Source organism: Planococcus citri, chromosome 3 (assembly GCF_950023065.1).
Source record: "Planococcus citri chromosome 3, ihPlaCitr1.1, whole genome shotgun sequence".
Lineage (NCBI taxonomy): Eukaryota > Metazoa > Arthropoda > Insecta > Hemiptera > Pseudococcidae > Planococcus > Planococcus citri.
In genome coordinates, this window is record NC_088679.1 from 7494506 (window position 1) to 7633539 (window position 139034).

At 33.7% G+C, this 139034-nt stretch overlaps 18 protein-coding genes across 25 annotated transcripts; 8 read left to right on the forward strand and 10 right to left on the reverse strand.

Moving 5' to 3' along the window:
• Window positions 1-6674: 6674 nt before the first annotated feature.
• LOC135839258 (alpha-1,2-mannosyltransferase ALG9-like) lies at window positions 6675-10842 on the reverse strand. The gene is made up of 14 exons (XM_065355201.1): window positions 10573-10842; window positions 10356-10506; window positions 10086-10291; window positions 9902-10015; window positions 9717-9827; window positions 9548-9635; window positions 9281-9472; window positions 9085-9201; window positions 8821-9019; window positions 8611-8743; window positions 8378-8486; window positions 8185-8309; window positions 8003-8107; window positions 6675-7169 (listed from the first exon to the last, which is right to left on the reverse strand). The coding sequence occupies exons 1-14, from the start codon at window positions 10668-10670 to the stop codon at window positions 7160-7162; spliced, it is 1758 nt and encodes a 585-aa protein (XP_065211273.1). The 5' UTR covers window positions 10671-10842; the 3' UTR covers window positions 6675-7159.
• Window positions 7199-9860, forward strand: hoka. Its single transcript, XM_065355209.1, has 4 exons — window positions 7199-7534; window positions 7617-7688; window positions 7774-7947; window positions 9608-9860. Exons 1-3 carry the CDS (start codon window positions 7489-7491, stop codon window positions 7926-7928), a joined length of 273 nt encoding a protein of 90 aa, XP_065211281.1. The 5' UTR covers window positions 7199-7488; the 3' UTR covers window positions 7929-7947; window positions 9608-9860.
• A 90-nt stretch (window positions 10843-10932) lies between the features above and the next one.
• Window positions 10933-14090, forward strand: Fip1 (Factor interacting with poly(A) polymerase 1). Of its 4 annotated transcripts, none has more exons than XM_065355203.1 (11): window positions 10933-11251; window positions 11331-11496; window positions 11566-11762; window positions 11927-11974; window positions 12510-12636; window positions 12709-12974; window positions 13043-13158; window positions 13240-13351; window positions 13441-13527; window positions 13604-13737; window positions 13813-14090. In XM_065355203.1, exons 1-11 carry the CDS (start codon window positions 11090-11092, stop codon window positions 13952-13954), a joined length of 1557 nt encoding a protein of 518 aa, XP_065211275.1. In that variant the 5' UTR covers window positions 10933-11089; the 3' UTR covers window positions 13955-14090. The 4 variants fall into 4 exon arrangements, with proteins under 4 accessions (XP_065211275.1, XP_065211274.1, XP_065211279.1 ...); XM_065355202.1 differs by having other exon boundaries at window positions 10934-11251; window positions 13810-14090; XM_065355207.1 differs by lacking the exon at window positions 11927-11974 and having other exon boundaries at window positions 10934-11251.
• On the reverse strand, window positions 13945-33743 carry LOC135839256 (O-acyltransferase like protein-like). 2 transcript variants are annotated; one of them, XM_065355200.1, is made up of 14 exons: window positions 33474-33743; window positions 33044-33229; window positions 22156-22370; window positions 21377-21591; window positions 19900-19988; window positions 16589-16791; window positions 16338-16495; window positions 15996-16164; window positions 15711-15904; window positions 15485-15623; window positions 15160-15349; window positions 14878-15023; window positions 14688-14803; window positions 13945-14601 (listed from the first exon to the last, which is right to left on the reverse strand). In XM_065355200.1, exons 2-14 carry the CDS (start codon window positions 33141-33143, stop codon window positions 14532-14534), a joined length of 2004 nt encoding a protein of 667 aa, XP_065211272.1. In that variant the 5' UTR covers window positions 33144-33229; window positions 33474-33743; the 3' UTR covers window positions 13945-14531. The 2 variants fall into 2 exon arrangements, with proteins under 2 accessions (XP_065211272.1, XP_065211271.1); XM_065355199.1 differs by lacking the exon at window positions 33474-33743 and having other exon boundaries at window positions 33044-33443.
• Window positions 33744-41311: 7568 nt separating this feature from the next.
• On the reverse strand, window positions 41312-67219 carry mfrn (mitoferrin). The gene is made up of 5 exons (XM_065355606.1): window positions 66761-67219; window positions 65722-65947; window positions 43289-43345; window positions 42519-42826; window positions 41312-42388 (listed from the first exon to the last, which is right to left on the reverse strand). The coding sequence occupies exons 1-5, from the start codon at window positions 66875-66877 to the stop codon at window positions 41960-41962; spliced, it is 1137 nt and encodes a 378-aa protein (XP_065211678.1). The 5' UTR covers window positions 66878-67219; the 3' UTR covers window positions 41312-41959.
• Window positions 67220-67584: 365 nt separating this feature from the next.
• Window positions 67585-69723, forward strand: RpS8 (ribosomal protein S8). Its single transcript, XM_065355614.1, has 6 exons — window positions 67585-67739; window positions 67924-68030; window positions 68378-68477; window positions 68543-68718; window positions 68796-68925; window positions 69548-69723. The coding sequence occupies exons 1-6, from the start codon at window positions 67736-67738 to the stop codon at window positions 69655-69657; spliced, it is 627 nt and encodes a 208-aa protein (XP_065211686.1). The 5' UTR covers window positions 67585-67735; the 3' UTR covers window positions 69658-69723.
• A 124-nt stretch (window positions 69724-69847) lies between these two features.
• On the reverse strand, window positions 69848-80499 carry Spn85F (Serpin 85F). 2 transcript variants are annotated; one of them, XM_065355602.1, is made up of 8 exons: window positions 79718-79854; window positions 78779-78855; window positions 73978-74160; window positions 71853-73851; window positions 71567-71742; window positions 71172-71357; window positions 70952-71078; window positions 69848-70125 (listed from the first exon to the last, which is right to left on the reverse strand). In XM_065355602.1, exons 1-8 carry the CDS (start codon window positions 79755-79757, stop codon window positions 69980-69982), a joined length of 2934 nt encoding a protein of 977 aa, XP_065211674.1. In that variant the 5' UTR covers window positions 79758-79854; the 3' UTR covers window positions 69848-69979. The 2 variants fall into 2 exon arrangements, with proteins under 2 accessions (XP_065211674.1, XP_065211675.1); XM_065355603.1 differs by lacking the exons at window positions 78779-78855; window positions 79718-79854 and adding an exon at window positions 80377-80499.
• On the reverse strand, window positions 79474-81837 carry LOC135839536 (E3 ubiquitin-protein ligase rnf168-like). The gene is made up of 7 exons (XM_065355613.1): window positions 81681-81837; window positions 81306-81574; window positions 81085-81236; window positions 80915-81010; window positions 80745-80849; window positions 80596-80674; window positions 79474-80514 (listed from the first exon to the last, which is right to left on the reverse strand). The coding sequence occupies exons 2-7, from the start codon at window positions 81571-81573 to the stop codon at window positions 80489-80491; spliced, it is 726 nt and encodes a 241-aa protein (XP_065211685.1). The 5' UTR covers window position 81574; window positions 81681-81837; the 3' UTR covers window positions 79474-80488.
• Window positions 81838-81996: 159 nt separating this feature from the next.
• On the forward strand, window positions 81997-83713 carry LOC135839538 (SPRY domain-containing protein 7). Its single transcript, XM_065355616.1, has 5 exons — window positions 81997-82281; window positions 82449-82565; window positions 82637-82797; window positions 82862-82964; window positions 83049-83713. Exons 1-5 carry the CDS (start codon window positions 82167-82169, stop codon window positions 83144-83146), a joined length of 594 nt encoding a protein of 197 aa, XP_065211688.1. The 5' UTR covers window positions 81997-82166; the 3' UTR covers window positions 83147-83713.
• A 39-nt stretch (window positions 83714-83752) lies between these two features.
• On the forward strand, window positions 83753-84772 carry LOC135839539 (uncharacterized). Its single transcript, XM_065355617.1, has 3 exons — window positions 83753-84106; window positions 84181-84409; window positions 84481-84772. The coding sequence occupies exons 1-3, from the start codon at window positions 83975-83977 to the stop codon at window positions 84696-84698; spliced, it is 579 nt and encodes a 192-aa protein (XP_065211689.1). The 5' UTR covers window positions 83753-83974; the 3' UTR covers window positions 84699-84772.
• RpL35A (ribosomal protein L35A) lies at window positions 84762-85819 on the reverse strand. The gene is made up of 4 exons (XM_065355618.1): window positions 85662-85819; window positions 85183-85467; window positions 84952-85110; window positions 84762-84873 (listed from the first exon to the last, which is right to left on the reverse strand). The coding sequence occupies exons 2-4, from the start codon at window positions 85453-85455 to the stop codon at window positions 84850-84852; spliced, it is 456 nt and encodes a 151-aa protein (XP_065211690.1). The 5' UTR covers window positions 85456-85467; window positions 85662-85819; the 3' UTR covers window positions 84762-84849.
• A 77-nt stretch (window positions 85820-85896) lies between these two features.
• Hs6st (heparan sulfate 6-O-sulfotransferase) lies at window positions 85897-88729 on the forward strand. The gene is made up of 5 exons (XM_065355605.1): window positions 85897-86763; window positions 86837-87052; window positions 87122-87269; window positions 87342-87523; window positions 87597-88729. The coding sequence occupies exons 1-5, from the start codon at window positions 86201-86203 to the stop codon at window positions 87736-87738; spliced, it is 1251 nt and encodes a 416-aa protein (XP_065211677.1). The 5' UTR covers window positions 85897-86200; the 3' UTR covers window positions 87739-88729.
• Window positions 88730-88863: 134 nt separating this feature from the next.
• On the reverse strand, window positions 88864-91350 carry LOC135839534 (uncharacterized). Its single transcript, XM_065355609.1, has 3 exons — window positions 91194-91350; window positions 91020-91118; window positions 88864-90344 (listed from the first exon to the last, which is right to left on the reverse strand). The coding sequence occupies exons 1-3, from the start codon at window positions 91225-91227 to the stop codon at window positions 89569-89571; spliced, it is 909 nt and encodes a 302-aa protein (XP_065211681.1). The 5' UTR covers window positions 91228-91350; the 3' UTR covers window positions 88864-89568.
• A 17-nt stretch (window positions 91351-91367) lies between these two features.
• Window positions 91368-94540, forward strand: LOC135839530 (eukaryotic translation initiation factor 2-alpha kinase 3-like). The gene is made up of 10 exons (XM_065355604.1): window positions 91368-91685; window positions 91774-91917; window positions 91994-92177; window positions 92245-92403; window positions 92504-92644; window positions 92715-92955; window positions 93030-93212; window positions 93299-93511; window positions 93594-93731; window positions 93813-94540. The coding sequence occupies exons 1-10, from the start codon at window positions 91622-91624 to the stop codon at window positions 94089-94091; spliced, it is 1746 nt and encodes a 581-aa protein (XP_065211676.1). The 5' UTR covers window positions 91368-91621; the 3' UTR covers window positions 94092-94540.
• Window positions 94541-94583: 43 nt separating this feature from the next.
• On the reverse strand, window positions 94584-97188 carry LOC135839535 (uncharacterized). 3 transcript variants are annotated; one of them, XM_065355612.1, is made up of 8 exons: window positions 96886-97188; window positions 95903-96710; window positions 95667-95836; window positions 95495-95593; window positions 95295-95420; window positions 95102-95219; window positions 94913-95031; window positions 94584-94832 (listed from the first exon to the last, which is right to left on the reverse strand). In XM_065355612.1, the coding sequence occupies exons 2-8, from the start codon at window positions 96038-96040 to the stop codon at window positions 94811-94813; spliced, it is 792 nt and encodes a 263-aa protein (XP_065211684.1). In that variant the 5' UTR covers window positions 96041-96710; window positions 96886-97188; the 3' UTR covers window positions 94584-94810. The 3 variants fall into 3 exon arrangements, with proteins under 3 accessions (XP_065211684.1, XP_065211683.1, XP_065211682.1); XM_065355611.1 differs by having other exon boundaries at window positions 95903-96150; window positions 96249-97188; XM_065355610.1 differs by having other exon boundaries at window positions 95903-97188.
• Window positions 97189-97206: 18 nt separating this feature from the next.
• On the forward strand, window positions 97207-98327 carry LOC135839541 (large ribosomal subunit protein eL34-like). Its single transcript, XM_065355619.1, has 4 exons — window positions 97207-97220; window positions 97634-97804; window positions 97910-98107; window positions 98191-98327. The coding sequence occupies exons 2-4, from the start codon at window positions 97740-97742 to the stop codon at window positions 98303-98305; spliced, it is 378 nt and encodes a 125-aa protein (XP_065211691.1). The 5' UTR covers window positions 97207-97220; window positions 97634-97739; the 3' UTR covers window positions 98306-98327.
• Window positions 98328-98541: 214 nt separating this feature from the next.
• LOC135839533 (glutaredoxin-3-like) lies at window positions 98542-100272 on the reverse strand. The gene is made up of 7 exons (XM_065355608.1): window positions 100084-100272; window positions 99897-99999; window positions 99664-99825; window positions 99390-99596; window positions 99201-99319; window positions 99013-99123; window positions 98542-98934 (listed from the first exon to the last, which is right to left on the reverse strand). The coding sequence occupies exons 1-7, from the start codon at window positions 100128-100130 to the stop codon at window positions 98757-98759; spliced, it is 927 nt and encodes a 308-aa protein (XP_065211680.1). The 5' UTR covers window positions 100131-100272; the 3' UTR covers window positions 98542-98756.
• Window positions 100273-128985: 28713 nt separating this feature from the next.
• Window positions 128986-133682, reverse strand: LOC135840837 (uncharacterized). The gene is made up of 3 exons (XM_065357557.1): window positions 132911-133682; window positions 129809-130078; window positions 128986-129708 (listed from the first exon to the last, which is right to left on the reverse strand). The coding sequence occupies exons 1-3, from the start codon at window positions 133506-133508 to the stop codon at window positions 129275-129277; spliced, it is 1302 nt and encodes a 433-aa protein (XP_065213629.1). The 5' UTR covers window positions 133509-133682; the 3' UTR covers window positions 128986-129274.
• Between the last annotated feature and the right edge of the window lie 5352 nt (window positions 133683-139034).

The following is a 139034-nucleotide window of genomic DNA, read 5'->3' on the forward strand; positions in this document are numbered from 1 at the left end:
CGAAATTACTACTTTCAACTCTTGATATGGTCATAGTTTTGTTGTAAAACGCCATGCGCGCCTTTTTTCGCCATCCGAGCCACTGTGGGACCCCTTGGTGTTTCAGGGGTAACATCATACGCAGTTCAAGCCAGTCCGCCACTGCTACAATTTTCAGCTAGGGTTTCTAACAATAATTTCGAAATTAAAAAGTAGAACTTTGGTTGGACTTTCAGCAGGTCGTTTATAGCAGATCATTTTTCGAGCACTTATGTTAATTTTTTATGTGGGGAGGGGGGGGGTCAAAATTTACATTCTAGTTTTTAGTCAAATTTTAGTATAAAATGTTTGATTTTCTGATGTTTCCAAAAACTTAATGATTTCATTCAAACAAGTAGACATTTTAAAAATTGATGAATATCACACCATGTTCGCTTAAAATCAAATCAGTAGGTATAAAAAATATATATAAAAACAAATTTTACTCGAATTCTTCAATTTTAATAGTAAATATTTCATAAGACCATTTGTTTCAAAATTTTGAAATTCAAATTGTTATTTTTTGTTGAAAAATTGAAGATGGAAAAAGAGGAAATGGACCCGATATCAAAACGAGGACAAAAGCTCTCGAAAATTAGTATTCCAAGAGGCATAAAGACGGTAGAATTAAAATGATAATTTTTTTTGAAAAATCCAAAATTAAAAATGAAAAGCAAACGGGCCCAAGCGAAGCAAGGGGAAAAGCTCTTGAAAATCAGCATTTTTAAAGGTATAAAAAAACGATGTTTTTTAAGTAATGAGTTACTCATAAAAAGTTAATTATTTTGCTTCAAAATTTTTAAGTTTGAATGATGATTTTTTGGGCAATTAAAATTGAAAAAAAGAAAAGCAAACGGACTCGAGTGAAGCGAGGGGAAAAGCTCCCGAAAATTAGTATTTTAACTTTTAAGGGGTATGAAAACAATGTTTTCTTGTGTGATATAAATAAAGAAGTTTAGGTACATATTACTTATTTTTGTCTCAAAATTTTAAAATTTCGATGATGATTATTTAAAAAAAAAATCAAACTTGAAAAAGAAAAGCAAACAAGCCCGAGTGAAGCGAGGCCAAAAGCTCTCAATTTCAAAATCAAAAAAAGTCGAAAAATGAGCGCTTTTCTACAAAATTTGTTCAAAGTTCCAGAAAAAGGTTAAGTTATTAAAAAAAAAAAAAAGAACATGACTTTTGGTAAAATTGTTGAAAAGTAGGACTTTGTAGGACTAGTAGGACCTGTTAGACACCTTGAATTAGATCAGATAACAATAATTCAAACTTCAAGCTTGAGCGAAGCGAGGGCGAAAATTTTTTGAAAATTTTCAATTTATTGAATGAAAACTTCATTTATGGTGGATCGAACGTTCGTAACACCTCCCCACCAAAATTTAAACGCGTAATGAGAAAAAATAGCCGATAACATATGTAAACACGAAAATAATAGGTACTGATAATGAATTTTACACGCGAATTCGAATTCAATTCAATTAAGTATTGTGAATTGAATAAAAACCTTTTTGAATTACATATCTATAGGCCTATAACATTCCCGAAACTAAATGTTACCTCAAAATATACCAAACGTATGTATTTACAACAGTTCTTTCGTTTCAACTTTTATCTTCATTCTTCAAAATAATCGTAGGCTAGCAGATGTAATAATAAATTATGATGAAACAACCGATATCGAAAAACGTTTACCACCGAAACCGAAAATAGTAAGCTCTACATCACACGTTTTTTGAAAGATTCAAACACGAAAACGCCACCGGAAAACCCAAGACTCAACATACCATCGTATAAAATGCTAAGTATTAAAATCATTTTTATGTACTTAAACCAAAATAATTAACGAATTGTTTCAATTTATCAACAGAAAATTACCGAACAGGAAGATACACCGAGAGGGAATTTTTGACAAAATATACCATCGAAAATCGTTGATCAAACTATACCACTTTAGTTTTGAAAGATAAATTGAAAAGTTCGTCAACAGAAAACTATGAAAAAGATGATCGTTTAGATATAGTTTTTTTTTTTTTTAATTAACGCATTTACTTTTAATTGACCACCGTATAAATAAGTTTATCGAAACTTGACGAATTTCAATCACTTTAACACCATTTATATCGATTTCCTATTTTAGATTACACAAAGCATCGAAGATCATGGAGCATTTACCAGAAAAGTTATCAATCAGAAGTTTATAGGGCATTTAAAACTACGTCATCCGAGTCACGTGATAACGAACTGGTGTGTAAACCAAGTCGAATAATATACAGTACTGAATGGAGAATCGTATTGTGCTCGCTGTTTATTAAAATTACTCAAAATGTTCAACGAACACATTGATATTTTAATACTGCAAAATGTTCGTAGTTTTATCCTCTTTACGTTGATTTTTTCCTGAAAGCTCTACCTCTTACCGTTCAAAAGTTCTTGAAGTTGAAAGTTGCGAAAACAAGGCAAAAACCAGCTGCGGGCAGCAAGTAATGAACTCTTTTGGCAACTTTGTTCTGCAAGAACTTCTGAACGGTCAAGGGTAGAGCTTTCGGGAAAGAATCAAATTAAAGAGAATAAATCTACGAACATTTTACCGTATTAAAATACCTATGTGTTCGATGAAAATTTTGATTAATTTTAGTTCAAAGTTCAATACATGCCGCCCGCAGCTGGTTTTAGCCTTGTTTTCGCAACTTTAAACTACGAAAACTTTTGAACGGTAAAAGGTAGAGCTTTCGGGAAAAACCCAATTTAAAGAGGATAAAACTACGAATATTTTGCTGTATTAAAATATCAATGTGTTCGTTGAAAATTTTGAGTTATTTTAGTTAAACAACGAGCACAATACCTAGTACATTTTGCATCGTTTGCACACCACTTCGATTATCAGACGGGCGTGACGTCACTTTTAAAAGCCCTATAGGAGAATGAGCTCGAACTTCGTTAGGTATTCAGGATCGTGGCAAACTTGACCGTTCATAATTTATCACCTGCACCATCACCATTATTCACAACGTTGAATACACCGCAATACCACCCATTATCACTACTATTTTTCTCAACGAAAATCATACACTTCAACCTCATCACTTCTGGTTTATAAAAGAAAACTACATCGAAATAACCACAAGAATATTTCCAACTAGAAAACGTATAGTCAGCCGAAGAAAGCTTACTCGAAAACTTCAAGATTGTAGCGTTCAATTTATCGTCTTTCAACTTTCTTAGGAAAACAACATCGTCAACACTCGAAACATTTCATACATTAGATAATAAATTTCACTTTTCCAATTACAAAAGCGACATCGATATAAGAATAAGAAAGGACCCCCTACCGAGGGAGCTTTCAACTTTACTCGCATCACTATTACGATCATTTATAATTCGATTACCAAGTTTTAGATCCATCAATTTTAGAATAATTTCAGAACCAACCACCAATCAATCAGAAATGAGAAACACCATTGAAGGAAAATAATCATCAAAAGAAAAATCAAAACGTTTAACAAAACATTTATATCAATTTCTGTTCTCAGAATACAAAACCTATCCCTGACTGATGAACTTTTGGTGGAAAAATTATCGAACGAAAATTTAGAACGATGAACATTATTGTTCAAAAACTTATTCATTTCATCAACGCTAGAATTATTCCTGCACATACGAACACTAAAATTTCCAATTTTATTAGAGTGATTCTCAAATTTCAATTTTAATTCATTTATGGTACCTTACGTTTTTATTTAGGACCAAAATTGAAATAACATCGATAGGAAAAATAGCATGAACAACCGAAGCTCCCAAATTATCATTACCTACTCATATCGTTTATATCGATTCACTTTCTATTATACGGGGTTTTTTACAAACTCGTTTTCTATATTGTAAGAACTACCACTCCATTCTCGAACCTTTTACACGAATGAAAAAGATGCAGGTATAATAAATTGCATAGCTAGTTTGCCGTGAATACGTTGACTATAGTTATAATGATAGAGAGCGGTGAGCAGGGTTAAAAATACACTCCTGGTACATTTCTTGTCGAGTCAACGAACGCCAAACGAATAACGATTCGAGAGATAGGTAATCACATCAATGAAATAGAAAATTACGTACGTACATTAATGCAAAAATTCCGGAATTTCGAATTAAGAAACTGAACTCGAAATTTAAAAAAAAAAAATGAGAAAAGAACCGTTGAGATTTTCACGATGCAACACGACGAAAATTCACACGAGTAGGATTAACGTACGTACGATTTCGTAATCGAACATACCGGAACTCCAACCGACTCGCAGGAAATTACATCAACCGTTAAAACGTACCCTACTACGCGAATATTCGATCATTATTACTTAAATTTTGAATCCAGAAACAACAATATGATATTAAAAAAAAACAACCGTTAGAATTAAGCTTTAAGATTGAAACTTCGAAAGAAAACGCGAAGAAAATTCACTCGAGTAGGAACGTGCGATTTCGTCGTTGAACACATCGGAATTTTAGAACAAAACACCAACTACACGAACGATATTTAAGCATTGGAACCGGTACCATAAACGGATACTTATTTAAAACACTTTGATATTAGAAAAAAACAACCGTTAGAATTAAGTCTAGATTGAAACTTCGAAAGAAAACGCGAAGAAAATTCACTCCAGTAGGAACGTGCGATTTTGTCGTTTAACGCACTGGTTTAGAATAAAATACGAACCACACGAATGACATTCAATTGCATAGAAAAAGGTACCTACATCATAAACGAATATTGAAAACACATTCACGTAATAATTAATCAAAGTACTCACCGATTAACCAAAGGAAACAGGAAAAATAAATGATCGTAAAACAGCAGCAATTGATGGCAGACCGCTGGACGCCAGACACAACACGTACGCAAAAAGACCGTTGATCGTTGACATACGAACACCGCACTTGATTCAACAATACAATCAATTAATCGAAATACTTAAATGAAAACCAACAAACGCGAAAATAATGCATAAATAAATACGATTACAAATAGTTTACATCACGAAACACGAAATCAAAGCACATACTTCATTACTTCCGAAATAGCAAAACCGTTAAAAATACACCCTGAGACAAAAGTCGCGACTCGCCGAAGGCGATCGGCGATCGACCATCGTATAATTCTCACGAATAAAACACGATCGCGCGGATATTATCGAGTAAATGAAACGTAACTGCATTAAGATACACTTACTCGAAACTTTTTAATTAAAATAAATAAAAAATACCTCATTAACGCGTAAAAGAAAACTGCAACTTGAATGACGAACGTAAAAGCTTCAACGTAGACGTACGTATTAACTGAAATGAACGGACTAGTACGAACTCGCACACGCCAACGCAACGGTTAAGCCTAGTTCACAAACAAAAACGTAAAACGTAAGGCATAAGAAAACGTTCTCTGATTGGCTAGTTCTTATGTTTTGACATAAGATTCCCATTCTTATGGGAAATTTTTACGTTAAACATAAGAACTAGCCAATCAGAGAACATTTCTTTACGTGTTATTTCTTATGTTTTTGTTTGTGAACTAGGCTTTACGTTGACGTTGTAGCGCTGCGTTGAAGGTGCGCGCGACGGGGGGGGGTGGTAAAGCACAAAGCATATTGTAAACAAACATTCAAAACGAACTTTTCGGTTTTTTTGTCAGAAAATTGGAAATTTAACAATTATGAATGAATTTGAAATATGATGTGTTATGCTTTTTCGTTTACGAAGATATCATTGTACGTATTACTTGTACAATATTTACGTAAAATAATGAATTAAATAAAATACCTACCTAGCTTATCATTATGTATCAGTAAAAAAGTTGCAGATTCCTTCGAATGAGCAATCATCGTTAATCACTATAAATTGTTCGTTTTTCAATATTTTAATTTTATTTCAACTGTCTATGTGACTCAAATTGAGATTGAAATCGAAAAATAAAATGAATGAGCGATCAATGTACTCGTAGTTATCGTAAACAATTGAAATCATTACAGAATATCTATAGTAAAAAGAATTAATTAGTTGTGAGGTAATGGAGATATGTTTTTACAAATTTTGTATTTTATGATGTTTCGTCTTCACGATAGATAACTTAAGATTCTAGTTGAGCATTAAATACAAATACTATATAGGTACCGATGAATCGCGATGATATTTTAAATGAGTATTCATGATGAATTATAGGTAAGTTACTTTAATTGAATTTAAAATCGGCAATAAGGTTAGGTACATGAGTAGATTCTTGTTGAAAGATCGTTTGGTTTTATAAATCTAGAAATTTCAATTGGAAACATATTGAAAAGTACTTTCTCTCGATCTACATTATTATGTAGCTTATAGTATTGAAATAGAAAATTAAGCTTGAAATTGCCATCATGCATAAATACGTTGAAGAAACAGTATTAATGAACAAAAATTTTAATGTTTTGAACGATTGTGTTTTAAACAACCAACACCGATTTATTACCACAAAAGATACATAGTACATAGGTAATCATTTTGAAAAAATATCTCCTCAATACTTTTGCTGACATGATAAATGATTCGAGTTATTCATAGTTCAAATATTAAAGCTCGTCTTACAAAAATGATATGAATTGTAAAAATGAAACGAAAATTATTGCAAACGAGTATCAATTGATCAATTACAAAATTTATTATCGTTTGTTTAAAAATAAGTAGGTAATCATAAAAAAATTGTGAATGTGATTTCACACCAATAGAAAAAAAAACGTGTAGCGATGAAAGATACAGGTACCTAAACCTTGACCTCGCCCATTACCCACATTTTTGTGAAAAAAGAAATGATCCATTTGAATCAATATTTCGGCAGTGCATATTCGATCGTATATCTCCATATAAGTAATTTTAGGTGAAATTAAATACGAAAAAAAAAAACAAGATTGGGCGAGACCTGCACCATTTCACTGTTTCACTGCTACACATCACAATTAATAAACTATAAAAAAAATGCGATTGTATCTCATTGACTAGATATGACTAGAATAAAATTGCAAAATATGACGAAGTGAATTCGTCACAAAATGAATCACAAAACTTAAATTCGATAAGGTTTTCAGTGCTTCTTCATTATCATATAGATCGAGCTTCAGTCCTTTTATTTCGATCTGTAAGTAAAAAAAACGTGAATCACTCTATTACTTCTTCATTGATGAAATACCAAACTTACACTATGCGAATGGCTTCAACATTCTAATAGCATATTTTTAATACAATATTTCGGATATGACAAACGACAAATGACGAATACTCGTACTAAAAAAAAACGTTCCCAACTTGATAACACCTTTCTAATCTAAAGTATATTTACTTTATTTAATCATTTCGCCACACCTGTTTCCTCATTCGAAGTCAAATACGCGCATACAGTTCGTACTCAAACTTCAAACTGGAATGTGGATCGAATAAGTGTGTTTCATTTTGGCCATGTCGTTTACCAAAAAATTGTTCATTTTGGCGCTGATTTTAGCGGGTAAGTTTTACATTTGTAAAAAAATCGTTGGTTTTTTAATAAGTAAATAAATTATAATAACGAATTTAAAATATGTCAATAGTGATTTCGTCGGAAGTGGAGGCCCGTAGGAAGATTTTAAGGGGTCGGAAAACCATCACTAGAACATACTATCGTGAGTTTTGTGCTTGAAAAAATTGAAATACATATTTTGGTGCCTTTGAATTACCTACTCTATTTATATTAATATACAATTACAGGTGGTTTGGAAATACCAGGATGGGTTACGGTCATTTTATGGAGTATTGGAATTATCGTCGTCAATTCGATAATTTACCTCGGATTAAACAAATGGATCATACAAAGGAACGAGCCCCAGCCTGCTGTTCAATATAGAATGGAGCACGAAGTTTGAATACCTAATTATTTCTACGGTGATCTTATTTTCTTTTTCTTATTTATAATCTAAGTATTGGAATTTTTTTTTACTTTTTTCTTGGAAATCTGTTCCGTTTGAGTAGATGAAACGGCACAAAATTACATTTCGATTCCCAAATAGTTGGAATATAGAATGACCGACTCAACCAAGGGCTTCTGCAATTAAATATTTCATTAGATCAGAGTTTCTAACATATTGCATAGGTATTTTTTATAAATAAGGAAACCACTACCTTTCATCGAGGTATTTAGAAGAATAAATAGCGGTCCAATTACGATGAGAAGAGTACAAAAATTCATTCTTAGATGCTGCTTTATTGTCTGAATCGATTAGATAATCACAATGATCTATGTCCACCTACAAAAAACCAAGTCAAGATAAAATTTCGCCAACGTCACAAAAATTTTTTAAAAAATTATTCTTACATAGATTGATTTTTCTTTTCCAATAAATTTAGCCATTTGAGCTTCATCTTCGACATAATACCCTGGTATTTCGTTATTAAATGGTGGCTTAATGAAGTTCATTTTCCATCTAGAACAGATCCGTAGAATAATTATAATTATAATATTATTTTATACTACCTCTTATTATATCAAACAATACTTAAGATGTGTTCAATATTAATAAATTTTTTAAACCAGTAAACGAAGCTTACTTATCGGGCAAAAAGTACGAACTGGGAAATCGTTCCCATTCTTTTTCAATGCACAAATTGACGTTCGTTTTCCCAGTCAAATTCTTGTTAACGTTACTCAGTTGGATAAAAATATCCATGGTTGCGTGAGAAGCTACAAATATATAACACTTTCGATATAAAAATCAACAAAAAATTCATAACTCAAAATTTAGAGCATGAGTAAGATACCTTTATAAGAAGCCATCATTCTTGATAATCCCAAAACGCAATAACATAATATGATCATAAATGCGAGTTTGATAGTGCTTCGCGTGTAGTGGTATCCTTTTTTAATAAAGTACTTGAACCATAAAACTTGCAAAGCATCGATACTGACCGCTGCATTCAACGCAATCAACGGATACACCGGAAATAAGAACTGTTCTTTCTGCGGAACAAATCAATTATTAAACAAAGAATTAGAAAAGTTCAATATTTTACGCTTTTAAGTACCTTAGCAGTTCGTGCGGCAAAAATCAATAACCACAGATATAGAACACCGAGCGATAATTTATACGGATAGCTGTCCTCGTTTCGAGGTTTCTTGGGTAAAATTTTCTGAATCCAGATCTAAAATGGGATGCGAATTATAAAATTTGAAATCAACGATGAAAAAGAAAATTACAAAATACTTGGAAAAATCGCTCACCACTAAATACGGTGTAAACAAGGCAAGGACGAAACATACGTTGAAATTTAAAAATCCATTCACTAAATAAAAATACCAAGGTTTGTAGAATGGATCAGGATTCGCTGAGTTGGAAAAACTATGTTTTAGCACATTCCACGATACGAAGGTTAATTTTCCATAATATGCCGAATCAGTGTCAAGAACAGGTACCTGAAAAATTGAAACTTCTCAGTACTTACGTTCAAATTTTATACCATAAATGCTGTTTTACTCGGAGTAACTCACCAAAGCGGTTAAAAACGATAACAGGAAATAATTCAGGAATGTTTGTCTCTTTTTTTTTAGCACAACCATTTCATAACCAATGGGTAACCTGCGATCGAGAAGACGAAATTAATCATTTTTCAAAAATAATATCGTAACAGAAAAGTATGGTCAATTATTTCATACTAACCCAACAAGAAGCGAAAACGACCAGCTTATGAATACAGACACGAAACTCAAAAACACAGCCAAAGCTCGTTTTTTATAAAACCACGATGCCATTATTAAAAATGTAATATACCTAGAACGAGTAAAAATTGGTAGAAAACTTCAATTGTTGTTTTGGTTTTTTTTTTTGGAATAAAATTCACTCACATGCAAAAACTCGAAGGTAAAAATGCTGTGCCGGCAACGAACATTCCAGGACTGAATATCAGAATAATCAAAGTCATACGTCCGATGTGAATACCAAATTCTCGACAAACTCCCCTGAAAAAAAACTCACAATGAAATAGAAAACTATCGAAATTAACAATTTTCAAAACCTCAGATTCCTTACTTGTAAAAAAGTAGTTCCGAAAAGGTACAAATGGCCGCCAAAAAACAGCGAATGAAGTAAAACAAGAGTACACGAGTAGGATGAAATAGTTCATAATATATCCAGGCAGGTACGGCGTGAATTAATAAATAAAAATATGACTTGAGAGCGTATTCCGGCGTATATTCCCAGGTTTGAAATCCGTAATTAAATAATAAATTATGACTCTGGAAAGTAACCCAAAAGTTAGCTGTACATCGAGGAGTAACTTCATCATCGAAAATCACTTACAGGTTCCCAATAATTGAATGTTTCATCAGGATCACTTATATGGAGCCAAATCGCTGAGATAATTCTGAAGCAGAAAATAGCTTTGAATGCGACTGTAGGTGTTAAATAGAATACTGCAGGTTCTTCAGTGCCAGAGTTTCCATAGTTCTTTCTGCAATATTGATGTGACAAAAGTATTAATAACCGAATGAGATTCTTAATTTAATATTCAAAATACCTTAGAGTTGCTTCATCGGGCACTTTTTTTTCCTTTTTATCTTTCGATTGTTTGCCTGAACGTTGCTGTTTGGATAGAGTTCTGTTTCGAGGTGGCATTTCGATACAGATGAAGTATCAGAGTTGGAAAGAATCTTTCAAGTAATCCATATTATTTAAAAAAAAGCTCAGAAAGCTTCACTTTCTTCGAGACGAAATAAGAAAAACTTTCATGATTAAAAATTTAAATTTTTCGATTTTCGAGTTTCAAAGGGTTGAGATTATCAGTGGTACCAAATAATTGACTCGATTTTCGAAAAAAAAAAACTGAATAAATGGCATCATTGTTCAACTTTTTTAACGCTCTATTTATAACGCCAATAAGTAGAACAAAATTTTTATGAAACCAAGAAATTGAAAATTTTTTCAAGTTTTGTTCGATGAATCGTGATCGATTCTAATGATTATTTCAATTAAATCCGATCATTATTTCGCGTAATTGAAGTAATTTGCAACGTGTTACTTCTCAGTACATCAGTATGGAAGAAGACAACGATGATCAATGGTTATACGGTGAAGATTCAACCGCAGAAAGGCCTGCAGGAAATGATGAATCGACTGATAAACCAGAACCAGATGTATTCAGTGAAAAAGAACACGAAGCTTTTATAAATCCACCCGAATCCGAAGAAGAAAGCGCCGTACGTCGTGATCGAAGAATCTATATACCAAATCTGATCAACTTTTTGGTACTAATCATGGACTAATGTGTTTTTCTAGGTTGACTTAGAACCCCCTATTATAAAAGCACCCGGAGTGAGCAGTTTCGATGAAGCAGCCGTTGTTCCCGGTGAGGAAGAGTTAATGGTACCTTTGAATCCTCCTATAATCAATCCTCCCGAAAAAACACTCGAACCTGAACCACAAGATGCGAACCAAAGTACAGGTACGTGTGCGTGTGTTCGTATCATCAGTACTAGTAACGTTCATTTCAATATTTTGACCAATTTTTCAGCTGTGAATGGCGAAGAAGCTACGGAAAATGGTGAAATTGTAGAGAAAGCTAACGACAGTAAATTGAGCGAAGGAGAAGACGAAGACGACGACGATGATAATATCAACGTGGTTATCGGTGATATTCGAACAACACCTACTAATTATAATTCTTCAAATTTACATATTAAAAGAGGAAATTTACTCACGTTGACAAAAGTGAGTGTTTCTTTTAACTGGTATTCTCTCCGTATAAAATATAAACCCAGTTTCAGCATCTCCGTACTTTTATGAAGGAGCAAAGAAAGCGTCTTATTGGTCGTTACTTGACGTGTAGGGTTGTCTAATCATGATCACGTATAACTTGCAAATTAATTTTGCAGGTCTATAACCGTTACAAGCCTAATTATTGTCAGCAACAGCAATTTCAGGTATTTTCGCTTTAAATGCCGAATGCTGTCATCTCAGTATCCATCTTCGTTTTTTTATTTGATTTTTTTATTTTGAAGAAGTGATTATTTCTTCGCTTGTTACACATCATTCATCTTGATATTTCCATTATTTTTGAGTTATTCATCCGATAATTTTTACTTTGTTTGAAGGAGTTTCAACGTAGATCGGCTTTCTTTGCTTTGTATTTATGAATACGTGTCAATTGAACCAGACAGGTCAAAATAGTGATTTAAATATTCTGTTACGCAGCTAGTTGAATTGACACTGATAGATTGAGTGTTTCTTTGATGATTTTTGTTGATCTTTTTTTCATTATTATTATTATTTCCTATGTATTTGTTTAAATTTAATTTTCATCGTCATCGAGGTATTTTATTCGAATTAGATCAATATTTTTGTCATTTTTGATATATAAGAACTCTGTTCCATGGTGAATGACTAAATGACCCTTTTGGTAAAAAAAATTAGCATATTTCATAGATTTTAAACGATGTTATTGTATTTTGTTACCAGCAAACTGGAAAATTCGCTGTAGACGATTTCGAAACAGTTGGAGTCATCAACGGTGTACCAGCTCACGAATTTAATTTAGATAATCTAGAAGATAAACCCTGGCGTAAACCAGGAGCTGATATTACCGGTAAGAATGCCTCGTTTCTGGGCAAAATACTTGTCAAAAAATGCATCATGCTAATGTCGAATTTTTTATCAGATTATTTCAATTATGGCTTCAACGAAGAAACTTGGCGAGCGTATTGTGAACGACAAAAGCGAATGAGAGTTCACGAATCTGGCAGTGGATTGATTCCAATGAATCAACAATCTGGTATTAGTCTTATACCGAATGTTAGCGTTCCTCCACCCAATCTCGTTATGCCTCAAATGGGTATGAATAGCGTTGATCCGAACACTGGAAATATAAATATTATCGGAGGTCCCCGAAGGCCTGACTCGTTCGCTAAAGAAAATACCATCCAGGTAGTTATTAACGTACAAATCACGCTCGTTTTGTACTACATATATTGTGACTAATCGCGAGGTTACAGGTTATGACAGCTGACCGAAGAGAATACAGTAAGAAGAACTTTACTCCAGATTTATCGGTACCTCCTCCAGTAGTTCCACCTCCATATCCTAATATGCCTCCAGGAATACCACCACCGTAAGTTCTTCTTTACCTAAAATTGGGAATTACATTACCTGGAACATTTGTAGGAATTAATGGATTTATTTTTTATCGCAGATTCCCTCCAATGAATCAATACGGACCTCCGCCCGGAGACTATTTTGCTCCAGAAATGGATCCTTATTATCATTCTTATGATCATCCTCAAGATACCAGCTGGGGTGGCCAGGTAAACATATTTTCTCTCAAATGTACCTTTCTATAATATTCGTTCAACGGTTAGATATTTATCGAAGCAAAAAATTAATCGTTTTGCAGCCACCTTGGTCTGGAAATATCGTTCCCATTAGTAACGGTAGCGATGTACAAGGACGAGGAGGAGTGAATGGAAACCCCGACATCAAAGTAAATAATCCACGAAGTCATTTATCTCGTTATTTAAATCACAACTGGATTGTTAAAATTTATGTTCAATTTACAGCCGGGTATCGACGTTGTACCAGGAGTCAAGATAAAAACAGAACCCGAAGAAAGAGAAGCATACGATCACGATAGAGCAGAAAGAAGTAGAGATTACGATAGAGAACGAGAAAGAGAATCCAGGCATCGTGAAAGGTAACTGCAAATATATCCAGATTCAAGTCGAGTTGGTTTTCATTCATTTAACGATTATTTACCTTTCTTTAGTAGGTCGCATAGGCATAGATCTCGAAGCAGAAGTCACGAAAGAAGATCTAGAAAGCATAAATCGCGCAGTAGGTCGCCTGGTTATAGAAGTCATAAAAAGAAGAAATCCAAGAAATCTGAAAGATCTAAATCTGATAGTGATTGATGTTATGTTTATTTTCTTGATATTCGTATTTTATAATATCGAATGCTGTGTGTATCGTGGATTGATTGAGTTATTATAAATTATTTTGTACAAATCCAGCAAAAATTAACTTCTAATAAAGGTGATACTTTTTAATTTCGAATTGTTACGTTTGTTCGTAATTTTTGTGTTGTTCAACTGAAAAGTAACATTATTTTCTTTCATTTTTGGGGAATTGAAAATTTTCATTTTTTCAGAGTGTCAATTTGCGAGATTTTATGTATTTTATAATAAAGTATGCTTCTAAAGTTCATCGGACGATGGGGTGATTTTATTGAATGCACTTTTTGGAAAAGTTCATTTTGACTTAAAAATGAATCTGAAAGGTTTTTAAAAAAAAAAAAATTCTTAAAAGAAGTCAAAAACAGTAACATAATTGAAACAATGTTGGTAGATTATTTTTCGGTTCCTATTTTGTTAACAGGACCAATAAATATTTCATAAGGTTATTTTGAGATCCTAGGAAAGTCAATTGAAAGTTGAAGATGATTTTTGACTTCGATTGCTTTTTTGTGGCCAGAATCCATTATTGATCAGGCTATTGATTCGCAGGTGTCTTTAAATCGATCTCAGCGATGTATTTTTCTGGATTAGACTTCATCGACATTCTACGAAACATGCAAAATGTATCAAAATACAAATACATTAATATTACGGAACGCTTTTCCAACATTCAAGTACGAATTTCGCTTACTTTGATAGTTGTTTTTTAATCAATACTCTAATATTTAAAATTGGAGCTTCGAAAAATAAATACACAAACAATCCAATCAAGTAACACCACATCATATCGCCCAGCAACCACCACACCTTGAAAAAGCAGAAATTTTCATTAATCAAAATCTTCCAAGCGAGTGAATTTAATTAAAATCTCGATTACTCACCAAATTCATTCTGTTAGGCAAACTAAAGGGCTGTCTTTGAGACGAAACATGGTACAAAAGGATCACTGTGTTTATCAAGAAAACCGAATAGGTCAGACGACCGAAGGGAATCCATATTTTCCACTCGAGCATTTTAGTAAAAATTCCTGTAAATAAGTATCCAACATGTTGAAGTTGAATGAACTGGGCAAAATGGAATCGAAAGAGGAGCCCAAAATATAGCACCAGCCAAAATTTCAGATGCTAATTCATTTTTACATTTTTGGCGTGCTTACTGCTTACCTAATCCTGATGTGAAGTAGAAACAAGTCAACACCACATATAACCCCATGAAAATCACATGATTTAAAGCTGCATGCAAGGCGTTTTCAAATCTATAATACGGTCTATTGATTACATAATACGAGTACCCGTAAGATGAACTTGCTTCAACAATTAAAAAAGCCAGCAATGAAAATACATGTATTTGATTCTGGCGAAGAGGATAGACATGAAAACAAAACAAAAAACATGAATATTAGATATTTATAAATGATGAATGAAAATAGTTGATTGAGCAATTTAAACACCGAGGTATGTACGTAATGTACCTATCTGCTCAACTTACGTTGGTAAATTTGATTTTGTTCTCATTCAGTAATTGGACTGCGTATGCAGCCATGAATCCCATTAAATAGGGTCCACATCTCGGAAACGTTGCACTGTACAAAAGGAATTCATTGTCAGCTCTTAGATCTTGCAACGTACTGAAAAATTACAACCACAGGTTAAATAGTTACCTGCAACTAGATAGGTATTTTGAAAGTTGGAAGTGAAACTGAAACGATACCTACTTTAAATAGTATCTCAGAAGTCCATGAAACTGGTTCACATAAGCGTAAATAAATGTCATAGCAATGGAAGTGATAAATAACACGGCGACTGCGAGAATTCCAAGTTTTGCATTTCTTGAAAAAATGTACAATAAAATTCCTCCAATTATAGCCAATTGAATATCAACTGATATGTACCAACTTGCAATTAAACACTAAACATTACCAACATAGATAGAAAATTACCATACAATATGATCTGGGAGTCAGCTAGCATAGAAATTTGTAGAAAATGCCAAATTATACTTGCTGATTGATTTTGACAACGTTGTTGATGGCAAATAAACTGGCCCACCAGCTTTCCATACATTTGTTAACTTCGCTCATCACTTTATAATTCCATAGTGGACCGTCTCCCGAGTATGGAAGTATATATATAATGTATAACATCAAAATAGCAAATACTGGGACCATTCTGCACATAAGATAACATAAAACGACATAAAAATAGCTGTCATCAAGCACATACCTACGAACATTGCCTCACAGAAAATTCCAATTTTACAAACAGAGAATTAGTGTACCTAGTACCTACTAATAACTAAAAAAAAAAACAAAAAAAAAACAAATATGATCTGACTCTCTTACCTTATCCATCTCAACAGGATATTAGAAAACAAGAAATACTTTCCACCTTTCTTCATTGGTTGAAACTCTGAACGAAACGTCAATAAACCGCTGCAGAAGAAAAAAGGATCCACAACGGCGTTGCCGTGTGTTAAAAGTAGTTCAATGCCATTGTAAAACTGAAAAAATTAAATCAAAGTTTCATTACAGCCCATAGATGAAAATTAAAATATCTACGTAGCCTATCTAAATATCTCTATCTATGCACTTACTTGTTCTTTTACAGTAGACTCGAATGCAGGGAAACTGAAAGTATAAAAAATGCGATGACCGTAAAGAATACACATCATATTCAGGACTTTCGTAAAATGTGTTGCCGTATCATCTTTAGAAGTACATTGCGTTAATTTTCTAAAGTTTCTACGCAAGGAAAAAATTCTGAGCACATCTTCGAAGAAATGTCTTTCCTGTTCATCTGTAAGATGTACCTAATTTGTGATAAATAGGTACTGACGGTTGATTCTGTACATACATGTACAGTAGTACACGTTACAAATTGTTTCATAGGTAACTTCCTTTCTTTTGAGAAGTAGGCAACTCATGCTGAACACAAGCAGGTATGTTTTTTGTACTCATGCGAGTTAGGAGTTATCAAAATCAGTTCAGAAAAAATTCAAAAAAAGACAGCATTCAAAGAACGAAAAAGCTACTGGCAATATGTTCTGTAATGTATTTTGGATAATTTTAATGGGAACCCACTTTTTGATTTTTTTTGCACTGAATGTTCGATCAGAGTCGATCATGCTAAAATCAGCTGATTTTGGGCTTAGAATTCCGAATTAAGGCCTTACCAGTGAAATTTCGAATCATTTTTTAGAATTCGCATGGCCTCCGAACTCTGAAAAATCGAATCAATTTTCGGTTTTGCAAACTGCCTCCGAATTACAGAATTCGGAATTGATTTTTGGAGCTTGCGTGACCTCCAAAGCTCTAAACTACAAGTACCTACAATATTTAAAATTGATTTTTTAAACTCGTTTGGTCTATCAGATTTGATCAAACTATTTTTCACTTTTAGTTAGTAGATCCAGCTGTCTGTGGATCTTTTCATGAACCATTATTCCTACTTACTACTTTCCGATATATGTAGCTAACTAGCTACATAAAAATATCCTTTGTTTTTTTTGTTTGTTTGTTTTTTTTTCATTTATTCAGTGGACATAAAAATCTCTACATTCCCTGCTTTTAACAGTATTTTAAGGAATTAAATTTAGTAATGATGTTAAAAAATTGCATATTGATATTTTTTTGAGAGATATCTATTAGGCACATTGTTATCAAAATTATACTTTGTACCTACAATAATATGAAAAGTACCCATTTTCCCCATTTTTATGCCCATCATTTGCATTTGCACTTTGCAATGAAGTAACAACCTGCAAAAAAATTGGTATGTCAGAATTCATTTTTCATTACGTATATAAGCATATTAATTGAAAAGAAAAGATAGAAAAGAATTCAAAGCAATTTCTTTGAATTTCTCTTGAATTTTAATTTTTATCCTTAATTTTGGTTTGGTTGTTTTTGCACATTTTTTCTCATTTTTTGACAATACCTACAATAAATATGTATAGTTAATATTAGTTTTTCATAGCAATATTTCAACATTGAATTTTGTATTGGTTTAAGTAGTTTTAGTTTCAATTTCCAAGAAAAAATCTAAATATATCATATTAGACAAAGGTCCAGAAAAAATGACATAATCGCACCTCTGGAGTAATAAGGTCACATCTCAAAAAAGTGAAATTTTACAGGAGAGTGATTTTCTTTTTTTAAAAAACTTGATTCATTATTTTTATCAACTTATAATTAATTGTGAGGAATGAATAGCACCTCATTTTAAAGATCTGGTATCCTACCTTCGTTTAGCATAAGAACACTTTGAAAAATAAAATCTTAAAGAGGAAATATTTCAATGTTTGGAAAACATTTTGAGTTAGAACCTTAAAGTTGATGTGGAGGAGAAAGGAAGCATCCAAAAAAAAATTTCATGGTAACAAAGTTGTAGAGAATTAAATTTCCAATCGACATAATGTCGTTAGTTTTTTTCTAGAGTGCTTAGTTTTTGAGTTTTTCTCAAAAAACTAAAATTTCATGATATGTGCAAATTCATTTTTCTGAAAAGTGATCAATTTAAAAAAATTTTTCCATTTGGTACAAACCAATAAAAAATGCACTCCTTGTGACTATTTCTAACTGACAAACATTCAAAACAATAAAAACTATTTGTTATCACTTTGTATGTACGAAATTTGCTCGAAAAAGGTGGAGTTTTTTGAAATGTGACCTTATAACTCCAAACAACTTGCAATGTTGTTGAGATTTTGAGTTAGGCCATTTGCGTTTTTTACAAGATCTAGATAATGTACCCAACTCAAAGTGTAATTTTTGATTGAGGGGGGTCATACAAACCCCAAAAATGCAAAAACATCAAAATCAATTTTTTTTGAGATGTCACCTTATTACTCCCGAGGTGCGAATGTACCAAAGAAATTTTTTGAAAAGGTATAAAAAATTAATTGAAACGTTTTTTTAATTTATTTTAGATTGTTTAAACATGTTAAACTTGTCTAAACAAGTTCAAACTTCAAACCAGTGTGAACAAGTTCATACCTGTCAAAAACTTGTAAATGCCAGCATTTTTCATTTTCAGGTAATTAAGATAGCGACTTCTATCAAAAACGTGTAAAATAATCATAGGTTGTAATGGATAGTTTTTGAGAAAAATAACAAAAAAGATAAAAGGTGAACATTTTTTACACGTTTTTTCACCTTTTTTTGCAAACTGTAGGCTTCCCTGTTCACGTATCAAAATGCATGACCATATCATTCAAATCTACAATGAATGCACTATTTTTTGCCGCAAACCGCATCTCTCTAACTGATGTTGTTTCTGAGCCTCATAAAGTTGAAAATTGAACTTTGATGTGGGAAAATTTTTTTTTCAATTGAGCCTTATGCAGCCCCTGCGACCTGCAGGTTAGGCAAACATATCTACATAGACTCAGTATGAGTTGCCGAGTTACTGGGTGAAATGCCTTACTTCTACCTCGGAACACCCTATATACAAATACATAGAATTCCGTTTACGAGGGAACCTCAAGAAGTGCCTGTCTTCCATACGCTGTACTTAACTTACATACCTATAGTACCTACCTACCTTATCAGTAACCGTGTATTCAATTTTTCTTGCTCTTTTTGAAACTAAAAGATCGACGATTCAAAATGCTCCATTGTGAAATGACCTATCTCCATTCTTCAAAATTTAGGTTTGAACTCATTGTAGAAATTTTTGCTCACATTCACATTTTTCATTCAATTTTGAAGATTGACAGTATTAGGTAGATATCAGATATGTCAAGGAATAACATTTTTTGTTGTTCATCTCAAAAAAATTGAATCGTCAGAACCAATAAATCGTATACTATTTTTTGAAAATGTTTCCCAAAATCACATCTCGATCAGCGTCTACGACTTTGTGAGGTTCCCTCATTTAAGTACATATATGTTTGTAATTCCATACCGCTATATTTCACTTCAGTTACACCAGAAACCGCAGCATCACATAATGTGCAGCAAATCACGAATGAGAAAAATATTAGAAATAACCACCTGAAAACATATGGGTCTACCGTTAATAATTTTTTTATGATTTGATACCCTATGAAATACCGTGACACGGGGTAATTTCGGCCACTTTTCGGGGTTTTTTCTCCACAGACCCTGCAATTTTGGGGATGGGGGGCTGAAATTTCAAACTTAAGATACTTCTAACCAGGGCTTCAAACCCGTACCCGTACCCGTACCCGAATACCCGAATGCCCGAACGAAAATCCAACAATTTCTGTACCCGAACCCGTACCCGTACCCGAAAAATGAAATGAGGAATACCCGAACCTGTACCCGTACCCGATAGAGACTATTTTGAACCCAAATACCCGATAGATCGGGTACAGTTTGGGTATTTCACCTAAAATACCCGAAACCCCTACCTGTACCCGAACGTTTAAAATTTTCATACCCGTACCCGATACCCATACCCGATCCTCTGAGAAATAAATCTGTACCCGTACCCGATACCCGTACCCGAAAACGTTCGGGTTTGAAGCCCTGCTTCTAACACCTATTAATGAATGACGTTGTTACATTTTAGTCACCTCAATTACTCTGCTCCTGACATTGATTTGAATAGTGGCCGGAATTACCCCTCAAAACGGGGGAATTCCGGCCACCTTACTGTTTTTTCGAATAATTGAAAAAATGATACCACCATCTTACTGCAAATTTAATTTCCAACAAAAAGGTATCATCACTTTTTGCCTATCTTCAATCCCATGGACGCTATTGTCGCTATTCAAAGAATTCTTGACTTCATTTTTTTTTTGAGGAAAATTTTTTCATTTTTTCTTGAAAAGTTGAAATTGATATTTCTCCTCCAGTTTTGAAGATACCAAAAATATGCTAAGAACCTTTTTTGTAGGAAATTAAATTTCCTACAAAATGGTTTTTACACATTTTCGATATCTTCAAAATTGAAAGAGCTGAGAAGAAAAAAAGGAAAAAAATATACAAAATCTTACTATGACTTTTTTATAAAGAATAGCCGTAAAAATCGCAAAAGTCAATTAATTGGGATGTTTTTTTCGCTAAAAGTTACTAGAATATTGGGCGTTCAACTGTACCTCCTTCATTTATTCCAAAACTATTTTCAAAATATATTCCCAAACAAAGTTATTTCCATTATCTAAATTATCAAAATTCAAAATATGAACATCAAAACATTATGATCCATAGAACGTATAAATAAAATAGATTTGATCATCATAGCACATAGATATACTATTTAAGATCTCCTCTTTCGATTGCAACCTGTGGCAAGTTCGTAACACCAACAGTAGGAGCTCTAGTGCAAGAATTAGTTGGAAAAACAGGAATGTCCGAAATTACCCCAGATGACGGTAATCTCCCTCTCTCGCCTCAACATTCTGTTCTCAACTTACTTGACGATATAGTATCCTGGTGAATAAACGGAATCATTCTGTGTTCTACAAAATACAGGATCCACATCAACCGTCAAATCGAGTCCATTATTTTTGAATATTGGAAGCAATACGCCATTTAGGGACATGTTCAAATCAGCTGGGGTGCATGATGATGGCAAACACAAAGCGAATTGTAAGCTTTTCCTGTTGACTCGGCCAGGATTTTTTTCATACTACACGAGATACGTATAGGTGACTGATAATTCTTGTAAATGCTATAGGTACTTATACAATATACTCGTACGTAAGGGAGTCCTTTGTACTGGCAATCTCTGATTTGAACAAAAACAAGCTAGATCGAAAAAACACAGGCATCCTAAGACCTCCGCGACTAAAATTTCAAGTGCTAAAGTTTATTTTTAGATTTTTTACAAAAAATTCAAAGCTGTTTTAAGAAACGATTTTGAAACTTTTTCTTGAAATTTAACATTTTTTTGAGCTTTACGAGCCAATGAAAATGATTCCTTCAATTCAACTCCCACACACCAATAACATAGGTGCTAGTGTCGGGCTATTCTGTAGCCTCCAGCGATTTCTCAATTTTTTCCATCAAACTCAAATCGCTCTAGAAAGGCTAAAAATGAACTTAAGCAAACCAATACTCATTGGACACCCTCTCGACTGTGAAATTCCAGCAGTGCCAGTTCAAAAGTGAATTTTTGACATTTTCAAGTACCTATAAATGATTTTTTACGAAAATTTCTTTAGGTATCTTTTACGTAGGTACGTTTACTTACTATGTTTACTGTATTCCACACAGAATTTCTTTTATCAGGTTCTTGTACTAATTCACTTCGAGCAGCTGTATCCGAATAATGGTACTCTACTTTGGCTAAGCAATATCGTCCACCGATGCCATACGACGAAATTGCCAAACATTCGTCGTAATTTCCCATATGATCGACCTTACCGGAAAGAATTCCAACTAATGGCCATTCTGACGATTCCATCACTGAAAAACGAACCCATGAAGTATGTACTTACACTTACCTATACGTTTGTTAATTTGGGCCAATTTACTATAGCCTACTACGTATTTTTTATTTCGAGTCTATACAATTTAAATAAAAAATTAATAGCAGTAGTAACACAGAAAAATACAGATTACAGAATAAATTGATATAATAGAAACACGAGCTTTCATCTACGTATTAGTCTAAGTACGCGTATGTAGTTGCAATAAATTCGTGAATGCATGAAATAATTATAAATCTACATTACGTCACCATTAACAGCCTACAAAGCGCAAAACACCGCAACGCATCTCAACCGTGGCGTCTTTCTCGATTCATTTTTAATGCAAATTAAGCACGGTACCTAACTAATTGTATCTAACTAGGTTAACAATAAACACGAATTATTAAAAATGATACCAATCGTTAATACTCGAGATAAGATCTTCAATTTTAGGCTCAATGTCGGGTTAAACAGGTTTTTTTTTTTTTTGGAATTACGTAAAGAAATTCTTTTTTAATTTATAAATTTAGATTTCTTAGTCGAATAATGTGAGCTTTTAATTATTTAATTATTTTTCAACAAGACAATGGCGCAAGCAACGTCGATACGTTTCAGTAACTTTGCAACAAGGCATGTTCATGTGCTTATTTACGTAGGTGCATGAATTTATTTTAAAAATTATAGGTAGGTACTTTTATAATTCGAGATGTAAAAAAAAAAAACTGAGTGAAATCAGCCTCAAAATGCCTACCTAACTGGGAAAATAAAAATATGAATATGAAAATTTTAGTTGCTCAATCTTAATTTCGATTACGATTTCTTCATCGCAAAATCGTCCCGGAATTTTCCAATCCTGGTAACTTGACGGGTTTATTTCAAAAATTGAAAGTCTACTTATTTTTTAAAATTTTTTAAAGTGATGTCTTGAAACACACATTTGTGAAGGTGAAACAATTATTCCAAAAAGTAAACGATTTGTGATTAGTTATGAGAAATTCAGGGTTTGAATCATAGAAATAATTGAGATAAACGACCCAAAGCTATATTCGACAATCGCCAGATTTGTACGTGATTTGAATCACATCCAAGTGCATTTGTGCAATATAAGTTGCATACGCAAAGATTTGAATGGATATTTTGAATTCAATGTTTTTAAAATTGCCATCTTGACGAAAAAACCGGACGTGGACGTCGTTTTTTTTTTTTTTTTTTTAATTTGATTTTTTCGTCTGATTCTTTTCAATTTACGAATTGGTAGAAAAATGTAACCTCTGAAATGGTACACCTGCACTTCTACGATGATAATCACCCAAGACGATCGAAGAGATTCTCGATGCTAAAGTTCAATTTTTGATTTTTCCAAGTGATCTTAAATTTTCAGAGAAAATTGAAAACTTGTTTTGGAAGTTCCGCAATGGACTAAAATTCCATGTAGTTGATAACGTAAATTAGACGATGCTGTAGGTAAGTGAAGATGACAAGAACACTAAAAATATATCAGATAGGATGATGGGAAAAGTGAATTGTGAATAAATTTGTAACTTATGTAAGTATTTAATGTCTTTTGTAGTTGAAAGCTTATTCATTTTTTATAATTAAATTTCAATGTTTCTTATTCATTATTCATGACTCACGATTAGATATATTGTTCGAATCCTCTCGTCTGTCTCTTGACAAGAAAGTACATCCTATAATTTGATAGGTAGGTATAAAAACTAATTGCCGAAGTGGCCTTCGTTGAATTGTTGATTGTCAAGAGTTTCAGACTCTAAACAGTCTTTATGCCTAAATTTATTTTATCGATTCCTTGAACTCGAAATTTATTGACGAGGAAATGAGATGAATTTTTGAAAATGACGAGACAAGCATCACCATCCATCGTTGAATTAATTTTGACCATTTCGAACCGATCTGGAGTCTCCGCCAGAAGATGATTTTTCTCCAATAAGAATAAATTTAGAATTGTAATCAACCTTAGACTGCTGAAAATTTAATTTTATCGCGAGTTTTGATATTTATTCTAATTCGATTAGGGTAGGTGAATTACAAATCTGAAGAAACGAGCTGAAAAAGTGTATTTTTGTTCAAGTTAAAGATTTGAATGTGTAGAAAACTTTCAAAGTAGCCTTTAATGCAAGGAGTTTACTTTTTGGCTTTTAAAATTGTAGAATTTGATTTTTTATTTAGGATGTTGATATAGTGCAATATGCCTTCACCCTCTTGGTGGTTATTCTCGGAAAGATTACCTGATTATGGGAATCGTCATAATGTGGGAACTATTTCTATGTAAATCTTCTTACACAATACACCTATTTTATACCTACATAAATCTGTCAATCATGTCTAAAAGGGGTGAACTAAGATCTCTGGATCGTGGCTACTTGCTGTGAGGATTTTGCCACGAGCCTCACTTGTTCTCTATTGGCTGCAGCATAAGGTATCAAGTGGCATTATGCTCTAATAATGTCGAATATGTGTAATCTCTCGATGAGATATTTAACTTAAATTATATTTAACACCACTCCAAGTGTGGTAATGTCATGTTGATTTACTTGATTATTGATGGACTAATTAACATAATTGTAATTATAACCTATCGCGATCAACCTATTGTGCTTTGTGACTACTTGAAATGATTCCAGACATTATCGAGTAGGGCGTGTGATACGTGTGTCTGTATTAATGTAAAGCATCCACCGTAGAGTCACTATTATTGGGGTAGGCTCGGGGAAGAGGTGGAGAGATGGTCAGCAGTGTTAGGTAAGTAGGTACTTACATGGTGGTGTCTCCACTAATTAAATATAATATTATCATAGTTAATTAATATTATCTAGTATCCACAGGCCATGGACAAAGATCAAGGCCAGAGCACTGGTTTTCTGACGTCACAGTTGGAGGCGACTGCCCGATTTCTGAGTTTTTCTTGAATAATTTTTGAATGGTTGGTTAATGCTACAGATTTGAATTAAAAACCAGCTTGTAGAGGAGAAAGAGTAGGTCATTTTTTCATGTTTCAAACACCTATGTGCTCGATCAAATTTTTGATTTATTTCAATTTAAATGTAAAAAAATTGCAACCTCGAAACTTTGAACTTTGATAAATCGAAAATTTGATCGAGCACATAGGTGTTTGAAACATGAAAAAATGACCTACTCTTTCTCCTCTACAAGCTGGTTTTTAATTCAAATCTGTAGCATTAACCAACCATTCAAAAATTATTCAAGAAAAACTAAGAAATTGGGCAATCTCCTATAAGACAATGGAGCTGTGATCGCCTCCAGCTCTGACATCACGTAGACTTTTTAGAGGCAGTGTTCAGGCAACACCACCTATAGTATAAGGCCTGGGCGCACAAAAAGGGCAACGTCGCAAGGAGGCTGAGACTTACATGGTGTCTTATGGGAAAAGCACCGTTTTCTTGTTTTTCGCGAATTTTTCAAAATTTTGAATGGGCACATGGGTGTTTAAGGCATGAAAATGATCTATTTTTTACTCTCTACAACGTCATCTTTCATTTGAAGCTCTAGCACTCATAAATCAAAAGATATAAAAGCTCAAAGCTCAAAAATCACAAATACCGAACTTTTGAATGAATGTTTCTCCAAATTTTGATCGAGCACATGGGTGTTTGAAACATGAAAAATAATCTACGTTTCACGCTCTACAATTTGGTTTTTTCCCGAAAGCTCTAGCATCAATAGATCAAAAGTTAGAAAAAAGCTCAACTTTGAACTTACACAACTTTTGATCTATTGATGCTAGAGCTTTCGGAAAAAAACCAAATTGTAGAGCGTGAAACGTAGATTATTTTTCATGTTTCAAACACCCATGTGCTCGATCAAAATTTTGAGAAACATTCATTCAAAAGTTCGGTATTTGTGATTTTTGAGCTTTGAGCTTTTATATCTTTTGATTGATGAGTTCTAGAGCTTCAAATGAAAGATGACGTTGTAGAGCGTAAAAAATAGATCATTGTTCATGCCTTAAACACCCATGTGCCCATGTTGCCACCTTCGAGAACTTTTTCTGCGTCCAGGCCTTTTACTATAGGTGGTGTTGGTTCAGGCCTTTGAGGTGTTGCAAAGATCCTGACCTGTAGATAGGTATATTTCTTAATACCTATTTGCTCATCAATACCATCTAGTGTGGGTATTGATGTCGTTTGAATCACATGATCTGCAAGAACCTTATGTCACTGAACATAGATTCACGTATTGGAATGAGGATCGATGATAGGATAATTAAACACATTATAATAGAATCGATGTCTATTGATCTAATAAAGTTAATCATTGGAATAATAATACTAGGTGTTCATTTTATTATTATTCTAACAGTGAAGTGTGTAGTTGAACATCTGGATCGGATACCCTTATCTAAGGCATTAGTTGACATTGGCTAAATTCTCCCCCCTTAGGTAGTATCTCATGCAACCCTCCGTAAGTAATCACGCTTATCTGAATCATCCTTTCCAATCATGCACGCTTTGACTATAACAATGTAAATTTTGAAAAAGATTAGAAAACAGGCTCAAGTGAGGGCGAAAGCTAGGTACTGAAAATTTGTATTTCAAGAGGCATAAAAACCATACTTTTTATGCAAGTTCATTTTTTCACTTTAAGACCTTAAAAATTGAATAATATTTTTTTAGAAATACTTACAATTTTCAATTTTGATAAAGAAAAGAAAACAACCCCCAGCGAAAGCTTTTGAAAATTTGTGTTTTGAGAATTAAAAAAAAACTAGACAGCGCATAGTGTGTGTAGCCTATTTAGTTAGGTAACAACGTGGTTTCAAAAAAAAAAAACTAGAACAAAATTTCAAAAAAAGACGCAACTATGAAAAAAAGCACAACGTGACTTTAAAATAATAAGCACAATGCGATTTTGAAAAAAATCACACAATTTTGAAAAAAATCACAACGCAAATTTCAAAAATAAAACGCGATTTTGAAAAAAAGGCACAACACGATTTCGAAAAAAAAACGTGACTTTGAGAAAAAACACAACGCGCTCAACGCAATTTTGAAAGTACAAAAACCTGATTTTGAAAAAAAACTCAATTTTGGAAAAAAGTACAACACAATTCTGAAAAAACCGCACAACTCGATTTTGAAAAAGAAGCACAACGCGATTTCGAAATAAAAGCACAACACAATTTTTAAAAAAAAGCCTGAAAAAACCACGCAACTCGATTTTGAAAAAGAAGCACAACGCAATTTTGAAATAAAAGCACAACGCAATTTTAAAAAAAAGCACAACGCGATTTTGAGAAAAAGCACAAAGCGCTCAACGCAATTTTGAAAGTAAAACAACGTGATTTTGAAAAAAAAACTCATTTTGGAAAAAAAGCTCAACAAAATTCTGAAAAAACCGCGCAACTGGATTTTGAAAAAGAAGCACAACGTGATTTGTAATAAAAGCACAAAGTGATTTCGAAATATAAACACACAATGCAATTTTTAAAAAAGCACAACGCGATTTTGAGGAAATAAGCACAACGCGATTTTGAAAAAAAAGCACAACTCAATTATGGAAAAAAACGCGATTTTGGAAAACGTGATTATTGAAAAAAGGCACAACACGATTTCGAAAAAAACGCGACTTTGAGAAAAAGCACAACACACTCAACGCAATTTTGAAAGTACAAAAACCTGATTTTGAAAAAAAAACACAATTTTGGAAAAAGCACAACACCATTCTGAAAAAACTGCACAACTCGATTTTGAAAAAGAAGCACAATGAGATTTTGTAATAAAAGCACAACGCAATTTCAAAATAAAAACAACGCAATTTTAAAAAAAGCACAATGCGATTTTGAGAAAATGCACAACGTGATTTTGGAAAACGCGATTATGAAAAAAAAAGCACAACAGGATAGCAATTTAGGAAAACGCGATTTCGGAAAAGAAGTACAACCTGATTATGAAAAAAAGCAGTACGTGATTTTGAGAAAAATCAGCACAATGCAATTTCAAAAAAAAGCACAATGGAAGTTTAAAAAAAGCACTATGCACGATTTTGGAAAAAAAGCACAACACGATTTCAGAAAAAAAGCACAACACGATTTCAGAAAAAAAGCACAACATGATTTCAGAAAAAAAAGCACAACGCGATTTTAAAGAAAAAGCACTGCGCAATTTTGAAAAGAAAGCGGAATGCAATTATGAAAAAAAAGGACAATCCGATTTCTGAAAAAAAGCACAACACGATTCCAGAAAAAAAGCACAACGCGATTTCAAAATAAAAGCACTACTCAATTTCGGAAAAAACCACAACGCGATTTTGAAAATAAAAGCACAACCTAATTTAAAAAAAACACCACGCAATTTTGAAAAAGAAAGCACAACGCGATTTTGGAAAAAGCACAACACAATTTTGATAAAAACTGAAAGTTCAAAAGCTCGAAAACACAACACGATTAAAAAAGCACTACGTAATATTGAAAGCACTATACACGAAAACTAAAGCTTGAAAGCACTATGCAACATCAAATGCACAGCACAATAGGGAAAGCTCGAAAGTATAACGCAACCTTGATAGAACTTCTCTGGAGCACAGCCAAAGGGAAAATGACTGGTGGGTTTTGTTTACTAAGGGTAGCCACCTGCTTTCATTGTCTAGGTATATAAAGCAGGTGGCTATCCTCAGTAAACAAAACCCACCAGTCACTTGCGCTTTGTGAAACACCAGCAGGTGTTCTAAGAACCTTTCTCAAAATTGAACAATAGAGAAATGTTTGAAATTGAACAATGGGAAAGATAACACTGTAGATAAGAATATTTTAGGACACCTGCAGTGTTACATTTTAAAACCAATATCGGCTTCGCTTTTGATAACTTTCTCATTGTTCAATTTTGAAAATTCAAAGTTTAGCTCCACGTGGAGCCCTGACATTAGGGTGACCCTTAAAATGCAAAAGTAAATATTTTTTCGGTCTGACCCCCTAAATTTTTTAATTATATCATAAAATTCTCGAATACAAAATTTTAGCCCATTTGGAGGTCATTAACCCATGCCAACTTGGCCTAGAATGTTTAAATGGGATTTAACATAGGTTTTTAAGTGAAAATTGCATTTAAATTCCTCTTAGGCGCCTAAAAAATAATTCCGAGGGTTTTTTTACAAGAACACAAAAGCATGTCAAAGACCATATAAAACAATAACAGGTTCATGGGGACCCCCCTACCCTTCCTTCCCACTCTGGAAATATTGAATTTTCCCCTACAAAGGGTGTCGGCTTCGCTTTTGATAAATATAACATCACAGGGGTCAGCTTCACTTTTGATAAAATCTTTTCCATTGTTCAATTTTGGAAAATAAATTCGAAAATTGAACAATAGAAAAGATTTTAGAACCCCTGTGGTGTTACATAAATTTCAAAATTTAACTGATGTCGCTTTGCTTTTGTCGGCTTCCCTTTTGATATGGCCCTTTTCCCCTTTTTATTCTTTTTTTGGTACAAATTTTCGTAATTAATTGCAATTACTCAAGAAGCTAATTAGTCCAGTCATTTTAAATTTTTTATTCGGACTAATTCCTACAAAAGGTTTTTTTGCGGGATACTGTAGTGGAAGGGGTCCTATTCAACATACTAAAAGTCTCACCCCTTACCCCGCGTGCGTCGCGTGCTAGAGCATGAAAAGTGTCCTGCCGCGGCGTTTTTTGCGATTTTCTCGTGAGGAGTTGATTTCACGTCAAAAATAACTTTATTTTTGTGTTCTACGTCAAATTTCCGATCTAGTGATATATCAACTGTCTTTCTACCCCCAAGGGGGGTGGAGCTAGAACCATTCAAAAAAGGGGGTTTTCCTGAAAAATACATAAAGGCTGTAGGCGCCTAAGAGGGGTTAAATGGTCCCCGAAAGCGTTCGAGTTGATATTATCATGAAAGATGGGTACCATTGAGAAACTTCCGCATGAAAAATTTCAGATCCACATCCCCTCCCCTTTTTGAGGAACCCCCTTTTTCTAAAATTTCAATAACACTTTTCTCGGCCCCATTTCAACCAATTTTGAAAATTTTTCAGTATGCTATGTATAACCTTAGTAGGTATCCCCACAAAAATTTTCAACCCCCTCCCCTCATATTTACCCCTCAAAATGGCGTAAAAATGTGTCTTAGGGGGGGTTGGGGTAAAATGGGAATTTCGGGGAAAATAACTAAATAATAATGAACAGGGTGTCGTTTTCTTATGATTCGATACCGCTGAGCACGAATATGACGTCAGATTTTTTGCTACACTCATCTAGCCCTCTCCAGAGCACTTGGCCCCCTCAATTTTTACTATTGTTGAAAAGCATAGAATAAGTTGAAAAACGCAGTCCGAATAAATCCTCTCATTTCATCTAAAATGACTGGACTAAATTGAGTAATTGCAATTATAATTATGGCGTTCCATGCCTCACGTTAGACCACATCTACATACGAAAATTTCAAAATAATCGGCCCATCCATCTAAGAGAACATTCGTTCCAAAGAATTTTTTCATTTTCAGACCAAAACTAATAGTGTGCATAGCACACTAAAAACAATTTTTTTCATCACAGGCCCTCTTTTGCCAGGTCCATCTCCATCATGAAGGGCGGCCCGGGGCAAACGGGAAATCATCATTTGCGCTTCCGATTGTTCTCATCCGAAGCGTAAACGATGTATTTATTCCAATTGTTTGCTCTTTTTAATATAATTTTGTCAGTGTAGCAGAGGTTCCCAAACTTGTTAGTAACATTTAGACACCTACTGGAAGGTATACACATATTGTACAGATTCATGTGGAATCATTTCTTTACTTCAACAGCATCAAAAGACTGAAAAAAACTTGTTAAAATTTTGGATCTACATATCTTCGGAATACCAAGAAAATCAAATGTCTCGTCTTGAATTCATAAAAAGAGTTGGTTACTTGAATAGGGCTTCTGAAATTAAATACATAATTAAATTTTGTTACCTACAATTAAGAACTTTTTAATCGAATTTTGATTGGTTTTTTCAAAATAGGTATGTACCTATACATATTTATTTTCATATTTTTAACTAATTTTCTATTTGTTGTAGGTACGTTTACATATTGAAGTTTTGTATTTTTTAATTGAATGTTGATTTGCTCTTTTTCATATTCTCGTGTTTTTAATGGATTATTTTTATTCCTACTTGTTGTGTTTGTTGCACTTTTTTAATTAGTAAATACAGAACTGTTTTTATGAATTTATATTTTGCTTGTTTTAGTCATAAATGCATAAGATAATATGCTTCCAATATATTTTGTATATTGTATGACATATTTTCACATTTTTGGGCGATTTTTTTTTACGTTTTTCAGCATTGTTTCAAAATGTTGGTAAGATTTTCTAAAATTCATCGTTTTTTCCTTCAAAAAAGCACCACTACGGAAAAATCCTAAAACATTCAGAAAATAATTCTCAAAAAATGAATATTCAAATGCTGTTTTGGGAGCCCCTGCTACACATGACAAAATTATAAGAAGCGCAAACGACTGAAAAAAATACATCCTTTGCGCTTCTGAATGAGAACAATGGGAAGCGCAACGACAATCTTACCCCCCACAAGAGATGAATTAAAAAAAAAATATGTTTTGATTCAAGATGGCCTTTTGATCTCTTGTCACCACTACGATAGGAAATATTTCGTTGGTTTCAGAAATGAAAATCTTTCGATATTTTGGTTTAATAAATGCAGAATATTTGGGAACTTTTTTTTCGAAATATTTAAAAATAGGTACCTACCTACCAACGCGATTTTCGAATTTTCATACGCTCGGTAGAACCTTAAAAAAGTGGTCTTGAATTTTTTTGGTAAAAGTCTAGGTCAACGAATCTCGAATAGGTACTAGTTTTTGGAACTGTGCCATTTTTTCTCAAAACAGGTTGCATAGAGCCTAGAGCAAAAAGAAACCACAAATTCGGAATTTTTCGAAAATGCACTTCTTTGAGGACCCATATCTCTACTCCAGAGGCATCTCTGATCTCTGAAACTGAAATTTTTTCTGAGTGACTTTCAACTTAAAATGAAGGTTTTCGCCGAATTTGGCCAAAATCTCTCGGCATTTTTTCGAGATCCACCCTAGAGTGACCAGCTCTTCAAGTGGACGAAAGACTATAGCAGGGTAAACTAGACGAATCCGACAGGTCATTTTTTTCAAATTTTTTTACAGCCTGAAAAAGTAATACTTCTACATTTTTGCTTCATTTTGGCATTACGCAAAATGCTCTCAAATTTTTTCAATTTACTTATTTGTTTAGGATTTTTGACCTTCAAAATCCATTTTGATATTTATAGAACAAACCTCAAGATGTCGCTTATGAATCGAAATAACATAAGCCAATAGCATTTCAACTTTCTTTAACATCGGTAGCTTAAAAGAGTCGAATTATTTCTTCAATTTTTGTTTTTTTTTCTCTCATCCTAATAATGATTTCGCCAAGTTCTAAATATGCATCTCTTTTTTTAACCATGTAATCTGTTCGTAAAAAATCTAATCAAAAAATCGAATTTTCTGAAGTTAAAAAGTTGTTATACCTAATTGCAAAAGAAAAAAAGAATTTTGGGACACTTCAATTTGCTAAATACGAATTCGAGATTTATATGGTGTGACTTCCTGAATGGAAAAGTGAATTTTTTGACTGGAAAGTAATGAAAAAAGTACTCACTCTTAACTGCCCACGTAGACTGATTCTTTAAATGTAAGTTAAACAAATCGAAATCCTTTTTACACTCGGTATTCACCGCGGCATCCACTTTGAACGCCATCTGCGCCTCGAAGAATAACTCTGAAATCCATTTTTTCGGAAGAAACGCCGAGTCAGCGTTTTGGAAGCTCTGGTCGCAGACAGCATCTGAAAATGAATCATTTTCACACGTTACAGCAGTATTATTCCCGTTCGCATTCGCGCAAAATAAAATAATCGTAAAGAAATAATATGTTCCGATCACTGCGCGTTTCATGGTTACAAATAATTAAGTAGGTATTCTGCATAAAAATATAATGTTGCAAATACATCGGAAGAAAACTAAATGAGAAGAAACCGCTTCCGCGGCATTAAAATATGCATTAGTGTAGGAAACTAGGTAGGTACTTACGGTTTTTTTGGTGCAAAAATTCAGTGGATGACCTTGTGTGAATTATTGGCCGGCCACAATTCTGTAGTTACCCTATTCACTATTGACAAGAAAAACGCGTTTTAGTCTCACTTTTCAGCTATTACGCCCGCGTTTTATCAAATCCACTAGCTTTTTTCAAATCCGCTGTCACAATGTTCTACCTGAACCCGGTTTTGTTGAAGTAGACCGCGTTTTTCCGGCGCACTGCGTTTATGCACATTTCACACGCCAGGGGGTCTTTCATAAAAGTAATTATGCTACGGCGTTTACCAACAAACTAATTACTAGAGACCAAGGATACTTTTCGGCATCGTGCACTGTCGAGTGCTTTCGGCTACGCTCGTTTGACTTTAATGATTCAAGTTCCCTGTTCCATGTTGAGATTTTTAATTTTAATTTAATTATAAATTTATAATATTCGAAATCAATTAACTTTTACTTATTCTTCATTGTCTTTCTTGTAGAATACAAATTTTGTTGCTTAATAATATACTTTGAGTGATTAGTTGGAAATCTGATTCGATTTTTTCGACATTGACTTTTTGACTGATGTCATGATGTAATATACGTATCATGTCAATCTTCTTTTGAAAAACATCTCAAGTTCTAAATGTTTGTACAATTGAACATCACTTCTGTTAAGAGTTTGAGTTTTCTGAGTTTTACATTTCTTCAAATTGGATTTCAAAAGACTAGTATCATCACAGCTGTTTTTTCTTTATATTTGGTAATTGGTAATGCTTGGACTTGGAATTGGATTGGAAACCAAGTTGTCTAACAAGAGTACAAGACTGTCCACGAAATTATGAAACAGATCAACATTCAAAAGAAACAGGACTAACACGAGTTTTATCGTTAAAATACTTAGAATATTCGTATGAAATAATATGATTATAAAGAAAGATTTGAACGAAAAGGAAACAGAGTTTCATCTTTGAATTTGATAAGGAAAATATTTCACTTTCATGGAGACAAGTCAAACGAGTGTAGCCGAAAGCACTCGACAGCACACGATGCCGAAAAGTATCCTTAGTCTCTAGTAATTAGTTTACCAACAAGGCCTGAACACTACCTCTAAAAAGTCTACGTGACGTCAGAACTGGAGGCGATCATGGCTCCATTGTCTAAAGGAGGGGCTATACTGAATTTAACCTTAAACTTAAACTTAACCCTAGAAGTTAAACAAAGGCAAATTTTAGGTTAACAGACGTTAAATTCAGTATAAACCAAGCTAAAGTATAAGTTAAGGGAATAAGTATCCCCTTAAATTCAGTATAGCCCATCCTTTATAGGACTATAGGAGAATGCCCAATTTCTTAGTTTTTCTTGAATAATTTTTGAATGGTTAATGCTACAAATTTCAATTAAAAACCAGCTTGTAGAGGAGAAAAAGTAGATCATTTTTCATGTTTCAAACACCTATGTGCTCGATCAAATTTTCGATTTATCAAAGTTCAAAGTTTCAAGGTTGCAATTTTTTTACACTTAAATCTTAAATTGAAATAAATCGAAAATTTGATCGAGCACATAGGTGTTTGGAACATGAAAAATGATCTACTCTTTCTCCTCTACAAGCTGGTTTTTAATTCAAATCTGTAGCATTAACCATTCAAAAATTATTCAAGAAAAACTCAGAAATCGGGCAATTTCCTATAAGACAATGAAGCCGCAATCGCCCCCAGCTGTGACGTCAGAAAACCAGTGCTCTGGCCTTCTTGTATAGGAGCCAGGAGGTGTTGCGTTTACGCTATACAGGGCTTGAAAACCGGATAGATATCACTCTCGGTTTTGGTTTCGGTTTTCTGTTTTTTGAAAAAGTAAAGGTTTTGGTTTCGGTTTTGGTTTAGGTTTTTTAAAATCTTATCTCTCTCGTTCCGGTTTTGCTTAAAGGGTTTGATTTCAAAGGAATCGGTTTCGGTTTCGGTTTTTTCCTTTTTTCTCCATTTTTTAGAGGGAAGAAGGCCAAGAAAGTGATCATTTTATCAAATACTTTGTGTATGTGACTAGAAAGTGGCACTTTGGCAGTGCCAAATTTGTCAACTTTTCCAGTTTTCAAGCCTTTTCACCTTTAGCATCAGTTTTTACTTTATTTTTACCAAAAATGCAGTATTAATTAGGCTAATTACCTGAAAAATTGCAAAACCAAAACCAATTCAGTTTTCAATCGGTTACGCTCTTGGTTTCGGTTTTGAATTTGAGAAAATAACGCTCCCGGTTTCGGTTTTGGTTTTAGTTGTGGGAAAATAACGCTCCTGGTTTCGGTTTTGGTTTTGGTTTTGAGCAATTTTAATCGGTTTTTGGGGGTTTCGGTTTCGGTTTTGGTTTCGGTTTGCAAGCCCTGACGCTATAGACACTGGACCTGCGTATAAGATAACCAACTGCAGGCCGAGGGGAACGGAAACGGTAAAGAAAACTTGTGTAACGCAAATTTATCCCGCTGGGTGCTCTTCGCAGCGCTGTACAGTAGACTCTCGATTATCCGACTCCGGATTATCCGACTTTCGGGTTATCCGGTAAAAATTTATCCGACTTACTTTTCGCATTATCCGACCCACCAAGGTCGGATAATCCAAAAAACCCCTAATTTTTGATTTTGGAGTGTAAATAATGGTGCAGTATGCAGCATTTTGTATTCTAACGGTGTTATTTTCCTTGAAATTGATCCAACTTATCTCAAAAAATTATAATTTGAGTCAGTATTTCATTGTCTTTTATGTACAAAAGTACATTATTTTTGTTTATTCATCTTTTTTTTGATTTTTTTGTTCCTGCTTTGAGCCAAAACTTGATTTTCTGAATAAAAAATTGTCTTCTCAAGCTTATGCACTTAATTTCTACGCTAAAAACATCCATTTCGGATTATCCGACTTTTTTGGTATCCGACTCACCTTACCCCCCCGATTAGGTCGGATAATCGGGAGTCTACTGTACTTCAATTCTGCAGGCAATAGGGAAAAGGGAGGGTTGTGTAGTCCGCGAGGTACTCCTGTCTGCGCGCGCAGCCAGGAGTACCTCGCGGACTACACAACCCTCCCTTTTCCCTATTGCCTGCAGAATTGAAGTACAGCGCTGCGAAGAGCACCCAGCGGGAGAAATTGGCGTTACACAGGATATTTTGCCAAGATGGCTGCCAGTTGGTTGTCTTATACGCAGGTCCAGTGTCTATAGTTTACGCGATTACGCCGGGCGTAAACGCGCCAAAAAACGCGGTCTCAGTTTCAAGCGTTTAACCGCGTTTTTCTTGTCAGTAGGGTAGCATACACATATGAGCCCTCGTCATAGGTAGCTAGGTACGAGTACATACAGGGTGCCCAGAAATATTGAGCACCCCTAAAAAAGTTTTCTACTAAAATACTTTGGTTGGTCACAGTGAATGATGATAATGATAGCACATGATTGGTTGTTGGACTGGAGAGATAACATTCCACCAATCATATGCATCTATTTCACGTTGCCAACCTATATTTTTAATGAAAAACTCTCTTTGGGGTGCTCGATATTTCTGGGCACCCTGTAGCTAGATACTAAATAAATAGGTAGGCACTAGAAGTACATATAAAATTACATACTTACTATTACTATTGCATGCAGTAGACGTACTCTGCTCGAAGATTTTTCTGAATTTGGAGTAGAATTCAAACAAATTCAATAATATCGAAAATTTAAAAAATATCCAGAGTTTGGTGCACCAGCACGTATTGTAACATTAATGAAAATTTATGAACTCGTACTTCGATAAAATCGTTTATTTCTTCGATATACTTCAAACAATTGTGTTCAGTTATCAAACACTACACAATGTTCGAATAGTAAAAAAAAAAGAATCACATCTTACATACATATAAAAGTAACTTAAAAACCTTCAATATGAAGAATCTGCACCAAACGATTAATGGATCTTTAAGTATCATCGAATAATTTTAAATTTTACAAATAGTGGACTCGATTTCTCAATGAATTCTGAGAATAACAAACAACCTCAGGCAATCAAGGAAAATTTCAGGAATTGAAACCATTAAAAATTGTCATTACATTATGGTAAAAAGGGTACACAAATTAGGTATAGGTAATTGTAAAATATGTGCATCGGTCTGAATCAGGATAGGGATGGTATCATTGAAAAAAATATAAAAGAATAGATACGAGAAGGAAGTCACATTTATCGTATCTTATTTAAAATTTTTACTTTCGAAAACTGAAAGTTTAATAAATTTAAATACCCTACCCCCAAAAAATAATACCCAGAAGTACCAAGAAGGTACAATAGAAATAACGATAGGTAATTTGAAAATGTCAACACTAATAATGTGGAAATACACGTAGGTAATTTTTTTTGGGGCTAGACTCAAATGTCGGTTAATTATAAATTATCCTCGAAAATCTGCCAAAATTCATTCCGACTAACGGTACTTATTAGACTTACATAAGTGTAGATACTCCCAATGGGTAATCTTAAGAAACAAAAAAAAAAAAAACAAAACAGGGGAAATTCTTAATTCCTAAGTTCTAAATTCTATTGGATCTAAAGGAATAGGAATCTCGATAAATTAATAGTTTCAGTTTACAAAACCGTCTCTGTACATAAAATTGTATTACTTCCCTCCAAAGTGAACACAATTCGGAGTACAGAGACATTCGTATACAAACATAAAATAACACAAAACAAAAACTAGAAAAATCCTACTGGAGGGACTATCACAGTCCAAAAAATATGTACATTTAAAATAAATAATAAATTATACTCATCGTACATTATTGTATCCGCACTCAACATTGTCGTATAATAATTGATCAGTGTTGCAAGAGTGGAGTAAGAGTAGGAGTAAGGAGTGCAAGGAGTGAGAATTTTTGAAAGGAGTAGGAGTGGAGTTGGAGTGTTGTCAAATCAAAACTCCTTACTCCTCTTTTTTCCCCTAATTTTGTGACTAAATTACATCAAAATGTTGCTGTTACTCGCGTATTTTCAGTATTTTCAATTTTTTTAGTTGTTTATTTTACTGTTTTTCTCATTATTATCATCAATGATACTATTTTATCAATTATTGATATACTTTTACCATCTTACACCTTTAATTTATGGATATAATCAATCACTCAATATCTGTAGAGTCAAAATTCCTGAAAAATAATGAAAAACAATGGGAGTAAGGAGTGGAGTAGGAGTGGAGTAAGAGTGTTGACATTTCCTTTGGAGTGAGTAAGGAGTGAGAGTAGTGCTGAAACAACCACTCTTGCAACACTGTAATTGATGCACCGCCGCGACGCAAAAAAAATAAATTATTAGAAACTAGGAAACTACCTATAAAATAAGATCACGATACATGTTTTGATACATAGAATGCAGTATGCACCTATGCAGGTACTTTTGCATGGATCTCACTCTCAACTAAGTAGTCTAATTCATTGATTCGAAATATTCCCATAATTGTCTCACTCTCCACTCCACCCAGCGGAAAATGATTGGATCTGATCAGGCTGAGGCAGATCAGATTCCTTTGATCAGATTAGATCTGATCAAAGGAAAGTTTCTATCGGATTAGTTCTATTCAGAGCTGATCAGATGTAATAGGAGAAACCTAATCGCATCTGATCACTTCTGGACATTACTCGGATCCAATTTTACATGACCAGAACTAATGAGATCAGATTTGATCTGTTCAGACCGGATCAGATCCAACTCGGATCCAATTTGATTTGACTAAATCCAATCTGATAAGAGTTCTGCTCAGATTTGACCTCAGACCTCATCAGTCTGATATACTCTTTCCCCCTGGATAATAATAATTAGTAACATGGAAATTTCACTTAGAATAGCATAAGTTAGGCACCGGGTTTCAATAACTTCAGTATCTGTATCCAAATAGCACGTAATAAGTTAAACTAATACTGGATTAATAAAATTTGATATCACATCATGTCTTACGTTCACCATGCTCAGCTCATCATAATCATTAGGCCTAATAAATTTACAGATACACATACTAGTATAGGAACTGAATCATTTCCAAAATTACATATCTACTACATACATCGAATTACTAATAAGAATAAATAATATGCCACTCTACTCGCGACATGAGTTTCAGCTGCATTTACGATTAGGTAAAGTAAAACATTAGAAATTACATTCACATTTCACAGCTTACGTAGGTAGTTGATTAATGTCAAGTTTCACTTGCAAAACAATCGAAAAGGTAACTTAATTACAAACTGATCACAGTTTATAATCATAATGATATTTTTAAACAACAAATTTCACTTTTCAAACCGAACCGAATGAACTTTCCATAAAAGATCAAACTTTACAACTTTAGGATTAGGAATAGGAACATGAACATGAAAAAATTCTGATAAGTGGTAATTCGTGTTCAAAGGGTTGCATACCCTAATCCCTTCGCCATTCGCCTCCTTTATTGCTAATTCTTCGAACTTTAATTTTTCCATTTTATCCAACATAAAATGATTAATTTATAGGTTATTTCTTTACAGATTTGAAAATACGAGTTAGAGCACGTTTCAACGTTCTGTTCTGTTCAGTAGCTGTTTTCGGAATTTGGGAAACCTTGCTTTCATTTAGCAAATCTTATTTCGAACTTTCAATAATCATGAATCGAATAAAATCAATTTAGAATAAATACCTATTTCTTTATAATAAAGAATCATCAATGACCATTACAATCTTCGATGATGGATTATCAAACATTACTGATTACTTAATACACTTGGCTTGAAAATGAAATCAATAATCAGTCAATCACCAAGTTCGTTGAAAGGAATAATGAAGGCGAATTTTTGTAATTTTCTTCGTTCAAAATGATTATGTAATCCAAAGTGTTATTTTAAAAAATCGCAATCGTATCTCACGGGGAAAATGGAGAATGGATTGTAAAAAGAAACTATTCTAAAACGAAAAACTCTGTTTAGTTGAAGGAAAAGTGAGACATTGATCAGATTACTAACTAGGTTCATATTTATGCTTACGAGAAGAGCGAAAATAAGCAAAATGTTCAAAAGCCACAAGCATAAAATATTATATAAAGTCCTGCCAAATAAAAAGAATACCTACCGACGAACCAACGATTGGATCTGATAAGATGAGATCAGATCCAGACCCTTGGATTCACATCAATTAGGACCACATCTATCATTAAATCTGATCAGTTTTCATCGAATTAGATCCGTTCAGATTTTTTTGAGTTCTGATCAGATCAGATCAAGAAATTTCCTGGATCTAATTTGATATGATCATATCTAATTAGATTACAGTTCCGATCGAATTGAATCTGTTCAGAAGTTCAGACCTGATGTAACATCAGGAGTACACATTGAAACAGTAACAAAATATGAACACTTTTACCAGCACCCATTCTAATGAATTTAAAAAAATTAGTCAGCAATAATCTTAATTGGATCATTCAAATCGAAGCTTTCAAAAATTAGAGAGAATATCGAAGCTATGTTGATCAAATACTTAATTTGATCAAGTACATGTAACAATATTTCAATCATGTTTCAAAGATTTTCACTTCATAATAGGCCTACAGTTTCTTACAGCACTTTTGCTAATTTAGTAACACAGCTCTGCAAAAAAATCATGATTACAGTTTCATTATGTATAACGATAACGAACGTGATCTAACAACTGTTCTTGCAATTCAATCTTACGGAATCGTAACGTTAGATTCGGGCAAACTTCAGTATTACAAATTATTGTCAAAATATTCGCCAGCATTAAGGATGAAGTTACGCAAACAATAATTTCAATCACATTCGTCAACGTATCGGACATTGTACAAGCAACAGACACCGACAACAAGCATCGTTAAATAATTTAATTCGAATAATACAACAAAACAAAAACAAAAAAAGTAACGTAACCACGAAACAAAAGAAACGATACAAATACAGAAGATTTCTTTTTCAAAATTCGTACGTACAACACGCGATATCTACTCGTTTTGATAATTAGATCGAGAAAAAAAAAACAATATCGAAGTTATCATCGAAGATGAATAACGAAACGATCGTATATAGTGTAATCGACACGTGTTGCGTTGTGTTTTAATTAAATGCGAGCGAAAAACCAATTCGCATTACTTCATCCTTAACCCGGCTGCCGATTCGAGGGCTAAATTACGAGTAAATTTAGTCGAACGTCGTACAAGTTATCACAGCCTGCTACATGAAGTTGTACAAAAACCATCACTCAAAGCGTTAAGACTCCGTAAGACGACGACATCAAGCGGCATTCGCACATTCGCTTATTTTCGCTACTACGGTTTGTACGATATACCAAAGAAAACAATAGGACGAAAGATGGTACATAAATGATTTTTAGTTCTCGTAAGCTGACCAAAAAAAACGGTATTTTGATACGACCGATGCGCGTCGCAGGCGCTCTATAAGCTTGGCGAATAAAAGAACATACTGAACGGCTGGGAACCGAAGCGAGTCTCAGTTTAAAATCACCTATGTCGTACGTCGATCATGGAATTAGTGGTAACATTGTCGCTGGTATGCACGGTAGACAATGAGTAAGCATTATAAACACCATGATGAGAACTAGTAATAGGTAACTCGCATCTGATCGATGATTGTTTCGAAGACGAGCTAGTTCGCGACGACGACGATGACGACGACGACGACGACGAAGGCAACGAAGATGGCGACGCTAATTCTAAATGCGGCGTCTTCGGCACAGCGATCAGAACTCCTTCTTCTTTCTGCGTCAGCGATCTGTTTAATACGTATTTCAAAAATTCATATGTGCTCCAACAAATAGCCGTGGACGGTATTTGATACAGGACTCGAGCTTGCAGCCCTCGAAAAAATCCTAAAAATCCGCCCAGTCTGTATACAACTCCGACTGCTTCTAGAAGACCGGTCACCTTGACCTATCGAACACGACAAATCGTTAGCAAAATCATCGCACAGATGGCTCTTTTATGTATGTACTTTTGTTTAGATTTGCACTTTTGACCCAAAAATACACGTACGAGTATCTACGTATAGCGTCTGTCTTACCTGTCCTTGTTGAGTATTCAACAACGTTTTACAAACGTCTAACGGCGTTGTTATGGCGGCCGCGATGCCGCCGGCGATCGCTCCCGATATCATGTGAGCTGGCGGATTGTAACGTCGCTCGTGGTTCGTAATACTTTGGCAAAATTCGTAAGTCATGAAATGTAAACTTTGAAATGGTAGATTCATTACCAGTTGGGTCGTATACGAGAAGTAAAATGCTCGGAATCCTTCTTGGCCGTATACCTTACGTATACATTCGGCGATCGAACTGTACGGACTGTTGAACATCTGCAACCTTTGTTTGATCACTATAAAGCAATGAGAAAAATCGCAATATTAGAATCAATATTCGTTGAGAATCGACAAAACGTATAGGTAAATATTGATAGTTGTTTGATATTTTGTTGTGCAAGGGTAGCAACAGAATGAAATTCGAAAGCTCAGTTTGAGAATGAATGGAAGTATAGAAGCACTAGGTAATGGTTTTTTAGACAAATTGTTTAAATGAACGAAAAGTTCTCATTGGTTTTAGCGTAGGCGATTTTACATGCTGGAAAAAGAATTCTCCGTAGAAAAATTCAACTTTTTTATGTAAATAAATTGATGGCAACGAGCTTTCAAATTTGACATTCAATTATACAGAATAGACGGCGTTTGAAAATCGACCACTTTACGCACCGCATCCTATACTTTTACAATATTTATGATGTTTTAAAATACCGATACGTTTTGTTATGTGAATAAACAATCGATAAATTGACTCGACTCACCATCAGTGGGTGTCATGATACCATCGTGCAATAATGTTGATACGCAACCAGCCATGCCTGAAAACAAAAAAAAAAAAAATCAAAATTTAGACGCCATCTTCACAGGTACATACATATTTTACATACATAAATACGTAATTTCGGCCATACTGGGTAAAATTCTCTAACAATATCAATACCTAATACACAAAAAACTCTGATTCTGGACTAACTCATTCAATATTTTACGATGTTACATTTTTTCTCATCTGATTTTATAAAAATTGCCAATAAAGATGCAGATTAAATTGAAAATTTGAAAATTAATTTTCGGCCATTTTTCCCCCAAATTTCTTGTTCATTTTGCTGATGATGTTATTACATACTTACAGTCAGATTTTTCTTACAAAGTGAAAATATAAGGCTTATACAAGACTCGTACTTAATTTATCCAAAAAAAGCTACAAAACGTGAGCAAAACTTTTACCTAAAATGTAGAAATAATAATTTAAAAAAAAAAAACATTACGAATTGAAATGTTCTGGTTTTTAATTATTCTAATTTGAACTGAACTTTTTGGGGGAAAAAGGAGACTTTTCGGCACCTTCTGGCAACAAAGTAAGAATTTTGGCAGTTTCTGGAAAAATTTTTTCTGACAAAAATTGAGACTTGACAGTTTTAACAAGACAGACTGGCAATTTATGAAAAAAAGTCAGACTTTTTGGAATTTTCAGCCAAAAAAAATCTTGTTGGAATACAAGATTTGTTAACAAAAAGCAAGATCTTGAAAATTTCAGCAAAAATCACAACTTTTTGAGAATTATTGACAAAAAATGACACTTTTTGGCAATTTCTGGCAAAAAAAAGCAAAACTTTTAAATTTAGATGACTGTTGAAAAAAACAAAAAAGTGAAAATCTTTAGCAATTTTGCTAAAAAGTAAGAATTTACCTATGTCAAAAAACAAAAATGAAATAATTTCAACGAGAAACAGCAATTCTGTGGAATTATTGGCAAATAATTACACTCCTTCGCATGTATTTTCGAAAAGAAAGTCAAGTCGAGTCTTTTTTGCAGTTATTAGATGAAAAAAAAAAAAAACAAAACTTTATGGTAGGTACATATTTTGGCAATTTTGCGCGAAAAAGCAAGGCTTTTCAATCGTTAAAAATCTAGATTTCTGTCAATTTTTCACAAATAGCAAAACTTCAAGACAACTTCTGAAAAAAAAAAGATTTTTTATGTTTTTTTTCCTCTTCTTTTTAAAAAAACACAATTTTTAGCAATTTTACTTTTGAAAAAAATACCTTCAATTTTTGAAAAAAAAATATTTTTTGGCAAAAAGCAAGACCAGAAATTCTAGCAAAAAGCTTGGCAATTATTGGCAAAAAAATTATACTTTTTCATAGTTTTTGTTAAAAAAGGATTTTTTTCAATATTTAAAGAAAAAGCGATCATTTTTGGAATTACATGGCAAGAAAGCAAAACTTATAGAAAATTTCTAACAAAAAATTAAGGCTTTTAGAAATTTTTCACAGAAAAAAGGAACAATTTGGCTGCAATGTTAAAATGTGGGATTTTTTTATATTTTTGGCAGAAGGCAAGACTTTGATAATTTTAACAAAAGTGGAGCTTTGTATCAAAAAACTTGATTTTTTGAGAATCTGTACAAAAAGTAACTTTGAAAAGGCCTGACATTGTCTTATTATCGCTTAATCCTGCTCGAGTTGATGTAGGAGGCTGAAATGTTGCACGTTCAACCCCTCTTCACCCTTTTCCAGCAATAACAAGTGGATTTTGATTTACTTTTGTACTTTAAAAAAATTATTGTTAACGAGGTTTTTGATTTTCAAACTAATTTTCTTTTTTGGTGATAATTCACACCACTTTGTTCACATATTTCTTCATTTATCGCTTTGATAAAACCAAAACTGCCTATTATTTCATAAGACAGAATTGGCGCCCAACGTGGGGCGCCAATTCTGTCACATGAAATAATAGGCAGGTTTTATCAAAACAATCCATTCACCAATATGTACACTATTCAACTGTCTCAGTAAGGTGCACCGGGGGAAGTCAGAACGTTTTTTCACAATTTCAACTTTGATCAGCTGTTACTCTCGTACTAATGAACCAATATGGCTGAAATTTGGTATGTAGGTTCCCATAAGGGTTCTTAACCTATGGTAAAAATTTCAGCGCGATTGTCGCAGTAGCTTTCGCACAATCGAATAAAATGTAACTTGTTCTGACTTAGTCAGAAAATCTACAAAATTGATTGGTATTATTAAGATTCGACCCTGATCGATGCGCAATATGTCGAATAACATGTTTTCGAGGTCGTAGAATCCAAATCTGGAGTTATTTTTTTTGTAGGAGTGGGGGGTGAGGCGTGGGGAGGGGGCAATTCTAAATTTTTCGTACATTATTGTGTAATATGTCGATTGATATGTTTTCGAGGTCGTAGAATCCGAATCTGCAGTCATTTTTTTTGTAGGAGTGGAGGGTGAGGCGTGGGGAAAGGGAAAATTTCAAATTTCTCCTACATTATCGTGTTATATGTCGAATAATATATTTTCGAGGTCGTAGAATTCGAATCCGGAGTTATTTTTTTTTGTAGGAGAGGGAAGTGAGGCGTGGGGAGAGGTAATATATCAAATTTTTCCTATACACTATCATGTAAAACGTTGAATAACATGTTCTCGAGGTCGTAGAATTCGAATCTGGAGATATTTTTTTTGTAGGGGTGGGAGGTGAGTCAAGGGGAGAGAGAGTAAATTACAAATTTTGCCTATATTAATGTGTAATATGTCGATTGATATGTTTTTGAGGTTGTAGAATTCGAATCTGGGGTTATTTTTTCGCAGGGGTATGAGGCGAGGCAAGAGGAATGGAGAAATTTCAAATTTTGCCTATAATATTGTGTAACATGTTGGTTGATATGTGTTCAAGGTCGCAGAATTCGAATCTTGAGCTAGTTTTTAGGGTCGAGTGCTATTCAAGTATCACCGTTTGGGGAGAGGGCCCCACCCATGCGAACCTACGACTCACCTTCCACCTTCACTATAAAAAATGACTCCGGATTCGAATTCTACGACCTCCAAAATGTATTATTCGACATATAACACGATAATGTAGGAGAAATTTGAAATTTTCCCTTTCCCCACGCCTCACCCTCCACTCCTACAAAAAAAATTACTCCAAATTCGGATTCTACGATTTCGAAAACATATTACTCGACATATTACACAATAATGTACGAAAAATTCGAAATTTTCCCTCTCCCCAAGCCTCACCCCCCACTCCTACAAAAAAAATGACTGCAGATTCGGATTCTACGACCTCGAAAACATATCAATCAACATATTACACAATAATGTAGGAAAAATTTAGAATTGCCCCCTCCCCACGCCTCACCCCCCACTCCTACACAAAAAATAACTCCAGATTTGGATTCTACGACCTCGAAAACATATTATTCTACGTATTACACATCGATGAAGTCGAATCCTAATTATCAATGTTCACTTTTCTGACTTACCCCATAGCACTAATTTAGGGGGTAAGTCAGAAAAAGCGATATAAATAATGAATAATTGAAAATTAACAAAAATTGAATACTTGGGGTTTTACATTATTGTTTTAGGAATACTTTCACTTATAATATCGCTTTTACTGATCATTTCTTCTGAGGTAAAAAGCAGTTTGAAAAACACTGATTATAATTTGAAATCAAATTCAAAACAGCAACTAAAAATGAACCAATGAAAAGCCTGTAAAATGAAACTGGGTCGCGAAATTTTTTATGCTGTGATGAAGTAGGGGTAGCACCCTCAAGTTACCCCTGGGTAGCGCTTCGGCAGATATAAGCCTCTAAGAGCTAGAGCAGTTTTTCTGACTTACCCCGAATTCGGACTTCCCCCGGGGCACCTTACAAACTTACTGTCTAACTTGATCCCAACTAAATTAATAAACGATATAAAAATGTCATGTTTGAGTGTCCTACTTATTCATTCTCACACTCCTCAACCTATTTCTCAAACTCTGACTCATCCAAATAGCTCACTCTCTATACACTCCTATTATTCTCATACAACATGCTCCCATCTTGGCTAATTTGCTAGTAACTCTGAGAACTTTTCATTAATTATTTATTTTTTTACAGTTTTCGACAAATTTCTCAACAATTTCAATGATTTGTTTAATATTCCTTAAAATAAGGCTTGTAGCTTGTAAGTTGTAGGACTGTTGAAGTTTTGTGATTGCTTCAAAATCAAGGTCTTTGTTTGGCGCTTTCTAATTGTCCGGTCCAGTCCAGTCCAGTCTAGTCATTCTGTCCTGCATTTTTTGTCTTTGTAGGCCAGTCTGGTCTGGTTTTGACCAGAAATTTTCATCATGGTTGTCAGCCCAGGTCCAAAAAACAGCCTTCATTTTTCAGAAAGAAAAAACGCAGGCTTGTCGGACCGGACCAAAAAACCAGACCAATGACTGCGACCGGACCCAAAAATGCACACAAGACTGACTGGACCAGACCAGACCTTGGACCTCTAGAAAAAATTTATGTAAATATTAACCGAACAGATGACCCTTTTCAGAAAAAATAACAGGGACAGACCGAGACCGAAGACCTTTCTAAAAAATCTGACCAATGACTGCAGTTTGGACCTCAGTTATGTCCAATTTTTCAAATTTATAATGCCATTTTAGATGCCTATTTTGAATAAATTTCCATTGTGATTTAATTTCTTTCAAAGTTTCAATGTTTTGAAAGTAAAAATCCCATTTCTCAACTCATCTTATGTGTTGGAAAGCTTTTTTCTTTCTGAAAAATGAAGACCGTTTTTTTGGACCTGGGCTGACCCATGACCATAATGAAAATTTCTAGTCAGGACCGGACCGGACCGACCTACAAAGACAAAAAATGCAGAACCAAATGACCTGACCGGACCAGACCGTTTGAAAGCTCCAAACTAGGACTTTGATTTTGGAGCAACTGCAAAAACCTGAGCGGTCCTACAAGCCTGGAAAAAATACTTTCAAAACATAAAAACTTTGAAAGAAATTAAATCACTTGTGTGCATTTTTGGGTCAGGTCACAGTGATCGGTTGGGTTTTTTCGTCCAGTCCGACAAGCCTGCTTAAAATCAAGGAAAAACTACACTCACAAGCTTTTACCATTCCAACGTTTTAAAAGGTGCAAACGAAAAATTCACTTTGGGCCCTTCATAGTCCATTTTTTATCGATTTTAGGCGTTTCAAAAACTGTTTAAAATTTTTATACATTCACTTCGTCTAAAACTGAAACATGGGGAACATCTTTGACAGAGTTTGAAAAAAAAAACATTTATTTGAAAATTGACATACATACATACACACAATTTACAAAATGTAATTTGAGAATTGCAAATTCAATAATATTATTCAATTGAGAAATATTCTAGGGATTCATTTCTTCAATTTTCAAAAATTTTTCATCACAAAAAAAAAATGAAAATTAAAGAACAGTTTTCAAATTTCAACTTGAAAGGTGTGATCTCTATTTTTTTTTTCAAGAAGGAAAAAAACTACATTTTTAAAAGAAAAATTCAAAAGCGAAGTGAGCAATAAGCAAAAAGAAAAAAAACTCTCTTGAAATCAGAAAATAGCTGATTGCTTATTTTAACAGTTGTTGATTTTGTGTCATTACTAGAGCCTCCTCTGAATGATTCGTTTTGGTAATTTCAAATTTTCAACCCCCCACCCCCACCTACCACCTTCTTTACACGAAAAAGTGTATTTTTGAACATTCTTCAGACATAATGATGTTCAATTTCGAGTAATTTCCGGGCCTTCTCCTAAATGACCTGCAGGCTTAAAATTTAGCATACACTTCTGGAGGATGCTTCATAGATGCACATTGCACGTTTCGTAGATTTAGACATTGCAACCCTTCTCCTCGCCCTTTCCCAGCAACGAAAAAAAGGGAGCTGAAATTTCGCGTTTTCAAACAGAAGGTGTTCTAGATGAATATTTTGTGATTCGTAGGTTAAAATTTCCAAATCATCGAGCATTTCTTGATTTTACAATCGTATGGGTAAACTGCGTCTTAGTAAAAAACAAGAAAAATCATCTGGAGTCATTTTCACACATCAGCGTTTTCTTTAAACAATGAGGTTGCCAACACGTAAATGCAAAAATGATAATTGCTGACGCTGAATAGTTGCGACTGATGCGTAATTTGTACAATAGGAAGTCAAATAACGAAGTGTAGGTATCATTATTTCATTTCGAGCAAAAAGAAATACGTAGATCGATTTAAAAAAACTAAAATTTTTCAATTTGGATGAAATATTCAAATTTTAGAATGATCATGATCACTCATAGGGAAAAATGAATGACTAATGTCAGTAAAATCCTCTCTGTAAATCAATGCGAAAGAGCAAAATACAATAATTAAAATATTCCAGAACCATGCAGTTCATCTGGAAGTCCAGTAAGTATTCAAAAAAATCAACTCAGCGAAAATTATTACACGCAAATTTTCATCGAGTTTCGATATTGAATGAGCTATATATGCAGCAAAACTTTCGTACAAAGTTTACAACAACTTTGATTTTGACTCGAGGTAGGTGAAATATTTCCATAACATAACAGTTTATAACACAGCACGTGTAAAATTGTTCGAAATGAAATAAATTTCAGAGCATGTACCGATAAACTTGAATATCTAAAATGTGTCACTTCTCTTCTCCCTCCTCTAAAGTTTGAAAAAAAAATCGCCATAGCTGTATTACAATATAATATGTATACGAGCGCGAAATAAAATTCGCTAATTGTGTACTTATCGCGCAATTTTTATCGCATTGGATTACTGCATGCGATCATGTTGGCATAAAAAAAAATAGGAAACATTACACCGTTGATAAAGCGGATTAAATGAAAAAATTCATTTCGCTTGTAAACCGCATGCATTGTGTAAATCAAACGAGATAAACGGAAGAAAATACATTTATTATACTGAAAATTTTCATTTTTCTTAACAATTTTATTTTTTTAAATTAACGTGTCGACGAGATGAGCGAACAGAATTACTTGGAAATTGCAAATTAGCAGGAGTGAGTGATACAACAAAGTAAGTAACGTGGTGTAACTGCATGGTGTACATCGGCGTCATTCACCGAACTATGGTTTATTTTAGTCTCATCGTGAAAATTCGTCAATAAAAAAAGCACGCTAGAAAGAATGAGTCGTCTCGAGTTCGGCTCGTCGTAATAATTCAGCTTCGAGCGAACAAATTCGGCATTCGAATACGTATTTTTACCCATGAATTATGTAACTCGTTAAAAAAAAGTTCGCTATAAGACAATCACCACGATATATGCATACGTCGAGTACCATAAGCTATTTTTTCCCATTCTGACGTAATATTCGTCACATTTGCAGGTATTTTTCCAGTCGTGGGCCGATGAATGGGAGTGAAAATAATTCCCTGAGCGGAATACAGGTGAAAATAATTTTTTTCGACGGTGTTTCCTTCTTTTTACCAAAAAAAAAAGCTATTCTGGGCGTTGCTTTCTAAATCAACCTACGATATTACTCGTACCTTCGCTTTCCCTCAAGTTTTTCAAATATTTTTACCCATACAGTGTATTGGATAATTTTTTTATTTAGCAAACATTGTAATTGGCTACAAGCTACGTTCTTTGATAAAAAATACACGAAGTTCAATATGGCGTAAGGTAGGGAAAACTCGACCAAATAGAACATTATCTTCTCACGCAATTTTCAACACCGACGGCAACACCTACGCTGGTGAAATTATTTTCGCAAATTTTACCCCATCAATTCGTTCGCATAAAAGTAGGGAAAACAGCGCAGATGGGCCAGACAGGCGAACCAAGATAGGAGGCAGACAGACTAATCCTCGTTTACATTCATGGAGCAACTCGTTTATATTATAGTTTCACCCTGTCCGAAAACATAATTATACAACAAAAATCCGCCAACGTATTCGTAGGTACGACTTTTTGAACTTTTTAAAGCTTGAAATTCAGAGCAGAACGTATGCTAGAAAATGCACCAAAATATATACGCGAAGAAAACGTTTATACGATATGTATGTACTATAAATGCTTAGGAATTTATCGTTGCAGAGTTAACTTGAAAAAAAAACATAAAAATTTTTTGTACAAGAAAGTGAAGAAATGAAAATTTTACCTTATCAGTGTGCGTTGTAAAATGTATGGAGTTATTGCAACGAATACGTGTTGGGAAAGTTCTAGAAAATTTTTATGACGATGACGTGGTCATTTTGAGTGAAAATCGAATGCATTTTTCTAGTAAATTTGAATCAAATTTTCAAAAACTCAACCACAAGGAAATTTAAACATCAAGCCAGTCCAGTCCCATAAAAGAATGATTTTTCACATTTTTTAGATCAATTTTTGCAATATTCCAGATTGATTAAATAAGAATCAAAAGTGCACAAGTCACAAAGTAGGTGAAAGGGAGTAGGGAAATTTAATGAATTTTCAAAAATTAAAGAAAAAGGGGATCAAATATCTTAAAAATTTTGAAAATTATTCATTTTTCGATAATTTTTCCATAGCACTGATTTTTTTTTTGCCCAAAAACTAATAATAATGATGTAATGATGTGAAAATTCGGAATCTTACAGACTAACGTTGACCTTGCACGGCTGATTTGACAATTTTTTTCGTCCTAAACATGAAAATCGATATTCTATCTGGAGACAGCAGAGACATTTGGAATTCACATGAGTGGGGAGGGAGGAGGAGGAGGGGTTCGGAATGTTTTAAAACGTGAAAAATCAGTACTTTAAAAATGGAGAAAAATTTCAATTTTTAAAATTCGCAGGAAATTCAGCCTCTTTCCTCATTTAAGTGTTCGACCTAAATTCTAGCCTTTAAATATTATTGAAGACGTGTTCTCAGCCAAAAAGTCTTTAGTTAGAACAATGTTTACAGTTTTTGAAAATTCTGAGACACTCGTCACCCCACATGAGGGTTTTTTGTTTCCTCGACGCTCATTTTTCATAAAATTTCAAGGTTTTAGAATCAAAATACCCCATTTTTTATTCAAAGTGAACGAATTTTACAAATTGAGAGTACTGAAATACCGAAAAAAATGCACACAAAGCTTGAATAAGGACCTTGGGGAGGGGTGCATTAAATTTTTTTCGCCATTTTTTCATGCTTCTGCCCCTTTCAAGTTGTTTGTCACGATTTACGACAGAAAAAAAATTCTTGCAAATTTTAGTCCATAACTAGAAATTAAATTATGCCAAAGGCTCCCTAAAATTTGCAAAAATTGAAAAAGAAAATGTATACGAGGATTAAAAAATTCCCATTTCATGATTCAAAATTCTTCTTAAAAATGAGCTCTTTATCAGGAAAAAACCACTTCTATAGCTTCCAAGAAATGTTGATGCACCTTATAAAACCCTTCAAAATTTAAAAAAGAAAAAAAACTAAAATTTGATAAAAGACAAGTCGGTGACAATTTTCCAATAATTTTACATTTTTGTGTCAAAATTCCAAACTTCGTCCGACTCTCAAATTATCTCATGCCTAATTGTAAAAAATAAAAAACACAAAATGAAATTTTTTTCAAAACATTAAATGTTTAACCTAGAATTTTTCTGAATAACACCCCTTTTGAAGAAAATACAACCCCAGTCTCCAAAGTAATCATGTTTCAACGTATCAAGTCCCTTGTCAAAATAAGTTATTAAAAACTTTTTCATTTAAATGCCAAAAAAAAAAAAAAGACAAAGAATCAGTTTTTTATAAAAAGTAACTTTAGTAACTAAAAAATGTCAAAAAAGGAACCAAAAAAATTGCAAGACGTGAGCAAAATATTTTGACCTAGGAAAAAAATCACCAAAAAAAACCGAACCAATGAAAAACACTCTTTTCCTTCAATTAAAGCTGTAAAAAAAAATTACGAAACAATTATAACATTCCAATAGAAACCCAATAATGAAACTCGATTGAGAACGTATACAATTTCAGTAAAAAACAGAATTTTTGACAATTGACCACGATAAAGATACATTTTCCAAATTTTCATCAGTAAAGTGGACCAGTTTCGCAACTTTTTGGTAATAAAGCAACTAGCAAGACTTTTTGGCAATTTTTGGCGTCAGTTCCAGGCGAAAAGCAAGATTTTAACCACTTCAATGAAAGGTATTGCTCTTTTGGAATTTTTTTGGGGAAAACCAGATCTTTGAGCAATTTTTGGTAAACAATTGAAACTTTTTGGCTTTTATGTTGAAAAAATAACAATTTTCAAATTTTTTGCCAATAAAATAAGTTAAATTTTTTTTTGAAATTTTTGAAATTTTTAGGTAAAAAAGTGGAAATTTTTGTAAAAAGCAAGACTTTTGGAAATACTAGCAAAATAGTGATAATTTCTTACAATTTTTGTCAAAAAAGTGAGACTTTTTGCATACTTGTTTTTTTTGGAAACATGTTGGCAAAAAGTGAAACTTTGACAATTATGGCGAATAGGCAAAGCTTTTTTGGTAATTTTTGGGCATTTTTGAAAAAAAAGGAAAAAATTGTTACTTTTAGTAACTAGGTTACCTATTTAAAAAGTAACCGAGTACGAGCCCTGTTACATTCGTTTCTTTTACATATTTTCATTCATCATTTTAGGTGGATGTGGGGGTGGGGGTGGACTTGATACAAGCGAACCAACATTTTTTTGGAAGACCAGAGGTGGGTTTTTTCTTGACAAGTACCTATGTTAGGTTATTTAGAAGAGTTGTGAGACAGAATGACGGAAATTGAAAATTCAGGGTGTTTTTAACAAAACTCTCGGACAAAAAATCACGACTTCTTCATGATTCATGACCTTTTTTTCAAATTTTTACCATATGGAAATCCCCCCTCCCCAAAAATGATTGAATAACTTGAAACTTCAAAAGAAAACGTATATTCTTTTTAATTATATTGTTTTTCAATTTGTAGGCAAATAAGTATTTCAGTTGTTACATTTTTTTGATTTTTTGAACAAATTTTTCATTTTTTAATTTTTTTTTTTCATTTTATGGGCATTTTAAAAAATTTTCAAGTGTGCTTCGAGTAAAATTCGCGACTTTTTCATGACTTTTTATGACTTTTATGACCAAAATTCATGACTTTTTTATAACTTTCATGACTTTCATGACCGTTAGACACTCTGAAATTGTTAATCCACATTTTTTTAAAATATTTTTTTGGAGGGAGGTGGGGAGGGAGGGAGGGAGGGAGGGGGGGAGGTTCCCAAAAACGCTTCACGAGAGCGTGAAAAAGCAAAAATCACATTTTAAAAGTACATAATAATTTTATTTTTCATGAGAATAAGATTTTATTCTACGAGTCCACAAAAATTGATGCAGGGATCTTCTTCCCTCCATTTGAAAAAAATATGGAACAAAATATGCTTAAATTTCAATTTTTTGTCTCAATAGGTACCTAATAAAAATTTTTATGACGATTTCAAAAAAATGGATTTTTGGTTACGTTTTTTAGATATTGACGCTAGGGACGTAGCGAAGTGGTTTTGCTGGGGGGGGGGGGGGAAGGGTATTCAAGTTACAAGCGGCGAGAGGATTGTATCACATTTTATTGTAGCCAAAAAATATAATCCAAATTTTCAACGTGCTGAACACTGTGGTATCAAAACATTTTGAAAATCTAGTGGCTCTGTTCAGAAAGAAATGAAAAATTTGAATTTTTTTATGCTTTGAATATTGTGAATATTTTTGGAATTTTTCTGTTCAATTTCCAAAGGTATTCTTGAAATTTTTCAAAGCAGTATTTTGAATGGCCCGATCGAAGCGAGGGCAAAAGTTATGGAAAATTAATGATTTGAAAAATATAATAACATCAATTTTAATGAAAGAATTCGGTTTTTCTTGTCTCAATATTTTTCAAATTCAATCATAAGTTTTTTGAAATTGTAACTCAGTAGAAAAGAATCAAATTGACCCGAGCGAAGCGAGGGTAAAAGCTTCGGAAAATTTGTAATTTGAAAAGTAGAACAACATCAAAAATTTTTCTGATCTCAACTTTGTAAAAATTTTATCAATAGTTTCTTGAAATTTTCAAGCGTAAAAAAAAACAAATTGGCCCGAGGGAAACGAGAGCAAAATGTTTCAAAATTTGTAAGTTCAAGAAGCAAAACAGCTGTAATTTTTATGAGAAAAGTTACAACAGCTTATAGACCGAGCAAAGCGAGGGCAAAACTTTTTGAAAAAAATATGAATTTTAGTTGAGAAAATCATAGATTCAGAAACAGATTTGGCTTCAAAAGTTGAGAAAGTTGTTACTTTGATGATTGTAAAAAATTTTTAGTTTTTAAAAACTCTAAAACTAAAATATTGCCGGAATTTTTGTATTTTCCCAACTTTCTTGAATTTCTTACAATTTCCCAAATTTTTCCAACTTTCGCGGAACAAGGGGGGAGGCCGCCCCTAGCACCCCTTCGCTTCGTTCCTGATTGACCTATTCAATTTATTTTTCATTGAGATCATTTGAAGAAACTCGAAAACTTGACACTAATAAAAAACAAAACTAAAAATCGACCGTTTTTTCAAAAATAAGAACAGAAGAAATTGAAAATCAAACGAGAACAAATTTTGCGCAACGAAAACAGTAGAATTTGCTTGAATCTGAACAGAATTAGGTATCAATTATGCACAAAGGTGATTTCATTTACAAAATTCCCTGATTTTTGAATGAAAGTTATGACTTTTCTGGGGTTTCTTGAGAATGGACGCCCCCAACTGATCTTTATACCTTCCTCCTTTTATACAATCGCTTTGTTTAAACCCTGCACATGAAAATCACAATCTTATGAATGAAAATAAACGCTAAATTTTTTTTTTCATATTTTTTTAATAACCTACTTAATTTGTAAATTTCTTTTTAGATACTATATTTACAACGAAAGGAATGGCCAAATCACAAACCATCATTCAGCGGATAATTTCCACCAACTAAGTACCTATAGTGTAGTATTTTATAGTTATTAGTTAAAGGTACACACCTCTCACCTTTCACACCTCTTCTCAAGTCCGCATTCATCAAACCTCTAATTTTTTTACCTTCGACCGCCTTAAGCCATCTTAAATTTGTGTGCCAATCGAAAAACACATACGTCATAATATAGACCTCTAATCCATGAACTTGATCCAATTCCCAATCCCCTCTTCACTAGGAATAAAATAAATCGTTCCACTACCGGCGTGAAATTCAAATCATCGCAGCGCGTTCGAGTTCGACCGAATCTACCGAAGCCAAAATAAACACGACTTATTCAATTAGGTAGAGGCAATTATATAATTTAGACCTTTTTCATATATCAAGATTTATATTTCTCGTCTTTTTGACGAATGAGACGACGACTACTCGTTTCATTTCATTTTCATTTCTGGCTTTATGTAATCTACAATACAATCGCACGCATGTTTCGAGCTTTCTTTATGGGCTCAACACGCAGCAGACAAATTTCCAAACGTTTACTCGACAGACTATTTCATCATCGTATAGGCAGAGTAGGTAGACTTTTAAAAATAATTTTTTAAAACGCGTCAAAACCCCTTGAAAATCGATACTAACGTCGATAAGAGCCGAATACCGCCGAACTTTCGTATATTTAAGACAATAGCCAATTACTCAGACTTGACTGAGTCATATTTTCATAATATCCTACCTATCTATCTATCTATTCGAGCTCGTGCATTCAACCGATCGAATTCACTGCTGAATACCCTTCAATCAATGACGTCTTTTTCCCCATCACGTTGCACTTCTTCTACACACCTAATGGTATAAATTGGCCGAATAGTAATTCAATTCCGCGAATCACTCGTTGGCTACAACGACGTAATACTACTTTCAACCGCATAAAAACCCAACAAAGTGGTAAATTCCTGGATCTATGACTTAGCCTAAGTATAAGGAGTAGGGAAAGTGAAAGCATTTCGTTTCCAAGACCAAGAAGAATGGCCATTAATCAACACGACGACGACGATGCACTACAGAAGAGGTAGCTACATAATTTTATAATATGCACGAAGCAGCATCGCATCGCTTCGCGCAATTTCTCAAGGTCATATTCCAAGTTGAGTACATATTTTAGCAAAAATAACACAACGATTCGCGTGCTATCTCGCGAATTCTCGTACAGTCTATTCAATTCAAGAGTACATATAATTCGTCAGACCCGGTGGAGGGACAAGACAGCTGACTGGTGGAATACAAAGTCATACGATATACTCTTCGCAACCAGTTCTCTTCTTCTCGTACTAATATTGGCATAATTCCCCTTCATTTACGAGTAGATCTCGATTCGAATTTCATTTGCAACGGATACCGGTGAGGCCGAATTAAGGGTTGTCGAGCTGGAACCTCGAACTGAAAATAAGGGTACAAGATGGCCAAGATGTTTGATAGACGAGAGACGACTCGGACTCGAACAGCAGCCATCTTGAAATTTGAAGGAAAATACCTATACTCAGAGTCAGACGCCAGACGTTACGGTAAATAAGGGAATAAAAAAATATATGTGTAGTTTATGTACTCGTAGAGAACTTTACGCACTCATCATTTTATTAGTGTACTTTTTGTTAAAAAGGGTAATAAATTAAACGCTCGGTAACGCGCGGGAAGGAGTTAATTTAAATAAACTATTGCAACTGAAATCGTAAAAATACCGTAGATAATTTCAATATCGCGGTAATTATTTCATCGCGTGGAATCTTTTTTTCTCTAGGCTATTGACAAGATTCCTACGACGAGGTGAAGATACCAACTTCTACTCATCGATAAATACTTCTAGCGAACTTTTAGTTATAGTAATTCGATCGAAGCAGAAAGCAAGGCGAGGGTATCTCGATGAACGTGATTCTTTGGCTATGCACATAATTTCCATTACGATCAATTTTCCCGGAAATGCTTCGTTAACGAGATACAGAAGCAAGGTGGTTCGAAAATCACACTACAATGAAGTGATTTATATATAGGCGTGATTGATGCTGCTGTGTTATAAAACGATTGCAACGTTGCAGTACTGAATGATTTAGATTTAGAAGGGTAATACAGGAAGCCAAGAATGGAGAATGCTGCAAATTGAAATTCGATTCGAGCTTATGATCTCTCTGAAATGTAGAGCAAAACATCTTCACAAAGTTGAGAATTCAATTTAGAGCAAGTAGTCCAATAGGGAAGGAGCGAGAGAGTAAAAATTTACTCAATCCAAAACGTTTTCAGTTTCAAAAAAAATAATTGAAAAATGCGATAGAAAAAATGTGCAAAAAAGAAATTTTTGGCTATTTAAAAAAAAAAACAGGACAAAAGCAGCATCTTCTGTGAAAAATGTTCTCCAAATGTTTCAACAGCAAGTAGAGAGGGCAGAGAGCAAAAATTTATTCAAGTCAAAATTTTTCTACTCAAAAAAAAAACCACGGGAAAAAAATTTTAAAAAAAGGAGCAAACCCGAAAAATTTTGAGATTTGATTTTAAAAAATGGAGAAAAACAGGAATTTTTAGTCAGCAGTTTTATATTTTAGTTTAGTCAAAATTTTTCTACTTGAAAAAATAAAAAAAATAAAAAAAAGAGAATTAAAATTTGATGGAAAAAAATGGGAGAAAACAGGAATTTTCTGCAAATTAGGCAAAAAGGAGGACCAAAGCAGGATTTTTGTAGAAGATTTTCCCAAATGTGGGTAGTAGGGGTGGGGGAGGGGGTGGGGGGAGGGGGTAGAACGTAAATTTAATCAAGCCAGAATTTGTTCTAAGAGTGGAAAAAATGGCTAAAATCAAATTTTTGAGAATTTCAAAAAAAAAACTGAAAAAAATGCGAAAAACAAAGTTTTGAAACAAAAGATAGAAAAAATGAAATTTCAAAGTTTGATGGAAAAAATTGCAAAAAATGAGAAGTCTCTGCAATTTTGGCAAAAAAACTGGCCAAAGTAAACATTTAATCAAGCCTGAATTTATTCTGATCAAAATTTTTTAGTTGAAAAAATATGAACCAGGAAAAATTAAAAACTCCAAAAAAAATAGAATTAAAATGTGATAGGTAGAAAAAAATGAGAGAAAACGGATTTTTTTGACAATTTAGGCCAAAAAAAAGGAGGACCAAGGCAGGATTTTTGTAGGAAAATTTTTCCAAATGTGGGTAATATGGATAAGGGGGGGGGGAGTAGAATACAAATTTAATCAAACCAGAATTTGTTCTGAAACTGGGAAAATGGCTAAAATCAAATTTTTGAAAATCTCAAAAAAAAAGAAAAAAAATACAACAAAAATTTGTTGAAAAAAACGATAGAAAAAAAAATTTTACAGTTTGATGGAAAAAATGGCAAAAAACAGGAATTCTCTGCAATTATGGAGAAAAAACTGAACACGGTAAAAATTGAATCATGTCTGAATTTATTCTGATCAAAATTTTTCTAAGTATTTGAAAAATGAACCTGGAAAAAAAGGCAAAAATTACAAATTCTAAGTTAAGAAGAAAACATGAAACATTTCAAAATTTGACTGAAAAAAAAATTGAAAAACAAGACAAAATCACGGTTTTTGATGAAAAATTCTCCCAAATCTTTCTATTGGAAGTAGCGGAGGGGAAGGAGGAAGTGTAAAAATTAATTAAAACTGAAATTTTCAAAGCTAAAAATTTTTCTACTCGAAAAAAATTGTGTAAAATTGAGAAAAAACCTATTAACTTTGAAAAAAAAAGTAAAATTTTAAAAAAATGGTGGGAAATGGAATTTTTAGAAGAAAATTTTTCCAAAAGCCTCAACAATAATTGGTAGACGAGCGATAAGGAGAAAATTCAATCAAGCTGAATTTATTCTGATCAAAATTTTTCTAGTTGAAAAAATATGAACTTGGAAAAAATGGCAGAAATCAAAATTCCAAGAAAGAGAGAAAGCATGAAAAATTTAAGTGAAAAAAATATGGAAAAAACAATTCAAAAGCAGAATTTTTGACAGAAAAATTTTCCAAATGTTTCAATTGTGGGTAGGAGAGGGAAGGGGGGGAGTCTAAAAAGTTATTCAAACTAAAAGTTTCAAAGCTAAACATTTTTTTTTTCTAAAAAAAAAATGGGAAAAATGAGAAAAAAATTGAAACTATGAAAAAAAATATATGAAATAGAAAAGTTGAAAGTTTGATGGAAAAAACCAAGAGGGGCGAGGGGAGCAGGAATTTTATGCAATTTTAGCGAAAACGCAGGAGAAAAGCAGGATTTTTAGAGGAAACTTTTCTCAAGTGTTTCAAATCGGCAAAAAGAGAGGAAGAGAGGGGGGTGGGTTACAAATTTATTCAAGCCGGCTTTTTCTGAACCTACAAATTTTTATATTAACAAAAATATTGAAAAAATGTAAAAAAATTATAACTCTGAAAAAAGAGCGAAAAAAATGGAAAATTTAAAAGTTTGACAGAAAAAAATGGGAAAAACAGCAATGGGGGGGGGGGGTTAGAGTTTCATTTCCGAAAAAAAAACTAAAAAAATCAAAAAACAAAAAAAACAAAAAGAAAATTCTGAAAAAGTAGAACAAATAGAAATGTTAAAGTCTGATATGATGATGGGAGGGGGGGGGGGGCGATAAAAGCGATTATTTTCTTCGTATTTTTCAAACCATACGAAACCATCAATTCAAAGTCATTCTACAGAAATTTTTTTTCAGTTCAGAGTAGCCTACATAAAATTCAAATCTTGAAAACTTGACTTGAAAATTGGGACAGTGGCGCACTTTGGGCACACCTGGCTCCTTCTTTTGGTAGCGAATTTTTTCATATTAATCATTACTAGATAACCCGTTTTTCGCGCATACTGCGCTCCTCTTCTAGACGTGAATTGTTCATTTTAAAAATTTTGAAAGTATCTTTTTTCGCCTATAATTCCCAAAAAGTCTTGCTTTTTGTTAACATTGTTATTGTTGCTTTTTGCCGGAAATTGTGAAAGTTTATGGCTGTTTTAATAATTGACAGAAAAAAAAATTGTTTCAAAGCAAAAATTCCAATAATTCTTACTTTTTCATCAAAAATAACCCAAAGCGTAAATTGTTCTCTAAGATATCCTGAAAAGCATCACTCTGTCATCGCTTTATCATTCATTAAAATAATGTCCTACTTTTGTATAAAAATTGAAAAAAGTATCAGCTTTCTTATAACAATTGCCTGAAAAGTCATGGTTTCATTTAAAGTTGGCAAAAATTTCAAGTTTTAGGCAAAATTGCGAATTAGGCACTTATCACTTTTTTAGCAGAAGTTGCTGAAAAATTCCAAAAATACTTGTTTTTTTTCCTACAGTTGAAATGAAACTAACACATCGGATAGGATCTAATACCACATAACTGAAAATTTCAAAGTTTCACTTAACTTTGACCTGGAACTTTTTTAAGCTTTCTTCAAAACTGCGAATGTGTCAAAATGTATTTTATGGCAAGCTTATTCTAAGCAGACTATGAGTACTCTAAATATTGGTTCGGTACTGGAGAATACTTCAATAAAATACTTACTTGACACAATTTTAGAAATATTCCAAGATTTCCGAGTCAAAAATGCAATTAGGAATTTCCTTAAAACGTGATTCTAATTTTGTCAAGGACTCACAAAAAAAATTCAACCCCTCAGTTGAAAAATCTAAACTCCTACATATAACAGTAGAGATTTTCCCAAATAGTCCGAAAAGTTGATGAAAAAGTGAGATGCTAGATATAACCACTCCAGAACTCAAAAAAATTAAACCATGGTTCCAGGATTAATTTTGATACCCAATGTGCTAAAAATAGCACTTTTTCATGTGTACATCAACACCATTGTTTTTCTGTTTTGAGCTATTTAAAAACTTTTTAAAGCTCCCTTCAGAAACTTTTCAACTTTTGATAAAAACCATCACAACTAAAGTTTAAAAGCTATTTTCAAAATAAAATATTATTGAGTAGTAGAGAATACTGATTGTATGAAGCTTTTTCATGTTTTTTAAGCTTTAGGATTTCATTTAAGCTTTCTTCAAAACTGTGAATGTGTCAAAATGTATTTTATGGCAAGCTTTTTCTAAGTAGACTATGAGTACTCTAAATTGGTTCAGTACTGGAGAATACTAATTCTAAGCTTTCTTCAAAATTTCACGAATATGGTCAAAAAGTATTTTTTGGCAAGCTCGATATAGGTAGACTATACATACTTTAAAATATTCATTGGGCACTGGAGTATTCTAATTTTTACATCATATCTGAAACTTTTTGAACTTTTTTCAGCTTTAAGCTTCCTTCAGAATTTTGCGAATATGGTCAAAAAGTATTTTTTGGGGAGCTCTTTTTAGGGAGACTATACATACTTAAAATATTCATTGGACACTGGAGAATTTTAATTGTTCTTATGAAGTATGACGCTTTTTGAACTTTTTAAAGCTTTAAGCTCCTCCATGACTCACCCCACAACCTCACCAAAAAAAATAACTCCAGATTCGAACTCTACGACCTCAAAAACATATCAATCGACATATCACACAATGATATAAGAAACATTTGACATTTGAGCTTTTTTGAACTTTAAGCTTTTTTCAAAACTTTATGAATATGGTCAAAAAGTATTTTTGGCATGCATATTCTAGGTAGGCCATACATACATTAAAATAGTTATTGGATACTGAAAAATTGTAATTGTTTATGTCATGTATAACGTTTTTTGAACTTTTTCGAGCTTTGAACTTTTTCCAAAATTCTACAAATATGGTCAAAAAACATTTTTTGGCAAGCTCTTTCTAGGTACACTATACGTACTTGCGCGTATACATCGACACAGTCATTTATACTGCCTTGAACTTTTTGAGCTTTTTGAAGCTTTTGAAAGCTTTTTTCAAAACTTTTTGAACTTTTGACCAAAACCTGCACATCTACGGGTCAAAAGCTTTTTTTTGAGACATCGTCGAACAAAATCGGTTCGGCGGTTCTTCCAAACGAACGATCACAAAAAAAAACACCTTGCTATTAATATATATAGATATTGAGCTTTTTTTGAGTTTTAAAGCACAAATTTTTTGTGAACTTTTTTCTTCAACATTTGACTTTTTTAGATGCTCTTTCAAGGTATAATATACGTACTACTGTGAATACGTGACATATGCTACATATAGGCTAAAATCAATTATTGAGCTTTTTTGAGCTTTATGGCACAACTTTTTTGTAAACTTTTTTTTTGACATTGGACTTCTTTCGATGCTCATTCAAGGTATAATATACATATTTCTCTATATATGTCGAATGCACTACGTATAGGCTAAAATCAATTATTGAGCTTTTTTGAGCTTTAAGGCACAACTTTTTTGTGAACTTTTTTCTTCAACATTTGACTTTTTTAGATGCTCTTTCAAGGTATAATATACGTACTACTGTGTATACGTCGAATGCGCTACGTATGGACAAAAATCAATTATTGAGCTTTTTTGAGCTTTACGGCGCAACTTTTTGAACTTTTGATTAAAACCTGCACATCTACGGGTCAAAAGCTTTTTTTTGAGACTTCGTCGATCAAAATCGGTTCAGCCGTTCCTGAGATCTCGCTGTCACAAGAATCCGGTCATAATTTTAATATATAGATCCGTCCAGGAGTTGGTTTATAGGAAACTAAATTACCCTGCAGGCTACAATAAACAAGAAAATATAATTTTTTTGATTCATTACTCAAAGCAAATTCATATGGACTGAAGGACGATGAATACGAAATATTTAAAACAATCGATTATTGAAAACACTGATTAGTGAGTTGATCGATTAAAAATCATTAATCAATCATTTTAAATTTTTTTCTCAAATTACGGATTATACAGACCAAAATTCACGAATGATGAAATCTCAAAAGCTCACCCCTCACCCTTACCAAAATGGATTACGATCGATTAAATTTACCAGGTAAATTGATTCGAAATTAGGTACCATTTTCATTTAAACTCGAAAATGTCTCCGAAAATAGAAACTTGCTAGTCCATTTTCCCCTTCAACTTCTCTACTCAATGTTCATTTTACTCCCCTCTCTTCTCCAAACCTCACAAAATTCAAGAAAGAAAAAATTTTCTCATCTTTTAGTGAAAATTTCAATCTAAAAAAATCAACCACTCTTTTCAAATTCCTTTTTTCCCGAACTGTTCATTCTGATTAACGCACACAAAACTGAAAACCTAAAAGTCACCCTGAATTCCTCATTCTCTCCGCCAAAATACACCATTCTTCATTTCTTATTTCTTTTCTTTCTATTTTTAGACATTTTATTCGTAAATTTTTTCGCAGTAAAATGCGAAAAATTACAACCCTTTCAGTCTATAGAGACTCGACCCGTTGAAAGTTTCAAGGTCGTTAGCATTGTTAACACGCATGATAATCATTAGCGAATCAAATATTGGTTTTTGATTCCATACAGAATGTTTCGCGAGTGTAATTATCTCGATAAAAATATTCACGTGCTGATAGGACAGATATTACGAAAAAAAAAGAAGTAAAAAAGGAGAAGAATAATACATAGTATCAGCTTTTACAGCGAGTAAACCAATACGAAAGTTTTGCGTCACATGACGAAAGTTGTTATTGTAGCTGAATAAGAATAGTACATATTAACTTTCACCATATTAGAGACAAATTTATCTCGAGTGGAACTGAAACTAAATAATAATTCGAATTCAGTTCTGTATGTTGTCTAATCGATGGGAATCCCACGGTTTATATTACTTTTAATGCTAATGACTTCATTATGACGAATTACCCGGATTAAATAAAAATACCTTATCGTATTATTTCTGGAGGAAAATTTGCTCAAAAACGAGCTTAAAAAGAGGACACCTTTTAGGAATACGTCGAATACGTATGGAAAATTATCAAGGTCGAAATATCCTACATTGAATACAACATAGTGAAGAGAACCATGAATGAGCGAATTTTTTTTTTTTACTTAATTTGAGCTACTGACTGTGTATCGGTAATTGAAATTCACCTTGAAATTATGTTTAGAGTTTCGGTGACATTTCACATTGTTATTGCACTGATTTAAATAACCCGCTAGCGTTTTCTTACATTATCTGTACTTTTTATCTGTTTTTATTGCTAGACATACTCGTTTCGTAGAATCTGTGTATCGTGAAATGACTCAGATAAGGAGAAATGTGTGGATTTTTTCGTACAAATAAACCAACAACGTACTTAATATGAGTAATTGTCGCAATGGCGAAATTTCTTTTTCAGCTCGAATAAACCATCGTTAAACGACCGACGAATCTTTATAGTTAATTACCACTTATCGTTCGGTTTCACCCGAATAACAGATAAGTAAATTAACACATTCGGTGCATCGTTCATTGATGATAATGGTCGAGTAGTTTTTCGATTCTTGTCGATCGAATCGACGCGACGCCGACGACGATTAAAGAAAAAACAGACTCGAGAATATACTAAGAAACTAAGCTCACCGGATGATAAAGTAGAATTTAGAGCGGTATGTTGTGCAACTGTATCGCGCAAAAATTCGTACGATGAGAAGTACAAAGCGTGCGCTGGACCGGCTCCCAATATAACCGCGCTTATTCCTCGCATCGGCCTTAAAACACCTTCCTTCGTAACCATCTGTGACAAAACTTCGCCGACACCGCGATAACACGAGCCATTTGCCGAAGGCAATAAGCTCTGCATTCTTGTCTGTAAACATATATGCACCTTATTAGTATATTTCACCGATAATAAACCTAGAAAGAATGTTAATATTGCGTTATATCGACGCGAAATTAACAACACCATTAAATATGATTATTTATTTACTTCTCAGCTAGATGAAAAACTCGTAATCGAGTTTTCCATTTCCTAGACCTTTCTATCGAAATTTCAAAACGACCTCGTAAGGTTTACGATTAAGGTCGTTTACGTTGATCGAAATGATAAAATTACAAACTAGGAAAATATTTTCTAAACTAAGACGATTCGTTGGTCGTTTTTCGTATTAAGAAAGATGTAACTCGAAGGAAAGATGAATTGAATACGAGGATAATATATATTATCGTCTTGATTAGCTAACAAAAAAATCAAATTGAAGAATAATTTACATTTGAATGCAACGATAATAAGCACATAAAACCACCGAATAACGAGAGCATAATACACAAGTACGAGTATGTTATCAATTGTTACGGTGATATAATTACATCAAAAGTATCGAATATCTAATCAGGAGAAATATTCTTCAGATAACGGGAGAAAAATTAGTACAGAAGTGACTGAGAAACTATTACATTTAACGATTGAAAGCTCACACGAAGGGAAATTCGAAAATGAAAACAAAATACAGATATTTACGAGATAAAATTCGAGATTTGGAAAATCTTTCGATCGAAAGAGAAAGCTGAGCTCGAAACCGAACGACTATTTGACTCCCCATCGTTCTCTCGTCCGCTGAAATTACTCGTAGAGATGCTGGAAAACATACAGGGGAATTTAACGAGAGAAGGAAAGAATTACCTTGACGGAATCCAGCGGATACATTACACAATGTTCCATGATTCCTGCCATTGCTCCAGCAGTCATGTTGGTAGTAATGCAGTTAGTTGGTAAGGTTTCATAGTCTTCAAAATTCATAATACTTGATTTCGTTTACGCTCTGGAGTAGTGGAGTAATTAAAATTAATACGCTGGCCGACGGTACCCGCTTCTACCATGTATTTTGGTTATCTAGAACTTGAAAATCCACGCGTGATTGCTACACAAGCGCATACTTAATTCTGTCCTTGAGTACGAACAGCACATGAAAAAATTTTCAAAATGCCGAAGGAACAATTTCACGTCGATTTCTTGTGCACTTCGCGATGGTTTTTTATTTGACACATGCGACTTTCATAAAAATTCAATAGCGCTTTTCCGAATCAAAAAGTTACCTCTTCACTTTGATATCTCCGACAGTAGAATGCAAATTGTGAAAAATCTTATCACTAGAAACTAGAAAGTGGAAAAACCGAACGCGTATTTCGGATTTTTGAGCGAATGCGGAGGCCATTGATTGACGAGGGAATGGGGAATTTGCGTTATTTTATTCATTTCGAGTGTAAATTTGAATAAATTATACTTTTTGTAGAGTTTATAACAAAATTTAATTAAAATTGGAACAATTCATTCGATAATAATCAGTTTTATTGGCAAATTTGTTGTTTATTCGTTCAAATTCGCGAAATGTTATCAAAACGTCAATCAAACAAACTGTGAAAAAATCACAGATAAAGTACATTTCTTCGAATACTTTTCTCGCACGTGTGATTTTTCTTTGAAAACGAGCTCATCGATGACTCGAAGTGATGACTACGACTGCAAAGCAAAATAGCCAAGTTTCATTTCAGTAAAATTCGTAAATGTTCAACGTGAACGTTGAAAATGTCTTTTTTGTAAGTTTCAATTTTAAATGTAGGGTGGTTTCTTCGTCATCAGTTTTTAATTAATTAAAACATGGGTAAGTTACTCTTTTAATTGTTCTCTTTAAATAATTGTGAAGTGTTTCTGTTCGTAATATATTTCGCTCAATTATTCAAGTGTGATCGGTGTTCCCGGCTTATTATTCTGTCATGCTTTTGAGTTTCGATCTGAGTTTCTTTTTGGTGTATTTTGTGTATTTTAATCATTGCCTTGTGTTTTAGGTATCTCTCGTGATCATTGGCATAAACGCAGGAAAACCGGAGGTAAACGTAAACCTCTGCGTAAGAAGAGGAAGTTCGAGTTAGGACGACCTGCCGCTAACACGAAGGTATGTTTATCATTAGTGTTTCACTATAAGTTATATTTTAATTTCATGATGAAATACTTATATTATGATGTACGATGATTCTACTTCATATTCACCTCTAACGTTCTGAGAATCGCTTAGTTTATATTGTAATATTATTACTATCGTAATGTGCCCCAGCTTTTGTTACTTCAACGTTTTCAGTTTGTTATATTTTATTCTTTCATGATGACATTTACCTTTATGATATGCAATGATTCTACTTTAGATTCACCTCTAACGTTCTGATACCAGTTTAGTTCATATATATGATTATTAGAGTATCGTCCTAGTGTTTCGTAGATTTTCTAACTTGACCGTTTTTACAGTTAGGAGTGAAAAGAATCCACACCGTAAGAACTCGAGGAGGAAACAAGAAATTCCGCGCTTTGAGATTAGATCAAGGAAATTTCGCTTGGGGTTCCGAAGGTATGATTTTCATCTATCGTTACTTCTTTCCCACGAGACTTCGTATTAAGATCGTCGAATTTCAGGTATCGCTAGAAAAACTCGTATCATCGATGTTATATACAACGCCTCTAACAATGAATTGGTAAGAACGAAAACCCTGGTAAAAAACGCCATCGTTGTGATTGACGCTACTCCATTCAGGCAGTGGTTTGAATCGCACTATGCTCTACCTATCGGTCGTAAGAAGAGTGCCAAATTGGTAAGCATTTGAAAGTTACTGAAAATATTTTCCTAACACTTTGACCTGTCTTTGACTAATCGAGTGTTTTAATGTAGACTGAAGCCGAAGAAGCCGTATTGAATAAGAAAAGATCCAAGAAAGCCGAACAGAAATACAAGAAGAGGCAAAAGCTCGCTAAAGTTGACCCAGCTATCGAAGAACAATTCCACACATCTCGATTAATCGGTATGTTGGGTTTTATTTGGTTTGTTCGATTAGGTTTATTAGATTTATCGCTACTAAATGATGACAATTTTACATTGTTGATGGCATTTTGCTAATTGATTTTTGTCATAGTTACACTGATAGTAGATTTTTAAGTATCATTCTTTATGCGAGAACGATGATGATGTCTTAAAATTATGATATGTGATGATTACACATCAATTTTCAGCTACTAGATGATCTGACGTTCTATTACATTTGAATTAGCGTGTTATGATGACCAAACTGACTGATTGTTTTGATGAGTATTTTGCTAATTTCATCCCGCAGCGTTCTGATAAACACCGATTCTGGTGGACTTTGTTTTATTTTTTTTATCGTGATGACCAAACTTACTGATTATTTTGATGAGTATTTTGCTAATTTCATCCCGCAGCGTTCTGATGATAAATTTTCTAGTTGAATGTTTTCAAACTTTTTTTGATTTTTTATAACATGATGACCGAACTTACTGATCACTTTGATGAATATCTTGCTAATTTCATCCCGCAGCGTTCTGATTATTTACTGTTTTTGTTATGAAACGAATATTTCGGTGTAATTTCAATAATTGTTCACGAATTTTTTCACGTTTTTGTTGTAGCTTGCATCGCCAGTCGACCAGGACAGTGTGGAAGAGCTGACGGTTACATCTTGGAAGGTAAAGAATTGGAATTTTATTCGAGGAAAGTCAAGGCGAAGAAAGGCAAATAAGCCTGTTAAATATTACATATTTTCTATGTAATTTCCATCTTAATACACTGGTTTATTTTTATTTGATATTTTGTTTTTATTGCCTCGTTTGTTTTTGAATTAAAACTGTATACGTAACACGGTGTCGTGAATATTGCCAGATTTTTTTTGTCGCAAAAAATGTAATCATTTGGAAAGAAAAGTAACGAGATTTCGTTGATATTCGAAAAGCTGTATTTGGTATTTTTCGTTGAAAATTACGTATGTTTTTTTGATTGGGCAGTGGGTATCCAATTCTGAAGAACTTGTGGAAGTAATGTTGTAGAAGGAAATTCGTTCTGTTTTATACGAAATGAATGTGTTGTTTGGATGGATCCGCCATTATTCCTGCAACGAGGCTGACTTTTGATTCCTTATCGATTACAAAGTAAATGAATGGATGCGAGGCTGAGAAATGACTTTCGGCGAGTTTTTCCGGTACTTCGTAAACTGAAACAAATTAATGAGATTCGAATTAATTGCCTAATTTCAACGATTACACGAATTAATCGCGATGAACTTCTAGAATTTCTAACAAAAAAATAATCAAAAAACTCGACGTGTCTTTGGTAATTCGTTGTAATTAATTTTGCTTTAGTAACCTTTTCAAAAAATCGCATTAGATAAATTTTCGTACTCTTTGTCCTTTTATCTCTCAGCAAATCAACGTAGAAAAACATTCACCCACCATTTGCCTAATTTAATTTCTCTCAACGAAGCGATTAAACGTAATAATTTTAAGGTAAATTAAAATCGAAAAGAATTTATTTACTTGATTAACTTTTAAAGAATTTAACCTCAAACGTAAATTAGTCATGAAAGAACAGACAGACAGAAAGAGAGAAACACCAAGTCGAGATGACATAGAATTCGCGATTTGTCCCTTGAGTATTTTTACGATTCATATCGACTAAATAAGGACAACATAAATACTACGCGGATAATTGATTTGAACATTAACACGCGATAATTAGGTAATACTCGATAATCTGTTATAACGCATCGAATAAAAACGTCAAGATAGGATTTTTCATAAAATCAGGAAACACTATCTCATCGGGACGCGATTGGTTCCAGATAATTAAACTCCAATTTACACTGGAAACGATCTGCATATATAAAGTGGGCGCTACTTTAACCTTTAAAATTGACGTTATTAACTATTTCATTGTTTATGGACGAGGTTAAGGGATACGAGGAATGGTGGCCAAAGCTTTTTCCAAGTATTGAATATGAAATATTGAGAATTGTATGGCTCATTAAGTATTAGATATACCTGCGTTTGGATATTTATCAACATGTACGGTGACTACTTGCTCGATACTCCTCACATAAAGCCTCGCATCCGGCGACATGACTGATAAGTCGGCTCGATATCGGTAAAATATATCTTTCATACCGAGCTGTAAAGTAATCGAAAATTATTTATAATTTAATTCGTTATACGATGAACGTTTCCGTATTTATAATATTACGATTTAGTATTGAATATGTACCGCATAAAGTGCTGGTTTCAGATCAACGTGGCTCGCAACCCTGAATTTTGGAATAACGGCGTACACAGATAATGGACGTAATTGTCTATGGATCTTTCTAACTGGCCAATGCTTCAGCGAATTTAATAAGTAATTTAATCCGTATCGATGAGTTGGTAATAATATCATAAGCGAGTACTGACTATCCTGAGAAAACGAAAATATCAGACCTTTAATTTGTAGATTATAAATAGTATTTCAACAGCTAAAGTAAAATAGGTTTTGCGTAAGCAAAATATCCAACAAGACTGCCAATAATGAAGCTAAATTTACATTTGGAACTTGGAAGTCAAATTTTGATGCAAATTTCTAACTATGACGAGGAACATTGAAACAAGCTTCTTCGTAATACTTACGTCTAAGGGTATTTCCAACACTTTGGATTTCAAATCATCGATGTAAGCATATGGTAAATAAGCTGAGTACGTAAATGTGGGAATTCGTACTGTATTTCGACTATCGTACACAGCAAACCAGTCTAAATCATCGTTTATTGGAAAATGACCAGCTCGAAAAGATTCTAATTTTTTATCTGAATGAAAAAAATACAACATTTTATAAAATACAATAGAAAATGGAATAGGTAGATATAAATAGTCTACAGTCCAGATAGGTACCAATTCCAAATCAATTCAAACTCACCATCGGTCGATCGAGCTTTTCTAACTCCAACCTCAGCTTGATCGATTCCACTAACATTGGCAATTTCATTACGTAGAATTGTATTCGTCGCATTACTGATTAAATTCGACACGAAATTCGCCGCATCGAGATTCTTACTTCTTTTTACAAGATCTTCGCTCAATTCATCTTTATTACTACTTCGTTTGAATACTTTTTTCGGCCTATGAGGTCCTTTGATATCAAACTTCGTCTCAATAAGTTTACTTTGCCTTAACGATAAAATATTAAGATAATTGGGCGAAAGTTGAGACGCAGCTGGTATATTTTCATTTTTACCAGAAATGGATTTCTTGGGTAAAACATGGGTTTTATTTTCCGCCGGTAACTGGGTCGATTTCGTGAGATTATTTTGAGAAACAAGTGTAGGAACCGTAGAACTGCTAGAATTCAACTTCTGAGCACTTTCAGTCGTGTTAGAATCAGCTTGAGGTAACGGAGTAGTTGAGATTAAATCGACATCTAATACTTCACTCGTCGGTACCGTCACAGTCGTCGTGGAGAAGCCGGAAAAATAATCTTTAAAACTCTGAGTAGCGTTTTCAAAAAATCCAACCACGGTACCATAAAATCCATTCAGTTCTTTGGAAGTTTCTTCGCTCGAATTGAAAAAAGGCGGAGACGTGTAATTAAACGGAGTAAACTCGAGCGAAATATCGTGATCGAATCTAGCGTGAGAGAAATTAAACGTATTGTTGTCGAAATCGAATCCGTGTAGCTTTTTCAACGTATCGTTGAATAATTTAAACTTAGTAGCGTTTAGTAAATCTTTAAAATGCTGTTTAGAAGAAATAGAAGCGTCTAAAGAGGTGAAATTGTCACCGAAGAAATCGCTTATATCGTCGAATTCGTCGGATAGGGATGTGGAAATGGAGTTTTCGGAGCTGTTCCATTGCCTAGAACTGGCGAGTAAATCGGCTAGTAAGTCTTCGGGAAACGATGACGATGAGCTTTCCGACGAAGAATTGGATTTGAGATCTTTTTCGATTTCGGCGATGATATCGTTAATATTGGTGAAATTACGATATCTGTATTTATCGAGTATTTTTTTCATTTCGTTTTTCAATATTTCTTGACTAGCTTTAGATATTACCGGTGGTCTGTGCAGACGCTTCGGAGATCTCGAATTATTAAACCTATCGGGTAATTTGATCAATGTAGAATTAGGCGCCGATTCGGATAACATGAAATCCTGCTTAGACATATCCGACGGCGCAGAAATAGGCATGAAAATCGTTTCGGAACCAGATGGTTCGATGGTTCTATCTTGAAACGGTATAGTGACTTCGTTATTTTGTGTCATCTGAGTAATCTCAGTTGTCGGTGACGGTTCGTTTAACTTTTCTACGATGTCGACCGATGGCAAAGTAGATGACAAGGTGCTTGCCATCGACGCAGCAGACGTCAGTATTTCGTTGGGTGAATTTGTCTGCTGAGGAAACGTCGCTGTTTCTGCGACCGTCCTTGATATCGTCGTATCTGTACTGACAGTTGCATCTGCAGTACCGGTGCTCGCAGTTTCATTATTCAGAGTGATATTAGAATTGAGTTTTTGTAGCTCATCTGCGGCTACGTTTGTAAACGAAGGCAATGTTGTAGTATTAAACACCATTATCGTTTGACTAGTTTGAGTTAACTCAGTAACGATAGTATCAGCATTCGTACTGAGCTCCGTTGAAGCCGGAGTTTCTCCAGATACAGCCGGTGTTGTTCCATTAGTCGCTGGAGTTGCAGCATCCGTACCCGAAGATGTGACCGATACGGATGATTCGGTTGTACTTGTCGTCTGAGCTACCGGATCCGGTGTGTAGGAAGTGAATCCGTGGCAAGGATAAGTCAAAGCACGTTCCGGTTCTTCGAAACCGTAAAGACGTAGAATTCTTTGGTACTGGTAATGAAAACATACTTCATCTTTACTCATTATTAATCCGCGTAGGAAACCGTCGCTTTTAAAATAGGTCTGCAAAATAATTTTTTTAAAATCGGTTCAAATGTTTATGTCAAATCACACAAGTGCGTAGAGTGGAACATATAGATATAAGTAGATAGGTATGCGTTTCAATTATTTAGAGAGCAGAGCACGTACTTTCAAATGCCTGTTCATATCGCGAAAACCAATTCGAGCTAATAATGCGTTCCAAGGTAGATTTAAAACTCTCAAGATTTCCAACGCTGTGTTACCACTGGAACCTTCGAACAGCAAGACTGAAACCGAAGCTACGCCGTAAGGTGAAAATACCATATTACCTTCTTGCATCGTCGTCAATACCTAAAAATCAAGCAATAATAATTATATGAAACATTTTTCAATACTTAAGACCAATTAGTGTACAGTCTAGTTAGGCAAAAAGTGTTCCAGAAATCAAATTTGGCTCGAATTTATGCGGCATAAAAATTCAGCTGGGTCTCTGTAGATAGGCATGAGTCTAAAATGTCAAAAAAAAGACGTATAGGTAGGTAACTATGTATTTTGGATTTTTGAGATTGCACAATGAGAGGAGTAGAGTCTAACCCAACAGTCCCCCCATTTACAAAATTTTTGGCCTAAAATCGAGCGAGTTTTTCCGAGTGATTATATAATAAAGTACCTTGAAAACGAACGTAATGGGTTAAAATTTCTCCAAAAAATCAAAAATTGGTCCCAAAACTCTTTTTTAACATTTTTTGAAGATTCTGAAACCCAAAATTTGGTTATCATTTTTGGTGTTTCTGAAAAAGGTATCCTGCAACCTGAAAAAAATGTATGAAATTTTGGCAGACAGGAAATCAAAAATTTCCATGAAAATTTTTTTAAGCACTTCAGTGAAGAAATTTGGAGCTCAAAACAGAGTCAGTTTGTCAAGAGCTATGAAAAGGTGCTATACAACCCCATCAAAACGAGTCACATGAAGTCTGAAGGGAAAGTTCAATGTCGTTCAACGACTCTTGAAAATTTCAGATACCTATCAGAAACTTTTGGTAGGTAATGAAAATATCAAAACATTCCATCCAAACTTATTTTGCGCCCAACAAAATTTTAGATTCCAAATCCTTTGAAAATATCCAAAAAACATTTTTACCTATTGAATAGGTACTAATTCTATTTTGATTGATAAGTACGCTGAAATCGCACATTTTGCTTTTCAACATAAGACTCGAATGAAATTTTTAGAAAAAGACAAATGAGTTTTTGCATGCTCCTTCGATCTATATATAGATCGAAGGAGCATGCAAAAACTCATCTGCAGCCAAAATTTCAAGTACCTACAAAAGTGTATTTTTTGTCTATTTTTGGTAAATTTTTGAAAATCAAATTTAGGTAGTAAGTATAGGCCAAAAATGAGAAAAAAAAACAAAATTTTACCAAATTGACCTAGAAGGATGAAATTTGGGATAAATCCTATTTTCGACCTGCCAAATCGATTGGAAACTATTTCAAACCATTTTGAGCAGTTCTGGAGCTTCCAGTAGATTTTCGAAACCTGAATTTCCGCAAAATTTCATCAAAAGCAGTTGGAAAGCTAAAATTCATTCTGTAAACTAATTTCAATACGCTAGGGAGGTGACTGCAAATAGATTTCAAGTCGTCTTTGGAGCCTCCAGCGACTTTTTGGAAATTACTGGAGCCTCCAGCAGATATTTCAATGCTTAAAATTTCCATAAAATTTTACCAAACACAGACACCCCATTCTTGATATTATTCTGAGGTGGATCGCAGGCAGTTTCAATCCGTTTTGGAGCCTCCAGCAGATTTTTAGAAACTACTGTTTTTCAAAAAATACCACAAAATCTATCCGAATTAACTTTCGGCTTTCCAACTCCATTTGATGAAATTTTGTAGAAATTGCAAGTTTCAAAAATCTACTGGTTGCTGGTGGCCACAAAATGACTCAAACCCACCAGCAGTCGACTTGATAGCGTGTTTAAATTGGATTGCAGCGTAAATTTCCGCTTTCCAACTTCATTTTGATGAAATTTTGTGGAAATTTCAAGTTTCAAAAATGTGCTGGAGGCTCCAGAACTGCTCAAAACGATTTGAAATCGTTTCCAATCGATTTAACAGGTCGAAAATAGGGTATATCCTAAATTTCACCTCTATAGCTCAATTTGGTAAAATTTTGATTTTTTTTTCTAATTTTTGGCCTAAAAATTTGATTTTTAAAAATTCGCCAAAAATTGAAAAATATATTCTAACTGAAGTGGTCATGCTTATAGGAAATTTAGGGTAGAATAAGTTTAGTTCAATCACCTTTTCCCCACCGGCCCTTCATTTCGGCGATATAGCCGAAAAACGTAATTGACAAAAGTTAATGACCTCTTGCGGGGGTTGCAGACAAGCTGCGGTGTGCAACATTGGTCAAAATATTTTCGAGTCTACTGTGAATCAAATTCACGTTTTAAATTGTCGATTTTCATTTTTTTAAAAAATTTTTCATATAAAATTGACAACTTTACCCCCTCCTCAGTAAGGGTGAAATCGCCATTTTGAGAAAAGCTGAACTGGTCATACTGATAGGAAATTTAGCGTAGAACAATTTTTGTTCGAACATTTTTCCTCTGGGACCCTTCATTTGGGCGATACAACCGAAAAAGACTGTATCGACAAAGGTTAATGACCTCTGGGGGAGGGGGTAGCGGTCAAGTTGAAGGGTGCAACTTTTGATGGGTTGTTTTAGAGACCAATCTGAATAAATAATCTGAAATTCAGCTTTCCCCCAATTTTCCGAGGTTCGACCAAAAATGTTGCTAAAATGACTGGACTTTGAAAGTTCAAGAAATTATTACCTAATTTTAAGCTGAAAATTCTCCAAAAAACGTTCAAAAACCATTTTTGATAAAATATTTGAATTTCGTGCAAAATTTCAATCTATTTTGATGGGTTGCATGACACCTTTTTTAAAACCCCCAAAAATCATAACCCAATTTTGCGCTCAAAACTTTTCAAAAGCGCTCAAAAAAATTGCTGAAGAAAACTTTTGATTTTCTGTCAAAATTTTAAATTATTTTTACCAGTTACATGGCACTTTTTCAATACTACCAAGAATCACGAGTCATAATGACACAACTTAATGGACGAGCTCAAGAACATTTTTTTTTTTAAATAATTGAATTTTTCGTGACATTTTTGATGAGTAGTAAGACAGCTTTTTTAGAAAGTTCGAAAATCATCATCCCATTTTATGATCGTAATTTTTTTTTAAAGAAACCCTAAACAAAGTTTTGATGGAAATTTTGGTGGCAGCTTCTCCAAAAAAGCTCAAAATTCTTCAAAAATGCTAAAAAAAATACGTTCGTTGAAATATTTGAATTCCTCGTTACAATCACACTATTATTCAAAAATCCCGAAAATCATTCATAACCTAATTTTTGGGCTGGAATTTCTTAAAAATAATGTTGATGGAAATTTTTGATTTTCTGCAAAAATTTCAACTTATGACGAGTCTCATGACACTTTTTAAAATCTTAAAAATCATGACTCAATTTTGACCACAAAATTTTTCAAAAAATGATCAAAATGCTTAATTTTGAAGTACCTTAAGAAAAGCCAACTCAATTTTTCGGGCCATATAAATTCCAGCCAATTGAACACTAATTTTTTTCCAATTGTACTCCAGACTATAAAATACCTACAACCTAGATACATATTTGCAAAAAGAAAATAGGTAGATGAAGTTTTTAAAATATAGGTTTAAAGTTTGAACTTTATTCAATTGACTTGGAGTAAGTGCTTAATCTTCATTCTTTTTTGATCGACCTCTGCCTCCAGTCTATCTGCAAGATCATTTTACCCTACCTTTCAATTAGATATACGAGTAAATATACCCATGTCTAATTTCCTACACATGGTTCATCACGAAGTCGAATTCGTAGGCTACTCGTAATTATATTTTTAATTCCAAATCGCAGCACTAACGGAACCAGTATTTGAGTCGTTTTTGTTTTACGAATAAAGAACCAAGTTTCTTGACCTTTTCCATTGCAGATTCAAACAGCCATGTAATTACCTACTGTGTAAACGAAGCTGCGATTTATATCATGATACTACAATTGCTATTTCCTAAACGTAAATTTTTTACATCTTGAAATACACGAGGGATACCAAGGTATATCTTCGATGAGTATAATTTTATTTTGCATCTGCATCTTAATGTGAGAACTTTGAGTTATTGTTTGCTGATTCAATTAAAACCACGAATAGGAAGTTGCTCGTGTAATATGTGTATTGTGTACCCTATAATAATTCGTGTCGAATATTCCTATTTTAGTATCTAATTTAATTTTTTAGCATATTGAGATGATGGTAAATTGTCCAAGAATCCTTACAACCAAAATCACGATTTTTGAATTACGATGCTCGCAAATTCAAATTTTACACGAATTCATTGCTCAGAATCAGAAATACGACAACATTGTGACTCTAGATACGCCTCAATGATATAATCAAAAGATCACCATTCGAGGTTTAAATGACCAATACAAAATAATACCTACTTAGCTATTATTTATACACAGTGTGAAATTTCAAACTGTTTAGGATAAATTAATATATGTTTAATTACGCAGTGATTGTAAATACACCTAACGTAATAATATATGATGTAAATATATAAACACTTTGTCTCGCTTCGATGAATTTTAATTACTTCACAGTTTAATGTACTTGGAAATTTTATTCAAATAAGAAAAATGGACAGGAAACTGATACGCATGGCGTCTTTCTGTCCGAGAAATGCATATGGTTAAGTTGTTCTGCTCTGCAATGCCGAATTAAGCTGTTCGGTGTTTGTTTTATGATTTTTAAACGTTTTTTTTTTTTTTTTCAAAATAAAAACCCAAAGGAAATCCGTTTTTTTTTTGATCGAATACCAAACCAATACTAGCAATCGTGAAGCAATCAATATCTATACCTGTAAGATGCAAACTCCGAGATCATTGGTGAGATCAGCCATCGCGTCCATAGGTCTCTGATGAGACCCATTGACCGCTGCAATAGAAATTACAATATAAATAGCTAATTATACAGATTTTCTCCAACTCGAAATAGTTGAAAAATAATGAATCGGTGATTGAAATATAGGCTTTCATTGAAATAGATATTGTTAACCTAATGATTTCATGTGACTTTATGAGGATACCCTAGTTTGCCATTTATTTTCAATGTCAACGTTTCGATTTGCGTAAAGGTAGATGGGGTTGTTTCTTTGGAGCAATTTTACATGTTATTATTGTTATGTTTGGAATATCGATAATGACCTTAATAACTTTTATTTTCGAAAATAATCGATATTCGTGCATTTTAGATTAGCTTTTATCAGCGAAAGTTATTATTGTTCTTACCATTTAAATATATACCTACCTATATGGTAAATTTTAATGGAAATTATATTCACCTAGTTTGTTTTTTTTTTTGGGGTTATGAATTATCTAATGGAAACGATCAATGAGACCTTAATGTGTTTTTATAATTCATATCGTTCGTTTTTTCGAATATTACAAAGTTAGGTAGGTATAAGGAAATAATAATGGGATAAAACAATAACAAAACACGAAGTTCCGAAAAAAAAAAAAAAACGTAGAATATTTCAAATCAAGAATATTTAAAAAAGGTTAAAAATGTTTATTAAATTAAAATTAAAATTTTAAACACGAATTATGCACGACAAACAACAAACAGAGTAAAAAAATTAAAGATAGGTAGGATAAAAATCATTTTCAAAAATTCGTGAAAAATTTATAGACAATGAAAATGGATTTGACTCGAATAATGTAAGTAGGAAAATTTTTTACGTTCAAGAAAAAGACATTCAACCATTTTAAAAATAATTATTAAAAATGATGCTTCTTACTTTGATACAAGAGCAGTATAAAAACCGAAAATAACTTCATTTTGTTTAGAAAAACACAAAACTACACTTCACATTTATAATATTCCCGAATCATAATAAATTTTATTCTTTAGCCACGTCAATTAAACAAAATCATATTAAAAATATCAAAAAAACCGCGCGAAAACATTAGAAAAAGCGAATTTTTCGCAGCAGATTTAATCGTAAAACTGGTCAATCTTCATCGCGTGCGCTGGTCAAACAATTCGTCGATGGTTGGTTACCTGTCGCGGAGTTTAACGTGGTGGTTTTACCGCTTTAGCGAATGCACAGGTTCGAAACTAAATTAATGCATTCTGTTAAGGTTTGAAGATACCTTGACCCTCGAAGGAAATAATTCGAGAGTTCATTTCAGGGCCAGAAAAGTCGGAAAATTATCGAGTGTTGAGAATCGCAAGGGCGTCATTTTTAATACTCGTATAAAACACCTCGGTGCGAAGCGTTTTATTGAAGGGCAGTTCGAAAGTAACTCGAATTTTAGATGATGAAAAAGATATACATTGATGAGAAAATACGTGTTTTTTTTAAAGTGAAAATTCATTGAAAAAGTTTTTAAAAAAATAATTGGTAACTTTTTCAATTCTCAAATTTATAATATTCTTAAAATTATATCAACTTACGATTAAATAGAGTATCACTGGGAATTATGGCGAACAGAGTATTCCAATATTTCATTAAAATATCATTGATGGGTAAAATATGGTATAAAAAATTGAAAATTATTAACTTCCGTTAGACTTCTCTGCGTCTTTTTTTTTCTGCAAGAAAAAAATACTCGTTAGTGATGATAATTTAAAAAAATTCAATTTCCTTCTTGTAAATAGGATCGTTTTAGTCACCTATGAAAAAATCCATTGGTCCGAATGAAACACGTCGAGGTGTTTTTTCTTTGTTGCTTTTGACCAAAGTTCTCGATATCTGTTGATTTGAAAAAATTGGTATCAAATTCGAAAAATTTGAAAGGTATAAAAACGAAAAAAAATGTCACCTTGGGTTTCCCTGAATAAGGACTGTTTTGTTCCAACTCTTCCAGCGTTTTTGCGATCTTTTCATCTTTAGATAATTGAGCCAGTTCATCGTTCATGCGAGCAATCTATTAATAGTTGATTGAAAATAAATCATTGTTCCATTTCTCACTGAAAAATATAAAGGAAATACCTCAACAGAATTCAGTTCATCTGCTAAAATTTTAGCCAGTTGTTCATCATGTAAAGCCAACTCTTCCTGTTCTCTACGACGTTCGTTTTCTTCATCCTAAGGAAAAAATTATCAATTATTTTCATTTTCATTTCGATGATAAATGAGAGATTTTCAGAGCGAATAATTACCTGTAATTGTTTGATTAGTTCTTCGCTGAGCTTTTCTTCTTTCTCTTTCTTGATTCTAACCTCTGATTGAATTTTCTCTTCACATTGCTCGAATTCTTGTTTAATTTCACCCGGTGCACTCAAACTGATAGGTATTTGAGTTGATATGATTTCTACAATGAAAAATCCGAGATTAAACTCAAATTCTACAGTACATGTAACCTTAATATGGAGCTTATTACCTATGGTTTCTCCGTTGCGTTTTTTCACTACAAAATCATTGAATTTATCTTGAATGAGCTTCCATAACTTCTCGTTGACAAGTTTTTTTTTCAATCTCGCGTTTCTGTACCAACTACCGATGAATTTTCGGCACAGGAAGCATTGATATTTATTACTATCTAGTGTTTTCTCTAAGCAGTCGTAACAGGAGGTATGTTTACAAGGCAATGTAACCGGTTCCAATAATATTTCACGGCAAATAGGGCAAATATACTCTTCGACATTCATGCTGAAAGAATGACTTCGATGACAGATTTGGGAAAAATTCAAAATAAAAGAACGACATGCGAGAGAAATTCAACGCTAGTGTCGTGATTAAGAACAATAGCACTTACTTTGTGGAATAGCTTTATAAAGCACATCAATTTTAGACCAAAAAAAATTAATCATCGAGCTAAATTAATTACAAAAGTTGGAAAAATTTTGACATTTTTTGGCGCTTCTTCGAATTTTTGATTAGAAAAATTTTTTTGTTTTGATTTTGATTATTTTTCTTTTTGGTTTAATTTGAGAGGCAGCACTGAAATCAAATCAACCAATCAGAATTCAGGAAAGTTCAAAGCACAGAAAAATTTTCGATTTTTCATTCTTCTCACACATTTTTTTCTGTGAGTTTTGTGGAAAATTTTGATAAGCTTAAAAAACAAAAAGTGGGGGTGGACGTGTTTGTGTTGTTTTTTTTGGATACACCTGTGGACAAAATTATTACGATTTTGAGTCGTTTTTATAGCCGAAATATTTAATTATTGCTCGAAATTATTAGCGAATTATGTGTTCGGTGGTGTAACTCTCATTTGTACGTTTTCCGAACTTTCTAACAAATGGCAAATCTTGTTTTAACATGTTTTCGAAGCTGTTTCGAAAACAGTGGATTTCATACCACTCAAGTCAGCGAAAAAGACCACAATCCTATATGCTTGGATAATAATTATATGGGTGAGTTTTTCACTCGTTGAATACTCCATTCAATGTAGAACTCTACGTAGGTATTGCCTACAGGAGATAGGCTACCGTACAATTGTTATTAACATATGTTTACTCGACGTAATCATAGTACCAATATCCAACCTTTCTACCCCTTTTATGGATTAATTTTTTTTTAGGACACGAAGTAGTTATTATTAAAGATGGAATTCGAGCTTGTGGAAGCGGTGGTGTATTGGGCAATGCTCCATTGGTGCAAAGTAAATCATATTTCGAAGTAAAACTACAGCAATCTGGTACGAATGAATCATCATTCATTACATTTAAAAGTCTTCAACTTTATCTAACTTCTGACTTGTTTTGTCAGGTATTTGGGGCGTTGGTTTAGCTACGAGAAATGCTAACCTAAAAGTTACTCCAGGAGGTAACGATCCAGAATCATGGGTATTCTGTTACGATGGTGTTTTGAGACACAATAAAAAAGAATTGCAAGGAGTTACCAAACGAGCTACCGAAGGAGATGTAATTGTAAGTTGAATAATTGAAATGTGTATGAAATTTTCATTCGAAATAACGAGTTGGTTTTTTTCAGGGCGTATCTTTCGATCACATCGAGCTAAATTTCTACATTAATGGGGTCTGTCTTGAAGCGCCTATTACTGGCATTAGAGGTACCGTTTATCCGGTCATTTTTGGTACGTTTTATTATACTCTTAATCAGCTACCTATCCTATCGTAAAGTTAGTAGTACTTTTAATTCTCATTGTGACTGATTTCAGTCGACGACGGTGCGATAATGGATATTATCTTGGATAACTTTATTTACTCACCTCCGAGTGGATTTCAGAAAATTATGATAGAGCAGTCTTTATTGTGAGGTGCGAACGATCTGGGATTTTTATTTTATTTTATAAGATCTGTTGAATGTGTCTGTTGTTTTATTGTTTTATGTACCTATTTTTAAACGCAATATTATTAATTTGGTTGATGGTTGATTACTCGAGTAATCTGCGTTTTATTTGTTCTAACTTTTTAATGGATATCAGAATAATTGCGAAATTTATAAAAGACAAGAATATACCTATGAAACATGCATACTTAATTATAATGTGATTATCGAAAATTATGTGCAACTATATGATATCGACGATTAATTGTTTATGTATGTGCATTTAATGATATTTTTAATTTGCTAGGGAGTAAGCATCACAACGATACGTACGTAGTCACGTACTTAATATTTATTTTGACGTAATTTTACTTTTTATACTCATTAAAATGATTAATCTGCAAGGAACTGAATGCCTCGTTATCATTTTAACAATATGACTAGTCTAAAAGTATAGTATTATTTTTTTTTTTGTAAATATGTACTATATTTTAAAACCAATGCAATGTATATTTTTTGTTAAAAATTTAATAAATTATACTACGAGTGGGGAAACTGAAAGTAGAGTTATTTCGATACTCGCCGATTCCAATACTTCCGCCTCTTTGTGAACAAAAGAAATGAGCGACTCGTTTCCTACCTATCTGATACTCACTTTATCTGACACCCAAATAAAAATTCCACAATGAAACTATTGACATCTTTTTTTTTTATCGAGACTCGATAACGAAATGTTTCGGAAGTAGACGCATCGTGTGATAACCAGTTCAAAGAACTTTATTGTAACAGTGTCTCTTGCAGTAAAATGACTATAAAATGTGTTCCAATATGTTACTTTTGATAGCTTCGCTTAGCTGGGTTTTCATTGGAGTCGTAAGATGTCAAGATTTCGCCGGAATGAAGCCCTGCCCAGCGATCAAATTTAATTTTTCGCATTCTGTCGACGAGGTATGTTTTTTTTCTCTCAAAATTACAGAGCATTATTTTAGTCCAAGATGATCGAATGAAATTTCTGCGCACAGCTTCTAGGTCATTGGCATATTACTTTACTAATTATGGAAAAAGCATCTGAACAATTCGAAGACCGTCCTTTATGTATACAGGGCAAACTAGTTAAAACGAATAGCACGGAATTAATCCAGCTTTGGAAGTTGAAATTGCCCGAATTACTACACCAAGATGAAACTGAGATAGATTTTCCAACGACAATAGTACAGCCTGGTATTTGGATAGTTCGATCTCCTTTCGGAGGTAAGCTGAGATGCATAAATAACACAATTTTTTGAGAACTGACAGTGAGATATTTTTGAAATTTGTTTTAGTTGAAATGACCGGTACTATTTTAGATACAGATGGAAAATCGTATTTGCTAATCATGTATTGCGGTCGTACACCGGATCTGTCCGCCCATTTCATGACTTTAATGATGTCAAGAGAGAATGTCGTAACACCGAGACAGAGATTGCAATATTTGTCTGTTTTGATCAAGAATGGTTTTGATCCTTTCCAGGACAGAATAGTTAGTTGGAGCGATTGTTAGATATCAATACTTTATACCAATATCAATCATTAATATTACCTGTACTTTCAATAATTAAACCGCTTATCATGTCATTTGTTTTTATTCCAAAGATAAAAGAATTATATGATAAAAAAAGAAAACCAAGTCACTTAAACATCGCATACATTATTTATATTCTAGAGGGAAACAGCATCTGAAAAAGAAAACAAAATGATGTTTAGTAATCACACTTTAACACGATCGAATGGAATCCGATTATACAATCACTTACAATTCTTATTCTATGTCCCATAGCTTTAGCGGGTAGATTACTTTTGAATTTAGCTCTTACTGCTCCGGTACATCCATGGGGCCGAGTGACTTTTCCCCAGATAGCGCGTACTTTCGATTTCTTTTTAGATAATCCGGGTGCAGGCCTCTTCCTTTTACCCTTGAAGAATACGTAGATCGTTAATTGAAAAGTTCTCGAAGAAACTGAACAGAAAAACGATGAGAAACTTACTCTGTATACGTAGGCACACTTCTTTCCAACGTAGAACAAACTGTCGGATTTGGAAAGACATCCATCGATTTTCAATAAGGCGGTGTTTTCATGCTGGTTTCTTAAACCTCTTCTAAAACCGGTAAAAACAGCTTTAGCGTACAGTCTACCGTAGGTCTTCTTCGGCCTTTTCTTCAACTTGACGACTTTCTTGGCATCGGGCGATTTTTTTTTATCGGAATCGGCGACCGCTTTTGGTTTTTTTTCCTTCTTGGTTTTCGTTTCTTCTGGCATGATAAAGGATTTCTGAAATGCAAGCACACGATTTTAATAACGAAATCGTAACACGAAATCACTCACCGAAAGATGAGTGATAGTGGAGAGCGAAACACTATGAAATTATCGTGTTTAATGTACGCGAATGGTTCGAAGGAACACCGGAAACTATCGATACACAAAGGGTACTTATAAATACGATAATTAAAATGAAATTTACTTACTTTTTAACAGGTTTAATGAATTTTAGAAATGAAAATTTCTAAAAAGATAAATCCTTTTCCTCGCTTCCACACGTTTTTAAAATTTTCCCATCGTCACATTCTCCGATGACTTGTCTGTTGACTTGCGAGTTGGGAAATTCAATTTTTCAAAATTGTTTCGCAGCGTTCCTACAGATTTTTTTTGTAACTATCAGTTTCGAACTTTCAAACACAAGGCCGTTCGGCTTTATTACGTTATCATTGAAAAATGAAAACAATCGTTTGAATCGTTGATAAAATGAACAAAAAATTGAGAAAATTCAATTAATTAATGAGCATAAAAGCTATTTAACGAGATTTTCACCCAGTTAGAATGTGTAAATAACAACGTATAGTGTCTGCCGCGTAATCCAACTCTACATCAAACCATTTTCCATGTGACTGTAAAGTTGCCAAGTATGGATTTCGGATGATGGGCGCAGAAGGCGAAATAAAGAACTGATCCTCTTTGTCGCCAAGTCCACCGCCAATGGTAAATTGAAAATGAATTTCTATTGAGAATGGAGCAGAAAATAAGATTCCGAAAATTCATCTTAATATGCTTATTTCTCGCTATCTTTGGGATCATCTCTTTCGGATATTTTTGTCCCGAAAATACCTGCGCATCGTTTAGCGAAAAACCAAGGTTTTCTGCTCTGTCTTCCTCAAATTACGACGATGCGGATAAGCGAAATCATCTTCGTACCAATCTAATCCCCGGTGATGACGTCAAATCAAATTCTGTATCTTTTAAAGCTTCGAGTTTAAGTTTCGACGATATTTTAAACGATAATTCTCGTTTCGACATCAATAGTCATGATGTGATTGTGTTCCTGCATATACAGAAAACCGGAGGCACCTCCTTCGGTAGACACTTAGTGCAAGATTTAGACTTACAAAGACCCTGTAACTGCCAGAGAAAACATAAGCGCTGTTATTGTTTCCGTCCGACTAAAAATGAAAATTGGCTGTTCAGCCGTTACTCCACCGGATGGAAGTGTGGCTTACACGCTGATTGGACTGAATTAACTAATTGTGTCGATTCTGAATTGGATAAAAATGAAGGAGAGTCGAAAAAACGAAGGTTCGTTTTGTCGAGTATAAAAATACATCAATATCCTTTGTGATATAATCGTTAATTAATCCCTTAATTTCAGGTATTTCTACATTACCTTAATCAGAGAACCAATAAGAAGGTTTTTATCTGAGTTCAAACATGTTCAACGAGGAGCTACGTGGAAAAATTCCAGACATTGGTGTGGCGGAAGAAATGCAACCGCTGAGGAGTTACCAAAATGTTACGCTAATGATACTTGGATTAATGTTACGCTCGACGAGTTCCTCGCTTGCAAACATAATTTAGCATTTAATAGGTATTTGAAATACAAATTAAATTACTATTTAGTTTCATTTTGAAACTGATCGATATTTTTATATTGCAGACAAACCAGAATGATGAGTGATTTATCATTAGTGGGGTGTTATAATAGATCTGCGATGGTGGATAAGGAAAGAAACAGAATAATGCTGCAAAGTGCTAAACATAATTTAGCTGTGATGGCCTTTTTTTCTCTTACAGAGTATCAAAAGGTTAGTATTTCCTTTTTAAAATTTTTTCTAATGGTAATAAAATGTTCTCATTTCTATTTTTCAATTTCGCAGGAAGGACAATACTTGTTCGAAGAAATATTCAATTTCAGATTCGCTGTGCCATTTACTCAATACAATGCTACACGATCCAGTGGCTATATTTCTAAACTAAACGCCGATCAAATACGTAAAATACGCGAAGCTAATCAACTCGATCTCGAATTGTATAAATTCGCGAAGCAGTTAATGTTTCAGTAAGTTTTTAGTTGGAGTTTTTCAATTATTCTTCTGTGAAGATGATTAATTTAGTCTTACTTTTTCGTTTAGACGTTTCAATAAATTACGTTCGAAAGATGCCAACTTCGCAGAACGTTGGAAACATCTAGGTGAATTGCAAGTTCAATCGGCGTTCAATTGGGACGATGAAATCGAGCCTGATCTCGTTAGTGAACTTACGAACAATACTTAATTGTTTTAAAATTGTAGCCGTTTTTTAAGGCATGGTCTCATATTCGTATTTATGTTATTTTTAAGCAGCTATACTTCAGTGACTAAAGGCAGCTGATATTACTACTTACTATGTTTATTTTCATGTACATTATTATTATTCGTCGTTAAATATTTCGAAAAGGTGAAGCGGATATCTTCGAAGGTATTCTTAGTTGTGCCTTTTTGTTTTCTAGTTTCCCTATTGTTCTCATTTATTTTTCAATCATTTTGAGATATTTTTCAAAATACTCATCTAGACTCTCGAATATGGCAGTTTTTCGATTTACTTACGTATTTTTTGTGCGTCATTATACTTATTTTGTAGCCTTCGAAAATTTTGATTCTGCTTCCATTTTTATGTAATTTTGATGAAATGTTTACGAAGTGCTTCGAGTTATTTCCGAGAAAGTCTGAATAATTTTTTAACTAGTCTAGTCTTTTGTTCTAAGGCATCTACTTTTTATATTGTACTTGTTTGTTTGTGTTTTCTTTTTTCAATAATAGTTCGTGTTTGATGATTTTCATTTGTAGTTTTTCAAGTAAAATCTGAAACAAGTCAATTAATGGCAGGGTGATTTTTAACAATTTTTCGCGTAAAGGGAAAATGATCTGATAATTTTTTTGCGCTGTAGAATCGATGAAAACTTCTTGTCATCGTGTTTCCTACTATATTTCATTCATTGAACATTTCTATGAAGTTATTCGGTTTGAATGTCATTTTAATGCTACCTACCTTATTACCTAGTACAAGTTGTTTGCGTAGATGAATTTCATTGTTTTTATAAATTGTAATGTAATCATTTTAAAGTAAAATTGTATTTTGAATCAACATCAATAACTCACCTTGTGTAGTCTTACGCTCTTATACATATTTATTTATAATCGTGTTTGTACGATTCATCTTTTCATATTCGAACTTTTTTTTAAAAAAAAATCTCTATTAATAATCCAAATATACTTATTTAGACGAATATTGTATAGTATTCTGTTTTGTATGAGTACATCGTACTTTTTCACTTTACTTGTAAGATTTTTCCATTAGATACAGGAACGTTTTGTTTGAAGGGTTCCACTTTGGTGAGATAAAAATTTAAAGTGAGCTATAGGTAGGTACATAGGTATATTTTGGCTGTTGGAATCATTGTTAATTGTTATTGTACGTTTATAACTTATCATCAATATGATCAAATTACAACTAAAGATCAGCTGCAAGTTGTTCTTCTAAGTACAGCACGTGTAGGTGGAGATGGAGTTCGGTTCTGATACGCGACCATCACTTCTGTCCCTTCCCACGTTACTTATCATCTTCAATTGTCACTCTGAACACATCCATACTGACGGATTGGAGAGTGCAGACGGTTTGTTGTACTGCATCAGTTTGATAGTAACCCGTTTAAATTCTTCTCTAGAAAACATCTTGAGACCTCGTTTGCAACACTCAATAGGTATTTATTAGGATCTTCGGATGGTTTACAAGATATAAAACCACCAAAAATGAACCATGGGTAGAAAAGCTTATTAGTAGGTTGCAGAGAGTGAGAAATGATTCTCTTAATGCTGACACCCATTGTAAACTCTTTCTCACAGGATCCACATAGGACATCTAGCATCAAATCTTGATCTTCAGGAGTGAAGATTGAGTTCACCCATAAAGACCGTGGGGCGATGTCCACTTGAAAGCAATTTTTCTTCATGTGTAAACTTCGCAAGAATGAAACACATATAGATGGGTTTACGAAAGTCTGCTCGCAGTACTCAAATTGAGCAATTTTCCGGCATTCATCATACGAAGTTTGAAGTTTCCACGTTTCTATAACTTCATCGACCGCGTCTCTTCGGAGTATGAAAAGTACTTTCCCAAGTCATTCGCCTCCTTGTGAACATTGTAAATAGTAGCTTGTCCAGCAAACTCGTAAGCGAAGTATGGAGACACGCCAAAACATATCAACATTACATCTGTACTTCCTGTATGAACTGCGCTCTTCAGAAATTCGGTAAATTGTTTACATACAATAGCTGCTTCAGCACCTAGTTGAGCGATTGTATTGTACACTGTATCGCAAGAATCTAGTATAAGGTAGGTTTTCTTCTTCTCTCCAACCATACGTAGGTATTGAACAAATTGCATCATCGAAATATACACGTCTTCAGGAGGATTCATCAGCATAGCTGCATCTTGAACAACGTCAGCAGAAAAATACTTTTTGAAACTTGTCAACATTATTTCTACTAGAGACTTCTCAAATGAAACTCGATCGGTGCCTCGAATGCCTTCAAAGTTGATGTATGCCACGCTACCAGATTTATAAAATTCATCGTAATCAGATTTACACTCTTTTGCAAACTCGCAGGTTTGAAAAAACGTTGTCAGTTTATCCGAACATTCAATAGTCGACGACAAATATGACTCGAGCAGAAGTGCCATGGTTGTTTTTCCAGAACCTGGCGGATAAATTATTAGAATTATTCCTCCCGTTGATAATATAGTTTTAAATGCCATAGTATTGTCTTGAAAGTAGGCTTGCTGAACCATGTTTTCGATGTCGTAAGTCGATGCAACTGATGCAAGATCGACGGGTTCGTATGCTGAAACATCAAGATCACATTATAAAAAGGAGTTTTCATGACAACTCTGACATGGAATTCATTGGGGTGCCCATAGTTTACCGCTATCAAGAATGAGGATGCCTCGAGAACAAGAACTAAAGCCTCCATTCCATCCCTTTTCCTATAAACCCTCTGGCCTCTTAGAGGGATCGGTATCGAGCGTAGTAGGTATCAAATTATCAAGAAATTGAAGAGGAACATTTTTAGTCATATAAGTTTTTCTCATAAGTATATTTGCGGAGTTGATCGCAAAAAGTGTGAATCGGAACCGGTTTTAGCCTCTTAAAAAATTTAGCTCCAGGGTCTTCAGGGGTAGAACTAGAAGGGTCGATTTTTTTCTGGTAGTTCAGAGGGTCCATCTGAACACATTCCCAAAGAAAAAAAATATTTGCCTGCTCCAACACCAAGAAGTAGGTATGAATTCAAAATTTTCGAATTCATCTTGTTTGATGAAAAAGTTGATTTTCTGGCCAAACGGTACATCATATACGAAGAAAATGAGCATGATTTCATGATCAAAATTGTAGAAAATAAAATTTCTTTTCAAGATTAGGAGGCTTAGTTCTCGAGGGTTCGAGGCAAAACATGTTTTTATTAGCGGTAAACTGACTTCTGGGCACCGCTGTACTTTACTCATTTTGAGATTTTGCATACTTTCATTGCTCAGTTCTATAATCTTTTCGGCACGATTATCCAATATTTTGACAGTAAAATTAGTCTGAATGCGGGAAGTATTCGAAGTGCAAGACGTATCTATACGATCACAATAAATTTTCATTAGTTCAATAATTATTCCTATGAATAGGTATACCTATTTGTGAAATTTACCTAAACGCATTCGCTTGTGATCTGGCGGTGCCATGTTGACGTGAATTTATAGATGTCGAACAATTTACTTAGCCTTTCAAAGTTCCAAGTTTTGACTTGTTTAGTTGTTTTGACTCAACTTTCTGCTTTCATTGCAAAGTTCAAAGTTGAAACGTTGAAAGTTTGACTAAATTTTTTTTCAGCTGTTTCCTTTCCTATCCTATGAGCTTTGAATCAAATTTTACTTGCCAGTATCAATTTGATGATGTCAGTTCCGAACTTTTGAACGCACTCCAGTTATCACTCTAGTCTAGTTTGTTATCATCATTCGTTCTAGTTGATAAAATTTTAATTTCAAATTGGCGTTTGAAAATTTCGATTTTCGTTGCTAATTTCTACGTCTCAATTTCATCGGATTGGAAATATTATTCCATGATCGTGAATTTAAAATGACCGAAAACGATGACAGCGATTTCTTGTATCGTCTGGGTACCATAACCACATTCGATGAAGGTAAGGAATAAGCTAGAAATTTTGATAACGATTTCGTCATGGCCAAAATTTCGAATAAATGTACATTTCGAAATGGTTTTCGTTACAGCCAGCTCAGAAGGTAGTGTAGCTGTCGAGGAAGAAGAAGACGGAGGATTATTCTCACCGTCGAGTATTTTAATCGAGTCACTCATCGAACAGATTTGCTCGTTTCTTGAAAAAGATACAGAAAGTCGGAAAAATTTATACTTTAGTGAGTATTTAGCTTTTTTTTCTCCTCGAAAGATTACAAATAACAATATCTTGAAACGTATTTCATCGCTTTGCAGGTATATGTCAAAAATTGAACGAATTGAACCTTATTGATAAGTCGTATATGATAGAAGATTTCAATTATATTCGAAACTATTACCGTAAAGAATTATATCGTTTGGTTACCGTTGTAAAATCTGTACCACCAGTACAAGTTGTTCAAAATGTTCACGTTGCTTCTCCTACCGTCGCAGTTCCGAAGTAAGTTTATTTCTTGACGAATCGAACCCATAATGAAATACAGTTTCTAATGAAGACTGTTTAACAGTAATCGTAATCAAGAATTTGGTCATTTATTCGAATGGTCTCGTTATTCCAACGAATTCATCGAATTGGAGTTCATCGCTAGAGGTGGATTTGGTGAAGTAGTCAAAGCCAAGAATAAATTGGATGCCAGCGTATACGCCATTAAAAAAATATGTCTAAAGTAAGCTTTTATTCTAAACTTGTACGATAAGAATTTCATGTAATGTATGTGGTTTGTAGTTTGTGGTTAATAATGTATTGTTTTAATGACGTGTTCGCAGATACTGTAGCGTTAATGGATTTATTAGAGGTTTATCCGAGGTTCAGATGTTGGCCAAGTTAAACCATCCTAATATAGTATCGTATAAAGCTGCGTGGCTGGAACCACTAATCACTGTGAGAAGTCTTTCCAAAGAGTCGAGGTTTGCATTTTATATTTTCGCTCAAAATTAACTCTCCGTGGTTCGATTTAATTCGGTATTATTTCCATAGAGCTCTGTGTGACGCACCAACTGCAGAGTCCGGAGAGAACGATTCCAGCGATATTGTATTTTTACACTCGACGCAAAGTAAAAGTAAAACAGCTCCACCGAGTACTAGCCAAAGTGCTTGTTCCAGCAATGATGTTCCTACCAAAGCGGTCGTTGGCAGTAAATTTTTCAACGAGCATATGAACAACGAATTACTCTATTTAAAAAATGAAAAAAATCATTACGAGCATAACTGTGGACAGGTAGTTTATCGTAGTTGATTTTTATATTTTTTATTCGTTGAATGGACGTGTAATTTTCGTATTTTTTCGTTTAGGAATGGGCAGTATTGTTTATACAAATGCAGCTCTGTAATCAAACCTTGAAGCAATGGCTTGATACGAGAAACACGACTGCAAATTCTTCGGTAAATGTGCCTCAAAGTATGTATATATTTACCCAAGTCATCAAAGGAATTGAATTCATACATTCGAAAGGAATCGTCCATCATGATGTAAAAGTACGTTAACGTCATCGTGAATTGCGATGTTTTGGTATTGCTTCGTATATGGCATTATTAACCTTGACCGATTTTATCAATTTCAGCCGAATAATATATTCATAAGTAAAGACGAAAAAGAAATACAAATCGGAGATTTCGGATTATCTTGTTGTTTACTTCATGACGCTTGCCCTGAACGACCCCACGTTAACACGTTCTTTCGTAACTGCCCAGTTAGCGTAATTCACCAACCAGGAGCAATAGGTACCAAATTATACGCTGCTCCTGAACAGCTCGAAGGTGTTTGTAATCCAAAAGTAAGCAAGTTCTCAGTGATTTTCGTTTATACGATGATTCCGCTCTGTTTAGCTGGTGCAATTAATAGGGTTTTCTTTGCAGAATGATTTGTACAGTTTGGGAATTATATTATTCGAATTGATGTACGTTTTTCATACCGATATGGAAAGGATACAAGAAATCAACGAACTGAGAAAAGGAAACTTACCTAAAGACTTCGTCGAAAACTTTCCTCATATAGTAAGCACAAATTTCTTCTTCAACTTCCCTATCTTCATATTAATTAGCACCGTATTATGTATTGAATTTTTCAATTCTCAGGCTCAACTGATCCAAAGTTTAGTCAACCAAAACGCCAATACTCGACCTACCGCCGCCGACCTACTCAACCAAGTATTAGAAATGAGTGATAGTAAAGATACCAACGATGAAAAGGATCAAACCATCAAACGTCTTCAACAAGAGTTGAGTTTTAAAGATGAATTAATCGCCGTTCTCGCCGAGAAATTATCAACACTCGAGATGCTCTCGAAAAATAGTCAAGTAGTTCCTAACAAGGACGAAAGTTCTACTGAGAGTGGCATTGGCAAGTCTTCGTGAATTTTACCGGTTAAATGTTCACCATTTTGAGTCACATGTTATAGTATTTTTTTTACAATGTGAATTGTTTTTTTTGTGATATTAATGTTAGGCATATATAATTTTATGAATCAAACAGTTCTGAGTTTTTTTTTTGTTGCGAGGAGAAAAATTAGTGATATGAAAATTTTCTGGTTTAAAAATTGAATGTAAAATGATAATTTATTCGTTCACATTCCTGCTACCTACTGTTATTGATGAAATATAATTGCGAATTTTCACTCCGATATTTCTTGCCGAATTATTGAATGATTGTGCTTACTCGACACCTGTACTTGACTAGTATTTTATTTTATACGTTTAGTATCCTATACTTTGTCTACGAAAACTGCTGGAATTTCATACTCGTAATTTAAGACCAATTCGTTATTTTGTGTCAAGATTCCAATACATTTTCTTTAAATGCTTAATTTCAATTTCGCGATTTGATTTTTTACAAATAATTTTCCCGAGTACAAAAAATAACGACTTTTAATTGCGAAAAAGTAAAGAAAATCAATTTTACAAACGATTTTTCAATATATAAAAAACTGAAACACGAATCTTAATCATTACAACAAAGAAATAAGTAATTACAAACAATTTTTCCGAGTACAAAAAATAAAAATAGGAATCATAAAGATCAAGTGATTCTGAACGAGCAGAATTTTGAGTTGAAGTTTAATCTAATTCAGCCTTCATCAGTTATGTTTAGGTACCGTTCTGCAAAATGAAAATCATCGAATTTGAAAGTATAGGATTACATGAAATGAAACGAAATTTTATATATAAAAAGTACTTACAACGCTGTCCTCAATTTCTCCCTTTCTTTCGGCGTCAACATACCAAATGTATGCAATTCTCTCGATATACTTTTAATAGCATGTTCTTTCATGCTTTGCCATGTGCGTTTGGGGTTCACCTAGAGAAGTAATGAAATTATTAGTGAAGAGAAAATAAAATTGAAAGAAAAATAGAGTGACTCTACTTACATTTAATCGTTCGAGCTCTTGCCACATCTCACGACCTTTAACCTTATCGTATAATTTCCTTTCAATGATGTATTTGACAATATTTTCTTTCTCTTTTCTCGAATAAGGATCTCTAGTCCTAGAAGTGAATTGGAATTATCAGTAAGATTGATCCATACAAGTACATAAAAAGAGTGATTTAAAACGCACGTACTTTTTACTAGCATCAGTAGGTTTTCGTGAAGGAATAGGTTTTGTGTTCATGAAAGAATCATTACTATCAGTGTCTGAATCAATTTCTACACCATCATCATCATCGTCGTCACGTCTTGACGCCTTTCTGCAGAACAAAAAGTCATTAGAACGATACTTCTGAAATTATTTTAAAAAGTTGTATAATAATCGTGACTTTACACAAGATATTTCGCAGGTATCGTGCCCCAAGTGTACATTCTATCGCTTATAACTTTCATATAATCGAAATTATGTTTATAGTTGTTAGAAATATCCCAACTAGAACGAGAAAGGAAATATTATCGTATTGAATGAGGTACAATTTAAAATACATACGTATTTAGGAACCTACCAGAAGCCAAACACATCTAAAAGCCTCTTTTTCTCGAAACACGCGCTGATATAACCGATTTGAAATCTGTCCACTTTAGGATGTTTCCAACCCATGTTAGCTAAATCTGTTAATACCAAAGTGTACGGTCCTATATCATCCACACTGGTGGATACGCAACCCAAACGACTCTGCAATGTAGAAAGAACATCACTTTGTGTTGTAAATATTGAACGGAAAATGATAGATTATTTTACCTCTACTTTTCTCTTCAATCGGTCTCTCTCGTTTGAATCTTCCATTAATAATACAAAATGAATCGAGTGACCGTTCTCATTGATGAAGAGTAAACCATCATCGCCCAATTTGTCCTCTTCTTTGGAAGTACCAGCCATATTGCTTCCGGTATTCGAGAATTAATAAAAATGCATCAATTCGAACTATTAATTGTATTTTTCGATCACTCGTTTAACGAAAGTTTTCTTCCAAATTTCCGAATTTTCAACTTTACCGCGATTATCAAAACAAAATGAAGAGCTCATTGCAAAAGTAGCCCTTGTCACATGAACCTATGCAATCTCTAAAGCTCTCCCTTGAGCGTACCCAGTATCATGAATGTAAACTCTATAAAGCAATTCCTCTCAGAGCTACTCAGGGTAGACCAACTTGACGGTCATTTCATCATTACAACATGATCTCCGCAGTTGGCATTAGGTGCAATCGAGTGAAAAGGGTCTAAAAGTTCATGTGACAAGGGCTACTTTTGCAATGAGCTCCTCAAATTTTAATTTGATAAGAATGATAAAAAAATTTTTCTGCATTTTGATTTGTTGATTGGCAGATTGAGTAATGTACAATATTGACCAATCAAATGCTTTAATATTATCATTGCGGTCTGTGATTGGTCCATTTCGTTTGTTTGCAAAAAAGTAGATCTTGAAAGCCAATGACGTGTTCGTGTCGCATGCTGGATGCAGAGACATGAATGAAATCTATTCGGACTTCCACGTTCCCCAGAGGGCGATACCGTCGCGCATTCTGATTGGCTGTTGATATTTCTGTGCTCTTGTTGTTTACATTTCAAAACGGGACTTTTTATCACAAACTTCGGCGATTTCATTCTCGTATTAATTTTCAACGATATTTCATTAATTTCGTACATTTCGTGGTGTTTTTTTTAGTGTTTTTGATTAATATATGACTTCTAGTATCGTTATATGTTGTGAATAATGAATATTACCTCGAGTTACAGTGTTTTAGTGAGCTTAGAAGGATGAAACAAAGTTGCACGATTAAATGAATTTAAAGTTCTTTGCAAGTGTTATTTTAATTCACCACAACATTTACTCGATAGCACGATCGCAAAGCAATTCTCTATACGTAAATTTAGTTTTATTCAATGTGAAATAATGGAAATATAACATCGAATTTGAAATCGCCGAAGTTTGTGATAAAAAGTCCCGTTTTGAGAAGATTGAGAAGTAAACAAGGAAGGCACAGAATATCACTAGCCAATCACGTACCGCGACGGTATCGCCCTCTGGGGAACGTGGAAGTCCGAATTCCATTCCATCTCAATGCGCTAGTGATGTTGATATTTAGAAAAATTTTATATCGATATATCACGATATTTTTCCAACAGATATCGATATATCGATATCTTCAATATTGCCTTGAAAGTACCTATTTTTCCCATTTGTATACTCAGTCATTTAAGTTTAATTGCGAATTAACAACTGCAAAAAATTTGGTACGACAAAAAGTTTTTTTATAGATTTTTAAAAAAGTGAGAAAATTTTTTTTTGAAAAAATTTTAAAAATTTCTTTCTAATTTCAATTTTTACTCATATTTTTGGCTGTTTTCGTGCATTTTTTCCTCAATTTTTGACGATACGATATATCGTCGATATTGATTTTTCATATCGATATGTCGATATTGGATCTCATATCGATATATCGTTTAAGATATCGATATATCAACACCACTACAATGCGCGAAAACCGCGAATATTTCGTCTAAAAATTAGTCAATTTCGGATTTACCTCCGATTATTTATTATTTTTAAGTAATTCTTAAATTTAAAAAACACCATCATGAGTCAAAGTGTAGTTTTACGTCGCCGTTTGGCCTACAATACCAAAAGCAACCGCAGACGAATGTAAGTAACCCTTATCACTTTTTCTGTATTTGATCAACTTTCGATTGAAAAATAGAAAAAACATCTTCAATCTCATGAATTTGTGTTTTTTTTGCTCGAATACAGGGTGCGAACTCCTGGAGGAAGGCTCGTGTATCAATATTTAAAGAAACCAAAACAGGTTCCAAAGTGTGGGCAATGTAAAATCAAATTACACGGTATTAAACCAGCTCGATCCGTTGAAAAATCTCGTATGTGCAAACGTGTAAAGACAGTAACCCGATCGTACGGAGGAGTTCTATGTCATCAATGTGTTCGTGAAAAGTAAGTTGTATTCTTTCTTGTAGATTGATGCGAAATTTCACTGTCGAAAGGTCAACTATGATACTCATTTTCCTTCCTTACAGAATTATTCGTTCGTTCCTGATCGAAGAGCAAAAAATCGTTTTGAAAGTGATGAAAGCTCAGAAGAAAGGTGGTAAAAAAACCCGTTACTGTATAACTTTGTTCGTAATTATTTAATAAATTTTGTTTTTTATACGTTTCAAGTTTTGATGTATTGTTGGGTATAACTTTCAAGTTGTAGGGGTTCGAAATGTTCACAGAAAGGTGTAAAAATTCTGCTAAGTGGTTTCAATTCAAGCTCTGATCGTTTTGGAATGTACTAATTAATTTTCAGCTTCATACTGATTGTCAAAATGCAATAGGGAGAAAAACTGCAGCATTAATGCTCATATTTCAAAGAATGAAACATTACAGCCATAAATATGATGTATTTTTATTTTAAAAAAGAAACATTTCTTTTTACTGAGGTATTATCGCAAACTCAGCATTTATTCTCATCCACAAAATTACTATTTTCATCGAACACAAACATGGCTAAAAAATTAAATACAATTCGCTAATGTTCGATATCAATAAAGCTCCGCTTCTTATTTTCGAAAAAAGTACAACTTCATCACAACATGGGAACTCAGGCATCTAAAGCTTTCAATAACTGGCCGGTCGATTTCAATTGTTTTATTATATCAACTCCTCCGATGAATTCGCCATTCACGTAGATTTGAGGATAGGTTGGCCATTCGGTGAATTCTTTTAAACCTTGACGAACATCTTCATCGCTCAATATATCGAATGTATCGTAATCCACACTAATTTAAAACACGAACAGAAATTACCATCGATGTACATACATACAAATTTCATCTAGAAGTGAGATAAACACGTACTTAGTTTCTTTTAAAAGTTCCCTCAATTCTTTACTGAATTTACATCTGGGGGTTTCTTTTTCTCCTTTTATGAACGCCATTCTTTTGGATTTATTTATCAGGCTTATCAATCTGTAAATTACGCAATATTACGTATCAGTAAACACGTACAACGTCGTATTTGAAATAAACGTATGTAATATTCGTACCTCGATACTAAACTCGTGCTCAAACCTTTCTGCGCTGCTTCGTATCTAGCTTCGAGTTCTCCCTTGTACATATTCTTTACTTTATCCAAATTACCAACGAATTCTCCTTTGATATAAAGCTGTTTAAAAAAATCAAATTCAAAACACGATCTTGAAACATCAAAACACACCGAATGAACTTTTCTTTACTTGAGGAAAAGGTCCAGAAACGGTTAGTAAATTCTGTTTAACACTTTCATCCGATTTGACGTCGAAAGTTTTGTACTGTATTTTAGCATTGTTTAAAATCGTAGATAATTCTTCGCTCGCTGGATCACCTCCTTCGACACAAATTACAACTAGATCGGATGAAATTACTAACGGTTGTTCGGGGTGCTTCTGCGCATCTTTTTTAACCTGAAGAAAATACAAACAGGTCAGATTTTTCATAAAACATATTCGACGACCGATGCTCGCAACTTACAAATTGCTGTAGTTTTTCATTCAGAGCAGCAGGATCAGCTCCTGTCAACTGATCAAATTGGCTACCGTTTTTGAAGAATATTATCGTGGGTACAGCGGTGACGTTGAATTTTAGAGATATCTCTGGGTAATCTTCGGCAGCACATTTTTTGAAAGTTACGTACTGAAATTTAAGTAATACGAATAGAGAATATAAAAATGTACGAAGGAAGAAATTTCCAATGAAAAACTCACGTTATATTCCGGTAGACCAGATAGAGCTTCTAATACTTTATCGATATTCTTGCATTCGTCAGACCAATCGACGTAGAAGAAAAGAACGACTACTTTATCTTTCCTGCGTCATAGATAAAATTATTAATCGATAAATCTTCAATTTATATGATTATTTTTAGGTTTATAGAATTTCTCTTGTACTTACTGAGGTTCGTGAATCTCGTTCAAATTTGTAACATTTATCAGGACCATGGTAGAAAATTTAGTTATAGAGTATGAAAGGTATAGCTTGGAAGCGTATTAATTAGTTTTTACTCAATTTATATAACGTTTAATCAAATTTGAATCGATCAAACACAAATTTTTCCGGCGCACTCAAAAGTTTTTGAAAGAAAAAAAATCAAAAGAAAACATTGAAAATTTTATGGACTTTTTAGAAAATCTCGAAAATTGTTTTCGATTTTCAGTGCTGCCATTTTGAAAAAGCTTGAGAACCATACCAATGCATGTGAGAATAGTGGCCTATTCACCTTTTTGAAGGCAAAGGCATAATTTAGTCAAATATAAACAAAATTTTAAGAAATAATATTAAATTGATCTGATGACGATGCAGAATCCTTTCAGTGTTAAAGGATAGAGAAGCCCTCACAATACGAATTCTGCCTTTGATATTCTTGCGAAAACCGAGGGTTATAAACACCAAAGTTGTTTCGATCTTCTTCTTCTTCATATTTTTTTCAAAATTTTTTCTACGGAATTGAGGAAATAAATTTTCGTACGTTCCTTTATCATTCTGTTTGAACTTTTAAAGATATTTACGAATGTTTCCGAGCTTTAAGATTCGTTTATTGCTGTTTATCTTCATCATTTTGTGAAAGGAAATGCTTGCATTGGAACAATAATTTAAAAATCACACACAATAAAAACGTGTTTTTGATTTATGAATGTTGAGGTGATACCTAGATCTTTTTTCTTACATACTAGGTATATAATATTTACTCTACTTATTTGGATATTGACGAAGATGATTATTAAAAGCAGTTTTAGACTCAAACACTTGTGTACAGTGTAAACTAAAGGAAGTTTCGCAACCTGTAATTTATTTTGTATCCAATAATTGTCGAAATAGGTACTTACTTAATTGATGAGCAGCAAGCTGCAGAAAAAATTCACGAAGATGACCATCTTGTTCATATTTTAATACCTATGTAAGTACTTAGATATTTAAATGTGGAAGAGCACTATTTCTTTTCCTTTCAAACGCACATTCACAAACGTTATTCGTTGTTAGATGAATTCAATTCAAATATCCATTCTGGAGTTGACCTGTATTATTTTAATAATCCATTTCAACATCATTATTACCATGAACAAAAATAAACGATTCTTGTTCGAGCCATTTATCGAAACACTGATCTCAAATTGGACCCTATTTCATCATCATCTCTCTCTCTCTCTCTTTAAAATGCTCTCAACAATAACCTCAACTTATGACGTTTATTTGATGCGAATAATTTTCATTTCATTGTTTCTGTTTTTCCATTATTTTAAAAAGATTTTAATACCTATTTTTCATATAAAAATTTGTAACAAAAAAAAGAAGTTTACATTTCTCATCGAATTCAACGTTCTATATAAACGCGGAAAACATCAAGTTCGTATTTTCTTTTAGGGTAAAAAATAAAAGAAAAAAAATTAACTTTTTTCATCTTATTTTCCTCCATTAAATATTTTTTCCACTTAATCACATTTAAGAGTTTTTCCATTATCAAATCCTTGGGATTTGTTTTTACTTTTTTCTTTCCTATGACGCTTAAGGGGAACTTCCATTTTATTATTCCGTTTCTTCATCTTACTTTATTTAAACCTATCTATAGGCTTTTTTTTTTATTAGTTCTATATATCTGTATATATGCGCGGGAGCTTCTCTGTGCGCGTGTGTTAAAGCAAGAAAAATACCAGTTTTTGTACGTCTTGTTTTAAACAATAAGACTTTAACTTCCATTTTTGTCTCGAAATCTTCTTTTTCACGCTTTGCGAATATAAAACAGGGTGAAAAATATAAAAAGCTTATTCCAATCCCTTTCTTGCTAAAACAGTTTTAACACTTAAAAAATTCCGCTGAAATGTACTCCTTTTACAACACTTAGAAAAAACTTATTTTTACTTTTCCGCGGAGTATAATATTAAAAAATAAAAAGTAAAAAGTATACTTTCTTCGGTTGGATTATGAGAAGTTAATACTTTTATGCTTATTTAAATCGAATGAATTTCTTATAAATTAACCATATTGATGAAACGAAGACGAATAAAAAGAAACATCGTACCTACATGTGTTCGCTCGTATACTTTGTTGTATAATTTTGTTCAGTTCGCATTATTAAGTGTGTGTGTTTTTTTTATTCGCAAACTCGAATCGTTTTTGAACCAAGTTTAATTCAATTTATACAACTTGTTCGAAGTATATAGGTACATTAAATGTGTAACAATAGAAAGTTATATGTATGAAAGTATTATGCAGCAACAATACTTGTAAGATTATACATATAGGGAAAAAAAGAATTAAGTAACAGAACGGACTATACCTATATAAGTGTTCGAATAATACTACAGCAAGTTGTATTTGTAAGATCGCGATAAGGTAGAAACACTTAAGAGCTAAACAGCTTTATAAAACGTTTCAAGGGATACCTACATGAAAAAATGACAAAAAAAGTACCGAAGTTAAAACCCCAGAACGAACAAATCGTTGCAATTTCAAGGTAAGTTGATTTCTCTTCTGAGAGCCAACTAAAATTATACGGTTCATTTAGATTGCGAATGCTTACCATGACTAAAAAAATACCCGTTTGGAATAGGTAGGTACCTTCGTTAATAATATGGGTAGAAAGGATAAATAAATGATTCACTGGGAGGTAGGCAATTAGCGGTAAATTTTTAATTGGGCTTAATTTTGGAATAATGGCTGAAAGTTGAAAAGGATGTTGAATAAAGTTCGAACGGGTGATTAATACGAATAAGGTGGATGGATCGAATTTTGTGAATCATCCTTCGAGTTTGAATTAAAATCAAAATATCAAAAATATATATATATATTTTTTTGTAGAAAATTATGTATGTATTTTTATTTATTTAAAAATTTTATCTTCTTGTCAAACACTACCTATCACTAAACTTTCTGAATAATGTTTTTTTTTTTTTTTTTTTTTTTTTTTTGGTGTGTTGTGTTATGTTATTCACTTTATTATACGCTCTAATAAGTATATAAATAAATTCGTACTCGTACGTGGTGTAAGGATTAGCATCGGTCGCATATTCTCCAAATTCGTCAGATCGAATCGAGTCAATTACCATAAATCACGCTCACAACATTGTTCTTCTCGCAAGCTCTCGGCCATCTCCGCGAAAAGTAATCTAGCGTTTGAAAAATGATAAACTTCTCACCCCTGAAATTGAAGTGAAATTAACTCAATTAAAAATGACGATTTCGTTCATAGCTTATTATCCATATAGATGTCGGGATTTAGTACAGTAGGTACTCGTATATGTATGGTACGGAGAGTGAGAGAAATAGAAGAACTCCAAGTCGAAGGCGACACACACAAAATGGCGGAAATAAATAACACTTCAAGTGTGAAAATGCGACCAACGAGGGATATCAGAAAAAAGTTCATTTTCCAGCCGAGTGGGAACAGCTGAAGCGTGGTCACTTTAGCAGGCGTACCGAGGAAAAATTCGGATTCTGTTTCTCGCAGTAGTCTATCTATGATAATTCCTACACAATGGGGGATCCGAGTTTAAGGATATCGTACCAATTACATTATAATAGCGTGCCAAATAAAATCGTTAATGTAACCCTATTTATGCCCTTTATACATTTCACTCCGTGATTTAACCGCGTTTATAACTTTACGTGTATGATAAAGCGGACAATTTTCATTTCGCTGAGTAAGCGTTTTTTTTCTCCTCGCAATGGTTGGATTATTTTTTAACGTTGTCGGGTTCTTTTTGTACGAGGTGAGAATTTCTTGAAGTTGAGCAGGACTTTGAAGTGAGGTTGAATGATGATCTGTCGATGTGATCGGGGTGATCGATTGTTGGGTAATGAAAAAGAGTAAAATTTTGGATGATGAGACAAAATCAGAGATGGAGTTTCTTTGTTTTTTACTTTAGAAAAGAATAATGGCACATTAATTAGAATAAATTCTAAAGAATTAATTACCTATAAAACATCAAAACTTAAATTTGAATAGATAAAACTGAGAATAAAGTTGACTTCCGAATAGAATCTTCGTGGTGATTCAAAACGACTTGCTCAATATGACTTGGTTTCAAACTTTTTTTCCATCATCATCACCCAAGTAAGTATTTCAAATGATTTTTTTTCGGTAGGTAAATTTTGATTCATTTTTTATATATTTTATTTCAAATTTTACAAATAGGTATGTACTTTATTTACGGTAATTCCATAAAAATTTCAGAAATTTTGGAAAATTACATTACAGGTAATACCTAATACTTCTTTAGAAATTATAATAATTCGCAAAAAATTACGGTAATTTACCAAAAACTACGGTAAATTACCAAAAAATACGGTATTTTACCAAAATTACGGTAATTTATTAAAAAGTAGTAAAATTATTGTAGTTTACTAAAACAATTACGGTCATTTACTGAAAATTACAATAATGCAAAAACTACGGTAATTTACTAAAAAATATGGAAATTTACTAAAAATTTCGGTAATTTACTATAAATTACGGTAATTTACTATAAATTACGGTAATTTACCATAAATTACGGTAATTTACCATAAATTACGGTAATTTACCATAAATTACGGTAATTTACCATAAATTACGGTAATTTACCATAAATTACGGTAATTTACCATAAATTACGGTAATTTACCATAAATTACGGTAATTTACCATAAATTACGGTAATTTACCATAAATTACGGTAATTTACCATAAATTACGGTAATTTACCATAAATTACGGTAATTTACCATAAATTACGGTAATTTACCATAAATTACGGTAATTTACCATAAATTACGGTAATTTACCATAAATTACGGTAATTTACCATAAATTACGGTAATTTACCATAAATTACGGTAATTTACCATAAATTACGGTAATTTACCATAAATTACGGTAATTTACCATAAATTACGGTAATTTACTATAAATTACGGTAATTTACTAAAAATTACGCGAATTCACTAGAAATTACGGTAATTTTCCAAATATTACAGTAATTGTCAGAAAGTTCAAGAAATTTTACAGGTAGGTAATTCACCAAAGATTACCTACTGTAATTTCAAATTTCCCCGAAATTTAAAACAATTCTACAGGTATTTCATCAAAAAATACCATAATTTACCAAAAAATGCAGTAATTTACGTAACATTGTGGCAATTTATCAGAAAACTGACCAAAAAGTACGGTAATTCCTCCAAAATTTTGAAAAATGTCACAGGTACATGATTCAACAAAAATTAAAGTGATTTACCAAAAGTTACAGTATTTAATTTTCCACACATTACGACAACTTACCAAAAAATTATGGTAATTCACTCAAAAATGTGAAATTTTTTCGGTAATTTACCAAAAATTTCACAGATGTATCATCAGAAATTACATACTAACTACTAAGAGGTTATTTACTAAGAGCTGCCGGTAATTTACCAAAAATTACAGGTAATGAGCCCGAAATTATCAGTAAGTATGTAATTCAATTCACCAAAAATCATTTCAGCTATTTACGAGAAATTATTGAAAATTTACAAAAAACTAGAATAGAATATGCTATTCATTTACTAGAAATTACCAGTAATTTACCCAAAATTACCAGTCGTTTACCAAAAATAACCAATAATTTACCAAAAACTACTAGTAATTTACCAAAAATTACCAGTAATTTACCAAAAATTACCAGTGATTTACCAAAAATTACCACAATTTACCAAAAATTACAACTAATTAGTAATTTACCACCAAAAGTACAAATAATTTATCAAAAGTTACCAATCGTTTACCAAAAATTACCAGTTATTTAGGTACCAAAAATTACCAGTTATTTACCAAAAACTACCACTAATTTACCAAAAATTACCACAATTTACCAAAAATTACCAGCAATTTACCAAAAATTACCACTAATTTACCAAACGTTACAAGTAATTTACCAGAAATCATCAGAATTGATATCATATTGATTGATTGGGATTTGGGTTTCATTTTTTGGTGATTTTTTTCCGCCCAGTAATTTGGAATTTCATTTTTTTAAATTCAGCTTAAAATTTTTTGTGGTGGTTTAGAATGAATTTTTCAATTTTTTTGGTGGCGATTTCAAATTGATTTTTTAGTGTTGAATTCAATGATTGTTTTTCAGTGATAACAAGTGAATTTTTTGAGTGACTTTGGAATGATTTCAAGTGAATTACTTATTTATGGTGATAAAAATTTAATTAGGAACTTTTTTTGATTACTTATTTCAAATGATTTTTTTTTTTTTTTTAGTAATTTTGACAGTAAATTTTATTTTTGTATACCTTAGTGATTTAGAATTTCATTTTTCAATAGGTATTCAGCTTAGAATTTGTTGTGCCGATTTCAAATTAATTTTTTAGTGTTGAATTCTGATTACATTTTTTCAAATGATGACAAATTAATTTTTTGGGAAGGATTTCAAGTTAATTTTTTGTGGTAGTTTGAAATAAATTTTTCAACGTTTTTTTGTGGCGATTTCAAACCGATTTCGAGTTAGTTATTTGAGCACCATTTGCCTTCCAAAAACTCGAGATTTTTTACTCTTTTTTTTTAGACGATTAAAATAATTGTTTAATCGCGACCGATAAGTGTCGCTAATAAGTCGCCGTCGAGCATAATGCAGAAAAAGGGGAAAATTTACACTAAACGCAACAGAATTAAAAGACTCTACTCGTGAATTGTTGTAAGTTTGTAAGCTGCGAGTAATTTAAAGTAGTGTAGCGTTCGAAGAAGGGTTAATTTGTCTTAAAGCTAATTACATTAACAAGGGAGAAAATTCCTATAGTGGCAGACAGGTAGAGAGGATAAACATTTTGTTAAATCGGTGTAAAGATTAACTGGCAATCTCTTTTCTTCTATTACCTTAACTTATTTTGTTCATTTTGGAAAGTTAAAGGCTTCTTACTGAATACTTTATCTTGTTCCGAATTTATCCAGCCGTTTCGAAGTTAACAACTTTGTACTCTTGGTTTAAAGCTTAGAAAAGCTTCTTTCGCGGCTTCTTCCGACGAGTACATAGCAGCCACGAATTTATAGTAAAAATAACGATTAAAAGTTTATTTCTACCCCTTTGGAACATTATTGTGCCACTATACATATATAAGAAAGTAATACACAGGTTTCTGTACTTAATAGGTGTGTTGTCACTTTCGCGATGTATCGTTAGGTACGAGTACATATTATAGCAGCCTTTGGCTTACCTGGTACTTGCATAATCGAATCGAAATCGAAACAAAATAAATCATCACCTCTCCGGATAGATACAACCTATACTACTTATAAGAATACTGTATCATTGCAGGCCTAGATATGCCTATATATGTGAAAAGGCTGCAAAGCGTTAAAAACAGGATAAAAGCTACACACAGCGATAGAAAGTTCTAATTGTTTGAAATTCCCCTTTGTTGTTTTCTTCTAATCGGGTTTGTTTAGCTTTCAATTGTATTCCCATTCAGTTAAAGCTTAGATCAGTTTTTTAAACCTCGGATAAAGGATGACCGACAAGTGGGAACTAAAAAGGATGAAAATGATAGAACTAGCTGAACCGCTATTCCCTATACAATACGCCTTTCAATCCGATCCTTTTAATTTTCATCTAAATTCAAGTCATCGTTGGTTGCCTTGTTTTCCCGCAAACTTGAACGAGTTCGATTTTTTTTCTCTCCTTTGGGGTTGTTGGGAATATTTTTTTATTGGCTGTTTCGATCGTTTAATTGATTGTAAAATAAGAGACCAAGGGTCATGGTGTTGAGGAAATTTCCTATGTTTTCGGTGTTGTGAAATTGAGATTTTTCCATCATTTAATGTGCGGATTTTCATCTTTCATCGAATTTTATTTCTTTCGATTAATTCGAATTGAATGATTTTTGAAACATATTTTGAACAATTTTCACACGACTGTGTTCAATTTGACTGAAATTTCATTAAAGGCTACAGGTGGATAAGTATGGCGAATTTGCCCCCGAGAGCTTCAGGGTTGATATTTGCATGGAAGGTGGGTGCCCTTGAGCACCTTCCGACAGGAAAGTTTCAGACCCCCAGACCCCCCTTTTCTGAAATTACTTACAATTAAGTTTTTTTCTCATCCCCATGTGAACCGATTTTTTAAATTTTTTGGTATGTTGTAAACATCTATAAGAGGTAGCCCCACAAAAATTTTAACGTCCCTCCCCCTATATTTTCCCCTCAAAATGGAGTTTTTCAGCTTTATTTACCAGTTTTAGAGATGACCATGATTCGGAAAAAAATGGGATCAGCATTTTTAAGTGTGTTTTTGACCCCTAAAAAACATATATTTTTTTCAAAAAAAAATTTTTGGTGGGTCGTGGTCATAAAAGTTAAGAGCTGTTTTCAGAATGTTGGTGTAAATTTCATATGACTCGAACACCCCAAACACGAATATGAAGTCCAATTTCGTGCTACCCTCATCCAGACCACCCCTGTGCCACTGCTCCCAACTCAATTTTTACTATGTACGGTATATTGAAAGTTGAGATATTTTCAAAAAGATGCTGTCGTTTCCACATGAATCGAACCCCCCGAACATGAATATGCCGTCCAATTTTATGTTACACTTATCCACACCCATCCAGCGCATCTGCCATAACTCAATTTTCAACACACGATTGCACAAACGCACAGCCTCAAAGAGCCTCAAACAGCCCCTAACACTCCCGAACTCTCCTAAACACCACCAAACACCCCCGTTTTCATTCATATCTCGTAAACGGCCGAATCGATTTGTCCTGCAAACGTGCAGTCGTGCAAACGTGCAGTCGTGCAAACGTGCAGTCGTGCAAACGTGCAGTCGTGCAAACGTGCAGTCGTGCAAACGTGCAGTCGTGCAAACGTGCAGTCGTGCAAACGTGCAGTCTGGCAAATGTGCAGACTTGTGAATGTGTAAATGTGTAAATGTGGGAACACCCAACCTTGCAGAATTAAAATAAATTTGCCTGTACTTATTGATTTCAATTATTGCTTCACCTATATGCTAGAATTGCAATTGCTTATTGGCTTAAGTAATTAAACCTCTTTACATAGGTATATAGTCCTAATGTGCCACTGTTTATTGGTTCTTTATTATAAAAACTACAAAACATGGTAAACCAAATTTAAAATAAAATGGAGCAATAACAAGAACCAAAAGGTGAAAAAATGACAACTTTGATAATATACTCAAGCTTAATTCTGCATAAAAAATACGAATGGAATTGCAAATCCAATCTATGAAACTAATGAGAAAACAAACAAGTTAAAAATACATAATATAATATAATATAATTGTCCACCTAATAGGTACTCACACGATCCTCTTATTTTATTCACCTAATCTCTGCAAATACAAACTCATTCTGACATTGGCCTGTAGAAACCAAAGATATGAATTTAAAATGTAAACATCCTAAAAATGCACTCTTTGTACTATAAATATTTATGAAAAAACACTCATACCTATATAATTACAAAATCTACTTCTCTAAAAGATAGTAAACAGAAGTGAACTGCAAATGGGTAATAGTGTAATTGTGTAAACATGTGAATGTGTTATTATGTAATTGTGCAAACGTGCAGTCGTGCAAACGTGCAGTCGTGCAAACGTGCAGTCGTGCAAACGTGCAGTCGTGCAAACGTGCAGTCGTGCAAACGTGCAGTCGTGCAAACGTGCAGTCGTGCAAACGTGCAGTCGTGCAAACGTGCAGTCGTGCAAACGTGCAGTCGTGCAAACGTGCAGTCGTGCAAACGTGCAGTCGTGCAAACGTGCAGTCGTGCAAACGTGCACTCGTGCAAACGTGCAGTCTGGCAAACGTGCAGTCGTGCAAACGTGCAGTCGTGCAAACGTGCAGTCGTGCAAACGTCAGGCTTCTTCTCTTTGTCGCGAATTGATTAATACCGTCTCTTTTGTTCGAGTATTTATGGTGAAATAATTAAATCGGCGTATTCTACTGCTATTAAAAGTGCTTCTTGTCTGGTAGGATTTTCATCGACACTTGTTTAAATACACTATTAGTCGGAGCAGCATTATGAGTTGAATTAGAATCAGTTACCTATACTGAATGGAATCGTTCAGACGGAAAATGATTTAAATGGAAAGGTTCCCCATGAGCAGGAGTGAACTTATAACTTATACGTACAGATTTTACTACCGTACCATACCAACAAACGAGTCGTAAAATACTATACCTTATTTTGTCCTTCCTTATATGGCTATAGTACCTACCTACGTGTGACAAATAGAAAGTTAATAGGTTGTATTGTTAATTTTTCAAAGCTCAAAAAAGGGGTTGTTATCTTTAATAAATGGTTTTTGCAACGACCTAACAAAAAAAGCGAAAAAAAATATCGCAACATATTTTGTTGCGAAATTCTCATTAAAAGGTTGATGGTACATACAACCTTTCATTAATAAACAACATATTTATATAACTACCTATCTGTATCTACCTATACACGCCAGCGAATAAATTTAAAAGTTAAAACCGAAACTCTGCGGCGATGGCGTTAGTATCAACTCAGATAATAACGTATAATGAATTAACGGTAAATGTAAACAATTTACTTTTAATGGGTAAAAACGACGTTCGGTTATTTTGTTATAATACGTAAGTGAATATGGAACGATAAAGAAAGGGGTGGATTGTGTAAATAAATCCGGGTACGTTTAACTCGCTATGGAAGAGCGTAGGTTATGATGAAATTAATAGAGTTATAATGGTGTATTAGTAGCAAAATGTTGTTTACTTAGTTTGGCATCTTTCAAACTCAGTGATTATAAAAATACGTTTTCAGCTTGGTTTTAGTACTCGATGTGAATCATTTGACAAATTTATTCCATTATTTACCAATCGACGCGGCGAAATTGATTTATATTTATCCTCCTAAACGAAATATAATTGGAAAGGTTGCTTGTATCGGAATTTTATTGTTAATTGTCAAATTTTTTTGATGTAGGTTTGTTTAAAAATGGCCTTTAAATTTTACTTAGTTCGAGATTGATGAAAAATATTCGGGAAAAAACAGAGGATTTTTTTAAAAGTAGGAGTGAACTCGGGAGACCTTTATACAGTTGTTGATAAGTACCAATTATTACGTGGGTACCCTCTGCGATATTCTTCATACCTACCTACGTAATAACGTTCTTATACTTCTGGTTCTGAATTACTTAATAATAATTATAAGTCAAGAGAATCATTGTTCTCAGATTCCATCTTATAGTTTTGCTGTGAGAAAATAGAAAACTTTTCTATTGTTTTAAGTATAAAATGGAAAATATAATATAGCTTTATTGAAACTTCATACATTTCATAACGAAATAGCATAACTCGAGAATCTTAATCGAAACAAGAAATTAGAAGCCACTTGTCTACTTATTGCTACACTCTCATTATTCTTCTCTAGCTTTAGCTCCGCCTAATTATTCCATTCAAAATATTACCTGTAGTACTTTACCTATGACAGGCACCTTTACATTATCACGAAGAATACTTTGTTAACCCCTGATTTTGATACGCTCGCTACTAAAAAAGCGTATCTGTTCAATCAGACCAGAACAGCGCTCAAGCGTACACGTATAAGCATCAGCTTACCGCCGTAAGGCGTACTCGGTTACCGCAGTCATTCTTAAGCAAGACCAACATAGAACTCTAACCACACTTCAAATATTGACACAAGAATTCCAGTCACCGTTCGAAATGGCAAAAAGTACACTCGAATCTAAAAGTTTCTTATTCAAATACGCCTTGCACCCTTCTTCTTTATTACAGCCATGTTATCGAAGTCGTCCGGCTAACCGAGAGGAAATTGCTTTTTAATCATTCTTAAAAGAGTTAATTAATAACAAATATGAGCATCGAGCATGTGTATGCAGTATGCACCAATAAGGAGGAAAAAGAACCCTTAATTTACTAGAAGGTATATTTGCGATCGACTGGTGGGGTCGATTAGGGTGGAATAGGATAGGTTGTGTTGTATGCTGATGCGTTCGCGTGATAACAACGGCAAACAAGATTTTTCAATTAATTATGCGCGTATATAGATAGATTGTTTGGGAATTATACTTAGGTATCGATATTGATTCGTTTTGATGTGTTTATTTCAAGATTGCGAGTTCATTGAGCGTATAATGAATTTGATTGTGAGAAATGAACAGAGAATAGAACGTATAGCCTACCTGTTTGTAAACAGTTGGTATGAGTATAGCCTTATGGGTATAGGTTTTTAAATTTTTGTGCATTATAAAATGGATTTCTTGGAGAAAATCTTTAGGAAAAAATGCTCAAGTATTGTAAAAAATGAATCGACTGTCTTGATATAGGCACCCATCCAAAAATGCTTACCCCCCCCCCTTCGTTTAATCTAAAACGTGCACCAGGCTGCTGAGATGAGATGGTCGAATGGAATAATGAGGTCTGGTCAGATTCATAATGTTGATATGATCAGATTTAATAGACGTGGTAATATCAAGTTAAACCCAAAAATGTCCCAATCTAATCTAATAAATCAAAACCAATTGATTTGAGGGAAAATAATGGAATCTGATTAGATCAGGTTAGATCTGGTTAGATTCAATCACGTCTCCTCCATTTAGTCTGATCAAGTCTGATATACTCAAGCATTATCAGGGCAAATTGGATTCAGAAAATGATCAGATCCGATCGTTTTTTATTTAATTGGTTTGATCACATATCAAAAGTGATCTATTTTCTCTGAGTAGGTAATTAGGTATGTATAATTTTATCTGTTCAGATAAGCACAAGTCTGATCACTCGCAAAGGAATGAATACAATTTGATCAGACCTAAACAAGACGAGATCCTGGTCATATATCAAATTCAATCCAGAAAATATCCAGATCTGATCTGATGTACCTAATCAAATATGTCCAAACAAGTCTGATCACAAAGCTAAAAATTATTAGATCTGATCAGACTCACACTTTCCATGGGCCCAATTTGACCTGATCAGCGTCGATCAAATCAAAGTTCTGATCGGAAAATTGGACGTCTACAGATCTGATCATCTGATCAGGTCTAGTCAGAGGTGAATCAATCTGATTAGGTAACATTGATCAGACCAGATAAAATCCGATCAGATCAAGACATTCTCACATCTAATAAGATCTGACCATGGTATAATCTTATCAAGGTTTTGATCGGATTAGATCAGTTCAAACTTGATCAAAATCCAACAATTTCCCTATGGGCAGATCTCATCAAACAGATATAAACATGTCTGATCAGATTTAATCACTTTTATCAATGTAGATGTGATTTATCTGTTCAGAGAAGTGCGGTTCTGATCGGATCCGATAATTTTCCTTCAAATTTGCGCTTTTTCTCTGCAGTCCGAACGATTAAAATTATAATTAGGTACTTACCCCAGCAAAAGTAATCAGATCTGATCAGATCGACTCATCAGACCTATTTACACAAGTTAGATCTCTGATCAGATGAGGAGAAGATCAGTAAGTTATACTCTTTTGATTTAATTCATGATCTCGGCGAGATCTGGTCACATTTGGATTTTATCAACACTTATCGCATCCGACATTTTTCTCTGAGTCTGATCAGATCTGCTCTTATTCAAACAGATGAACATGTCCGATCATCCAGTGAAAAGTCCAATTAGATCAATCTGACTATTAAAGTTCCAAGTGGAGCAGACCTGTTCAGACCAGAACAGATTTATAAGAAGAGCAGCTTGATCGCATCCGGCCTGATCTGATCAGATCCAGACATTCCTCTGATACAATTGAAGCATACGTTTCCAAAACGCATCAAGTCCAAAAAAAATATTGATAAGAAATTCATGGTACTTAGTACAATTTGGAAACGTAGAAATGTCTCAAATTGGTTGATTTTTTGATATGTTGTAGCCAAGACCCTTGGGCACAACATATCAAAAAATCAGCCATTTTGGGCCGCAACTTTATGCTAGATGCCCTTGCAACCTCAGAATCATTGAAAATGGACTTGGTGCGTTTTGGAAACGTATTTATGCTTCAATTAGATCTGAACAAATCTGATCAGATAAGAGTTTGATGGGATTAGATCTGCTCTCATCTGATCAGATCCGACCCTGTTCCTCTCCTCTGGACAGATCTAATCACGGACTGGCTCAGAGAATCTTATCTAATTAGATCAGATGCGATCGGGATACTTTTTGGATTCAATTTGGTGTTCACGAGATCTGGTACCGTTTTTGCATCTGATAAAACTTCAGATCCAATCATATTTTTTCCCAGTCTGATCAGATCTGCATTCATCTGAACAAATGAAATCCAATCTACTCAGAGGGAAGATATCCGATCAGATTCTATCCGACCAGACCTGATCAAATTGGTGTGATTTAGAATTTTAAGTCTGATCAGACCTATTCAAGATATCCAATCTGATCTGATTAGCTCAGATAGGATACAGATATTTTCTGGAACCAACTAATAAGTTCCAATCTTTTTCGCCTAAGCAAAGATGATGCACAGTTTTGAATGCAGGCGTTAAAATTTTGGAATGGTACTAATACATATAAAGGCATGTCACTTCATTTTTCACAATCCTTAAATATTTTTAAATTTGACAATTTTTTCCAAAAATTCCTTTCTATAGACTACAAAAACCGATCTGATTGAACCAAAAGTCATAATGTAGAGATTTTGATTGATTACTGTTCAAAATTTTAACAAATGGAAGGAAGTGGAGGTATTATTATTTGTGATTTCATGCAACATTTTTAAAAAATCAAAAAGTTCAAGACAAGGAATTTTTTATTCATCATTTTGAAAAGTTTTGTTCATTTTAGATAAGGAAAAATGGAAGCCCTATTTTTTTAAAAATCGTTAAAAAATGAATACAATTATCGTGAGTGGATGATCCAATTTGGTGGTCACATGACACCTCTGGTTGGCCATTTGACCACTTTTTCATAAATACCCGAATAAAGCGATGAGACGCAACACATATTGAAGATTTTCTTTTCCTCCTTTTGTGTTTTCTCCCAAAAAGCCTTCATACAATATGAATCGCAGGTCAAAAAATCGTGATACTCAATCGTGATTTGTTATTCAGATAAACCCAGTTAAAAGGTAAAAACAATTTAATGGTTTTTCAAATCACGATTCATGGGCTTTGATGATCTCAGAGCCAAAAAAAAAGAAAAAAAATTTTCCCTCATGGAAAATAGGCCAAATTTAAATGTTTAACAATTCGTTAAAAATCTAAATCAAAATTTGTTTAATTTTTGAAAATTTAAAAATCATTTTTTTCAATTATCACTTTTTAAACTGAAAAATTTTGGAATTGAATAAGTACTAAGTACTTTTCCTCAATTGATATAGAAAAATCAAATATCACAATTTTCAGTTGATCTGGAGCCTGCAGCAATATTTTGATTTTATCCATTAATTTCTGAAGTACTGGGTACCTATCTACTATAAAAATGAGTAAACTGATATAATCAAGTCAAAATTTTAGTTAAGCTTGTTCTTTCGGTCCCCAACTAGAAAATCCATTGTCCTAGATAGCAAATTCCAAACTAGTGATCACTTCATATGATTTTTAAAATTTTTCTAATGGGGTTTAAAATTTTAAATTGAAAAAAAAGTCGAATGATCGAATTAATTAGTTGTCTATGATGTGTAATGGAGAATTAGAGGGAAGTGACTATAAAAATCGTTAACATTGGTTTTCGAGGCTGATGTCAGTCCAGATCAAAAATATTGCGTGTATTTTTGCTTTGAAAATAGTTTCCACTTTTAATAAAAAATGTAGATTTCTGAATTTTTGAAAAATGATCGCAAAAAAATCTATAAATTTGACATTTAAAGTACTAGTTTCAGGGGCTTTAATCTTCAAAAAGCTTGCACTTTCAATATTTCAACTTCAATGGACTCGATCGATAAAAATATTTTCATTGTTTGTAATTTTCATCAAGAAAACAAGTTTTCCTTATTTTTAAGGATTATAGAAAATCCAAAAAATTGTGTGAATGATATTTTTTTTGCATCGTCGAATATAATTTTTGTTCGCCTGATTTTATAGAGAAAATTCCAGTAATCAAATTCAATCCTTATCTAGCCATAATATGCGTGAGAAATTGCTTTGTTATTCGTACATACTAATAGATAAACATTTACAGGTGAAACGCGTAAATTAGTATGTATTTTACCGGTACGGGGAAGCTGGGGGGGGGGCGTGATTGTAAATCAGCGTTGAATAAGTTGCCTAACCGAACGCCCGGATTTTTCGATCAAGCTAACATTTGCGGCGTTTTAGATAGGCAAATTATTATACACGTGTACGCAAATTTTGTCAGCGTTATTTTTTCGGAGTTTGTAAATTTATTCGATAAAGAGAAAAAAGGTTTACGCGTTCAGAGAGCTGGCAAATTTTCACCTACACGTCGTCATATATACCTACGAGTATATCCCCTTTTCATCTCGTCGAGAAAAAAAAATGTGGTAAAGGCTGAAAAAAAACCTGAGGACTGAATTTCAATACGGTGCATTATCAATTTTTCAAATTATACGGGTTCATTATTTTTGCGAGGAAAAAAAATTATATGATACAGTGGAATCTGTCCTTTTTTTTTTCACGGCGTGATAAGATAATCGTTTCTCTCACGTCAACAACTGTACAGATTGCTTCCGTTTAAAAAGGTTTTAATAAAAATGATAATGAAGCGCTCGTTATGAATGGGTGTCCCTTCCCATGTTTGCACAATGACAGTGGTTTGCCCCCGGATAAAGTTTAAGACGAGCGAAGCGGTATACAGGGTGAAGCCTGGCTTTTATACGTACGCTGGAAGGGTGCGGCTGACGCCCTAAAGTGATTTTCTGCTCGACTGAATTCGAATTGTCGTTCTCATACATCTATTAACTTTGTAGTGTGGCAGCGTTTAAACGCTATGGTGACGCTTTTATAATTCTATTTCGATGTGTTAGTGTGAAATCGCATTTTTGGATTTCTATGGATATTATCGTCAACCTACACACGTTTCTTTAACGGTGCCGAAATTAGGCTACGTCGATATACCGACGACGACGTCGACGATTCGATTTCTCGCAGCGCATACAACTGCCTTCGCCTTTGCATTCTGCCTAACCTAAACTGTATACGCAGTTCTGTACGTGTAATTTATTTCTGTCGTCCGCCGAATAAAATTGATCCCTTTGCCTCAGTCATCGTCCACCGATCGCGGTTTCACCAACGTTTTAATTCTAATTGCGAACGTCTCTCTATTGTTTTCCATAATTTTTTTTTCGCGCTAGCTCAACTCTTACCCCTCGCGAATATTTCGAGTTCGACCGCAACAGCAAAGCAAATCGCTAGTAGAGAATATATTATTTTGATGTAGTATCGTTACTGTAGATGCCGCCAGCACCACTGCCACCGCACACTATGTATACTACGTCGGTCGCTTTAAATAACCACTCAGGTGATTCCACGCCTTAATTAAGAGGGGGTGTTGTAAACTAACCAATTGTTTATCGATAAGGGTCTCGCGTGTCTGTGTATGCGATTAACTATGTGATTATCTTTCATAGCATATGCGTTGCCTTGTGTGTTTTCCCCGTGATTTCCTAGTATCGTGGTTCGGTTTTATTTTCCCGCTATACTTCAGATGGTACTATTATTGCTTTCGCTTATGGAGGGAAAAATTGATTTGCGAAGGTGGTAAAAGTACGAAGGGAAAGTGATTAATCGAGTTACACTCTTTGACGTTTCTTGTTGCATTTGGGTTTTGAGAAATCAATCAAGTTAGCGACTAACGGGTCTTTTTTCTCTGTTTGGAGGGAAATTGTCCAACATTGAGAAAAATTTAGCGAGGGAACCAGATGAGAAATTTTAAATGTGCATGTTATACAGGGTGTCCACTTTGGTGAGTGAAAATGAAGACTGAAACAAACGACGTATGAAGTTGCAACTGTTTTATCACATTTGAAAAAAAATCATGGAATTGAAAACATAAGCCCTGCCATGCCATTTTAAAGTTCTCTAGATTTATTTGGAAATTTCAGAATTTCTTGCTACCTAAATTTTACAATCACTCAGACATAACAAAGAAAACTGCCTCATATGAATTTTCAAGAATTGAAATAAGTAAATATTATTATTTTTGAGAGTAAATTTCTGCTGTAGGTAGTTTATTTCTGAAATAAGCAAAAAATCAAAAATCAGGTCCTGACGAAAACGTAGGTTGTAGATTCAATATTAATTGAATAGGATCCAAATCGATCCAGGGTTTGAAAAAAAAAGATTGGATCAAAATCTATATGAAATCCAATCCAAACGCATCAAAATTGATATGTTCATTAAGCCAGATTGCGAAAAAAACGTCGAAAGATTTTGACCAGATTCAATGAAGATCTTCAATTTGAATTGAAAAATTGAAAGTTCCTCTGAAAAATAATTGGCTCCTGAATTGGTTCTGGAGGGAAGATACATATACGAGTAAGTCTTTTAAAAAAAAGACATTTTCAAAAAAAAAAAACGTGCTTTTTTGTTCTAGCCCTTACCTTACTAGTCATGAAAAAAAATTGAAATTCAGCTTCGACCTAGGTCATTGCCATCAAAATCCATCGCCACTTTCAGAATTCTGCAAATCATGCAATTGAGAATTCGCAATTTGTTTAAGTATTTTTGGGTGAATTCGTATTTTAAAAATATTATAAAATTTATAATTGTGCCCATTTTCTCGAATTTTTAAAATTGGTAATAATGACCACAAAATTGGCACCACTGTATTCCAAAATATTTTCCAAGTTTTAGAAATTATATCTTTTGATATTTTGACACAACGAACGTGAAAAATTTAAGAAGAAAATATTTTAATAACAGCAATCCACTGCACCAAAAATTTTCTCAATTGGATCAAATATTTTAGGTACAATTGGATCAAATGTATAGCTGCCTAATAGGAAAACTACGGACCCCCCACGGAGGTCCAAAGGTCTCAAAATTCTGATTTTTGGCCAATTTAGTCAATAACAAGTGAATGTAATGTGCTTAAAACGTAAAAATAGTTATTTCCAGGATATGTATCAAAGCATCAAAAAGTCATAAGCCCTTGAGGTACCTATACCTATTTTTTTGGGACCTATAAATATTCGAAAAAATATTCAAAAATGGTCGAAAAATGCGATTGGGTAACTACACAGCCATGAGAATCATCATTTCTTGTCATCGAAAGTCGAGTTTTAGGCGATTTCCAAAAATTCTGAGTGTCCAATCGCATTTTTTGATTATTTTTGGGCAATTTGACATGGAATGTTTTTTAGATCAGGGGTCTGCCTAAACTTTTATTACGCTGATTGATCCGATTACGCCGATCTGCTCGACCAAGGTATGCGTGACGATCTGATTTGCGTCACGCTGATTTTTAAGAACCTGGGAAAAATGACTAAACTTTGAAAATTCTTGCTCTTTGGGAAGCTAGACAGACAGGTCAATGACCTTAGAAGGTCAAGTAGGAAGATGCACGACCTTGAGAAGCGAGACAGGCAACCTTGGTAAGTCGGATTGGCATGCAGACAACCTTAATAGAGCCGGACAGGTAGACAGACGACCATGAAAGGCTAGACCGGTAGGTCAGTGACCTTGGGAGGTCAGACAGTCAGTTCAATGACCTTAATAGGTCAGACAGACCAACAGACAACTATGAAAAGCCAGACAGACGGTCAATGACCTCAAGCAGCCAGCCAGTCTGCAGTCAGACCTACAGACAAACAGATCACTCTAGGAAGCCAAACTGACGGGTCAATGACCTCAAGAGGGCAGACAGACGACCTTGAGAAGCCAGGCAGACGGACAGACAAACAGTCGACTTCACCTTTGAAAGTCCTTTACAGTCCCCACTCGCGGGTCAACGATCCTAAGGAGCCAGACACCAGACATACAACTCTGAGAAGTCAACTTGAAGGATCAATGACCTCAAGAAGCCAGACAGGCGGAGAGACAACTTTGAGAAGTCAGACAGATGGGTCAATGACCTCAAGAGATCAGACTGACAGACATACGACCTGACCCCAGGAATCTGACAGATGGGTCAGTGACCTTGAGAGGCCAGGCAGACGGGTCAGTGACCTCAAGAGATCAGACTGACAGACAAACAGTCGACTTCACCTTGGAAAGTCCTTTACAGTCCAGACTCGAGGGTCAATGACCCTAACGAGTCAGACGCCAGACATACAACTCTGGGAAGTAAACTTGAAGGGTCAATGACCTCAAGAGATCAGACTGACAGACATACGACCTGATCTTGGGAATCCGACAGATGTGTCAGTGACCTTGAAAGGCCAGACAGACGGATCAATGACCTCAAGATATCATACTGACAGACAAACAGTCGACTTCACCTTGGAAAATCCTTTACAGTCCAGACTCGAGGGTCAATGACCCCAATGCGCCAGACACCAGACATACAACTCTGGGAAGTCAACTTGAAGGGTCAATGACCTCAAGAAGCCGGACAGGTGGACAGACAACTTTGAGAAGTCAGACAAATGGGTCAATGACCTCAAGAGATCAGACTGACAGACATACGACCTGATCTTGGGAATCCGACAGATGGGTCAGTGACCTTGAGAGGCCAGACAGACGGATCAATGACCTCAATATATCAGACTGACAGACAAACAGTCGACTTCACCTTGTAAAATCCATTACAGTCCAGACTCAAGGGTCAATGACCCCAATGCGCCAGACGCCAGACATACAACTCTGGGAAGTCAACTTGAAGGGTCAATGACCTCAAGAAGCCGGACAGGTGGACCGACAACTTTGAGAAGTCAGACAAATGGGTCAATGACCTCAAGAGATAAGACTGACAGACATACGACCTGATCTTGGGAATCCGACAGATGGGTCAGTGACCTTGAGAGGCCAGACAGACGGATCAATGACCTCAAGATATCAGACTGACAGACAAACAGTCGACTTCACCTTGGAAAGTCCTTTACAGTCCAGACTCGAAGGTCAATGACCCCAATGCGCCAGACGCCAGACATACAACTCTGGGAAGTCAACTTGAATGGTCAATGACCTCAAGAAGCCAGACAGGTGGACAGACAACTTTGAGAAGTCAGACAGATGGGTCAATGACCTCAAGAGACCAGACTGGCAGACATACAACTTGACCCCAGGAATCCTACAGATGGGTCAGTGACCTTGAAAAGCCAGACCCCACGGGTCAGTGACCTCAAAAGGTCGGATGGACAGACAGACAGACAGACAGACAGACAGACCAACAGGAAGGCAAATAAAAACATTTATTTACATATTTATTTTTCAAAAAAAGGGTTCTGCGCCAGGAGGTGTTTTGATAATGGTCTTTGATTCTTGTTTTTTTTTTCAGATCTGTTATGCTTGATGGAACTGATTCAAACCTTGGTATTCAAAATTTTCCAAGTTTATTTAATCTCTTCTAATTTTTCAGGAACAGAGTTCTGCGCCAGGAGCATTCTTGTAAAATCGAGGTTTTATGTACTACAATATTGTTTTTATTCTCACGTCATTCAATTATGTTTTACAACTAAGTCGTTGAAATTGAAAAAATTTATTGTCTTCTCTGATGGCTTTCAATAGAAGAGTTTTGCGCCAGAAGGAGCTTTGATAATATGTAGTCATTGATTCGTGTTATTACCAGATCTGGTGTGCTTGGAACTGATTTACACTTTAATATTGAAAATTGGTCAAATTTATTTATACTTTTTTTTTCAATTTTTCAAAACTGAGTGAGTTCTGTGCCAGGAGCATTCTCGTAGAACTGAGGTTCTATCATATGATTTTTTTTTTACTCTCACGTTATTCGACCATGTTTTAAAATATTGTCGTTGAAATTGAAAAAAAAATAATTTCCTGCTCTAGTTTTCAATCCGTTCTGAACAGATTTAAATTAGGACAAAACTCTGATCATGATGAGATCGGTCTCATCTTATACGTATATACAATATTATACAAATAATCCAAGGATAAACATTTTTTCAAAACCTGTTTCAATTTTGGATTTAATAAGACCAAGAATAAATAGATATTTATCGCGCAAATGATTTGAAATTTTCACAATTTTTCTAGGGGCCTTCAAAATTTAAAATTCCTCAAATTTGCAGTATTTAAATTTTTGGTTGAAAATATATGGTTTTCAGTACGTATTTTTTGATCCGGTGTAATTTAACGAAGTCAAAACCTACCAGGTCAACGGCAAGTCATCGAGTGGTTTCCTTTTCAATGTACAGTATACCTATAAGATCTAAGGACTTGAACCTTTACCGAAATCTTCTCTCCCATGTTACACCTCGACTCACTCCTCATCTACAAAGTGGATCTGTACTGTAAAACGTATGGAAACGATGAACGCTTTCCAATATCCTGACCCTGCAGCGCTGAAACCCTCCCTTTGACGCATTCGCGGCGACTAATTAACGTGAATAATTATCCCCATTTCAATCGTCATCACTTAAGAAATTACCGTATCGATGAAAGGTTCGCGTATCATGTAGCGCATCGTATCGTAGGTAGCTCTTTGGATGACATATGTTCACCAAATGTACCATCACCACCGCCCAACTACACCCTACTCATTTAATAGCTTAAATAACAAACGCCAAAGAAGAAACAGATTTTACCGTCTATTGCTACCGGTATGAAAAGACAACTACCACACATTCAATACTATGTAGTAGTACGCATATAAAAACTTGTAATTTATCAAAGCTACCGTAGATAATTACCACAACTTATACTCGTACGTATAAATACGTGAAAACCCACCAACAAACAGATACTTAGCCCTATTATGTTTGAAATTTACTCGTACTCTTTTAACTTTAATTATGCGTAATTTAATATGTTTAATTTTTTTACTTTGAAACGATTCAGTACTCAGTGTTTGAGGTGCTCTTTTTTTTTAGTTAATTTATCGGACAGTCAGCCTTTGTTTGAAGAAAGGGGTAATTGAGCGTTGCATTGTAGGCTCAAAAGGTCTTCAATATCTTCCAGAATACTTGGAGTTTGCCTAAATTCACTGAACTAGTTTAATTCGAGTTGGAAGTGTCTTGTCGTAAAAAAATTTGAGGCCTCTAGGTCAAAGGAGGGAAGAGCTATGGGTCCATTGCACAAAAACTTGACCTAGGTCGTGCTTTTAACGTTGAAAATTTAACATTCGTATTAATTAAAAGTATGCCCACACTTCACAGTTTCCTGCTACAGTCTTGAAAAAATCACCTCGATGATAAATACGGAGGGAGAATGCATCCCTTGTTCCCATTAAAAATGTATAACAGTATCTTCCGATACAATTCGCATAAACACACTGAAGGTATATTGAGAAAGAGGGCGAATGGAATCAAAAATATAATTAAAAATCACACTCATGAATATTTCTACTAATCTTCCCCTCTTCCCTGTTGTTTTTTTCACCCCTTTCGTAAGTCTAAAAAAAATAAAAATAAAAACAACGACTTATCGTATCTAATCGTCTAGCCTCATAAAACCCCATCACAGCTGCCAGTCGCGTTAAAGTTCACATAATAGATCGTATTACTATCTTTTTCTCTCATTATAGAAAAATAATGGAAAACACTTCGTCGAACGACTACTCGATACGACACACGTTTTCAAAATAAGTGAGAGTGAATAAGAGAGTAAGTAAGTGTATAAGTACCTTCTCCTCTCGTTCGTAGGTACCACAAATTAATCAATCATCTCGAATTATTTATCTGTGTTTACGAACATACATTCGAGCGACAAATTATTCACAAACGTTTTCATTTCAAACGAATGAAGATAATTATTTGGCAAGACGTTTAAAGAGATTATTTTTATTTCATTATTATTCGGTGTGTCGTGTAATTTTTTACGTATATCTACGTTGCTGCTGTGTATATATTCTACGTGTATATAAACATGCCAAGCAATCTCTCAACGCTAGTTAAAACTTAAACGAAATGTGATAACTGAGCGAGGAAACAAAAATTTACTACGCCACACCGCCACCTCCACCTCCTCCATTGCCTTCGTTTTCGTTTCTGCAGCCGTTGCCCTGTTTTTATACAATTATATTATGTACTGTGAGAGTATTATAATGCTATGTCACCTATTCTCAACGAGACACGAGACCACGTTGATGCTGCAGCTTCCGTATTAACGTCGTATTCAAATATTGTAGTAATTAAACGCGAAATAAATGCTAGAGAAGGTTGTTTCGGTGGATTTTATTCGGAATCCCCCCTCCCCGTTCCATAATGCCGTTGACAGATGTGGATTTGTGTATACTGTGTAAGTGTGTACTATGCGGTACGTAAATATTTTTATAGGAGGATATAATTCGACCTACGCTTTTTAAAATTAATTTTCGGGGGGGGGGGGGGAGTTGGTATTGAGAGTTCAATCTTATTACCAATAAAATTAAGATTAGAGAGGGAGATGGGCGAAGAGGAGGAGGAAAGAAATGATCAAATAATTCAACGCATGAATGAGCGAGATCACAAATTTTTCATGTTTTATTCTGTAATCGAAATCCCCACCCTTTTTCTCAAAGTAACCTTCAGAGGAATTCGTCAAAAATGCCTTTCTCATTCTCAGCTAAAAATGATTGGATCTGATCAGATTTGGAAAAATTAATTAGGTCGAAAATGAACCACAACTCGATTATCAGGTGTCCAAAAGAATGACCAGAAATATTATGAAATTTGGATTCAGGGGGTTTGTTTTAGATGAGACACAACCATTCGTCATTATTTCAGAAATTTCCTTTCGAACAGAAAATTATAAATTTCTTCAATTTGTGTTCTTATAAAAATATGCTGGTCAAAAAAAAAGCTCTTGAAGTGTCCGCCTGGAAATCGAGCCACATTCGAATGAACTCGTCAAATAGGTCGAGGATAAGCCACAATTCGATTTTTAGCTGCTCAAATTAATCTTCACACCCCTTAGAGACATTGAAGAGCTCGAAAATCACCCTGGAGCCTCCAAAATGACCGAAACAGGACGAAATTCGGTCCGAGTTAGTTTCTGGGCTAATTTTCATAATTTCGTATTGTTTGAAAAAAGCACGGGTAGGTAGCCTACCTACTTAATCGTCGAAAATGGTCAATTTTGATTTTTCAAAAATTCGCTAAAAATCGAAAAATCAATTTGGACAGCTTAAATTTTGGTTGCAGGCATTTCAGACCACGTTATTTAATTCGGAGTTGAAAACCATAAGAGGTCCTCTTGTGAGCGAAACTTTGTGAAAAAATTGAGCAAAATAAATGTTACGAGCAAACTCAAAAATTGCTCAAATTAAAATACCCAAGTAGATAGACAAAACATCGCAAAAATACCTAAAATGACATAAAATCTAGGACCATCTTGATACTGACCCCTTTAAAACGTTTTTACACAATTTCAACTGACTTTTTTATTTTTTTCATACATTTTTTCATCACTTTTAATTATGTTTATGTTATTTTTGTGCGATTTCGGATGATTTCTGAAAAACAACTTTAGCGAGATGAAGAATTATAACTGATAAGGTGGTTTTTGAAATTCATGAATTTATTTTTACAGTTTTATGAAAAACAACGTTAAGCAGACGGAGAATTGTAGTTCACAAAATTGTTTCATAGATTCAGGTGTTTTTGGATTTTTTGAATAACAACGTTAGCTACATGGAGAATATTATAACTTATAAAGTGGGTTTTCAAAATCGTGTATTTATTTGTATATTTTTTTTGGAAAAACAACGTTAGTAAGATGGATAATTGCAGCTCACAAAGTGGTTTCTCAGATTGAGGTGTTTTTGGTTTTTCTTTTCAATAACAACATTAGCTAGATGAAAAATCATTACTTATAATGTGGTTTTTAAAAATCATGTATTTATTTGTATATATTTTTTTTTGAAAAACAACGTTCAGTAGATGGAGAATCGTACCTCGCAATGCTGTTTCTTAGATTTGAGGATTTTTGGATTTTTTTGAATAACAACGTTAGCTATATGGAGAATTATAACTTATAAAGTGGGTTTTCAAATTCATATTTATTTGTATATTTTTGGAAAAACAACGTTTTGCAAACGGAGAATCCAGATTGAGGTGTTTTTGGATTTTTTTAAAAAAATAACAACATTAGCTAGATGGAGAATCATTACTTATAAGGTGGCTTTTAAAAATCATGTACCTACGTATTCATATTTTGGATATTTTTTTGAAAAACAATGTTTTGTAGATGGGAAATTTTACCTCACAATGCTGTTTCTCAGATTTGTGTATTTTTGGATTTTTTTGAATAACAACGTTAGCTAGATGGAGAATCATACCCTGTAAGATGGTTTTTCAAATTTGTGTATTTATTTGTACAGTTTTTGAGAAACAACATTAAATATATGGAGAATCGTTGCTCACAAAATGTTTCTTAAATTTGTGTTTTTGGATTTTTTTGAATAACAACGTTAGCTAGATGAAGAATCATTACTTATAAGGTAGTTTTTAAAATTCATGTACCTATTCATTTGTATATTTTTTTGAAAAACAACGTTTAGTAGATGGAAAATTGTAGCTCACAATGTTGTTTCTTAGATTTTGTATTTTTGTATTTTTTTTTCAATAACAACGTTAGCTAGATGGAGAATCATTGCTTATAAAGTGGTTTTTCAAATTTGTGCATTTATTTATACTGTTTTTGAGAAACAATGTTGAGTATACAGAGAATCTTGGCTCACAAAGTGTTTCTCTTTCTTAGATTTGTGTGTTTTTGGATTAGATGGAGGATCATTTCATTGCTTATGAAGTGGTTTCTCAAATTTGTGTACTTATTTGTACAGTTTTTGAGAAACAACGTTAAATATCTATATGGAGAACAGTTGCTCACAATGTTGTTTCTTAAATTTGCTTGTTTTTGGTTTTTTTTGTGAATATCAACGTTAGCCATATAGAGAATTATAACTTATTAAGTGGTTTCTCAAATTCATGTATTTATTTTTATGGTTTTTGAGAAACAACTTTAAGTATACGGAGAATTGTAGCTCACAATGTGGTTTCTTGGATTTGTGTGTTTTTGCATTTTTTTTTTTTTTGAATAACGTTAGCTAGATGGAGAATTATAACTTTCAATGTGGTTTTTCAAATTCATGTATTGATTTGTATAGTTTTTGAAAAACAACGTTAAGTAGATGGAGAATCGCACCACACAACATGGTTTCTTAGACTTGTGTGTTTTTGTTTTTTTTTTTAGTGAATATCAACGTTATCTATATAGACAATTATAATTTATAAAGTGGTTTTTCAAATTCGTGTATCCATCGTGATTTCTTAGATTAGTGTGTTTTTGGATTTTTTTGAATAACAACGTTAGCTAAATGGCGAATTATAACCTATAATGTGATTTTTCAAATTCATGTATTGATTTGTGTAGTTTTTGAAAAACAACGTTAAGTAGACGAAGAATTGCAGCACACAATGTGGTTTTTTAGTTTTGTGTTTTTGTTTTTTTTTTTAATAACAACGTTAGCTACATGGAGAATCACAGCTCACAAAGCGGTTTGTTTAATTCAAGTGTCTTTAGGATAACTTTCGAATTTCAATCATTTTAACAGAATTTCCATCCAATTTCTGAGCAATTTTTCGTAAAATTTTACTCAATTTCGAAAAGCTTCGACTTTATTGTATGTAAATGCTTGAAAAATTACATTTCATTTTCTGATTAATTTTGTTTACTTATATTTTTTCATACCTTTACCAATTTTTTGTAATTTAAAGCATTTTTTCAATATTTCGCTGAAATTTTGCATAGCTTTTGAAGATTGGAGCCTTAGATGGGTGAAATGGTCTATCTAAGTAGGTAACCAAATTTTCAATCTTTTCTGTTCTTCTGTTTTGAAGACGGAGTGAAATCATATTGTCTTCATTTTAATCACTTACCTACGGTTTTCATATAAATATCCATCTCATAGAATTTCTTCTAAATCGTCTTTAAAGCAATTATTCCTCTGGTCACACGATCTAGATGTAGATATTATTATGCAACTTGCCTACATTTTTACATCTAGGTATATACCTACCTAAGGAAATTAAATTAAACGTCGCGTCGTTTCTCGTGCATGACGATGTTTTTACATAGGTACCTAAATTTCATCCAGTTACCAACACTCGCGTTAAGATAAAAGGATGCAAAAATTATAAAGAATTTAGCTTTTCATTTTAGTTTAAATGTTTGCTCAGTTTTCACCGTGGTATCAGGGGGGTAGGAGCCTGCAAACAGGGTGAAAATCGCGCACGCTATCAGTTCTCGGCAGCGGCAAAATGACATCCACGTGCAGTTGCTCGCAGTAGTAACTCGGTATTCGCTGTTAAATATTTCATGAGTCTTTAAATTGCCTTTTTTGCCATTTTGACTGGAATGTTAACATTTAAACTAACGAGCTGTAGCCCTTGCACATTCATAATAACATTTCGTTGCTTTTATTTATTAATAGCTAAAACGTTTGAGGTTATTTCACAAAAGCAAAAAACGCTTTGAGAATTGTTCTTTAGGGCGTGTGTTCGGCAATATGAGATTTAAATTTTAATAATTTTTCGAGGTATGCAATTTTTTTCTCTTTTTTTTCTCTCCTAGTGACGCGATCGATATTCTTTTTATGTACCTACGAGAGGTAGGTATGTTTGGGTTTCATTTTTGAAAATGCATTGATGAAAGTTGCTGAAATACTTGAAATAGGTTTATTCTATTTTAAAAGGCTGAGAATAATAATTGAATAAAGTACCTAGGTGTTTATTTTTATTTTGAAACGATTAGGTAATTAGGTACCCATTCATATAGGAAGGTAGTTACATAAATAATGAAACACGTTCTTCAACAATAATAACATTAAATATCTATATTTCCAATAATTAATTTAATTTTGTACATTCTTCCTCGCGATTGGTTAGTTTCGGTGTTAAATTGACTCTGACTCGTTAAAAAACTGAACAGGAAGGAAATGAAAGGGAAGAAGGGGGAATAAATATTGCAAAAATATATACAAGAGTATCGTAATCAGACCATTACACGAGGAATTATTATTATGGAATAAAAAACAAAGAACCCGAAGTAATAATTCGCGGAGAAGAGTAAAATAAAGCATCATTAGTCATCCATCCTCTACCTCCTCTTCAAACTGATAGTTGATTTTCTTGTTTAAATTTTGGATTTAACCATCGTTTCATACGTACAGGAAATTGGAGTTCTTTTTCCATTCGTTCAGTTCGCGGAGCTCCTGTAGTCAATAGGTACTTATCGTTATTGGATACAACTTCAGAATAAGGAGTACGTTGAAGTTCACTGATATGGCGACGACCCAACGACCTATACCCTTCTTTTCTGGGCACATAGTTGACATCTTTGTTCCCAACGTTGTAATTCTTATTGATAAATTTACTCTCAGACCAAGTATTGTCGCTGCTTATGGCTGTTGGACCGTAGTCGAGTGGACCAATGTCGTTGTCTATGGATCCTATAGCTGTGGTTAGTCGTCCTGGTTGTTCTTCTTGTTGATAGTATGTGTTGTAGCTGTCTGTGGTCAGCGAGAACGTAGTTGGGTTGACTCCTGTGTGAGATAAAAAGGAAAATTATTCATTAAAAAAAAAAGATTAGCTAGCACAAGACTGAATAAAATTAAGAAGTGAAATAGGCAGGTAGCTGCAAACCTTGTCTGTAAGATCCTGTCGTAGGTGCAATGTTGGCGTTGACGTGGACTGGAGGCTTGTTCGCGTATGATAAAAGTAAAGGTAATAGGGCCATTTTCGAAAGGATCACCGATACCATACCCATCACTAAACCAAAAATAGCCTTAGCTGCTATTATTTTTAGTACGGTTGGAAGTAGCATGAGCATCTTCATTACCATCGCTGAACTCAAGGCCATCATACCATGGTCTCCTCTGTAACATGTTGGATCTTTGGCTGCTTTTTGTGTTCCTGGAATAAGGAGAAAGAAACGTAAAATTCAAGTCCTAAATTTTTTTGTTCATGAAAATTCTGGGAAATGAATTTTTCGAGTTTAAACAGGGGATAAAAATTGGCGTCGAATTTCGAAACATCTTCGACAGAAACAGAAAAAATGATGATCTTTTCGATCTCAAGAGTGGCTTCTCGATCTTCAATGTGTATTCCAATCCATTTATCAGCTGCCCTGAATGACCTCAGTGCACCTTATGGGCAAGTTTGGCCATTTTTTGCCAAATTGCATCTAATCCACAATTAAGCTGGGATGAGAGAAGGAAGAAGGAAGGCAAATCCAGCTCAAATAAATCGTCTCATGGAGTCATAACTTTGAAGCTGTACAAAATATACATAATTTCCCAAAATTTCCGGCAACATATATTTCAACTGTTTGTACTTGAAAGCGAAAATTCACTTGAGATTCTCTGACCCACCCCCCCCCCCAAAATTGGCGAAAAAATGTAAATTTTTTAATACTACCTAGGTAAAATAAGCTCATTTTTGTCGCAAAATTTTAGCTTCTTGAAAGGCACCTTGTTGCACCAGAAATGGAACTTTTGGCTCCAAAATGGAAACTTTTAGCCCAGAAAATGAAAATTTTCAACCCAAGATATGGGTGACTATTTTGTTAGCAAAATGAAATTGCCACCCCAGGGAATGGAAATTTTTAAACCCCCCTAAAAATGGAAGTTTACGGTCTCGTGAATAATAAGCATTCAAATCTTACATTTTTAGTCTCAAAACAAAGAAATTTTCTTTCAAAATATTGAATTTTTAACCTCCCAATGTTAATTTTAGCTTAAAATGCAAATTTCAATGCCTCAAGTGGATAGTTTTCAGCCTCAAAATAGGACTTTTTCATTAAAAAAAAAAAAAATGTAAATTTACAGCCCCAACAAAGGTAAGTAATTTAACTCCAAATTTTTATTCTGAAAAAATTGGAACTGTTTTCCCAAAAAATGAAGCTTTTAGCCCCTTTAGATTTTTACCTCTTAAATGTGAAGGTTTTATTCTCAAAAATGCCATTTTCATTCCAAAACAGGAAATTTGTAGTCCTAAAAATGAATATTTAATTTACCTACACCCCAAATTTTTGAACCAAAAAATTAATATCGTTTCCTCAAAAATGGAATTTTTAGCCTCAAAATGAAAATTTTGAGCCCAAATTGAGAATTTTTAGCTTTCAAAATGTAAAATTTTAGCTTCAAAAAATGGATTTTTAAAGTCCTAAAACTGTGATAGTTGATTGAGATTTTTAATTTCTAGTTCAAAAAAATTGAAATTTTTCCTCTGACCCCTGAAAATGGAATTTTTACTCTCACAACGTGAATTTTAATTCAAAATAGGACTATTTAAAGCCAAATAGAGAATTTTCAACTTCAAAATTTTATTCATAAATGGAAATTTAACACCCCAAAAATGATAATTCAGAGCCCAAATTTTTAGCCCCAATGGTTTTTAGATGTTTAATATGGAAATTGTATCCTCAAAAATGGCATTTTTATTCCTTAACATGAAAATCTTTAACTTTAAAAATGAAAAAATTCCCCTTCAAAACTGGAAATTTATTGAGTTGAAAATGATAATTCAGATCACAAATTTTCGGTCAGAAAAATTGAAAATATCATTTCTCCAAAAAATAAAATTTTATGCTTTAATTGAGCTTTCAAAACAATTAGCCCCCCAAAAAAGGAAATTTTCCCTCTAAAACTGGAAATCTATAGCGCTGAAAATGATAATCTAGATCCCAAATTTTTGGCCTAAAAAATTGAAAACAGGCATCGCTTCTCCAAAAATGAAATTTTCAGCCTCAAAATGGAAATTTTAAGCCCAAATTATGCTTTCAAAAAATTAGCACCAAAAATGATGATTTAGTCTCCAAATTTTAGGTCTCGAAATCGTTTCTTCAAAAATAGAATCTTTAGATTCATAATGTTAATTTCATCTCCAAATGCAAATTTTAAAGCCATATCGGAGGTTTTTCAGCTCTAAAATAAGAACATTTTGGTCACTTGAAAATGAGAATTTACAGCTTAAAAAATGGTAGGTAATTTATCCACATTTTAAGACCAAATTGAGACCTTTTAGCTTTCAAAAGTGGAAGTTTTAGCCCCAAAATTGAAAATTTTTACTCTCCAAAAATTATGATTTAGGTCCCAAATTCTTAATCTGAAAAATGGGGAATTTTTTTCGTAAAAATGGAAACTTAGCTCTAAAAAATGTGGGGTTTAGCCCCAAAAATTTACATTTTTGTCTCTTAAACTATATAGTAATTTTTCCACAACATGAATATTTTTCTGCAAATTTTTGTCTTTTCATGAATTATATCCTTGATGACTTCGACCTAATGGATTCAAATTTTCCAATGAACGTGAAAATTGTGATGATTTTTCTACATAAGACTCTACAATCAGAATTGAAATTTTCCAAGTCCATTGATCACGGTTCTTGATTAAAGTTTCAGGGAAAAATTTTTTCCTCAATTGTGAGAAATCGGAATTTTTGCAAAAACTATTTTTATAGGATTTCCTTCCAAGTTTTCAAACTGTTTTGAACATAATGTTTCTTAAAAGCAAATTTAGGAAGGTAGAGTCAAATTAAGGAGATGCCATTTTTTCATTTAGGGAATTTGGAGTACAAAATTACAACCCTGATATTTCCAGTCAATTTTTTAATTTGTGTTTTATACCTACGTACTTCATCCCCCATTAAAGCATTTTGTGGAAAGGAATGAAACAAAATTATGAATCATGCTCGAAGAGATTACATGTAAAGGTTTGCCAAAAATTAAAAAAAAAAATATCTCACCTGCTGTACCATTTTCATCCTTCGCCTCAGCCAAATTAAAATCGTAACAATGTCCTCTGGCACCTCTGGCATCCAGTCTAGTATTTATCACCGGAACCGTTATCCTAAGCACGTGAGTATCGACGAAATCTTCGAAAACCTCTTTCAACAAAGTACTGAGTGTATTTTCATCGGCTATATGCCTGGACGCCAACAGTTGTTCCGTAATAGGCGGCGTAAGTCCTTGCGATACCCTCACAAATGATAAATACCCGCCGAATAAATTAATCCTTTCTACTCTATTCAACGAATCCAAATAAATTAATATTTTTTTCTGAAAACAGGCATACGAATAGGTACTGAAACAGTTCAAAATATCACTCGTGTCTATATCCATGATGTCGATCTCGGACGCATCTTCTTTATTCCTGTACGCGGGTTTGTTACTAAAAGTGAGCAAATTCAGTACTTCGGGATCCATGGCCTCGAAATTATGTATGAGATCAGAAACACCTTGCAACTGTATACCACCGGTGAACTTTAGATTATACAATAGATAAAAAAATTGGATAAAAATAGTAGTCTTGGTTGAACGCGAGGGCGAAAATTTCCGAAACATAATTTAATCATAATCGAGGCGCGAAACTGCTGTGTAAATACAATTCACGATCACGAACACATCGCACAGTCTGCAGTATGCTAATGAAGATGCACACGCACCTTCTGTAGGTAACAATGCCCTAATTAAGAATGCCGTAACAAGAATCCAAATAAACAACCGTGATCTTGCTCTTGGTAATGAAACGAGATTTTCAACTTGTTTCGTCGATGATTGTTCACTTGGACGGTGTCGATTTTAATTACCTACCTATACTCGATGCATTTAAATGAAAGTTTATGCGTGCTGGAGAAATTTTAACAGTTGGGATTCTCTGTGGAGACGAAATGTTGACGTATGGAAGAGATTTATTTTGGTAAAATTGATTTTTTTTGGCAAGAGTCAAGATGTCTTTTTTCATGAGTGCATGCGAGATGTTGATTGTTAATGTACCTACATAAGTAAAAGAAGTTGAGATTTTTTTGAAATTATTAAAAATGTTTGTTCCGCGATTTAAAATTAATTGGTGCCAGAATCCTTCTGGGTGATTTTTTTTTGAAAAAGAAACTTGAAAAATTGTATTTAAAAATACTCAATTTAAGCATCAGAATTTTTCTGAATATACATTTAATAATAATAAAAAAAAATCGAGCTATTCTGGGGCCTCCATAGTGATTTTCAATTTCTCCAGAATGTGCTTATTTTTCCAGAAGATGTGAATATTGATTTGGGTAGCAGAAAATTGAGCCATAGCCTATGCTCGACCTATCCAACGAGGCTATATCGTGAAAGTGGTTGAAAATTACATTCTTAAAATTGATTTAATGTCGCAAAATTCCAGAAAATTTTCACAAAAAGGGCCTAAAATATCACACGAAACTTGATTGCATAAAAATTGATCAAATTACTTATCTGAAACTTTGTCAGAACCATAATTTGTGCAGATTTCCTATCGGACACCTCGAGTGGGTTTTTTGGAATGCAGTGAAGTCAATTTTTTGATCATTAACACTGTCAATTGACAAAAAACTGAAAAATTTGATAATTTTATGGCAATTTTTCGGCGATGATCAAAAAATTGGCACCACTGAATTCCAAAATATTCCCTCTGTTTCTTTTTTGATATTTTGGCATGATTTAGGCAAAGATAAGCTATTTGAAAATTTTCAATCCCTTAGTCAGGGACGAAATTAAAAGGTTTGTTTTGGGGGAAGTGGGAGTTGGGTGTGTAACCGAAAATTCGTCGACAGATATGAGAAAAAAGTGACAATTTTGCCGAATAAAACGAAAGATGAGAAAACAATTCTGCCAGTTGACATTAGAGAAAATCAAGTGGTCTTCTTATAAATAGGTAGCCTTAAAAAAAATTTTTCACCGCAGCTCAATTTTTAGAAGCCTCAAACATGGAATTTTTACCGACTTTTCTTAAGAAAAGTGGAGTACTGTATTTGTTGCGATGGTGGAAGTTGGGTCGGGAAGTGACTTTTCTTTACGTTTTGAGGGTCTGGGATCACGATACAACCATTCCCGAAAATTCAGGTTTCCTTATATAAGGTTTATATATATATATATATATATTTGCTTGCGACCAGACATGTCAACTATGCTTGGCATATATGCAGAAAAGTGAACAAAATTTTAAAATTGGTATAATTTCTGTTCTAAATCACTTACCAAAATTTTATTTGCAGATTCAATCTAATATTTTAAAAATCTATGTGTTGAAAAAAGTATTCAGATTTTTAGGCTAAATTTTGTAGAAAAATTTTGAAAATAGAGTTGAAATAATTTGAATTTTGAAAAAGTTAAGACACCACAAGAAAGCTTGAACACCATAAAAATTTTTGATGTTTCTAATTTTTCCATGGGCCAATAAAATACTGAAAAATTTCAAGTCAAATTTGTTGTCGTGTACCTACGTCCTACACTCAGGATCGATGTATTTGCATACATCTCCACCAGCACATCACATTCTACTTACTACAAATCAACTGTAGACCCTGCGTTCGTCCTCGCGCCTTGATTTCTAAGCCATGCGCGCTCTGCTGGAAGTTTCTGAAAACTCATAGTTGACTTGTATAGTAAAATTAACCCATGACTTGTCAACTATAGTTGAGAAGTTGGTCAGTCCACTTGTATAGTAAAATTAACCCATTGATTAGTTGACAAGTCTGGTTACTAATACCTATATATATATAGGCATCGCGGCAGGCATATGAGCCAATTTTAGAAAATTTTAAAATTTTGAAAATCATTTTCATTTTTTGTTTTAATTAAGGAATCTCAATTCCAATTGCACAGTCATTGAGGTATATAATTTCCCACTTGACAATAGATTCGCCGGTTGAAAAGCCGGTGAAAAAGCCGGCCCAAAAATGACAGTAAATTTGCTGGTAAAAAAACGCCGGCCGTTTAAAGTGGCTGTTTATTTCATTAAAACGCCGAAAAATCTACCAAACTACAAAAAATTTTGAACCCAAGCGGGGATCGAACCCACGACTCCTGCGTGGAAGTCTAGAGCGCTCACCATTCAGCTATCACAGCAACGTTAAAATGTTTGTTTTCAAGCGGTATACATGTACCGCACTTCGTACTTTCCTTTAAATTTTGTGAAAATGAGTTGTGAAACATACGTTGCGCATGTGCATTGTAATCAGCGAATCAACACGCGGCTGTTTCTATTAAAGTAGCGGGCGACTTTTTACTATATAGGGCTAACCGGCGATTCGGCAAATAAAAAAAAACTGCAATTCGCTGGCTGTTTAAGTAGCTGTTTTCTTAAAAGTAGCGGGCGTTTTTTTCACCGGCAAATTCACTGTCGTTTTTGAGCGCATTTTAAGTGGCAGTTATGCAAAAACAACCGGCGTTTCGGCTGAAAGCGGCGAATTTATTGTCAAGTGGGTTATCTCTATCGGGGAAAAGATTAAAAAATTTTTAGAGAAAATTTTGTCAAAAAAATTAAAAAATTTTTTAAATTAAATTGAATTTTGTGAAAATTGTTTTATTGCAAAAAAGTCTGACCCATAACAAAATTTTTGGTATCAACAATATTCCCATAAAGCAATAAAATTCAGAAAAATCATTCGTCAAATTTATCATCATGCATACCCAATTTTAACAGGACTTTGGGTATGCCGACCAGTGCTTCCTATCCTATAGGCCTCGCGTTAGTACTACATCTAGTGAACATCTCTGAGAAACATTTGGTGCGCGCAGCTAACTTTGACAAAACTGGTTTGAAACGAGTGGCTCACTTGTTATGTAACTTTAGCCTTTACAAAGTGAGCCAGGCTGGTAAACCTACTGGTTCACTTCTTATGCAAGATTAACCCATACATGGGTTCATAAGTGTGCTGTCATGAACCTATATATATAACCGGTTTCGGAATTTTCGATTTAATTCGAAAGCTGTAAACTTTTGGACCGTGGTGATAATTTCGGTTTGTAGGGACGATAAAGGTCTAGTTATATGCAAAGTTTCATCAAAATTGGTTCAGCCGTTTTCTAGATATTGAATTTTGAAAAATTTTGAAAAAAAGTTTAAAGTTCAATTACCTCGAAAACTTTGAACTTTTGGAACATGATGGTTATGTCAAAAAATTGGGCTAATAACCTAGTTGTAAGATATTAAATTTGATCAAAATCGGTTCAGCCGTTCCTGAGAAATTTCATTTTTAATGAATTTTGTGCAAAGTCACCCTGCAAATTTTGTCGCTCGATAAACTCTGAAGCTGGGAACTTTTGAAACATGATGATGATGACAAAATGTTAGGCAAGTATCCAAGGGGTGAAATTTTAAATTTCATCAAAATCGGTTAAGCCGTTCTTGAGAAATTAATTTTTGAATTTAATGATTTTTTTCATGTGCCGTTTTACCACATGAAATTTATCAATTTTCGTAATTATTTCGAAATTCGAATATTCGCGGACGAATTTTTGAAATTCGAGTTCGACAAAAATTCGAGGATATTTTTGGTGATACGATGGACGTTTAAACGATACGTTTATCGATCAATTTCACGAAAATAGAAATGAAAATTTATCGATTTTCTTATTTCAAATATTTTAACAACATGTATACTTTTTGAAAAATCATTTTGGTGAAGTACAGGGATAGCCGTGTGGCGAGGTAACTGGCTTGGTGTGCGGAAGGTCCGAGGTTCAATACTTACCCCTAGCTCAAAATTTTTAAACATTTTTTAAACAATTTTTAATTTTTGCGAGTTGATTTTTGACAGAAAATGTTGAAATTTATCGATTTTTTTCATTTCGAATGCACGCGGATCAATTTTGGACTCGATAATTACTCAAATTATTCGCGAATAATTAACCAAAAATTAATTAAATGAAAAAAGTTCAATTCGTTCGCGAATGTCAATTATACAAATCGATTTGTTCGCGAATGATTCACAAAAAAAATTCAATCCATTCGTGAATGATTCGTCAAAAAAACTTCAATCCGTTCGTGAATGATTCACCAAAAATTGAGTAAATGAATCGATTCGTTCGCGAACGAGTCACTCATACCAATCGATTTGTTCGCGAACGAGTCATTTATACGAATCTATTCGTTCGCGAACGAGTCACTTACACGAATCGATTCGTTCGCGAACGAGTCATTTGTACGAAACGATTTGTTCGCGAATAATTTAGTAACTATTCATTAACTCGTTCGCGAATGATTCACCTACTAATCAATCAATTTATTTACTAAATCGCCAATTGTTTGTAAATGATTCGATTCAATTGTAAACAGATCAATTGCTGTAAAAATGTTTCAAAACCAGTGAATCAATTCGTTCGTAATAAATTTTTATTCAAAGAAAAGTCGGTCTTCTCACGCTAAACGCGTGAGTGTTTTTTTATTTTGTAAATGAGAAACAAACTATCTCGCGCCTAGCGAAGGCAAAAGATTTCAAAAATTCGTACTGTATTTTGATAGGTGAAAACACAGTGCTTTTTATGTGAAGAGTTTGATTTTTTCGTTTTCAAAATTTTAGAATTTGAATGATGGATTTTGAGAAATTTCAACATCGAAAAAGTTAAGCAAAAGAGTCCAAACGAACTGAGGGCAAAGCTTTCGAAAATTTATATTTTGATAGATGAAAAAATAATGTTTTTTACGTGAAAAGTTTGATTTCCTTGGTTTCAAAATTGTACCTATAGAGTCTGAATGATGAGTTTTCAGATATCCCAAGTTTGAAAAATAGCAAAACTGGTCTGAAGTGAACTGAGGGCAAGAGCATTTCGAAAATTTGTACAGTATTTTGATAGGTGAAAAAACAATGTGTTTTTATATGTGTGAAGTACGTGTTTGATTTTTTTGGTTTCAAAATCTTAGAATTTGAATGTTTTTTTTTTTTTTTGAATAGAAATTTCAATTTTGAAAAAGTTAAGCAAACAGGTTCGAACGAACTGAAGGCAAAAGGTTTCGAAAATTTGAGTTTGAAAATTTAAAAAAAAACGTTTATTTTTCATGTGAGGAGTTCATTTTTTGAGTTTAAATAATAGATTTTTAGAAAGTTTCATGCTGAAAAAAAAAATAAC

Coding starts and splice junctions, on each gene's coding strand:
- LOC135840837 (XM_065357557.1), bottom strand. CDS start 133,508: ATGTTTCGGAAATTTTCGCCCTCGCGTTCAACCAAGACTACTATTTTT. Junction 130,079..132,910: donor GGATGAAAATGGTACAGCAG/GTGAGATATTTT, acceptor TCCTTATTCCAG/GAACACAAAAAGCAGCCAAA. Junction 129,709..129,808: donor GACAGGATCTTACAGACAAG/GTTTGCAGCTAC, acceptor TATCTCACACAG/GAGTCAACCCAACTACGTTC.
- LOC135839541 (XM_065355619.1), top strand. CDS start 97,740: ATGAGTCAAAGTGTAGTTTTACGTCGCCGTTTGGCCTACAATACCAAA. Junction 97,805..97,909: donor AAAAGCAACCGCAGACGAAT/GTAAGTAACCCT, acceptor GCTCGAATACAG/GGTGCGAACTCCTGGAGGAA. Junction 98,108..98,190: donor CATCAATGTGTTCGTGAAAA/GTAAGTTGTATT, acceptor CCTTCCTTACAG/AATTATTCGTTCGTTCCTGA.
- LOC135839535 (XM_065355612.1), bottom strand. CDS start 96,040: ATGGCTGGTACTTCCAAAGAAGAGGACAAATTGGGCGATGATGGTTTA. Junction 95,837..95,902: donor GATTGAAGAGAAAAGTAGAG/GTAAAATAATCT, acceptor TCTACATTGCAG/AGTCGTTTGGGTTGCGTATC. Junction 94,833..94,912: donor GAGAAATTGAGGACAGCGTT/GTAAGTACTTTT, acceptor TTCATTTTGCAG/AACGGTACCTAAACATAACT.
- LOC135839533 (XM_065355608.1), bottom strand. CDS start 100,130: ATGGTCCTGATAAATGTTACAAATTTGAACGAGATTCACGAACCTCA. Junction 99,826..99,896: donor CTGGTCTACCGGAATATAAC/GTGAGTTTTTCA, acceptor CTTAAATTTCAG/TACGTAACTTTCAAAAAATG. Junction 98,935..99,012: donor GAACTTTTAAAAGAAACTAA/GTACGTGTTTAT, acceptor GTTTTAAATTAG/TGTGGATTACGATACATTCG.
- RpL35A (XM_065355618.1), bottom strand. CDS start 85,455: ATGCCAGAAGAAACGAAAACCAAGAAGGAAAAAAAACCAAAAGCGGTC. Junction 85,111..85,182: donor AGTGTGCCTACGTATACAGA/GTAAGTTTCTCA, acceptor GTATTCTTCAAG/GGTAAAAGGAAGAGGCCTGC. Junction 84,874..84,951: donor TGGGACATAGAATAAGAATT/GTAAGTGATTGT, acceptor TTTCTTTTTCAG/ATGCTGTTTCCCTCTAGAAT.
- LOC135839536 (XM_065355613.1), bottom strand. CDS start 81,573: ATGAATGTCGAAGAGTATATTTGCCCTATTTGCCGTGAAATATTATTG. Junction 81,237..81,305: donor ACGCAACGGAGAAACCATAG/GTAATAAGCTCC, acceptor TTTTCATTGTAG/AAATCATATCAACTCAAATA. Junction 80,515..80,595: donor ACCAATGGATTTTTTCATAG/GTGACTAAAACG, acceptor TTTTTCTTGCAG/AAAAAAAAAGACGCAGAGAA.
- LOC135839256 (XM_065355199.1), bottom strand. CDS start 33,338: ATGAAACGCGCAGTGATCGGAACATATTATTTCTTTACGATTATTTTA. Junction 16,792..19,899: donor AACTGAAGTGAAATATAGCG/GTATGGAATTAC, acceptor TACATCTTACAG/ATGAACAGGAAAGACATTTC. Junction 15,905..15,995: donor TTGTCAAAATCAATCAGCAA/GTATAATTTGGC, acceptor GGTAATGTTTAG/TGTTTAATTGCAAGTTGGTA.
- LOC135839538 (XM_065355616.1), top strand. CDS start 82,167: ATGGCAAATCTTGTTTTAACATGTTTTCGAAGCTGTTTCGAAAACAGT. Junction 82,566..82,636: donor AGTAAAACTACAGCAATCTG/GTACGAATGAAT, acceptor TTGTTTTGTCAG/GTATTTGGGGCGTTGGTTTA. Junction 82,798..82,861: donor CTACCGAAGGAGATGTAATT/GTAAGTTGAATA, acceptor GGTTTTTTTCAG/GGCGTATCTTTCGATCACAT.
- Hs6st (XM_065355605.1), top strand. CDS start 86,201: ATGGAGCAGAAAATAAGATTCCGAAAATTCATCTTAATATGCTTATTT. Junction 87,053..87,121: donor CATAATTTAGCATTTAATAG/GTATTTGAAATA, acceptor TTTATATTGCAG/ACAAACCAGAATGATGAGTG. Junction 87,270..87,341: donor CTCTTACAGAGTATCAAAAG/GTTAGTATTTCC, acceptor TCAATTTCGCAG/GAAGGACAATACTTGTTCGA.
- LOC135839539 (XM_065355617.1), top strand. CDS start 83,975: ATGTGTTCCAATATGTTACTTTTGATAGCTTCGCTTAGCTGGGTTTTC. Junction 84,107..84,180: donor TTTCGCATTCTGTCGACGAG/GTATGTTTTTTT, acceptor TTCTGCGCACAG/CTTCTAGGTCATTGGCATAT. Junction 84,410..84,480: donor AGTTCGATCTCCTTTCGGAG/GTAAGCTGAGAT, acceptor AATTTGTTTTAG/TTGAAATGACCGGTACTATT.
- Fip1 (XM_065355202.1), top strand. CDS start 11,090: ATGGAAGAAGACAACGATGATCAATGGTTATACGGTGAAGATTCAACC. Junction 12,637..12,708: donor ACCAGGAGCTGATATTACCG/GTAAGAATGCCT, acceptor ATTTTTTATCAG/ATTATTTCAATTATGGCTTC. Junction 13,528..13,603: donor ATGGAAACCCCGACATCAAA/GTAAATAATCCA, acceptor TTCAATTTACAG/CCGGGTATCGACGTTGTACC.
- mfrn (XM_065355606.1), bottom strand. CDS start 66,877: ATGAATTTTGAAGACTATGAAACCTTACCAACTAACTGCATTACTACC. Junction 43,346..65,721: donor AAATTCTACTTTATCATCCG/GTGAGCTTAGTT, acceptor TTTTGTTTTCAG/GCATGGCTGGTTGCGTATCA. Junction 42,389..42,518: donor TGAATACTCAACAAGGACAG/GTAAGACAGACG, acceptor CGTGTTCGATAG/GTCAAGGTGACCGGTCTTCT.
- LOC135839530 (XM_065355604.1), top strand. CDS start 91,622: ATGACCGAAAACGATGACAGCGATTTCTTGTATCGTCTGGGTACCATA. Junction 91,918..91,993: donor TCGGAAAAATTTATACTTTA/GTGAGTATTTAG, acceptor ATCGCTTTGCAG/GTATATGTCAAAAATTGAAC. Junction 92,178..92,244: donor CCTACCGTCGCAGTTCCGAA/GTAAGTTTATTT, acceptor ACTGTTTAACAG/TAATCGTAATCAAGAATTTG.
- Spn85F (XM_065355602.1), bottom strand. CDS start 79,757: ATGAAGTTATTTTCGGTTTTTATACTGCTCTTGTATCAAA. Junction 73,852..73,977: donor ATATGAACAGGCATTTGAAA/GTACGTGCTCTG, acceptor ATTATTTTGCAG/ACCTATTTTAAAAGCGACGG. Junction 70,126..70,951: donor TGATAAATATCCAAACGCAG/GTATATCTAATA, acceptor AATTTGTTTCAG/TTTACGAAGTACCGGAAAAA.
- LOC135839534 (XM_065355609.1), bottom strand. CDS start 91,227: ATGGCACCGCCAGATCACAAGCGAATGCGTTTAG. Junction 91,119..91,193: donor TCACAAGCGAATGCGTTTAG/GTAAATTTCACA, acceptor GTGATCGTATAG/ATACGTCTTGCACTTCGAAT. Junction 90,345..91,019: donor TATAGAACTGAGCAATGAAA/GTATGCAAAATC, acceptor TTGATGTTTCAG/CATACGAACCCGTCGATCTT.
- LOC135839258 (XM_065355201.1), bottom strand. CDS start 10,670: ATGCCACCTCGAAACAGAACTCTATCCAAACAGCAACGTTCAGGCAAA. Junction 9,202..9,280: donor TGTTTACACCGTATTTAGTG/GTGAGCGATTTT, acceptor ATCCCATTTTAG/ATCTGGATTCAGAAAATTTT. Junction 9,020..9,084: donor TTGCCGCACGAACTGCTAAG/GTACTTAAAAGC, acceptor TTTGTTCCGCAG/AAAGAACAGTTCTTATTTCC.
- hoka (XM_065355209.1), top strand. CDS start 7,489: ATGTCGTTTACCAAAAAATTGTTCATTTTGGCGCTGATTTTAGCGG. Junction 7,535..7,616: donor TTTGGCGCTGATTTTAGCGG/GTAAGTTTTACA, acceptor ATATGTCAATAG/TGATTTCGTCGGAAGTGGAG. Junction 7,689..7,773: donor CATCACTAGAACATACTATC/GTGAGTTTTGTG, acceptor ATACAATTACAG/GTGGTTTGGAAATACCAGGA.
- RpS8 (XM_065355614.1), top strand. Junction 68,478..68,542: donor TTTCGCTTGGGGTTCCGAAG/GTATGATTTTCA, acceptor GTCGAATTTCAG/GTATCGCTAGAAAAACTCGT. Junction 68,926..69,547: donor CCACACATCTCGATTAATCG/GTATGTTGGGTT, acceptor TTTTTGTTGTAG/CTTGCATCGCCAGTCGACCA.